The 144,179-nt window shown below is 39.8% G+C and overlaps 8 protein-coding genes across 25 annotated transcripts; 3 read left to right on the forward strand and 5 right to left on the reverse strand.

Annotated features, from left to right (window-relative positions):
• Positions 1-5,677: 5,677 nt before the first annotated feature.
• wdr24 (WD repeat domain 24) lies at positions 5,678-12,146 on the reverse strand. 2 transcript variants are annotated; one of them, XM_057322577.1, is made up of 14 exons: positions 12,075-12,146; positions 11,395-11,489; positions 11,097-11,188; positions 10,803-10,910; positions 10,347-10,707; positions 10,062-10,239; positions 9,488-9,912; positions 9,136-9,401; positions 8,955-9,064; positions 8,778-8,878; positions 8,382-8,486; positions 7,951-8,285; positions 7,688-7,872; positions 5,678-7,582 (listed from the first exon to the last, which is right to left on the reverse strand). In XM_057322577.1, exons 4-14 carry the CDS (start codon positions 10,902-10,904, stop codon positions 7,414-7,416), a joined length of 2,337 nt encoding a protein of 778 aa, XP_057178560.1. In that variant the 5' UTR covers positions 10,905-10,910; positions 11,097-11,188; positions 11,395-11,489; positions 12,075-12,146; the 3' UTR covers positions 5,678-7,413. The 2 variants fall into 2 exon arrangements, with proteins under 2 accessions (XP_057178560.1, XP_057178559.1); XM_057322576.1 differs by having other exon boundaries at positions 5,680-7,582; positions 7,951-8,288.
• Positions 12,147-12,264: 118 nt separating this feature from the next.
• Positions 12,265-16,712, forward strand: zgc:112496 (uncharacterized protein LOC541336 homolog). Its single transcript, XM_057322632.1, has 6 exons — positions 12,265-12,499; positions 12,611-12,752; positions 13,184-13,277; positions 13,447-13,606; positions 13,692-13,844; positions 14,051-16,712. Exons 2-6 carry the CDS (start codon positions 12,613-12,615, stop codon positions 14,248-14,250), a joined length of 747 nt encoding a protein of 248 aa, XP_057178615.1. The 5' UTR covers positions 12,265-12,499; positions 12,611-12,612; the 3' UTR covers positions 14,251-16,712.
• A 101-nt stretch (positions 16,713-16,813) lies between these two features.
• rhbdl1 (rhomboid, veinlet-like 1 (Drosophila)) lies at positions 16,814-41,177 on the reverse strand. 4 transcript variants are annotated; one of them, XM_057322639.1, is made up of 10 exons: positions 40,879-41,177; positions 38,341-38,452; positions 36,080-36,341; positions 27,403-27,561; positions 25,894-26,118; positions 25,625-25,773; positions 25,042-25,154; positions 21,200-21,300; positions 20,351-20,411; positions 16,814-19,096 (listed from the first exon to the last, which is right to left on the reverse strand). In XM_057322639.1, exons 3-10 carry the CDS (start codon positions 36,116-36,118, stop codon positions 18,825-18,827), a joined length of 1,119 nt encoding a protein of 372 aa, XP_057178622.1. In that variant the 5' UTR covers positions 36,119-36,341; positions 38,341-38,452; positions 40,879-41,177; the 3' UTR covers positions 16,814-18,824. The 4 variants fall into 4 exon arrangements, with proteins under 4 accessions (XP_057178622.1, XP_057178623.1, XP_057178624.1 ...); XM_057322640.1 differs by lacking the exon at positions 36,080-36,341; XM_057322642.1 differs by lacking the exons at positions 38,341-38,452; positions 40,879-41,177 and adding an exon at positions 19,844-19,979 and having other exon boundaries at positions 18,980-19,096; positions 36,080-36,607.
• A 113-nt stretch (positions 41,178-41,290) lies between these two features.
• On the forward strand, positions 41,291-42,550 carry LOC130547020 (histone H1.0). The gene has a single exon (XM_057322643.1). The coding sequence runs from the start codon at positions 41,458-41,460 to the stop codon at positions 42,052-42,054; it is 597 nt and encodes a 198-aa protein (XP_057178626.1). The 5' UTR covers positions 41,291-41,457; the 3' UTR covers positions 42,055-42,550.
• Positions 42,551-44,489: 1,939 nt separating this feature from the next.
• rhot2 (ras homolog family member T2) lies at positions 44,490-59,911 on the reverse strand. The gene is made up of 19 exons (XM_057322429.1): positions 59,746-59,911; positions 54,664-54,722; positions 54,487-54,568; positions 54,367-54,410; positions 54,229-54,282; positions 54,094-54,146; positions 53,904-54,012; positions 53,697-53,798; positions 53,519-53,617; positions 53,307-53,415; positions 52,498-52,618; positions 48,807-48,891; positions 48,579-48,724; positions 48,220-48,320; positions 48,001-48,131; positions 47,521-47,601; positions 47,323-47,445; positions 46,868-47,067; positions 44,490-46,587 (listed from the first exon to the last, which is right to left on the reverse strand). Exons 1-19 carry the CDS (start codon positions 59,780-59,782, stop codon positions 46,470-46,472), a joined length of 1,854 nt encoding a protein of 617 aa, XP_057178412.1. The 5' UTR covers positions 59,783-59,911; the 3' UTR covers positions 44,490-46,469.
• Positions 59,912-60,100: 189 nt separating this feature from the next.
• Positions 60,101-91,892, reverse strand: wdr90 (WD repeat domain 90). 5 transcript variants are annotated; one of them, XM_057322410.1, is made up of 41 exons: positions 91,649-91,892; positions 91,342-91,436; positions 91,044-91,220; positions 90,751-90,889; positions 90,476-90,646; positions 90,269-90,395; positions 89,880-89,947; positions 88,923-89,041; positions 88,573-88,791; positions 88,332-88,394; positions 88,139-88,207; positions 87,857-87,967; positions 86,597-86,742; positions 86,457-86,514; positions 86,266-86,384; positions 86,012-86,173; positions 85,744-85,874; positions 85,409-85,525; positions 85,088-85,323; positions 84,834-84,979; positions 84,535-84,665; positions 84,271-84,401; positions 83,234-83,275; positions 82,887-83,015; positions 82,627-82,801; positions 66,814-66,930; positions 66,490-66,734; positions 66,222-66,324; positions 65,996-66,117; positions 65,691-65,847; positions 63,843-64,033; positions 63,590-63,758; positions 63,364-63,493; positions 62,401-62,572; positions 62,128-62,250; positions 61,873-62,053; positions 61,662-61,792; positions 61,351-61,494; positions 61,061-61,180; positions 60,890-60,974; positions 60,101-60,695 (listed from the first exon to the last, which is right to left on the reverse strand). In XM_057322410.1, the coding sequence occupies exons 1-41, from the start codon at positions 91,659-91,661 to the stop codon at positions 60,538-60,540; spliced, it is 5,442 nt and encodes a 1,813-aa protein (XP_057178393.1). In that variant the 5' UTR covers positions 91,662-91,892; the 3' UTR covers positions 60,101-60,537. The 5 variants fall into 5 exon arrangements, with proteins under 5 accessions (XP_057178393.1, XP_057178392.1, XP_057178391.1 ...); XM_057322409.1 differs by having other exon boundaries at positions 60,103-60,695; positions 83,234-83,395; positions 88,139-88,204; XM_057322408.1 differs by having other exon boundaries at positions 60,103-60,695; positions 83,234-83,395.
• A 483-nt stretch (positions 91,893-92,375) lies between these two features.
• Positions 92,376-97,528, forward strand: cluap1 (clusterin associated protein 1). Of its 9 annotated transcripts, none has more exons than XM_057322855.1 (14): positions 92,388-92,442; positions 92,754-92,821; positions 93,031-93,142; positions 93,298-93,382; positions 93,538-93,714; positions 93,848-94,027; positions 94,395-94,528; positions 94,603-94,744; positions 94,949-95,021; positions 95,695-95,751; positions 96,577-96,687; positions 96,896-96,948; positions 97,162-97,221; positions 97,335-97,528. In XM_057322855.1, exons 2-14 carry the CDS (start codon positions 92,800-92,802, stop codon positions 97,512-97,514), a joined length of 1,386 nt encoding a protein of 461 aa, XP_057178838.1. In that variant the 5' UTR covers positions 92,388-92,442; positions 92,754-92,799; the 3' UTR covers positions 97,515-97,528. The 9 variants fall into 9 exon arrangements, with proteins under 9 accessions (XP_057178841.1, XP_057178838.1, XP_057178845.1 ...); XM_057322856.1 differs by having other exon boundaries at positions 92,404-92,456; XM_057322857.1 differs by lacking the exon at positions 92,754-92,821 and adding an exon at positions 92,876-92,919 and having other exon boundaries at positions 92,415-92,456.
• Positions 97,529-97,806: 278 nt separating this feature from the next.
• nlrc3 (NLR family, CARD domain containing 3) lies at positions 97,807-111,547 on the reverse strand. Of its 2 annotated transcripts, XM_057322854.1 has the most exons (20): positions 111,272-111,547; positions 109,922-109,977; positions 105,224-105,398; positions 104,758-105,018; positions 102,868-104,683; positions 102,344-102,430; positions 102,142-102,225; positions 101,871-101,954; positions 101,512-101,595; positions 101,281-101,364; positions 100,398-100,481; positions 100,112-100,195; positions 99,955-100,038; positions 99,752-99,835; positions 98,931-99,014; positions 98,766-98,849; positions 98,611-98,694; positions 98,260-98,343; positions 98,111-98,194; positions 97,807-97,917 (listed from the first exon to the last, which is right to left on the reverse strand). In XM_057322854.1, exons 3-20 carry the CDS (start codon positions 105,312-105,314, stop codon positions 97,827-97,829), a joined length of 3,438 nt encoding a protein of 1,145 aa, XP_057178837.1. In that variant the 5' UTR covers positions 105,315-105,398; positions 109,922-109,977; positions 111,272-111,547; the 3' UTR covers positions 97,807-97,826. The 2 variants fall into 2 exon arrangements, with proteins under 2 accessions (XP_057178837.1, XP_057178836.1); XM_057322853.1 differs by lacking the exon at positions 109,922-109,977.
• Positions 111,548-144,179: the final 32,632 nt, after the last annotated feature.

A 144,179-nucleotide genomic window follows, 5' to 3' on the forward strand; every position in this document is an offset into this window, starting at 1 on the left:
GTCAAAGATGAGCAGATGTCTAAAAATTATTAGACACTCTAAATACACAACATGCACTTAACTAAGACACTAGCGAGGTATACCCTACAAATCTACTGAAAGAGATGCTCCCAGAAATTATAGATCCTCTTCTTGGTATTATTAACTCATCTCTGACATTAGGACATGTGCCTAAAGCATATAAGGTGGCTGTTATAAGGCCCCTTGTCAAAAAACCCCAACTCGACCCTAGAGAACTAAGGAACTACAGGCCTATATCGAATCTACCTTTCATATCTAAAATTCTGGAAAAAGTAGTTTCAACTCAATTATGCTCCTTCCTCCAAAGGAATGACATCAATGAAGAATTCCAGTCTGGATTTAGAGCATGTCACAGTACAGAGACTGCTTTGATCAGAGTTACAAATGATCTGCTATTGGCGTCTGACCGAGGTTGTATCTCGTTATTGGTGCTGCTAGACCTTAGTGCTGCATTCGATACCATTGACCACAGCACACTCCTACATAGACTCGAAAATTATGTCGGCATTAAGGGAATAGCTTTGAAATGGTTTAAATCTTATTTATCCGACCGTTTTCAATTTGTAGCAATAAACAATGAGGTGTCACGCAAATCGCAAGTCCAGTACGGTGTACCACAGGGCTCAGTCTTAGGGCCTCTGCTCTTCGCATTATACATGCTACCTCTAGGAGATATAATAAAGCGACACGGAGTTAGCTTTCACTGTTATGCTGATGATACTCAACTTTATATTTCCTCGAAGCCTCATGAAACACAGCAGTTCCATCGAATAATGGAATGCATAGTCGATATAAAAAACTGGATGAGTAACAACTTTTTATTACTGAACTCGGACAAAACGGAAGTGTTACTTATTGGACCGAAAACTGCTATAAGTAACAACCAAGAATACTGTTTAACTATTGACGGATGTTCCATAAAACCCTCGTCGTCAGCAAAGAATCTTGGCGTTCTATTCGATAGTAATCTGTCATTTGAGAGCCACGTCGCCAACACCTGTAAAATTGCGTTTTTCCATCTTAAGAATATATCTAAACTACGTCATATGCTGTCAATCTCAGATGCAGAGAAGTTAATTCATGCATTCATGACATCAAGACTAGATTACTGTAATGCACTGTTAGGTGGTTGCCCTGCAGGCTTATTACAAAAACTCCAATTGGTCCAAAACGCGGCAGCTCGAGTTCTTACACGTACAAAAAAGTATGAACATATTAGCCCGGTTCTGTCAACCTTGCACTGGTTACCTATAAAGCATCGCGTTAACTTTAAAATCTTGCTTATTACCTATAAAGCCTTACATGGTTTAGCTCCTCAGTACTTGAATGAACTCCTTTTGTATTACAGTCCTTCACGTGCATTACGCTCTCAGGCGTCCTGTCAGTTGGTAATACCTAGAATTTCAAAATCAAGTGCAGGTGGTAGATCCTTTTCCTATCTAGCGCCTAAACTTTGGAATAGTCTTCCCTGCACTGTCCGGGAGGCAGACACACTCTGTCAGTTTAAATCTAGACTAAAGACGCATCTTTTTAATCTTGCATACACTACTCTTCCATAATATAAATCTTCTGAGGGTTTAGGCTGCATTAGTTAGATCAACCGGAACCAAAAACACAACTGATGTACTTGTTGCATCAAAGAGTACAGAACAGTACTCTACTCTCAGCCAGTCTTGTCTCATTGTTCCAAGGTTACCACAGCGAGCAGGATGCAGTTCATGGCCTGACCTGATGGTAGAGCGGAGAATGGGAAGTGGGGACCTGACAAGAGCTGAGATGATAGAGCTGGATAAAGAAGGACGCGGTCTCTTGACATGTCTTCACCACAAAACTTCAAATGCTATTAGATTATTAATGATAATCTTAAACTATAATTTATTTTATTATTAAGTTTATTTATTTTATTTAGCCTTGTTGTGCAAGTTCTCTGGAGCTTGTGCAGAGGCAGCAGCTTTTGCCAGAGGGGAACTGGAATCCCCTGGTTGGGCCTGGGTTCTCCTGAGGTTTTTTTTCTCGATTAGAGTTTTGGGTTCCTCGCCACCGTTTGCATACTGTTTTTGCACTATCTGCCTGACCGGGGGGGCTGCTTTAGAATCTTAAAGTTTTACTTAATTAATATTGCATATAGGAATTTATTATCTGTTATATTTGACCTGTGCTTCTCTCTCCTTTATCCTAAATGTGTGCTCTCACTGAGCGTGTGTGTGTGTGCGTACTTGTCTGTGTACGTACGTGTGTGTGTGTGTGTGTGTGTGTGTCTCTGTGTCTGTGTGTGTTGGTGTGTGTGCGTGTTGTGTGTGTGGAGTGTTTTGTGTGTGGGTGTGTCACAAAGGTTTTCAACCTTTTCTTGTTTTTGCAGGTACAACTTTGATTGTTTTGCTTGTAGTCAATGTGTCTCATGTACAGCTGCTTTGTAACAATGAAAATTGTAAAAGCGCTATATAAATAAAGTTGAGTTGAGTTGAGAGTAAACAGAATTATCTACTACGTCATTATGCGCATGCGCGGACGGATCGTGCAGGCATCCCGGATCGTGTACCGACAGTCCCCACCTACGTTTTGCTAGGACTGCTCGTGAAAACTTCACTCTTCTCCCCAAACACTAGCTCATGAGCGTCAGTCACGGTAGACCAATCACAGCAGACTAGGCTAGCGGAAAGGAGGGTGTTAGACAGATGAATCGCAGAACGCATCATTTGAGAGTCAGTCAAGAAGTAAGGTAAGAATAACTGCCTATTATTACGAAATAATAGTGTTTTTACACCTATGTACATAAACTTGTTGTTGGACACTCCATAAACCAAAGTAGGACCTTAAAAATCCGTAGTTATGTACTCTTTAAGATATGTAAAATAAGATAATTGAATTACAATTTGACATTATTTCAAATGAATATGTTTTATATACATATTAATTTACAGCATCTTAATTTTTTTATTGTTTACTGATCATTTATATGAGTTTTTTAAGTAAATGTACCCATCCCACACTTTTGAGTTCTTACTGCAACAAAGAAAAAAGGCTTTCATTATGACAGGTTTTTTTAATAACAAGCATAGTTTCTGTTGGAACAGAAATTAGTACATGAGCACATTGCTGACAGATTGAGCATCCTCACTACCTCACTCACAAAATCAAAAAAAGTCATCTTTTCTGTGTCAGTATTTATTGTGTGCCCTTAACATACATCTTAGTAATTCTTTACTTTGAACTACATTTAAAAAATACATTCATGAATATTAAGATGCTAAGAGTCAAAAACTAGACTTTGCTAACTGCCAATTAGCTGCAATATTAGCAAAAATGTCATTTCTGCAACATGCCTTTACCTCAGCAAATTTAGGTGTTGCGGTACAGACCTTGTGTTGCCGTAGAGACAAGTTCAAGGTTTACAGTACACTCTTACCAGCCATTACTATAGTAATATATTGGTAACACTGTTGCCAGCTAGTTACTGTAGGTGTTTTACAGTAACTGTTTGAAAATACATCATTAAAAATATATATTAACTCACTGAAGTCACACAGTCTTAGATGAACATCAAGTTTAAATAAAAGATAAACACAATAAATCTGTCAAGATCTCACCAGAGGAGAATTAAACACAAACATCATTACCATCTTCACTTATTACAAACACCACTTTCACTTTATTTCTGTCATCTTTGTAATGTCTTATTGAGAATGAACATAGGTTTAGTCCTAATTCATTGTGGTTTTATTATGTTTCAATTCACTATTATGGTGATCAGTGTTTGGTTTAGTTGGATTCTTGACTTTCTTTTGTCTTGTTACAATTTCCTCATCATTTTTCATTATTTGCATTAGTGTTTTGTAATGTACAGTTACGCAATGATATTGAAAGGGACTTTATGGAACTGCAGCTTTATGGTTGTTTGGAGACAGAAGTTACATCAAGAAATTTATTATTATATTACAATGTAGAATTTATGATTTTTTTAAAGGTATTTTTTAAAAGTGATTACAGCTGTTACAATGGACAGATCTCTGTAAAAAAAATCTTTCTTTGCTATTAAGACACACTTAGACACTTGACATACAAACCTCATCAGTGGTGACAAACAATCATGAATGAGTTTTGTACTACGCGTCCAGCATGCATTGATTGCAGCATGAAGCGGTTCAGTTGATTGTCACCATTGTTGAGATTCATATGTGGATTCATATGTCTGACTGATGCAGTAGTTTAATCTTTTGTTTGTGTATTGTGACAACACTGGCATAAATTTTAATGTAATTTTTTATGATTTTCATCACTATATTGTCCTTCTGATCATAGCATCCTTCTCCAAAACAAACATGTTTAAAGCACACACTGAGACGTTCAGGAAGAATGAAACTTAAAAAGTGAGATCCAATAGTCCAACTAAAAGAAACACTGATCACACTAATGGTGTCTTACAAAAATTCAACCTCAATAAGAGCTTTTGTAGATGTGCGACCTACAGTAAGTAACTGGCAACATTGTTGCCAATATATTACTGTAGAAATGGCTGCTAAGGGCTAACAGTGTATATTAATTTCTATGAAAATGTAATATATTTCAATAGCTTTTTCAAATTGTGTGCAGTTTTGTAAATACTGATTTTTTGAAGTTAAAACACAAAATATGGGATTTCAATGTTTTCTCTATGCCATGTAAAATGTAGACAGTAACCTAAGATGCCAATTGTTTCCATACACACTACAGATAACATATTTAGCTTTTATGTCAAATGTTGTAATTTCAATGTGTAAATTATCTCAACTGAAGTATTAAAATATTTTTTGCAAATAAAAGCATGTCTGACTTTTTTACGTCCCCTCTTAAAAGCAGCTGTCACATTACGTGAAGGTTCTAATGGAGCAGCATGCAAGTCATCATCAGATGGGAATAGTGGTGGTGTGTTTGTTGCAACAAACTGATTAGAGCCATGCGGTACTTTTTGTTTTGCCCTCTGGTTTCTTTTATTTTTCCTCCACTGCCTTCTTTTTAGATATTTCTCTCTTTTTGTCAGCTGGGAGACACTCTTTATCTGCCCAATTTCCTTTCTCTTTTTGTAACATTCTTTTTCCTTCTGCATCATCTGCATACTCATACCACTCTGGTTCTTTTCTCATTTCCACTCTGCATTTCTTTGATCTTATTTTTGATGATTTTGGTCTCATCTATGGTTACAAAATGTCATGGTTAAATATAATTTACAATAGACTGAATATTTGCAATTTAAAAGAGAAAAAATTATAAAATGAACGTTATTGTAACGTTATTGAAGGACATTTTGTAAGAACAAAAGTTGAAAAATATAAAAAAAATAAACATGCTTCAAATTAAAATCTTAAAGACTGCAATTTTGTTGAAATTTAAATTCACAGGAGTTGATTTTTTAAAATTCTGGAGTCAAAAGTGCCCGTAGTTGCAGAAACGCCAATGAACACAGACGGACGGACAGCCAAAGAAGGCAAGACACAACAAGGAAGCCTAGAGAATCTCTTCATATATATTATTGATATTAGAAAATCAAGCAATCACAAACAGAGCCGTTTGACAGAGGGCGGAGCCAGATACTGTCAGGAATTCAACTATGCACAAAGACTGACTGTCAAAGTGTGTGTGTGTTTGAGCACAAACATTGTTTATTGATGTACAACAAATCATCCTTTTGACAACGCATTTGATGAACAATATGCCTATTTAAAGCTGAAATCTTATGTCAATTTTATTCATAAATCTCAAGCTATCTTTGAATTGGGATGCTTTAAGCTTTTAAATATGATGTACGCTCTAAATATGCTGGACCTCATTTATGGAACACAAAGAAATCTGTGTTATCTGCTCATAAAACTCTTCTTATGTAAACTGTCACATTTACTTTAGCCCAATAATTTACATAAGATGACCTCAGAAACAACAATTCTTCTGTTGTTTCATGAATGAAGCCGTCTCATGACCAGGCTGTACTACAGATTTATACTTTTATTTTTCAGAGTTTGAACTACAATCAATTGGTTTTTGGATCAGCCGTTTTTTTAGTCCCCTAACACTTTAAATACTACCAAATATCAGTTTTAAATGTTTTTCAGCGTGATCGTGTCAAACTGTTAATGGCGACAGATTATTCAAATGACCTGAAAACTGCAAAATTATGAAAACAGTGGAATGTGTACTCTAATTACTATACCTAGATTCAGGTTTTGTAATAAAGCTCTAAATCTATACCACATTTTTTATGAATATCACAACTACACATGTGCTGGTATTCAATAATACAATTTATACCATAGTCTGTTTGACTACATGATTCTGATTGGCTGGAAGGTGTGCATTAAAACCATTTAATGCACAGGTAGTTTCAGTCAGTTTGATCAATGTTTGAAATTAACTGACGAAAATAACTGTCATTTTCACCTGTCTGATCAAAAATTACATGGTAAACATCAGGGGGCAGTCGTGGCCTAATGGTTAGAGAGTCGGACAGTCGATTCCCAGGGCCGGCGGGTAACGACTGAGGTGCCCTTGAGCAAGGCACCTCACCCCTACTTGCTCCCCGGGCGATGCAGTGATAGCTGCCCACTGCTCTGGGTGTACGTGTGTTCACTACTCTCTGGATGGGTTAAATGCAGAGGTCACATTTCGGGTATGGGTCACCATATCTGACTAATAGGTCACTTTCACTTATTCACTTATTAATAACAGCCTTAACTTGGCAAATTACTATGGTATAAGCAGGATAATCCACGGCTAGACGTGCTTCAAAGGATTTTAATGCACTTCGCGGAGGCAACCACACTCTCTGCTTTACATCCTTTAATGCACAGCTAGCTATGGATTATCCCTTATATATTTTTATCACACACACTTTAAAATACAGTGAATAAATAGAAGTACTTTATTATCTGAATGAAAATGGACTTCTGACGAAAATTACTATTTATAAGATTTAAAACAGGTAAAATATTTTACATTTAAATCTGGACTGAAATACGATTTTCAGTGGATGTGTAAAGTCTACACAGGTGTTTAGCTGAGTAAGCACAGGTGTAGATCAGCACATTAACTATCACACAACTGTGTCAAAGAACAAACCAATAAGATTCACACAGCAGCACACAGGTGATTGTCAAAAACCAGGATTTATATATAAAAAAATCTGATTTCAACACAACCGTTAATTTGTGTGGCATATAATAATTCTATGGCAGTGGTTCTTGATGCACATCTTGAGGTCCTATAGCACTGCACATTTTGTTTATAAAAAGAAATCATATGATTGTGTTTTGGCACACATTCAGTATTTCTGTCCTCTCGTGTTTGTCTGAGTATTATCAGATCTTTAGTGATACTGTGTTTGTAGCAGCTTGATTCAGAAGTTCATACATGAGTATCTGTGGATCAGGTGTATTCACACAGGTGTCCACAGCCCGCTGGACAGTGATCCGACTGCTTCAGCCAATCCATCACGTGTTCCAGGTGTCCTCCGTGACTGCATCCCTGACACCACACGAACAAACCCTTCACTACATGATGACACACCGCACAAACACTCGCACACTGGTGACACCTGAAGAGGGAAAGACACAAACATGTATTACAATCACAGAATATTAGTATAACTACACATTCTATGAAGTAGATTGCTAAAACAAACAAAGGTCAGAGTTCAAACCTGTCGCAGATCCAGCCCTTGTTGCTCATAGGTCGTTTGCAGTTGCTGCAGTTGATGTGTAAGGTGGTGGAAGCTTGATTCAAGCACGTGATCGCACCGCACGTGCTCAGTTTGATCACTTCATTACTGACGTTCCACAGCTCAAAGCGCTGCAGCAGATCGATGTACGACATGTACCAGTGTTCCTGAAACACAAACCAAACTCATATCATCCTCATGTTGGGTTCAACCTGGGCAAGAAACCTAAATCCACACTCTCTCACCTGCGTGAGCTCGTCGATCTCCTTACGGATGCGTTCGCCCAACACGATCAACACAGACACGGCCATCTGCACATCACCCTGCTCGGCGTAGTAACACAACATCTCCTTCACGATGGGACAGAAGAACTTGGGGGGCAGATGAGGTGAGAAGAGCAGCTGGGAGACAGAAATGAGACTGAAGGACTCCATAGGAGTCAGACACATGCTCTCGGCCTCGCTCCCGCTCACGTGAGGGGACTCGGGCTTCTCCTGCAGCGGTTCGGGGGCCGAAGGGTGGTCCATGATCTCATGGCGTATCGGGAACGCCTCCTGAGGGAGAAGGTACTCCGGTTCCTCTGCTGGACGAAGAGAGACGACAGAACGTTTGCGAGACCTTAGAAGAGCTTGCGAGTGTGAATAAAACTTCAAATGTGTATAGGTGTTTGACAGACCTGCCGGGTTTTCGTGTTCCATGCTGTAGAGGTCATCGTCATCCAGTTCAGCGTCTCCAAACAGATACTCGGCCTGACCCTCGCTGCCCTCGGTCTCTTCGTTTTCTGCACAGAAACACTTGATTTGATTACTCCATCCCCTCAACAGTGTTTGCTGTCATCTGAGAGCCAAGCGGACCGGCGTGAGCGAGCTATTAACTCACTCGAGTAATAATCCATCTCTACAACAACTGTGCCCCTGGGGTGAGATATTAACCCTGAACTGCTGTTTCAACGATCAGTTTCACTCCGAAATGAAAATTCATTCAACATTTACTGCTCTGAAACCAAACGACAGACCACATGACAGCAAGTTTGAATGAATGATTTCTCCAGGCTGTAAAGCTTGTGTCTCACCGTCATTATTGTTGTGGTTGGACTCAAGGTTGTGCATGTTGTCTTGTCTGTTTTCCTTGTTTCTTTCATTCAAAGCAGCGCTCATCTCTTTCATACTGAAGCTGGAGACAAAAACAGAACTGAGCGATGCAGATCGAGTTCAACTGCGCCTGGGATTCAGACATTAAAGATGGATACCTGTTGACGAGTGGGAGGTTCCCTGATTTATTCAGATTGTGATTAGTTGACATGGATGGATTGGCGGGCTCCGAGAACATGATTCGCAGCATGGTCCACGTGGTCGATTCCTAGACAAACACCAGCATAAACTTCAAAAACTCAAATGTAAATAAATAAAACGCCTCAAATCGGTTTGTACCTGAGGTCTGTTGAGTCTCTTGGCGACTTGAGCGTTGTGCTCGCAGAGTTCAGCGAAGGGTTTTCCGCTCAGCAGGTAACTCTGTGCCGTCTTAATAAACCAGTTCATCCCGATAGTACTGCCCGCCTCGCTCTCAAACACACTGAGAGCGCTGGAGACCTGCGCAAACTGCTCCGTCACATCCGGCTTCTTGAAGAAGAAGATGGGGTACCGCCGATCTCCGCCTGGGTATGTTTTACGCCCCACTTCACCTACAGATGAAGGAGCTGGAAAGATACTGAGATTAGTGTTTTACTGTTGATACACTTTAGAACAGACATGAGGTGAAGCAAATGCTTACTTGCTCACTCACCCGTCATCAGACTTTCTTTAGCAGCGAACGCCAGGTCACCGAACAGGCCGAAACAGAGTCCCTCCGGGTTGGCCCGATCCACGGGCCTGCTGGCGTCTTTGAACATGTGCTGGTAAAGAGTGCTGTCCTTTGACCCCGACAGCAGGTAATAGGGGTCGTGCTGGTGCCTCCACACGATTCCCGTGGTCACGTCTTTGTGCTCCTCAAACGTAGCGAAGGGAATAAACGGTCGGCGGATGTCCCACACGTAGATGTTGTGATCCACCATCATGGAGCAGGTGGCCAGGTGATAACGCCGTTCGGGACGCCACTTTACCCTGGCCACTGAAGCAATGGTCTGAACGCAGTAGATTTCCTTTACACGATTGGTCGACATGTCCCAGACTTTCACCATTTTGTCACGGCCACCAGTCGCAAGCCAGCCTCTTAAAAACAGTGACGTGATATGTTAAAAAATAATCCATAAAAAAAAAAGATTCATGATGAAGAAACGTTTATTAGTATTATTTTCAAAATATTTAGTTTTGACTAAAAGTCATTTGATCAGTGCACAAACTCAGAAGAAAACACCCACCTGTCCTCTGGGTGCCAGTCGCAGCAGAACACGGGTCCCGTGTGTGCCGTGAACATTCTCTCGTACCGGTCGGGTCTCCGGATGTCCCACAGCTGCACGTTTCCATTCTCGAAGGAGGCGGCGAAGGTGAAATAATCCTTCATACTGAACTGCACGTCTCGGACGCTCTCAGACTGACCTGAGAAACAAACACAAGCAAACTATTTTCTGCAACTAAATAAGGATGTCGTGTGACTTAATACAGACCGACTGGCTCACTTTATTTTTGAAAGTGTTCACACGTACCTGAAAATGTGCTGACGCTTTCCTTCTTCCTCAGGTCGAAACACTTCATGAATCCATCCTGAGAGCCAGACAGCAGCATGTGAACCTCCGTTGGGTGAAAACAGACTTTATTCACAGTGCGCTTGTGTTCTGTAAACAGTTGCTCTTGTTTGTTACGGCACGGCCGCGCCAGGTTCCAGGTGACCACAGCTCCATTAGTAGCAGCAGTAGCCAGCAGATTCTCCTCCATCTGATGCCACATGACGTCCGCGCAGCTGAAGTTGAGCGAGGGTTTCCTGCCCACCCGCAGGTTCAAACGCTCCACAAAACCATCTTCCTCCAAACCGTATATCTTGAAAATATTGCGGCCTGCAACCACCACCTGAGGCGAAGATCACAAGTTATCACATGCAAGCAAAATGGCTTTCTTTCTGAGCCATTTTGGCAATTACTTTCAACCAGTTTGGGTATTTTTACCTGAGTGGCATCTCGGCACACGCTGATGGCGTTGGCTGGAGCATCCAGGTGGCAAAACATGGTACGGCCATTGATGGTGCTCACCTTGGTCATCTTCTCCATCTCAGACTGCAAAATAAAGACAAAATAAAGCAAGAGTAAATAAAGAGATATCACAGAGGACGAGAGCAGCTAACTGCTGCGGTTCCTTCTTCGGCCAGCAGGTGGTATATATAAAACTTAAACATAATATGATAAAGAGAAATATTTCTTCTTGTAATCAAAAGACATCATGGATGCAAGGTTAACACTTACACTTTGTGATCAAATCCTGCTGAGTTTCAAAAACTTGTCAAACAACGTTTAGTCTTCTCATTCACTCCAAATCAAGACCTAAAAGCATGAGGCTTGAAACACAAAGCAAACATGACAAAATCATTCTAAACAATGATTTGTTTTATTATTTCTTTATTTTACAAAACCTCTCCTCTATAAATAGCATTTAAATAGTTGCAATAATATTTGTTTTTATTATTTTATAATACATAAACACATAAAAATATTCAGTGGTGGTAAAAGTGTACAAAGATCTTATGAATATTCATTTTATTACCACATGGACACAGCTCTGCGCATGACAGTCGGGGGACGTCACGCGCACGTTCACACAATTGCGCTTGACATCTGTATATGAAATTACACACCAACCTGAAACAACAATATAAATTACATTTATATATAATATAAATATATTATAATACATTAGCAGTACAGATTAAAGGTGAGACAAATGTGTAAAGGTTGGCTAGAAATAAATACAATTAATAATTTATTTATTTAAATCTTTTATATTTATATAACATACTTTTTCTCAGACATAAACGAATGTATGTTGTACTTATATCTGCCTGCTGATGTCTTGCGGTTATCAATCAGTGTTTTATACAGGAATGTGTTTTTATATTGTAAAATACTTTTTGTCAAAGTAACTTTGAGCACACACCAACAATAGTAACATTAATGTATTTTAATGCATGTTTAGATCGCAGATAGATCTGCATGATCTATGATTAAAATATATAACCTGTAATGTAATAACGTTACTTTACAATAGCGTGAGGGAGGGAGTTTGAGCTAATATCAGCCAAAGTGCAGCTAATGCTAACAACACAACACAACACATTAGAGCAACATTCCTGCAGCACGCGTTTTTAATACTGCGCTTTTATGTTTCGAGGCATAAATGTTCATATGTGTCGTGAGTTTGAATGCTGATGAAATAGCAACACTTACCATTTTAAAGACAAATCTATGTATTTTCAGGAGAAGCGGAAGTAGTATCAGTGTAGGCGTCTTCGATTTTACGGGTCTGCGCAAGCCGAGCGGCGTAAGACAACAAAGTACCGCGAGAGCGATGCAAAAGCGTAGCTTTCGAATTGCTCTCGCGATACTAAGATGTCATATGTGATCTGCGCAACGAGGATTCAAGTTAAACACGCCATGTTTACGTTTGTTCTTTGCAGCTGCTTGGTTTTGTATTTTTGTCTATGCGGCATGTGTTTTATTTTACACAAGCAATAAAATCGCCTTATATTTCTTACGTCACTTCCCTTTCGCATGGCGCGGCGGTGTTTAGTAACGCTGCTGTTTGGTGTATGACCAGTGTTACTTTGCAGGAAATCTGAGTCTTTGACAAGATCTTTGAAGGAATCAAATAAGTACATATATATTTTAAAAGTACTACTAGCATGCTATTGTAATGTATTTATATCTGTTTGAGGTCTGTAGTGAATGTTAAACTTTGCTGTCATCTGTCTGTTTCATGTCAGTCATGTCCGTGGGTGAGAGACTGTATAACTGTGAGGATCCTGCTGTGTGGAGAGGGATCTATGGAAAATACTGGGATGTGGTGGAAGCAAAGTCAGCTAAGAAGGGGAAGGATCCTGGAAAGCTGCTGGCACTAGACAAATGGTTTGAGTTCACACAAAACCACTGCACAGTATTTTAAACTTTACTTAGCTATTTTAATTATTATTATTTTAGACTGGAATACTCCTGGGTCAGGTCTTGTTGTAAAATGTTCATTATTTATTTTACTTGGAAAAAAAAAATGTTGGTCCACAAGTTCAACTGTCTGCCTGATATGTCGCGCTGCATATTTATTGCCCTGTTTTACACAATGTGTGTCTCATTTCTTAAGTTATTTGGTTGCACATTTAATTTTATATTTATTGTAACATCAGAATAGAATGTCTTTCACAATTATGAAAATTGGCTAACAATTGTCTAATAAATTATTGGTATTCTGACTATTAGTTGCCCGTTTTAGGGATTTGACCGTTATTACAATTAATTGTCAAACACATTCATGCCCATTTCATTAAAGAATGTCTTTTCGTCAGGTTTCAGGAGGAGCTTCCCGCTGCGATCTCATCTCGATCAGAACGTTCTCTTACACATGCTGAGCTTGCTAAGATCATGGAGTGGAAACTAACCGTAAGCACAGAACAAATACAATCGTTAAAGAAACGTGAGGGGTGGATGTCACCTCTCATTGGTCACTTGCAAAGATGTTATGACATCACTTAAAAAGAAATGCCAATTATGCGCCAGTGCACCCCTCAAAGCACAGCTCTCTTTTTGACAATTGGCTGTTCTGTCCCAGAAAGGAAAGTTCCGCCCACGTTTGCAGCAGCTGATTGGCTCAAACAGCGAGGAGGCGGTTCATAGCTTGACCAGCAAAGCATTTAGTTTGTTTCCAGATGTCCAGGCTGCAATTACAGAGTTATGCAAACTCAAAGGTGTCGGGCCGGCAACAGCATCAGGTACCTGCACATATAAACAACAAATCATGCATGGATAGAATAACTGTAATAAAGCGTGCTGTCTGTCCTTCTCTTTGTGGATTAGCTGTGTTGGCAGCTGGAGCTCCAGATAAAATCGCCTTCATGGCCGAAGAAGCTGTGGAGAGCATCGCTGGGCTGAGACCAGTCGAGTACACAGCCAAACATTACACTCTTTATCTACAGAAAGTGCTGCAAAAAACAGCCCAGCTCAACAAAGGTAAGGCTCACTTTCAAAGGGAGAGTTCACCCAAAAAGTTCACTTATTGTGTATTTATTCTCATGTTGTCACTCACGCTGGATGAATGTTTCTTTTTTGTCTTGGTCACTCTTTTTCCAAATATTATGAGAGTGAATGGGGACTGGGCTTGAGAAAGTTAAGCTTGAGTTTTAATTCCTAACCTCTTCATCTCCCTCGTGTCCCAGCGGACGACCAGCAGGACTGGACTCCTCATAGGGTGGAGCTGTGTTTATGGGCGTGGACGGTAGCCAATCAGATTCAGCCCTCATTATTAAAGGAATTCGACTTGGTGGATGTCACAGGCAAAGAGACTAATCAGAAGTCAGAGAAGAGAAAAGCAAATGATGAAAAGCCATCAAAGAGACGAAAGACTGACTGCTCTTAGTATCAGAATACAGCAGCATTTCTCTTCTCAAAGTTTTTTGGGGAGTATGTTGTCACAGTATTTCTTTATCACAGTATTTCTACTCTTTTAAATGTTCACTGTCTGTGTTTTTATGTTTCCCATCTATTTTTCCAAGCTAGAACCCACACAAACTATATGTGTCTTATGTTCTAGACTGTTTATGTAAGTGGTGTTAAATGTTATTTTATTAAAGCAATAAAAGTGTCGTTAAGCGTATAAACAGCAGTGTGTGTGTGTGTGGCGGTCTCAAACGTAAACAGATACCTCCTTACAGTATGGTCTTTATTTCAAACAGCTGAGAAATCAGATCAAACACAAAACTGTACAAAATTAAACTACAAAAACAAAACCGCCTCAGGTTCCAATATTTCAGCAGTACAAGACATCATGAAGTGATAACCAAGAATTCGATAGAAACTAACAATATTTACATCTCTTTTTTATTATATTCATCTGATCCAGAGGAAACTAAAAGCCTTTGATATATTTTAACATCTTTTTTTGTAAACAGCATATTTTACTGCAACGAGTCTCCATCTCGTATTTTGGCACCATTTTGAAATCCAGAAGTCTACAGGCATGGCGGCAACACGGACACCTCACCGGACCGCAGTGACGGTTTCAAAGCAACACTTGCGATCTACACCTACATCATCATGATATTAGCCAATTACTGATGTTGGGCATGAGATACGAGGGCAGCTATTGGCTGGGACAATGTGGGCGGAGTTAAGAAGGGAGGTCCTTGGAACATATGTTTATGTTCAGAATGACATACTACCACAGTAATCATACAGTTTTTGCAGTTTGCAGTGTTTTTTTTTGTAATTTCTCGGTATGCATGGACCAACTGCTACATTGTGCAGTCCAGAGCACACTGGTTGGAATAATGTATACCACAATGCAATATTCTTAACCTTGAATTCTGTTTGACGAACATAAACCTCAAAAAAACTGCTTAGAAAGGATAGTTCACACAAATATGAACATTCTTGCTTCATTTACCCACCCTCGTCCTCGTGTCATTCCAAACCGGTATGACTTTCTTTTGCAGAACAAAATATATTTTTTGAAAAAAGTTGGTAACAAAACAACACCTGACTGCAACTGTATGAACACAAAACTACTGTGACATTTCTTAAAACATCTTTTATGGTCCACTGAAGAAAGAGTCATATACAGATTCTCAACTAAATGAGGATCAATGAATTATGACAACATTTTTATTTTTGGGTGAACTATCGCTCTAAAATCCAAGATATTGTCTGTATTTGACAGATTAAAGCTGGAGGTCACTTGCTAAGTTACTGTTGAAAACATTTCTCTGTTTCAAATACTATTAAAAAAAGCTTTTAAAAATAGTACAGTTTGTAGTAGTTTGTAATGAACAAACATTTCGACACACATGGCTTTTATGTGACTGTAACAGTCTGACCAACAGCACATTTCCAGAATCCAACAGATAATTGTTTAAAAATAATAGATCCAACATTTTTGCATTTACCTTAATTTTATCACCCGTCTGCCTCTCACCTTTTATTTCTCATTTATTTTTTATCACATATATCAACACTGCATTTCACCTTCTAACTGTATGTCTGAAAAATATTTATAAGCTTTCATTTTTCAACTGTCCATACGTGCCAGCCAAGTAGATTTTACACAGATTCTATGTATTCCAAACCGACTCTGGATCAGAACATTACAATGTCACAATAAAATGACCCTTTTACTTTCTTATACATTTCTAGAGTTACTATGCACAATTCATCACCGCATTGCTGCGTTTTGGCGTATAATGCCAACTTTTCCCAATTCCTGATGGAAAATACTTGCACTGCAAATAAATGTCAAATTATGAAAGCAAAACGAATCACACATGTTGTTTCATGTTCACTTTAGAAGACTGACTCATACTCCCTTAAAGGAATAGTTCACCTTCAAAATGAAAATTCTGTCATTATTTACAGGTCCTCTTGTCATTTCAAACCTGTAAGAATTTCTCTTTTTCTTCAAAACACAAAAGAAGATATTTTGAAAATTGTTGGTAACAGAAAACCATTGGTCCCCATTGACTTGCATTGGTTTTGTGTTGACCAACAGTTTTTGGTTACTAACATTTTTCAAAATATCATCTTTTGTGTTTTTCAGAAGAAAGAAAATCACACAGGTTTAAAATGACAACATGAGTAAATGACAGATTTTTTTTAAAGATGAAAATTCCTTTAAATGTCCTTGACCATTGTAAGAATTTATCCATTCAACATTTATTTTTCTGTTTTCCAGGGCAATTTGGGTTAAATAGAGAATTTCTTGGCTTTGCATCATCGCGGCCCTCGGTTTAAGACAACCTTCACAAACGGTATGATCCCACAAGGACAACCACTCTGAAGAAATATAAATACAGTGAGGGAAATAAGTATTTGATCCCCTGCTGACTTTGTAAGTTTGCCTACTTACAAACAAATGAAGGGTCTATAATTTTTATGGTGGGTTTATTTTAACTGATAGACACAGAATATTAAAAAAAATCAGNTTTCTTGGCTTTGCATCATCGCGGCCCTCGGTTTAAGACAACCTTCACAAACGGTATGATCCCACAAGGACAACCACTCTGAAGAAATATAAATATAGACCTATGGCATAAAAAATACACAACATCAGAGATATCAACCAAACACACAGTCGTGCTTTTCAAAAATGAAAAGAAATCAACTAAACGCGATAAGACGGTAATCTTAACCTTCAGCAATTCCCTTGTATTAACCTTTTAGCAGGTTGGCAAATGATAATTTGGCAATACAGAATTGTGGGATTATTTGCTTTGTCTAAAAGTTGGAAAATAAATGTTCTCTGGCGTTTTGCAGTCTTATCAATAGGTGACGGTTTTATCGTAAAGTAAATATTCATATAAAATCCAGTCACAATCACTATCTGCTCCGCTGGCTACAAAATCTAGACGTCTGGGTTTGCCGAACCCTCAATGTTGGTCGTGACATTCTGTTTCTATGTCAAAAGCATCTTGTTGCTATTACCATAACAACCGTTTTCTGCACAGCAATGACTGAAGTAATAATTACTGTACAGCACAGACATATTGCCTGTAAATCTGTCTCTCCGTACTTTTAAACCCTTTCCCACATGTGTATATCAGAATAATTTGCAGAGGTCATGATAAATTATTCACTCTATTCAAAGACGGCTCACGCCATCTCGGATGGATCTTTATCTTTGCAGTGCATTTAAACTACACGGCTGTAGATGCTATTGTAAAATTTGCCCAAAATAAGATAGAAGATCCTTCGCACCTGGAGGATGCCTGCGGGTAGGGCTGTCACAATATCCGATTTCCACTACACCATTATCATGGCCAAAAGAATTCACAATGACATTCTCGTGATGAAATTATTAAAAATAGATGCTATGAGTCTAATTATTTTTTATTTTGTTTCTCTTTTTATGGCCACACTGGAGTGTAGGGAGGAAAAGAGAGTTTGTAACCATTGCGGCTCATAAGGCGTTTTTCACACAGGTGCATAAAAAAATGTCAACATGATCCTGTCGCTGGATTATTTATATGATCAGAATTAACCCAATATCCATCACGGTTATTGTGACACCCCAGCTCATTGAGTATTGGAACACAAATTGTGTTTATGTCCTCCCGGCAATAGCAAAATAAGGCAAAGAAATTGTTCCAAATCTAAGACCAAGATCATTTTAGATCCCGTAGTTTCAAGATTGTTTTAAACCTGAAAAGACGCTATTTATACGATCTGTAATAAAGCAACAACAAACACTAAGAGATGACATCAACCCCTCTTTCCCCTGCAAACACTTTGCTGTATCATCAAGCATAAAGCCCATTGCACATTGAGTCCGAAATTTGCCTCCGAAATTTCCGCACGTTAACAAATAAATACGACCTCACGTTGTGTCAATCACATTTACACACTGCCTCCGATATTTTCGTCCTTCATTAAAAAATTCGGACCGGGTTCGATTTTCTGCGTTTTCGCATCCGTTTCAAGCGTTTTGGGTGGCCTTTTACAACAATTCAGAGACACCGTACAAAAAACGAGAGACAAATACGAAAAAACGCATACGAAAATGTCGGACTGTATGTGCAAAGACCTTAAGGCTTTGTTTTTGTCAGACACATTCCTGGTTCAGATGACGCTGTTTTCTCTGTTAACAGGCTTGGATGAGGCGAATTATTCAGAAAGGCATCGTGAACAAGCCTCGGGCTGTATTCACACACAGAAAAGAAAACAAATTTGATGTATGCATTTGCGTGTGCATGTTTTCGTTGCAAGATATGCAGACGGTCCGTTAAAATGCGCTCGCCGAACCCTCGAGCTGCCGTTAAGTGTTCATTAAAAATACCACACCAGATATGTCCACTGTATGGAATGTGAATATGCTTTTCATTTCACAACGTTTCAAAATCCTCCCGTCCGTTTGTCCACTGCTGGTCGAGTGGAGTACAACCTGCATCAGACCGTTACCGAGAGTCTGGGGGCGTGGCTTTTCACAGCCACCGAGGCGTGTCATCAGGGAGGGGGCGGGATTTGTACCCCGAGCAGCTCGTAAGCGAAAATGTTCCAGAAGATGGCGAATAGGAGGAAGGTGATGAAGGAGAAGATGAGAACCCACCAGGAACACTGTTTATGCAGGGATTCCTCGTAGCTGCGCAGGATGAGCAGACCCATGCTGATTCCCACCACGGCACCCGACAGATGAGCCATGAAACTGGGCTGTGGCCCGGACGAGGGGAGGGGCGGCGAGAAGCGTAACCATACGGCGCGGCCCACTTCAGAACTCACTGCCGCACACGGACACACAGAAAACAGAGAAAGATAACGCATGTGTTCAGAACAGAATACAACTGTTTTATTCGTACTGTAGCTGCTATACGCAGTATGCATACTTGGCATGGTTTGCACATTTTCTTCATGTACAGAACCTGGATGACCAAATCCAGTTACATTACCAAAATGTTCAATAATATATATTTATTTAAATTGTATTAAAAAAAATACAATACAATACAATGGTCTGCTGTTTTCTGTGAAAATTTTAAGTCCAGACCTAGATCCATGGACACTCAAACGGCTGATATTATCCACAACGTACCGTGAGAGGGCGGAGTTTAGTGACTAATTACTGCATTTATAAAATTAAATGAGAGATACTTCGCTGAATTAATAAATGTATGTATACAGTAAACATTAATAAGAAGTAACGAATAAATAAATACATACTTAAACGCAAAGAAAAGGTGCATTTTGATGTTCACGACAGTTAATGATCACAGTGTCCTAGGCAACAATGCTTTTTTTCGTTTTGCGTTAGTATACTGTTTTGGTACGTGCTATACTTTGCCATAACAAAAAGAGAACATACTTTTAGTGCATAGTATAAGTATGCGTATTGAGACGCAGCATAGGTTTTTTATCATAGCCTATTGTTTAAAAGATAGGTAGTAATATATTGTGTAGTGTGCAGTATGCTCTTAATAGTGTATTTACATTTATGCATTTGGCAGACGCTTATATCCAAAGCGACTTACATTGCATACTTCATTTCTGACCATTTGCAATCCCCTGGGATCGAACCCATGACCTTGGCATTGCTAGTGCCATGCTCTAACCACTGAGCCACAGGAACACTAGTATTCTCTACATCTGAAATCGCCCACACACATCCTATATAAGATGCCAAAATTAGTATGCGAAATGAATAGTATGAAATGATCCTAATATTTAAAAAAACAATAGGCTGAGTTTTTTCAATACACTTTACATTTTTATAACATTTACATTTATGCATTTGGCAGATACTTTTATCCAAAGTGACTCACATTGCATTATGCTACACTTTAAATGGACACTTTTCTATCCCATGAAGTCACAGGAGCTGAGGAGCCACCAAATTCACAAATGTAATCAATTTAAAATAGCGAAACACTGAAGTGGGTGTCTCTTATCCAAGTGTTGAAGGCATCAAAAAATGTATTCCTTGTAGAAAAAATAAAAAACTTTTCTAATATATTTTAGTAAAACTGGTAGTTACTTACTGCAAACTAGCGCAAGAATCATCCGCAGCAACTTGTATGGACACTTCATACCTGCCCAGTTCTGAAACGCACACATACACACACATTCATTTACTCATTTTATACACTAAGGGGCGGTTTCCCGGACAGGTCTTAAATCTAGCCCCAGACTAACTGAAATGTTAGAGGCGTCTTAAATGAAAACAAGTTACACTGGCATATCTTAAACCTCTATCTTAAATGCACACCAGTAATGTTTTTTGTAAAGCATGTTTTTTAACACAACTCAAATATCTTAATTTAACTAAGGCCTAGTCCTGCTTTACGATAATCCTTGTTCGGGAAACTGCCCCTATGTGTTCAAATATATTGGATATACAGATATACACAGACAATGTTAATAAACCTAATAAAAATCTCCCTAGTCTCACATTAACAAACAAAATCTTCTGCATAATCTTTAAAAGCAGTGAGTATTTTAATCAAGTGCATAGCTGTAAATAAAATGTTCACTTGTTTTACAAACTGAGAGATGAGACTAAAATGTATTCTTGTGGATATCAACAGCATGCTGCCGAGGGAGCTTCAGCTGTGTTTAATTTCACTCACACAAATTAAAAAGCACTTATACTCCCATAATAACATCTGTACAGCAAACATTTAAACTTATCCATCAGTGCACGGCAGACGATAAAAGACTTTACAGCTCTCTCAGGTCTGTTTTCATCTGTGCGTGCCAACGATTACAGGCTCTTTAATCCTCAGGGTAGCTGCGATATGAAGCATCTGTCAGGCATCTAAATCTCTGCCTGCTCTCTCCTCTCATTCATTCTGACTGAAGTCTCCATGGCAGCGGTTAGTGTTGGTTACCATGACAACGTTAGCGAGATGTGCCGAGCAGAGAGCGTAGACCCCTCCGGACCCGCCCACCACCGGAGCCCGCATATCCGTGATGGACACTGTCAATGACCCTGAGTAAACAAAGAGAAACACTCGGTTTAGTGTGATTCATGTTTCACACATTTGCATCATGAATCATTGAAATGTATGAATGTAATAAAGTAAATAAATGGATACTATGTGATCACAGGAGACTCCTGCGCTTGTGTTCCCATCGACTCACCACTTCCAATTTACAAAAGTGCAATAACCCCAGAGGAAAATGTTGCTGCGCTTTCATAGCTCAGTAGGTTCTCATTTAAGTATCAAATTAGTTTCAGATGATTCTCCTAAAACTGCTCAAGAGAACTATAAAAATATTCTGGATTTGGGTCAATTTGATGAGAAATGTTTGAGTTCATATTGAGATCTTCAATAATATTGACCTTTGATTGTAGACTTGACAAATCTGAGCTCAGTTTGACACATTGTTGACATCTACTCTGAAACTCTCTTTTTCTCAGGAGAAATATCTGAGACGCAGATGAGACTGAAACAAATTTGCTCTCGATTTAATATTAATGACGTCTAAGAGAAACAATGGAGATAAAAAAAAGGTGATTTTTCTTTCATATGGGAAAACATCACTTGAACGTCACTTGAACAACACGTCTCCTGAGCTGTGAAAGAGAGCAATAACATTTTTGTAAAACTTACTTGACTAAATAAATAATGCACACACACCAAAATTGCACAACATATACCATAAATCTAATTTTGCCTTCCTTTGAATGCAAACATATGTGGCAAATACAGGAGAAAGTGCACAAGATAATGAAATATTGACATACGCACTCTCTCTGTGTGTGTGAGACAGATCATATGTGTCCAGTACACTGAACACTGCCGTCCTCAGCACTCTTCCTCTCTTTCACCTCTGATTTTGGCTTCGTTTTATTATTTTATGTCCTTCTTTCTTTTTCCCCTCACTCCTTTCGTTTTTGTGAAAAGATCAATATACAGGCGAGCGAAAGAATCTCATGGCCACATCTAATAATTCCTTGCACTCTTGTATGAATAAACCTGTGTAATTAATGGCTACAATGAGTAACCGCGTGTAAAAAATGCGTACACCTCTCAGAATATTTTGTATATACTAATGTCTGCATGAATATTCCAGCAACAAACACCTCACAAACTAAATTCCTTATTCCTCTGACGCTCCGCGCGTTCTATTTGAAGTTCTGGCACTCTCAAATTCCTTCATCCTGTAATTCCCTTCACACTTCTTCAATACTGACGATTTCTTTACAGTGTCAAAACATTCATGCTACTAAAAAATCTGTATTACAGAAGCAAATCTTAACTTGATTTGGGATTCCTATCCTATCTTACAAAATTGTACCTTTAGTTAGGAAATCTTAAATTGCACCATCAAGCTCGGCAATCCACTTTCAGGTCTGTTTTAAACTATTTTGAAGTGAGGACAGCTGTGGGGTCATCCTAAAGTTAAGACCGTTTATTTTTCAAGTTAAGACGCTTCTGTAATACCCCTTTCCTATATGTAGTTAAGATAAGATTATGCACTTCTATGATGTACTGTTCTGTATAGCTTTTGTCCCAAATGAGGTCCTATCTGAAATTAACATTGTTATCAAACAGATAGGATAAGATTTTCAAGTTATGATCTTTCTGTAATACGCCCCCTGGACCACAAAACCAGTCATAAGTCGCACAGGTGTATTTGAAGAGTTTGGCTCCAAAATAAGATAACTCCGTTTTAAATTTTATTGTGCATTCCAATTAATATCAATCAAACTGCAGTTGGTTTGTTTTGATTTAAACCATAATAACTAAAAAAATACAGCTAACTAACACAATGAAACAACAATAAAAACATGATAACATAATAAAAAATTGATTTAAAAAAAAAACAGAGTTATCTCATTTTGGAACCAAACTCTTCATTTGTAGCAATAGCCAACAATACATCGCAAGGGTTAACATTTTTCTTTTATGCCAATAATCATTAGGATATTAAGTAAAGATCATGTTCGGAAAATATTCAGTAAATTTCCTACCGTAAATATATCAAAACTTTATATTTGTGAGTGGATGCAACAAAATCGCGAAAAATGGCCAGAAACACGCCTACAAACTTCGCTCACTGCTGCCCGCTCTTTGGGAATTACCCACTCAAGTTTGGTATCTATGTAAAGCTTAAAATTTCAGCTTTCTGGTTCATATACTCTCCACAACGTCATTACAGCGGTAAGCCAATAGAGAGCGTTAAAACAACCCTGTTTCTTCTTAGCAACGGCCTGCTACAGTGCCTCTGATCGACAACTTTAAAGGCAATTTTTGTCATAGATCACGTAGAGAGAAGAACCCAAGCGCAGGCAGCAGCGGTGAAGCGGTTAACAAGGATATATTTATTAAACAAAAGTACAAAACAAAACACCCACGATGGGGAAAACGAAACTAAGACTGGGTACAAAAACAAAGACTTCCCACAAGGGGGCAAAAACAATAGAGAACGCATAATATAACAACTTACACAAACTAAGACACAACTGATAACAAAGAACATCCAAGGGGCAAGGTAATCCAGAGGGTACGTATCATACGACAAGACACAAGGTTGAATGCAAACAGCCAAAACGACCGATCACAAGACAATAGACATGAGGGCTTTATAAAGGGGAGCAAATCAAGAGGGGACAGGTGTGGGGCATGAACTAATTAACAATCAAGAATAAAGAGACAAGAGGGCGGGAACAGAGGCGAGACCGGAGAGAGAATATGGAACGCAAAAAGGGTCAAAATGTCTCTCTCCACATTAAACAAGGGATCCTATCATGACTCTGCCACAAGATCAAGAAAGACATGATGAGGCAGAATCATGACAATTTTCTTAAAGGTGCAGTGAACTGGCCGTTGTTATTGTTTTATACTATTGTCTGATGTCTACTTATGACGTTCGTGTGGTTTTTACATTCGAAAACATCAAAATCAATAAGTAATAGGCTATTTTCTACCCTGGCTTTGAGGCCGGCTGGAGAAACGCTCGGGTTTTAAGGGTGGGCCGCATAGAAGACTTGGAAGTAAATGCCCACAGGTATGATTGGATAGCAGCTTGCATAGTTGACTTAGTTGGAGCCTTCTGTGAATTTGGTTAGACACGTAACGTTACGTAACGCCTCGAGTCAATAACAGTTGTTATTTCAGTAACAAGGGCGTTTTCAGGTCTGACTCTTACAGGATGTTCGCTTGAATACGATTCCATCTTATATAACAAAAGCTCGGTTTAAAATTGTGGTCCTAGTTCACTGCACCTTTAACATTTTGATTATTTGCATCCTCAGACTGCAGATTTTCAAATAGTTGTATCTCAGCCAAATATTGTCATATCCTAACAATCCATACATCAATGGAAAGCTTATATTTATATATCATAAAGCTTACATATCATAAAGTTGATATTTCATATGAAGTATAAATCTTAATAAAAAAAAGACCCTTCTGACTGCTTTTGTCCAGGTCTCACATATGAAACTTTCAATAGTATGTGTGTGTGTGTAAGAGAGAGAGAGGGAGAGGGAGAAAGAAAGAGATTGTGGAGGTTGGGGTGTGTGAATAATTCAGAGATTATTGATTTGGTCATTGGCCTCTGGTAACAAGTCCATCATAAATATGAGCACATTCACCTGGTGAACTTGTCACACTGCAAGGACAGCAAGACTTATGTCTTATGTGAACACACACATGCACACACACACATATGCACACGCACGCACACACACACATGTACACGCACACAAACACAAACTCACCAGCAACGACTCCTGCCATGTACAACAGACTGATTCTCAAGATCCCATGAACCATCTCTAGTGGAACTCCAATCATCAGCTGGAGAAGAGCATTAAAGCCCAACTGCTCTAACCTGCACACAAACACAGTTAGAACAACAACAACATAATTGTATGAGGCACCTGTACTGCTGAGTTAAGATATTCGTTCTCTCCTAAATTTTGACCAGAGGAACACTTTGAAATCCTCTTTAGCACTTTTATCTCTCAAATCTTGCTCAAAAGAAATCTTCACAAACACAGTAGAAGGTTTCAACACATGACCCAGTGGAACCCCAATTGAATGATATCTATCGAGTAATCAGCAATGACCACCAAACACATTCAGAGGTGTCCAATATTCAGATATTCAGGTTTTTAATGACCAAATGTTAACCTTCTGATCTTAAATAGTGTAGCATGCTGCTAGCATCGTCCGGATAATGGGTTTGATCCCTGTGGAGCACACATACTAATAAAACATACAGCATGAATACATTCTAAATATCTCTCTGTGATGACCAATAATCAATAACAGTGTATTTAAGCGTATGTGTTTTCTTACCCAACGTGCATGAACATATAGCTGAAGAACCTCCAGATCTGTGCCCGGTGCCCGGGGTGATACACCAGCGGGCTCTTCATGAAATCCGGCTGGTACGTTTGCAACACCCATTTATTTAACATCACGCCATAACACATGAACACGATGATCTGGAACACAAAACGATTGACTCACATCATTTCAGGTCAAGAACATAATTCAACGCATTCAAGGTAACCTTCTCTTATATGAAGGTAAGCTTGTTTCCATGGAAACAGTGGCAGGTGTACCTGTACAATAGTGATGATAGCCATGAACACGGGTGGAGGGCACAGTCTGTTCTGATGGAAGTACCATCGGCGGTCCGTCTCGCATGGCAGAATCTCATAAGCCACGTAGCGCACAAAGCGCTTGTACACACCCAGCCCCGTCTCGTCCAATAGGATCTCTCGCTGCAGCGTGCGACGCCCATTTGCGATGGCTCGGCGAAAACTACTTGAACGTTTACTGTTCAGCTGAGAGAGAGAAACAATAATTTGTTAATAGCAATATTTTAATATACCAATCTACTAATAACCTGGTTAAAATACTGCAATGAACACTATATAAATAACATAAAACATATTTAAATAACAATAACATAAACATTTATTACTGCCACTTTCAGATTACTCTTATGTATTTATGATCCCTCAACCCTTCTGTTTACCCCGCTTTCCTTCAGTCTCCCTCCCGTCCCAGATTCACATTTCACCAAAATCCTTTTAAATTCATTCAATCTCTGCCCCCCCTCTCTCTTTCTCTCTCTAAACATAATTTAAAATCATCATGTTTCTTAAAATCCAGGAACAGAAAGTGAAAAGCTTGTTTCTTGAGGAGATGAGGGTGTGATTACTATACGTGAGGGTCTGTATCTCTGTGCACCGCAGCCTCGTGTGTGCGTGTATTAAACGAGCCTGCGGCAAAATTGATTCAGCTGTCTGTGCCACAGCCAAAACACTTACACCTCCTCATTTCAAAAGAGAGAGAGATATCTCGAGATCTTAAGAAGAACATGGATGAATTTCTGTAGGTTCAGAAAGTTCAGAGAAACCAATAAATGAAGAAGCAATAATTGACAAATAATAAATGTGTGAATCATGATGATACACCTAAAATCTGGCTTACACAAGGTACCATCCTATAATAAACGAAAACCACACGTGATCTCTTCAATATTTACACTATTTCTCCTAAACACCAATGAGATTAAATAGAGAGCAAATGGAAACCTTTGCTTAAGTCTCGTCTGTGATAAAAGAGTCACAAATGTCTCTGTCATTAGAGTTTCAGAAGAGATGTCAACAATGTATCAAACTGAGTTCAGATTTGTCAAGTCTGCAATCAAAAGTCAATATTATTGAAGATCTCAATATGAACTAAAAAACACTTTCAAAAGGTTCTTTGATGCCATAGAAGAAGCTTTTGGTTCCATAAAGAACCTTTAACATCTGAAGAACCTTTCTGTTTCACAAGAAAGAGATGGTTCTTTAAAGAACCTTTGTTTGAATGGTTCTTTGTGGAACCAAAAGTGGTTCTTCTAGACATCGCTTTGAAGAAACTTTTAAGCACCTTTATTTGTAAGAGTGTCCAATCTACATTCATTTACACCTCCATACTCTTTTCAACAATAACACTCTCATTTGTTTATATTCGTATTTACTCCGAGGCAGTTTTAGGAGAAACATCTGAGACTAAGTTGGGACTTAAATAAAACACAACTAAGAACTTCATCAGTAACATTTGTGTGTGTGTCTCACCAGCTCGATGAGTTCCTGATAGCAGACATGTCCGTGTTCGTTGCTCTGGACCAGCGCGAGCAGCATCTCCAGTTTGCTGGGGTCCAACTGTAACTCATGATGCTCAGCTAGACTGGTGAAATTTTCCACAGCTATAAAACCAGTCTGCTCTGGGTCCAGCTGATCATCAACAAAAAGAAAAACTTTTTTCAATCTTCAAAAAGAAGATTGTGTTTACTTTTCAACATATACAGTAAACATTCAGGGGGGTTTCCTGGACAGCGATTAGATTAAGCCGGGACTAGGGCATAGTTAAATGAGAACATTTAAGTAGTTTTTACAAACAAGCATTACAAAAAAACATTACTTGTGTGCATTTTCAGACAAAACAATGGCACTAATGTATTTTAATATTTGAAAGTGCAAGCTCTTTACAGTTTAGACAGCTCTAACATTTATTTTAGTCTAAGACTAGTCTTAAACCCTGTTCAGGAAACCGCCCCTCAGTGCTATACGAGCATCACAGATTTGGTCATACTTGGGGTTAGTAAATTAAACAAATCTCAAACCCTAAATATTTAACTTTTATAACTTGTCTTGTTTGTGCTATGAACATGAACTGTGCAGTCTGTTGTGCTGTTATGATGAGACATAGTCACACTTCATTCAAATAGTTTTAAGCATGACGTTTATCACAAGTGAGTAATGTTAACTAATAAGAACACATTTAGCGCTCGTAAAAATGAAATGAACAGTTGTTCAGTGAGCAGATACAGACTTCGTGAGTGAAATGAGATTTTAGTCATTCTGCACAATTCCACATGCTGTGACAAAACTATTTCATATAACTGTGTGTAACTCCCAGCCTGAAGCACTTCCCGATGAGATCCAGGCATAAATGACACCCGGGAGCACATACGTCTATTTTTACTTTTTTACTCTTTGTTTAATTATTCCTATACGCTGTTTGCAAATTTCAATGGGTGGAGGAGAGAGAGAGAGAGAGAGAGAGAGCGAGAGAGAGAGAGCGAGAGAGAGAGAGAGAGAGAGAGAGAGAGAGAGAGAGAGACAGAAACCCTGCTGAGAAAAACAGCAGAAATCATCAAAGTAATTCTGTTGGATTTATAGGTTATAATGTGAAATATATTGGTGAAAATGGAAACTCTAATGGGTACTATAATGGTCTCTGTGGGTCTCGATTGGAAATGTGTTGGGTTCTATTGGTGGGATGTTCTCTGGCGAATGGGAAACTGAACACTATTAAATCCTACTGGAATAGACCCCAAAACACGCTAAATAAATAATTTTGTAAGGGATTTAATAGTAAACAGCTGATGGATGAGTAATGATATTTATGATGGAAACCATTCAAATTTATATTGTTTTTTCATCCGGAAAAAGGAAAGAAATGGAAAAACAAAGTGAAGGAAATAAGACTAACAATCGATCTGCTGACAGTACTGATGAAGAAATGTGAGCACAGGAGGAACGGGACAGAGAGAAGTGAATGAATGAGATGATGATGGAGTTTCAGTATGATCAGCGGTCATGTGTGAGATTCGGATGCAAGTGAAAGAATCAGTTAGTGAAGCGATTCAGCTGCCGTTACCATGGTTACAGATGTACAATGTGTCACCCCGAGAGAGTGACACTGCATCTACACTGCCAGTGAGCAATGCCACTGAAGTTTTGTCACTTTTTTTTCCTCATCTTCACATTACAACACATGCTCATGTTGACAGGGTGTGAATTGAAAAATTACCGTAGCACTACTACAGATATTGGACATACCACAGTGCTATCAGTCTTTGTCAGACACCTGGATTTATTGTGTGTGACGTCACCCAGGCGCCATTTTGGAGGTATCACTTCATTGAGCAGTGAACTGAAAGTATACGGAGCGGTACAGTAAAGACCAATTAAATCGTTGTCACGTTTTGTATGGGGAAGAACCCAAGTGCAGGCAGGTGATGAAGGGGTTAACACAAGACTTTATTACAAAACAAAACAAAACCCACGATGGGGCAAACACGACACGAATGTACTAACAGAAACAGAAAATAAATACTTCCCGCGATGGGGCATAAAAAAAAACTAGACCTCACCATAAACACACGACAAGACTAACTAACGACAGGTAATGAACATATAGTACCGATTTCAGGGTAGGTATTCCAACAAGGTATCAAGGTAAGACACGACTTACACTTGTGGATGGCACAAAACGATTCAGCACAAGACAGAGGGCACAAGGGCAATATATAGGGAGACTAACAAAGGATAATTAACAGGGGACAGGTGTCGGGGATGAAACACTGATGGAGAGCTAAACGAGGAACGAGAGGGCGGGAACAGAGACGCGACCGGAGAGAGCATGTGGAAAGCCAAGTGGGCCAAAATGCTTCTCTCCACATTAAACAGGGGATCCTGCCGTGATTATGCCACAAGATCAAGAAAGACATGACAAGATGAGGCAGAATCATGACAATCATCATACTGGAGAAACAAAAGCAAACCAAGTACATACGATTCCGAAATAATCTCACTAATATGACTTATACTTAAATATATGTACTGCCTTTGTCTACCATCGATTTACACACAATTGTAAGCAATATATGTTATGAGTCTCCAAAGTTACCAATAAACCTTACCCTATTTGTTCAACATTTTTCTGTAATTCAGTAATACTGATAAAAATTAAAAACCCATTTATGAAAATTCCAATTCCAAAATTCCATTCCATACTTTATTATTAAAGCATTATTAAAACTGGGCTAAAAATCTGTTTTAAAATGCATAACAGAATGTGTTATTACATGCTGTCCGTAATCTTTCTTCCAAGTGGGAAACCTAAAAACACTTTCCTAGTGGTGAAGCTTTCGGCTGTTTCTGTCGTGTGTCTTAGTGTTACAACATATTACACAACATGAACGTACCATTTTATCTCTGAAATGAAGCAAAACTGAATGAAGATAGAACATCTCGGCATTGATACCTTACAAATGGCGGCAATACCCATAATGCACTTTGATTCTGGCGAGTGTGACATCACCTGACAAAGCCCAATTACTGTATTCCCTAAAAAATCACGTAAATACCACGAAACATGATATTGTGCACAGAGAGGGCATCAGAAGGTTAATTATGGTACTTTGATGTATACCATGTGTCACGGTGTTGCGAGGAGAGAACCCAGATGCAGGCAGGTAGTAAGGGGTTAACAGAGATTTATTAAACAAGACAAAACAAAGGAAATACCCACGAGGGGGTGTCAGACACTAGGACGAACTTAAATACAAAACCAGAACAAAACACTACCCACGAGGGGGCAAAAACAGCTGGGCAAAAAAAACTAAAACTAAACTAGAAAACAACGACACAACGTCTTAAATACATAGAAAGGGAAAACAAGGGCAAGGCAAAGTACTCACATCAACACGACATAACATACGGGGTAAACAGTACACGCACAACAAACGTAATCCAACAGCACAAGACAAAGAAACATGAGGGCATTATATAGGGAGACAGACAAAGGATAATTAGCAAGGGGCAGGTGTGGGAGAATAAAACACTCAGGGAAAGTTAACGAGGAAATGAGATGGCGGGAACAGAGACGAGACACTGGAGAGAACGTATATTATTGTCAAAAGGACAATAATATGTTTCTCTCCACACATAACCAAAGGCTTTGTCATGACTCTGCTACAGGACCAAGAAAAACATGACTAAATGAAGCAGAGCCATGACACCATGGTATTTTGTGGTAGCCTAAAGAACTGGCAAAGAACCATGAGATTCCCAAATGTTTCATTCCAGGACCCACCAAACAAATGGAGATATGGGTAAAAATTAAATGACTTCTATTTGATTCTACATATCTGATCCAACCATAATACAGAGGTGAAGGAAACCTGTTGACCACCAGCACCATCACCTCCAGACAAACATTAAAGATGTTTTAAAACATCAGTCAGTCAGTAAAATGTCTAATTTCAGTCTGACGAGTTTCAGTTTTACTCGCTTAAGGTCTGATCATTGATTGTGCGTGAACAAAGCTGTTTCCCTCCGCCTGCCGCTCCGCTAAAGTGTGCTAAAAAGAGCCTCGCTGTTACCATGGTTTCCAAAAATACACACCATATGGCTTGAACCAGAAACATCAGTATTAATAAAGCAATGATTCGGCGATAGCAGAAAAATATGCTGGTTATGGTAAAAAAAAGTATGAGTTGTTTATACCTTACAAAAAGTACCATGATAAAAAAATGTTGAGTTTAGTTATATTACCCGCAATTACGGAGCTTTATATTTAGTGAAACCACACATTTACCATGGTTTTACTATAGTAGCCATAGTTTAACAATACAAAACTATGGTGACACAATGGTAATGGCAATCGATCTGTCAAAAACTTTTAAAAAAAAAGCATGGTTAATTTTCTTAAGGAATGGAGACTGACATGATAGTAATTCCAATGTATTCTTTACACTATGCAAATACAATAAAGGTAAATGTTCAGTACCATGGCATTACCACAGTACTTTTTGTACCAAATAATGTAAACATTATTGCCTATTCACAAATCAAATATTTCTCAAATATTTCTCGTTCATGACTAAATTAATTCTCAGTTATGGTTTGAGACAATTGTCAACATACAGTAAGACATTGGCTTTAGAATTCTTTTGGACAGATTTCTTTTTACGAATTTGATATAAAGTTAAAGAGAACGTGATTTTGTTCGCATGAAAATTTCTGACTTTATCGCCGATATTATCTTAGCTCCAGAGGAGACATATGTGAGATGACTGGAGTTTTCTCAGGAGTAATATCTAAGAAGCGAGAGACTTAAGCTCTCCATTTGTCTCTGTCTCCGTTCGCTCTCCTGCTGATATTTCTGCTCATGTTGTGTCATAGAGGAAGAATCTTACCAGACCGACTGCTGCTATTTTATGCAAATATCATGCTAAATATGGTGCAGCAACGCACGTATCAACTGCCCTCTTTCTCTCAGACCAGCTGGTGCCAAAATACACTGCTACACACGCGCACGCTAGATTTGTACACTTTCTTACGAAAGCATTGTTTGCCAGTGGCATGGGACAAGACACGTAGTAGGTCATACCATCAACCAAACAGCAGTTTGAGATTTTGTTTGACTTCCATTAATTCAGTTGATCACACAGAGCGCTGAGTGTGTGTGTGCTGTGCACGTGTGCATTCGAGACAGAAATAGTGTGAGCTCAGCACTGCTTCCTACAGCAGAAAATAAAAACACACACATCCACTGAAAGGTTAAGCGCCTTTTCACGAACACACACCACGCTCACACCATGCTGTCTGACTTCACACTGTACACGCAAAACCAGAAATGTGAAAGCATATGAAACACACCTACACCGTTCAGACACAAACACTCCTGAGCAGACACATTAAACAGCCTGTGTGAACTGATGACCTGTGTGTGTGTGTTCCCCTAAAGGCAAAGATCAATTCTGCCCCTCTGACTGAATCATTGCCTTTCCTATCCATCAATCAAACTAATCTATCAGCATCAGCATAGATCAGACAACACACACACACAGAAACCTTCCCATTGCTAGGTTTCTGGGGATCTATGTAGGCAAACAAGAAAAAAATCCCCCAAAAAACCTAAACACAAGGTTTTATGATATTCTGTCTAAACAAAAATAATTCTAATGGCTGAATAAAGTCACAGCACATCTCTCATTCCACAGCACTATGATTTATGTCCTCCTTCATGTCAATAGCACAAACAGTGCAAAATGAGTTCCACACCCTATTCTAATACGTGCAGAGAGAGGAGTGTGTTTAAATCACAGGGCTGAAACATAGTCTCAGCCTTCTTTAAGAAGCTTCACTAATAAGTCAAGATCACAGAAGTAATAGCACAGTATCAATAAAGTGCAGAATTAACCAAGCACAGCTAAGCTTCTCCTCCAAGAACAAAATGAATTAGCATATATCATGCATATGTATTACAAACAAGCCGCTGTTTGAATTTTGTTGAATTCTTGAGACGTGAGATCTCTGCAATGCCAGGAAATTATAATATTATATATTATATTAAAGATTAAATTAAACTCTATAATTAAAGACCTTTCAGGAGATTTTGATTTTGCCAAGAAAACTCAGCAAGAAGTTCTCAAGGTTAACGGCTTTTCTTCATTCCAGTGTGGAAATGAGCAAGTCATCAGTAAACGTGTCCCCGGACGGACTCTTTGTTCCAGCTTTTACAGTAAAGTTCTCACAGACTTCTTTCTGTTTGTGCGTCTGGATGGAAAGATTAATGCGTGCTGCCAGCTGACAGCTGCGAATGAGGGTATAAATAAATCCAAGAGAAAGTTCTTGCAGAAAGTGCTCGCAAATAGAAAGTCAAAATGATCAGTATTAATGTCACATTCTTTCATTTGAGGATTGGTTTAGACAGACTGATCACAGGTTGATGGATCTCTTGTATTGGTTTCTAAGAGTTCTTTCTTTTACTCGAGAAGTTGTTTTCTGTACCAAAATCATATTTAGGATTTGCAAGCCAACCCATATTTAGACAATCTTGCTTCTTTAAAACAGTAATGTGCTTGAATTAAACTGTCTATATTGCTAAAACATCAAGTTTAAATAAACTATCTCAAACAAATTTAATGAAATACTTAAAGGAGCCGTATGTAACATAGCAGTCCAAATTCAAAATATTGTCGAGGGTTTTTCCCGCCCCGCCTCCTCAGACTCCACACTCACAGGAGTTGCCAGACACTTACAGGAGTGTAATGGAAAGCATAAAATCTTACACTGTAAGTTTATCAGATAATTTATACATTTGCAGTGGTTTTGTTGTTTGCAAATATAACTCAATCAACAGCTCGTTTCAGAGGTTGGATCCTCCGGAGGTCGCATTTACAGGCCATATTACTGCCTCGTTTAAATAACTGTTATAAAATTGTATATTACTCCTCGTAAGTTGTAAAATAATATAGTAATTCTTTCTATATTTGCAATGATAGTACGCTACCGGAAAGGGTGGAATCTGCTATCTGACCAAGATCGTTTGTTAATATGCTGTGATAGTCGCCAACTGGCAACCGAGCTGTCGAAATACACTAGTGGGTGAATAGGGATGATAATGTATTTTTGTTCGCAGTGAAAAACGCAAGCCACGCCCACTCATTTTATCCTTTGAAATTCCTTTTCACTCGGAAATTTTTCAGAATACGGAAGTAAAAACTATCGCAACTTCCGGTTCACGGGGACTTTAAGTTTAGTCTGTTTATAGCATCGTGTTAGCTTTTTACTTCTGCTGATTGTATTTTGGCTTCAAAAGTAACAAATGTGGTGTTAATTTGTAAAGATTATCTTGATAAACAAAACGTGTAAACATCATAAACCTTTGTTAATAACTAATTGTTTTTGCAATCTTCCAAAAGTCTATGAGAAAAATGCATAGGCTTTCGGTCGAGGGAACAAGCGCGGCGCTTACTTCCGGGTTAGCCTACAAAATAAAAAAATACGTAATCTCTGAGGTACTGGATTGTCAGTGGATGGGGTCACACGGACCAAAACAATAACACACATTCCGGCACGAAACGCACATTTCAGAGTGGAATTCTGGCTATAGCATTGTTTTTTTGTCAAACCAATATATGAATTTAGCATGTTTCCTAAATGTCTACGAACATATTAAGGTATTGTTTTGATTTAATACAGTAAAATTATTACATCCAGCTCCTTTAAGAAGCCTGTGAAAAATATTTACAAAGTTGCTTGCATCAAAATGATCATTTTTGTTTTAATCTGTGAACTACTTACAAAATTTTTTACCAAATATCAAATAAAAATATTTTTTCTATTTGCATTTATTTGCAGAAAATGAAAACTGGAGAAACAGGTGAAATTAACAGAAAATATGCTTTGTATGTTTTCAGACCCTAAATACTTGATTTTTATCAGTTTTTATGTGTCTTATCATGCTGTCAGTCTTTCACATTGCTGTTGGATTACTTTATATCACTATTGAGGTTTGATTTTATTGAAATACAACACTGAACTGGAATAACCACAATACATCTAAAAATGATAATGAAAATTTGGAATGGTTCCGCGGCTGTATATTTAAGGGAAATATATAATATGTAATGTATCATATCATCACGTGTGAAACCTTGTATCTCCAAAAATACAGAAAATAACTTTGTTGACACATTGGTTAAATATTTGCAAAAGCAGACAGACAAACATGATGCTGACCAATATTAATGGTATATATAAATAAATAAAAATCATTCAATACAATCAACAGATTGAACGTTTCGGCCTGTCAGTGAGGATATGGTTATTAAAAATATAAAATATTACTTTTATATTTCTATAAAACAATATACAATATATCGTGGATAACAGTAAATCATCTTGAGCGATTAACAAATATTAGCATAAGCACCCAACCGGGTGTAGAACAGCATCAGTGCCAATGTCTAGCATAGTAGTATGTGAGTAACAGCCAGAGACTGACCATAAGGACCACACACACACAAACACACACTCACACGCACACACACTACCCATTCATTCAAACTGTCCATCTCATCCACATCCTTCCTTCGGTACGGGTCTCGAAACACATCTGCACACACATGCACACGGGAGGATGCAGTAACCATAGCAACCTGCTGCTGCTTACCTGCTCTTGTATGAGCTGAAACAGAGAGCTTCTATCCATATACCGGGCCCTGGTGCACACTCATCCACAAAAATAAGCACATACGGAAAAATCACACGCAGGGACACATACGCGCACCCACAAACATGCACATCCTTCGGTCCGTGCGGCACGCCTCCCCGGTGGGAGTGAGACCCCCTCACGCGCAGGCGAGTAACGTCCGGCAGTGTATCCGCAGGATGGCCACGGGCTGTGCCGTCAGGCCAGCTTCAGATGACCCGGGCTGAAAAAAAATCCAAGCAAGGCACCCTGAATCCACAACTATACCTTCATGGCACTTCAGACAGCCTTCTATCTCCACCTTTCACCCTGCAGCGATGATAACGTCTGTCTCCTTATCAATCTCTCCTTTTTTCCTCCAACCCCTGGACCTTTTTCCTCTCGCCCGTCTTGTTGTGGCCGTATCGTCTTTACCTATGTAAATCCCTCTCTCTCTCTCTCTCTCTCTCTCTCTCTCTCTCTCTCTCTCTCTCTCTCCCTCTCCCTCTCTCTCGCCCTCTTCCCTCTGTCCTCCACAAAGACTGTACTACCTGAATACCAATGAGGAAGGGGAGGGAGGTGGTGGTCTGCAGCCAATCAGAGCAGAGGGGCATGTCCAAAGGGCTGCAGCTCTCCGTCTACCCTGCAGGAGTCTTAAAATGAGACGCAACACACAAACGCACATTCACTGCAGTGCACACACACACACACACGCGAACACACAAACGGGGCACAGGCGCTCTTGGCTCGCCCAAATCTGACATTATTCACACACACAGCAGATACTACAAATCCTACGCACATTCCCGTGTCATTTGGCCCGGTCATTATCTTCGCGGACGCTTTAATGGTGGTAACAGGCTAATGGATAGAAAGAGAAATACACAACGTCTCCATGCCACGCACGCTGGTATTAATGGCCTAAGTGGCCAAAATATGTTCGTCACAACTGGTTTGCCAATAAAGCCTTTGACTTTTTTCTGGTTGCTTAAATGCTGTGACAAAAGTAGGATTGTGTACGGTGTAGACCTGATCTTATGTTCACCCCTCATGCGAGCACGCTGCTCTTCTTTCTTGAAATCTGGGTCATAATTGTAGTGCAGTTTGTTTGTGATTGACTTTATTGGGTAGCAGCTAAACTGGCAAACTGGATTCTCTCCTATTCTCCATTAAAACGGTGTCTCTTCCAATATCGCAAACAAGCGTGGAAAAAAATCTCAACAGATTTTAACCTAAGGCTAAACAGGCTTTGAGGATTTGTGTTTCAGACACGAGCATTCATTAGGATCTGCTCTAATTGTTGGTGATTTCATATAAAGTTCTCATGGAAAATAATATCACGCTTTCTAGGTTCTGTGGCCCAACACATCAAAATGATGGAAATATTGGAAATGGTTTGCAATATACATACTGGAATATGTAATGTAAGTTGCTTTGGATAAAAGCGTCTGCTAAATGCATAAATGTAAATGTAAACGAATTTACTGAATTATTTTAATACTTAATAAGGTCACGTATAGTCAGCATTTTAGCTAGTTTATCAATAAAAAAAATAAAACTGACTCGACAACTTCTGAAGAAGCCAAAGAATTTAAGGATGCGTTGTGTACCAAATTGTTCTACCTAGGGTTAGATATTTATTCAAATCCTATACCTTAAAGGTGCTGTGTGTAATTTTTTGGAGGATCTATTGATATAAATGCAATATAATATACATAACTATGTCTTCAGATGTGTATAAAGACATAATGAAGCGTTATGTTTTTATTAGCTTAGAATGAGCTATTTCTATCTTCATACACCTTGCATGGAAGTTTCTACAGTAGCCTTGGCCTAACAGTCAAACTGCTTTTCAGAGCACGTTTCATAAATACTTTATCTCCTAAAAAAACGAAAACTTGAAGACATCTTAGTGCTGTATCAGCCGCCGTAGTGCTTCGAAAGGGAGGGGTGGAGTGAGCGGTTGGTTGCAGTTCGCAACCTCACCACTAGATGCCACTAAATTTTATACACTGGACCTTTAAAACCATGCCTTATCAAACATCTTTCCACATTGGAGACTGACTCCGGTGTTTATAGGAATGCCCTGCAATTACAGGTGACGTTACATTTCAAATGGTGAAAAGACTTCAATGGTCATTTTCAATGTTCAATCACAACCATTTTTATAAATGTGCCTAATGGTTGTTTGAAAGATGGTGTGCGGCAAACCATTGAGATTTGCTAAATGATGTGCTGTTTACCTGCATGGCGGCACGTGGGTGTAACATCTACAGCATCTGCATTTTGTGTTTGGTCAGATTGATGACGCCAGGCGGACATCTCACACAGCTCTTGACTTGAACTCTACATGACCTAAAAAAGCAGAACAATCTGTTTTCCCTTGTAAACAAAATGAATTATTATAATTATTGTTCATGCAGTTATTTATTGTATTTTAGCCATTATATCTTGGATATGTGACACGGTACAGCTTTCACTTCTCTTCAGCACAAAATAGTGTCTGATATTAAAGGGTTGGGTTATTTATTTAGATTTTATGCATTAAACTAAATAAAGAAAAAAGAACCATGCACTAAAACTAATAGTTTTGAATACCATGCTAATCATGTTTTCGGTGGCCGTACAAGACTGAATCCCAGGAACCCTCTAGTGGTGGACACATATTCACATAAAGCATAATGCAAGACAGTGCTGCCCTCTACCGGTAAAACATCCATTCTACAATTTCCATATTTGTACGCATGAAATAATTATTACAGCGTTTAGGCTCTTGTTTAAAACTTATAGAATATTATAAAATATACTTTTATGTTTTTTATTTCTTTTTAATGGAATATTACAGAGGGAGTTACAGCCGATTTAAACAAACAACTTAGAAAAAAATAACTCAAGGTTGAGCTCCTGTGAGATTTGCGGTACAGCACTTATATCACACACAGATCAAATAATATATGACTGACTGAATGGCCTACCAGCACTTGTTCTCTGTCACTCACAATACAGATATATGGACGCGCGCGCCCATTACGTATTTAACTGGGAAGTGGGAACACACGTGCGCGCACCAATTATAACCGGAAGCGCACATAAAGGCAGTGCTAAGGTAAGCTGTGATGTAGGCCTTAGTAGGCTACTTATCTCGTGATTAGCTGCCTTCACTGAAATTTATAAAAATATAGCCTAGAAACTCACAATTTCAATTATGCTTAGAACGTGATGAAGAATTCTTCCATTGATATTTAATCAGTTAGCAGGCGGACTTAATTTAAAACTGCGGTAGAAGCAACACAAACCATTTAACATACATGACAGGAGCCAACAATATTAGAAGATAATCACAACACTCGTATTGCGAGAAAGTGTAGATTCAAAAAAGGAAAATATTTTATTATTTTGTTTAGCCTACAAGAAGAGCTAGTACTGTTATCGTTTTTCTAAGTGCAATAAATGTCTGTTTATTCTGCTGTTTAGATAGCATTTCTCCTCAAATGGTTAACACGGCATGCATCCATCATTAATTGAAGATATTATGACGATAGTATTGCGTAGATGACGAACAGTTATTGCCCCGTTATGCGCCCATTGTTCTGTGACTCCGGATTGAATACGCACATACAGTATTTTAAAGGTGCTGTTTTCAGCACTAGACACCTGCAGACACCTTGCACTACGTCACAGGGACGCATGCACACACACACACACGCACACACACACAGGCACGCACACACACAAGGGGTGTGTACATGAGTGTGTGAATGAAAATAATGAGCAATTTAGTTTGTGACTGTCTTCCTATTATCTAATAACATTCTGTTGCAATCCAAATAAGGACTACACCTGAATCCAACCCCCCTTTAAAAAAAGCTTTAATAATACACAAGTCTAGCATTCATAATAAAAACTGTATAAGGCAAAACAAGTTTGAAACTGAGCATAGTGTTATGCACGAGAGAAAAGTGCATTAGTGTCGCGCTCGACCACTTAACCACGAAGTTATATTGCAAACCATGTATGGTAGTTACATTTCTAATATCAAGTGTGCTATATAAATGTTGTGTGCTTGTGAAATAGGCTTTCATGGGGTGGAAACGGTAAAGCCTCAGAAGTGAAGAGATTCAAGATGGCGCGTTCCGACTCAAACACCATCAGCCCCGAAAATGTGAATAACAGAATGAGATCGGATGACTGCAATGAAACTATTCTGCACCCCGTCGGCAGTCCGATCAAAAGTGATTAACTGATAAATAAAGGGTACAGGGATGAGTTAAGATACACCGACGGGATACGCGTCTCCCTGCCAACGGAGATAACAAAAGAACGCTCGAGCGTTTAAAGCATCAGACCAGTTTGAGACCAGTTTGATCATGTGTCAATCCGATCCATAACGTGCATACCACCGAGAACCCATCGATACGTGTACCCAGACTACGGTACCGTTGGGTTTTGGTCGGTAAAGCTGGTCTTTGGGTCGCTGGCAACTTTCCTAATAGCCGAGCAATTCTCCCTGAACACCCAGCATAAGAGCAGCTGGTTTATATGCTATATCGTTGAAGTCTTATCGATATTAAGCACAAATAACACACCGACACGCCGTGAAATGTGTGAATATAATGCACGAGACGGGAGCCGCTTTTATTCGCGCACATTTAATTTATAGAAGGTTTAACAATAAATAATCGCAGTAACGTCACGCGGACTCGGTGGCCGGACTGTGTTAGTTCGTCAACTACATCGGCTTATTAAAAACGAAAACGACGATTTGCGTGAATCAAACCCACCGTGTCCTCTGGAAGGTTGATTGGGCTTTCAGGTGCATTCGGTGTTTCCCGGCTCGGTTTCGTGGGTTTGGGCGAATTTCACCTGAATTCCGCAAAATACATCACGGCTCTTGCCGGTTTGAACGGATTTTCGTGGAAAAAAAGTTGAAGGCTGGAAGAATCCACGCCGAAGCGACACACGCACGTGAAGCCCAAAGCCTCCCCTCTCAAACCGTGGCGTCAGGAGAATCGGTACCGAAGCAGGCTGCCTAAATTCGGCCGTATTTCGAGGAGGAAGAAACACAAACCAGCCCGCGCAGATTTCATGGAAGCCCGCTTGATCAGCTGCTGGCAGTTGGTGTTCTCAATCACGTCCGCTTGGAGGCTTCATATATTGTACTGGCGCACTTCGGCAAATAATATACACACTTTCCGCAGCGTTGAGGCGCGCGTTTCTCTCATTTAAATATTTTTTGCAGTTGTGACGTAGCTGAAATTGTATTTGCACTACTTTCCGAGAAATTCCTGAAGTCGCACTTTTTTGTGTGAGAGTTTTTGACTGCTCGGTTCGGTTTTTGGTCCAAACCAAAACTCTACACCATGGCTGAGACGGCAGCTGCCCCCGCGTCCAAGCCCAAAAAGGCGAAAAACACCAAGAAATCGGCGTCGCATCCCAAATACTCAGAGATGATCAAAGCGGCCATCGCCGCGGACCGGAGCCGCAGCGGCGCGTCGCGTCAGTCCATCCAGAAGTACGTGAAAAACCATTACAAGGTGGGAGACAACGCCGACTCCCAGATCAAACTCGCCCTCAAGCGCCTGGTGGCCAGCGGTCTCCTGCGTCACACCAAAGGCATCGGAGCTTCTGGGTCTTTCAAACTGGCCAAAGCCGAGGACGCCAAGAAGCCAGAGAAACCCAAACCAGCCCCGGTGAAAGTCAAGAAGCCAGCCAAAGCCGCCGCCAAACCCAAGAAAGCCCCCAAGCCCAAGAAAGTGGCAAAGTCCCCGGCGAAACCCAAGAAAGCCCCGGAGAAGAAAGTGAAGAAGGCTGCGGAGAAAAAGAAATCGCCTGTCAAAGCCAAGAAAGTCGTCAAGAAGAAGGTGGCAAAACCGGCCAAGGCGAGCAAAGCCAAGAAGGTGAAGACGGCGAAACCCAAACCCAAAACTGCAGTCAGGAAAACGACCAAAAAGAAGTAGAGACTCGATTCATTCGGACTGACTGATCCCAAACTCGGTGTAAATACACTTTTTGAAGCAATGTTTTTTGGTATATTGTTATTTTTGTATGGTCTTCGTGCGCTCGACATTTTTACAGCGTGTCTCCACAGAAACTTTCCATGCGCAGAATCTAAAAAGAGGATTCAGCATCTTTGCATATAAACGGCTAAACTTATTTATTTTACTTTTTTCCAAGGACATTAAAGCAAACCTTATGTTGCACATTGTTATTATTCAGACATACTAATTACATAAAGCGCTACAATAATATGTGAAAATATATTCTTAGGTTATTCTAGGACTGTGAAAATAAACATGTTATTGTTTGTATGGAGAACGGTGCTTTATGCTCTGAAAATGATGATGTACAGAACTGAAGCAAATTTGTAACTGTTGTAGTCTACAGACTGTCATGTTTCATTGCTGTCCAATAATACTCGCATTGCTGTGCATCAATAAACTTCTCATTTCTTAACTCAAGCGTTTTCTCAGTGTTTTACTGCAGCACCATGGAGAGCAGAGTGCATAAGTTAAAACAGAATTACTATGACACAGGTCCCGGCCCGGGGTGGGATGGGGGTCTTTGGGGGCCACACCCTCCAGGAGGAGCAAATATGAATCGCATCTTTTGGTTTTGGGGTATTCGGGCTCGTTGTTACCCCGCAGTGTCTCAATAGTGAACTCCACAGGTCACCTGGGGTAAGTACTTTAATTATAGTACGTTCAGGTTTTATGACGTCATGATAACTGAGACACTACACAAAATATTTGCACACACTAAAACTTTCTTTTGCTACCTTAAGTTAAGTACAATCAAATTAACTTTAAACGTAATTTCAATTTAGTATTTTATTTTTACATTTTTAAATGTCTTAAATTTCAACATTTAAATATTAAAGGAGTCATATGGCGGAAGTACGTGTTTTTCTGTGTTTTTGGTGTGTTATAAGTTGCCCATGCATGTATTAGACACGTAAAATTGCACAAATGAAAGTGTGGGAACAAAAGATGCATTCTATCTAAAAGCGAATGCTCAACCAGACTTCCCTGAAACGCCTCGTGTAACCACACCCCGGCGAATCTACGTAACTTTGTAACATGATTTGACTAAGACCGCCCAAATCTACACGTAGTTAAGGTGGGCGTAATTGTAAATTTCATTGTATCGTCTGTCAGTACAATTGCTTTGGAACCTGATGTTCCGAATATGGTAAGAGGCGTTACATTTCCGTGAAATGCTTGCAGTATTTGACCAATCACTACGCACTGGTGAACTGGCCAATCATAGCACACCTCGCTTTACAGAGCGATGAGATTTGTAAAAAATCAGCGCGTTTCAGAGAGGCGGGGCAAAGAGGAGATACAAACATGCACGGTATGTGGAAAATACAACGTTTTTTAAACTTTAAATGGTGTATACAAATTGAGTTACATCTAAAACAAACAATAATATTCGTTTTAGCCGTGCAATATGACTCCTTTAAGTTGAAATGACTAAAGTTAATTTGACTGTGCCTAAAACATTTTTTACAGTGCGCCTATTATGTAAATCTACATGCTCTATTTGCCATGTTTCATCGTTTCAGTTTCGAGAAATGTTTAAAGTTTATGTTCTATGCTGTTTGTTGTGAAATAAAGAAGCAGCGGTGAAGCTGTAGCTAAAATAAACTGAGAGACAAGATTTTTTTAAAATATCTTTGCTACTTTAACTTACATGTATTTGTTATGTAGCTATGGGAACTACAAAATGTGAAATCAGTGAAAACGCACACTTGACACAGTGGGGTCAAAACGAGTTGCTCTTGTAAACTTACAAAGTTTTTTTTTTACTATATTTAAAAAAATCTAAATAAGTTTTATTAAAAAATCTATAATAAAGACACTGCACTATAAAAGATGTCAGATAGTCTCACTTGCATTGAAGCACATAAAGCTTAAAGCTGGCACATCTTGATGGGAGAATGTGAACCTTCAGGGTTTTGCATGAACTTGCATGAACAAGTGCTGCTGGCAAGAGGAAAATAAATACTGAGAAATTCTCAGATTCATGCCAATTAAAAACTTTCAACCTAAAAAGATTATGTACATGTTATTTGTTCTTACCTGAATTTCTTCTCATATACTCTATACATTTTGAACAATGCTCTTGAAATGTGGCACTGTATTAAATTCCAACAGTAATTAGATTCAAGCTCATTGACCACCTTCATTTAGATGTGGACCAGACCCCTTTAACAACTTAAAACGTTTGATCATATTAAAGTAATTTATAACCTGGCTGGATAAAATGTCTAAGTATTAGGAGATGTCAAACTATGTCAAACTAAAGTTAAACACAGCGAGCCAATTGGCTGTCTGGAAAACACCATGTGATCAAACAAACATTCTGATTTCACAGAGCACAATGAACAAGATCAGAAGAAAAAAGCTAGTTTATTACAAAATATTTCTATTACAACACGTTGGCTTCATTTCAAGCATCTCATGTAATATTTAAGATGGAAGACCATCGAGGTCAAGCAGAGAGAAGCCTGCAGTATTGTACAGTTGGGCCCAACATCACGTACAGAAGTGATCACATAATGTTTTAATACTGAACAATGAAACTGATATCATGAAAATCAAACATAAACAACAAAACAAAAAGCTTACGTTTTTTCCAAATCCGGTTGCTGTAACAATAGAATGGTTCTAAACTGGGCCAGGTTTCTTGAAAGCATTTAGGATCAGAGCATTTATTCTTCTTAAAATATAATTTAAAATACATTTATTATACCGCCTATCTCGAATGTAGTTTTAATCATGAATCAATCACCTCTACAAACAATTCAAGCAAAAAACCAAAGCAACAGTTGACTCGAACACTATCGACTCAAGTTTAAATCCCAAATTCAACAGCAGGCTTTGACTCTTCTGCCATAAAAATAAACACATTTGCGCAATTTTAAAGTCATAGTTAGGGCTGTCACGATTATGAAATTTGGCTGACGATTAATTGTCTAATAAATCATTGCGATTATGACGATTAATTGTCTGTTTTAGAGCTTTGACTTTTAATTCTCATACATTTTTTATTCAGCTTTGAAACGACCATATTGTTCTGAATATAAAGACCATGTTCTTTTTCTTGGAAATACATAGGAAAAAATTGGGTCATCATACTTAAGGTTAAGGCGTTTACCTGTCAATAATACAACCGCCAAATACTTGTAAATAAAGTAAATTGATCAGGAGTGAATTGAAGCCACCATTAAAATGCTATCAGTCATAGAAAAGCTTCTAGTCTGTTTTTTTCTCACTTGCAAGACTACAATAAAAGTTCACTTCTATGTTAATGAGATTTTGGTAGACTGGTTTTCACACTGAAATAACATTAAATTGTACTGCAGGTTATTTTTATGGTATACGCATTAACTTTTTTTTAAAGTGATTGTGTTGTGGTGGTACATTTTACAAGTATTACCATGCTTTAGTTACAATATATACACTAAAATATGCAATATGCAGATGCACTACAGCTCCCCCAAGTGTCTTCTATAGAGATGTGCGATAATTGCGATGATCTGAAACCATCGCGATGAGGTCAAACAATCGCGATGAGACGATTATTTAATAATCGTGACAGCTCTAGTCATAGTCCATAAATATTGAAGTCCATCTGATGGGCTGGAATTGAGAAGGGGGTCCCAGTTTATTCTGTTTTAATTCAGACACTTTAGAAGAATGGCTAAATGTTGCTTAACCCATTAAAGAAATATTCCTGGCTAAATTGAAAGCTCTATTTTATTTTGTGGAAATAGACAGCATGGGACAACCCCTATCAATAAAGCGCAACCCTGAATATTCCTTTAATTTCTAAAAGATTCAAACTGGTAAATCTGAAATCCTAGTTAAACTTGAGTATTACTTGCATTGGCCAAGACAAAACACAATAAGTGACTCCAGCACTGAGAAGTGTCCAAACACATGGTTCATAAACAAAATACTAGTTTGAATTAATTCCCATGGAATATACTGTACTCTTGATCCATACTTATTTCTCAATCTCTAAAATACATTTCAAGTGCAATTAAAAAAAAACATACACCTATCAAATCATTTCTTAATATCACTTACAGCACATGTGTGGCTATGACATGAATTTGGAAAAATGTCCCTGGAGGTCAGACACTTCCACGTTTTAATGATTCAGGCCTCATAGTAAAACCTTATCAATTTGCCCTTACGTTTCGAGTATGTGTACACGTACTGTATGTGTGTGATACTACAGTCCAACTTAAAAAAATCTTTATACTGCTGGTTTATCACTGTGACGTTTTCGACTTAATGTACCAGTTGAGCCACAAATGACTCAGTAAGGAAACGAGGGAGTGTGTGTTTATCTGTACGTGTCATTATTTGTGCCGGCTGAAGGCTCGGTAGAGAGCAAAGCCCAACATGGCTGCTATTGTGGCACCCAAAGTCACACGCAACCAGAAGGAAGTGCTGTTCATGTCTGATCCATTCAGGTGTCTGTAGACAGTAAGTGACAGACAGAGGAACATTTTGTTTAGAATAACACTAGAAGATATGTAACTATTAAAAAAATATGTTCACTTCATGCTGATGTAATTTAAATAAACAATTATTAGATTTAATTTATTGTTTCTAAGGTGAGTCTCTGTATTTTTCATAACATTTTGAATTCACTTAAATATTATTACAAATGTTCTGGAAACATTTGTAGGGAAATTCTTTGCCTATGAAAAGATTTTGTGTTTTAGTTTAAAAGCATTTTTGTGTATGTACTTACGGGTACATGGCGGCCCAGGCGAGTTTGTTGTAGATATTTGTGTGTGTGTTTGAAAGCAGCGCTGAGAAGTGAAGAGGTGAAGGCAGACGATGTTTGTAACAGAATTCGGACGGGCTCATGCCATGATGCTGTTTCACTTCTACTAGATCGGCTTTAGAGCTGAGCACCACACACGGGATCCCGCTGTCCATGTAGTGTTGCTACAGGCCAATGACACAAACACACGGTTACAAATTACAAGTCAAGTTTCTTTTTTGCAGTAAGAGCATTTAAAGCAAGCTTGAACATTCCTTGAACATCACAAAACAATTTATTTATTCTAGAATTCTGTGGAATGCACCATTCGGGACACTATTCACAATGAATTATTTAAATTATATGATTTATTTGACGACACAATTTTCAAATGCAACTGAATCAGGTCATTTCCACACAAGAGTGATGGGTTTTCATACCTTATATATACTAGCACAGTAGTTGAATGATTCGGGGTCACTGACATCATACATCAGACACGCCACGTCACACGCCGCATCCGCTGCTTTTAAAAACTCTGTTTCCACGTCCACCTCCTCCAGCTACGGGGAATGACACTTGGGTCAGAGTCGGGAAACGATAAACTAAGGTTTGTTTAACCTTGAGATGACACTTACGATGAGATACTTCTCCTGATTGGCTACTGAGGCTGTGTTGATGGCGTACACTGATGGAGGACCAGGATTACGTTCCTTTCTCTAAAAATAAACAAAATATCATCAGTGACATTTGTAAATATTAGGTCTAAAAAGCTGTGAGAAATCACACTATAAACTTATAAGATACCAAAAACAGAAAAAGAAAACCTCTTCCTGAACTATAATACCAGCATTTGATAACAAGTAAAAAATTCCTGTCTTTAATTTTGTAGTTTTAAATTAATCTTAATAACTTTTCCCCCATACTAGTCCTAACCAACTTCACAGTAGTCAGTTTTCGTCACAAACAGTCACAGTCATAACAATTGATGTACAAAACGTTTTGATGTTAATTTTTCTTATGCTGCTTTGTAGAGAGTAAAATTACTCTAGAAAACTATTACACTTGGTTAAGAGGTCAAGCCGAAGTTTGGCTTTCAAGACAAGTCACTCTCTCACCACAACGCTCCGCTTCAGGAAAGCCTGAAGGAAGTCTGTCTTTCCCGTTCCGCGGGGACCGATCACTTTACAGAGGAACACGTTGCGTTGGGTCTGTCTTTTGTCCAGGTCTATCCCCTTTTCTCTCGATACTAATACACATATGAAGAAAACACATAAAACCTGAACATCAGTGAAATCAAATACAGTTGGAATTAGTTTTTGTGCAGCTTTCATTACCTGTGATGGCAGAGGTCTGAGATTCTTGCTCCATTAGTATTGGGTAGCCAAGATAGCCCAGATGCTCCAGACATCGGTGGACGTCCAAATAAGCAGATAACCTACAGTCCAATGATAGAGTTTATATAATCCATTCAAAAACTGAAACCACTGAACTGAAATTAAAACTAAAGACATGATTTATTAAACTGTTGCTTTTCACAATGATCATCATTCACATAATCTACTATGAACTTAAATATATTTATACTAAATATCAATTGTCCAACATATTTGTTACACCGATACAGGGACACACCGTATTTCAATAAATTATAAATGTGTTTGATAAACAGATTAATCACGGTTCCTTCACTCACATCCATTGGCAGAAGTAGCCGTGTTGGGAGATGTAGCTCTCCTCTGTTAGGGGGACATTACTGTACACTGCCGGACCCCAGGGCATGTAGGGTAAAACACCAAACAGATTTTTGAGCTCATCAGGAGAGAGAGCAGAATCTTTATCCTGCGAAAGAGACAGAAGAGCATTAGACCAATAAACAAATGCTGTCGTGTTCTTTCAGGATTAATAGTAGGTCAAATTTCACCTCATCATATTTATCAAAGAGCCTTTGCAGGAACTGTTGACCCAGATGATTCAACTCTGTCGTACAACCGACAGGAACACGTAACCTGCAAAACATTTACATTTAGTCATGTAGCAGACGCTTTTATCCAAGTTTTTTTTGTTTTGTTTTTTGATAGAAAGAGTAGAAAAGAAATAGAAGTCAGTACTAATCAGTCAGGTGTTGACGGAAGAGATGTGTTTTCAGCCGATTCTTAAAGATGGCTACAGAATCTGCTGATCTTGTAGAGGCCGGCAGATCATTCCACAAATGTGGAACAGATCCAGAGAAGGTACGTGAGAGTGATTTTCTTCCTTTTTGGGATGGCACCACAAGACGTTGTTCGTTTGCAGAGTGTATGGATCTGGCGGGTACACAAGTCTGTTTTAGCGAGTGAAGATTTGGGGGTGCCGAACCAGTGATGGTCTTGTAGGAGAGCCAAGAGCAGAGCTTTGAATTTGATGCGAGCGACTACAGGGAGCCAATGTAACCTAATAAAGAGAGGAGGGACGTGCATTCTGGATCATCTGCAGAGGTTTGGTTGTGCCAACGTTGTGTGTTGTGTGTAACGCATTGCAATAGTCCAGTCTGGACAGGACAAGAGCCTGGACTAGGACTTGCGTAGCATGCTCAGACAAGAAAGGCCTAATTTTCCTAATTCAATTAAAGTTCCAAGAGGTCCGGTCTTTATATTTTATTCCAAACGGAGGTCCGGACAATATTTTTTGGGAAAATAAATAAATATTTAATCAATTTAGCCCAGTTGTATATACTGTATAAAGTATAATAAAAATATTATCTTTTATCAGGCCATTTATTTTATATTTTGATATCCACAGTATGTATATATTGTAGGCTCTGTGGCAGACTGACAGATACAAATGCTATTGCTGAATTTTGTTTACTGTTGTGTGTCCATTTACCTGCTCTGCGTTAGAGCTGAAGATCTTTGCCCGAACCCGATGGGTTCGGGCTAAATTTCTATCATTTTAAACGGGCTCGGGCTTGCGCGGTAAATGAGCGGTCATGTGATGCGTTCCGATTAGCGCGACAAAGATGCAAAAATGGATGCTGAGGGTTGCAACACATTCTCACTCCCGACTCGTCACATATTTATGCTCGGTCAGCACCCTTCGGCGTCACTTTTGAACGCGCAGGGTACTCCTTTGACGTCTGAAGGGCACGCGAATTTCACAGTCATTATGAACATGTATATTAGATATAATTTGTAATGATGATGTTTCGGGGTTTAATTTAAGTTTAATGGCCAGGATAATTGCATTTACATGACACTATTCAGACAGTTTGAGCAAGTAATGTTTATTGAATGTTTAAAACAGTTTATTTATCGTAATATAAAACACGTAATACAAGCAGTCACAATGTCGTTCAAAAAAACAGATATTCCAAGGGTACCAACGCGAAACGATCGATTTGTATGAGGAACAGATGCGAAAGCGATCACCGTCCGCCGTAAATCTCAAATCCTGTGAAGAACGACGTTCAAAATTTGCTGCCAGAGGAAGTTACGTCAGCTTCGATGCCATTGGCTTTCCCGTGGCTCGTGTCCGATCGCGTCATTTCGTTGGCTTTGAACGTGAAACGGTATTGGCTCGCGCAACCGACTGCATCTAGCTGTTCCGGTTTATCTTTTGAATGGGAGCCTCAGCCGAGTTCATGTATTCACGGACACGCACGGCATCTCCATTGTAATGTTATCGTAAGGCTTTGGTGCAAAAAGGTATGCGAAACAAGTTGTTTGTTTAATTTTGTAATGCTTTTGGTCAGTTTGTGTAATAAATACCTGTGACTGTACTTTTATTCGCGTGTTGTGTTTTATATGGCTGAGAAGTGGTTAGGGTTAGGTTTAGGGTGAGGGTGGGGTTAGGTGCTACAAAATATTAAAACCATAAATAATTATGAAATGCTAAGAATTGCACGCATCTCGGTCTGGAGCATTTAGAAAACAGCAACGCAGTTCCCTGTTCGTCGAAAAACGACGCGAAAGGGGTACTCTACGCGTACAAATGTGACGCCGTGGGGCGCTGACCGAGCGTAAATATGTGACGAGTCGGGAGTGAGAACGGGTTGGCTGAGGAGGTGAAACGGAGGCTTGCCTCTGGCGATTACGTTTTGGTTGCACCAGCAACTAAAGCAAAGTCTGAGGTGTGGAAAAGTTTTGACCATGTGCATAATGAGAATAATGAGCCAGTGGGATATGTGAGATGTTACGATGTTACAGAGGACTTATTTATTTCTTTGTTCCAACATCCAAGTGGCCTATAGCCTACGTTAGTCATTAATAAATTATGTTAAAACATGTATAAATGACTCATTCTTGACAAAAAGCTGTATGCGTGCGCACATTTGAATAGCCTAATGTCAGGCTGTAAACGGGTTCGGGCTTTTAAAAAGCTGTCAATCAAAATGTACTTGTCGGGCTCGGGCACTGTCGGGCCTAACTTTTAAGGCCCGATTACAGCTCTACACTGCGTGTCTGCACTACTGTTGTTAAAATAAGCACTTGTCTGTTGCTCTTCATGCAAGCACGTCTTTGGCTGGAGAGAAGCAGCGTGCAGAGCAGAAAGGGTTAAAACGAAGCGTGTTTGGCACTAAATAAAGATATTAGAGGATATAGCGGCAAATGATCAATTACATAAATGTTCATGAGAGCACGTGTGATGTGCTTCTCCGTTGTGAAGACGCGCGGCTCAATTTAAACAACCAAAATAGTAAAATGTTTTAAATGGTTTATTAGGCTGTGTCTCGCGGTCCGGATTCGGCCCGCGGTCCACCAATTGATGACTGTTGTAGAGGATGAATCTACAGAACCGGTTGGTGCTGGCAACATGATCCATGAAGTGTAGCTGATCATCAGTTATCACTCCCAGGATTTTAGAAGGTGTAATGGTTGATGAGCCCAGTTGAATGGAGAGGTTGTGATGAATCTTTGGGCCAGCCGGGATCGCAAGCAGTTCTTTTTTTGCAAGGTTCAGCTGGAGGCGATGGTCCTCCATCCAGAGTTGAAATGTCACTCAGGCATGCTGAGATGCGTGGAGAAACAGTCGGATCGTCAGGCTGAAATGACAAGTGGAGTTGTGCATCATCCGCATAGCGGTGATAGGAGAAGCCATGTTTCCGAATGACAGAACCTAGGGATGTCATGTATATGGAAAAGAGCAGCGGTCAAAGCACTGAGCCCTGAGGCACCCCTGTATTGAGATGTTGGGACTCAGAGACCTCACCTCTCCAGGATATTCTAAATGACCTACCTGAGAGGTAAGACTTGAACCATTGTAGCACCATTCCAGAGACACCCAAAGCCCTGAGGGTCGACAGGAGGATTTGGTGGTTAACAGTGTCAAACGCATCAGTTAGATCCATTAGGATGAGTACAGACGATTTAGAGGCTGTCCTTGCCACTCTCAGGGCTTCAAAGACTGAGAGCAGTGCAGTTTCGGTGGAATGACCACTCTTGAAACCAGACTGGATGCTATCAAGGAGGTTGGACATCAACCAGCAAAAACAAGCGCACACTTTAAATCAATTTTTTCATGCGGTGCTTAAAAACACATGCATGGATACAGATACAGTGTGGGTACAGGAAATCATTGGTCAAACACAAACAAGCATTCATGATGGATACAGGTAATCATTGGTGTCACACACGTACGGTGGGTACAGGAAATCATCGGTAAGCTCCATTGTGTCATCGTAACCAAATCTACGCAGGATGGTCCAGGTGGTCTCATGACGTCCTCTCTGAATGAAGAGTGTGTTCAAGAACAGGAACCCTACAGAACGAACGAACACACACACACACACACACACACACGCGCGCGCGCGCGCGCACACGCGCACACACACGCACGCACGCACGCACACACACACACACACGCACACGCACACGCACACGAGATGATTGGGATAATTGTAATATGTTATTTAGATAAACAAGAGTGTGTATGTGTGCTCATGCAATGAGTCTGTATACTGTAAAGCTACAACCAAAACTAACAATCGAAAAAGAAAACCATGAAAACTAAACTGCACCGGAATGCCAAACTGAGCACAAAATAAAAACCAAATCAACAACATCAAAAATGTAATAACCGTGCAATTCTCAAAACTGGCTTTGTCCTTAAACTGGGCAAAAGAAAAATGAATATTTGTTCAACGAGTCACCTGTTTCCTGTAGCTGTGTCAGGAATCTCAGTCTGTGTGTGTGTGTGTGTAGGTTTGGATGTTCTGAAAATGTCCTCACAAATAAAAAGTCTGAGAAATCAGACAAATCCTGCTGTACTTCAAGTATCAACTGATGTGAACAGGTTTTTGGAGAGATTTTAACATGAGAAGATAGAAAACCTGAATGTGTATGTGTGTTTGTGTATATGGTTTACCGGAGAATTCAAAACACAGATTAATAAACATTTTTAACAATGTTGGGTTTATATAGCGTGTGCTTGTACTTCTGTGCGTTACCGTTTAGCGTGAGTCCATTGTCCTGGACTCCTTCACTAGTGTTCTTCCACACAACTGTTTTAACATCCTCTAGAGCCTGAGGAGCCAGTGGATTCCCAAAACACAGTTTCTACACAAACACACAAACATAGTCTGATAATGCCATCAACAATTTATTTTATTTTATGCATCGGTACATTTACACTATAAAGGTGACACGGGTGTCTGCTCACCTGAAAACAGTTGAGTTCAGCATCACTGAGTATGTGATCATTGTCCTGATCTGAGATACTAAAGATCCGACTGAGAGCTCGGACACACTGCGGCTTCAGCTACACAAACACACACGCATCAATATGTGTGTGTAAATGAGATGACTTACAGCAGTAGTGCAGAAGTGTGTGTGTGTACCTGTTTGTCCTCAGGGTCGTAGAGTGGAGCAGTCGGGTGTAGAACGGCCTTCTGGGCATAATAGAAGAGCTCGGAAATATTCTTCAGATTCTTAGCCGAGCACTACACACACACACACAGAAATTAATATTACAAGCACAGACATGCTTATCACCGCTCTGTAGATGAGGTGTTTCATCACACTGCTCAGTCCACAGTGGTTCTGACCTCTACACAGGTCTCGATCTCAGAAAACTGGTTCATGATGGGCAGGATGGTTTCCATGGAGCTTCCAGAACGCAGGTCAGACTTATTGCCCACAAGGATGATGGGAATCCTGCAGCACCAGCAGAGAGATTATCAAGTCAGAAAAACACAGATGTACTCACGAGTATCAGAGCGCAATCTAAAAACATACTTGCTGCCTTTTTCTGCGCCTTCATTAACCAGCGGGATCCACTTAGTCCTGATCTGATAGAGAAACACATTCAAATCAGCTCAGAGAAAACAAGACACACAAAATACTGAAATAAAACTCAGAGATATCGGATACCTTGTCGATGGTTTCTTCTTGTGTTACATCATAGACCACACACACAACATTGGCCTAAAATTAAAACGAAAACAGTCAGCATCAAGTATATTTGATGTTCATCTAGGTCATTTGTTGTGGCATTTAGTCTCGTCTCACCTTTACGATCTCCTCCCGCAACACTTCATCAGTCTGCTCAGTTTCTGCAATACAAACAAAAAGTGTTAGTTAAACATAACACTGCAAATAACACAAATCACATTCACACACACAGATTACCTGAATAATCCACTATGTGTGTGGGCACTTTCTCAGGTGTGACATCAGCAGGTATGGTGATCTCCTCTGCACGGAGGGGAACCTGACGTAAAAAATAAACATCCTCTCATCTCATTATACAATAAAATACAGAAGTGATGGGGAATTAACAGAGGATCATGGGAAATCCAAACCCACCTGCTCGGGAAACTCCTCTCCAACCAAAGACATGATGAGAGAGGTTTTGCCCACTTTGGCTTCAAGAATGAGAGAAATAGTTGACAGTAAAATAGGGCTGTGCAAAAATATCGATACATGTAACTATCGCAAAATATATTTTTTCGATAGTGTATCGATAGTGATACCTCCACTATCGATAATTTTTTAAAAATCATGTCATATACATACAGCCAAAAGTAATTGGAAGCGAGCATGGTGAAAAATATAAGAACGCTTCGAGATCTCAGAGCTGATGTGTGGGTGTGCTTTGGTTTTCAAAATAAGTAATGGAGTAATGAGTTATATAAAATAATGCTGTTTGTAGGCTTCGCAAGTCATGACACAAGTCACTTGGCTACTGCAGTGCATTAGACAAAAAGTTTATTAAGAAAAGTAACAATGACATTTATTGTGCTTTCACGGATGTGACACCAGCGCATTTACAGCACGGATGAACCAGAGGTTTTATACTGCCCATGTTCAGTGTTTTAACTGTAATGCACCACAACAGCCAAGTGACTTGCGTGACCCACCTTATTCCCCTGTGCTACCCACTTGAGGGTCTCAAATCCACAGTTTGAGAACCTAAACCTCTGATCTAAAGGTCCTCAGGTGGTGCACAGCATGTTGTATTTCTAGCTCTACTTTTTACATTTTCTATTTAAAGTATTGCAATATATCACAAATGTGTATCGTATTGAAATACATAGCAATATGTTGTATCGTGACCCATCTATCGTGATATGTATCGTATCGGGAGGCACTTGCCAATACACAGCCCTACAGTAAAACTGCCACAAGTCACACGATCAACAACTGCACCATTATAACTCTACTGCCCAACAAACCAGTTTGGATAAATGCGAAGATAACTTTAAATTCCAGTTTAATGATAACGCTTGGTCTTTATTATCATCAGTGCATAATATTGACCAGTCTGCAAATGAGGGGTGAGGCTGCCAGTATCCATTTTAAAAAGGTTCTCACAAGAATTAAAATTGAGAGCCAAAACAAAGGTGGCATTACTCTGTCATCATTTACTCATCCTCACTCAAAACCTGTATGTCTTTCTTTCTTCTACAGAACATTTACATTTATGCATTTGGCAGACGCTTTTACCCAAAGCGACTTACATTGCATTATACTATACATTTGTTTCCAAGTATGTGCAATCCCCTGGGATCGAACCCACAGTCTTGGTGTTGGTAGCGCCATACTCTAACCACTGAGCTACAGGAAAGCTAGCTAGCAGAACATAAAAGAAGATAATTGATAGAACGTAAGTATCCAAACAAGCCCCACTGACTTCCATTGTAAGAACACAAAACCCCTGAGACATTTCTCAAAATATCTTCGCATACTGGTTTTGAATAACATGAGGGTGAATACATGACAGATTATTATATTTTTATTTTCTGTTTAAAGGTACAGTGCGGGATGTTTTGTATGATCTATTAACAGAAATGCAATATAACATACAAAACTGTGTCTTTAGATGTGTATAAAAACCTTACGTAATGAAAAGTTATGTTTTTATTACCTTAGAATAAACCAGTTGTATCTACATAGGGAGCGGGCCTATCTACATGAAATTTGTTATGTTGCGAAGCCATGTTTTGTACAGTAAGCTCTAACGGACAAACAGCTCTACAGAGCGCGTTTCGTATATGTTGGTCTTCGTGTGTGTTTTTAGACGCAGCTTGCGTCATCACTGAGTTGAAGACGCACAAAGTAGTAAGTCATAGTACGGAGAGAAGGAGGAGTAGTCGTCGTCGTCTAGCTGATAGGGTTGCACGGTGTACCGGTGCTACGGTAGCATCCCGATGCTAAAGCTTCAAAATACCCCCGATGCCTCTCTATTTTTGAAATGGTAGTATCGTAGTACCGTAGTTAATGTTGCATATGCGCATTAATATTTATTTGAACACTTACATCTACCTTTTTGCGGTGTTTATCTCCAAAATGAATGCGTGTTTTGAATGTCTCGGACGAGTTAATGATTCAAATTGGCGATTTGAACGAGTTGGTTAAATGATTCACTAACTCAGTGGAAAATTGACGCCACCTACTGGCCGTTTTAGTTCTGCATTTAAAGTAAGCCTAATATTTCCCTTTATAAAGACTGCTGTATCAATGAAATTTGTCCCACATTTGAATTAGTTCCTACGTGAAAAATGATCTAGTGTACTTTAGTATTTACTACAGTAAACTACTAAAACTCATAGATACTAGTGTTTTTGAGTCTTATCATAGTAAATATTTAAGTATACTACAGTATTTATAGTATTTACAAATGACTAAATGTAAATGTATTTGCTACAATTTATCCAGTTACTACAGTTAATACAACAACATATTCTAGTGCAAAGTATAATACAGTTTACTATAGTAAATACAAAATGTTTAAACTAAATCTGTGTTTTTTGTATAGATTTGAATTATATGGCACAGCATCGTGATACTACTTGGTATCGAGATACTTCAGCTGGTATAGTATCGTAAGTAGGGTTGGGAATCGTTTCAATTTTATCGATTCCGATTCCAATTCTGATTCTGCTTGTCGATTTCGATTCTTATCGATTCCCAGTTTCGATTCCACAGTTGAAGTAAAACATTTAGATATCAACCTGTATGGTCATTTAGCCTGCTTATTGACTTGTTTGCAAAATATATATATATATATTTATGAGCACCGTTTTGTGTATATTTACACGTAGAAACACACCTTTTCTGATTTATTACACTTTGTATTATCATAGTTGAACTACATCATGGTTAAATTGCAGTTACTATAATGCAACTATGGTTAATTTGTGATTCCTGTGCTTTAATGCAAATTCTATAGCTAAACTATGCTTACTATAGTAAAAAATATCGCTAATTTTCATAAGGGCTTTTATTGAGATATCAGCAGATCATGCAACGCATGTACTTTTCTGAAAATATGCACACAGGAATTGATATGAGGAATTCAAATTTTAATCTCAAGTATCCGATTCCTATTCCTTTCGATTCCGATCCGATTCCTAGCCTTTCGATTCCGATTCCAAATTGGAATTGATTTTCGATCCCTAATCGTAAGACATGTTTATGGTACCGTGACAACCCTACTAGCTGAAGCAATTGATTGTTCTGTCTTAGAAGTTTTGATAAAATGGAGGACCATGCGTATTGTGCACAAGCGCCGACAGAGCGTGAATCTCCGTCGTCAAAGAAGCGCAAACATGATGCTGCCAGACGAATTAGAGACAAACGGCGGCATAAATCCAGGATAAAGATCGGTGTATCTATTACCAGATGGAAGGCACTGTTGAAAGACAAATGTTTTCAAGGCGACACCGAAGTTGCCTGTTTTCTGCTAGACTGGTAAGATAATTTAACATTTTCAATGTTTCCACTTTTTCAATGTTTACCAAACACCTGTTTTGTTGAAACGGTAATGTTAGCATTTTATACAAATGGCCATATAACCTCCGAATAATAATGTTTTTCCGTCCCTGCGGTACGTACTCCAGTTGTTCCTGACTTTACAAAGGGGAGACAAACGTCTACTAACTTACACCTAACTGCCTATGTCGCTGTCAGATCAAACGCTTTGAACAGCATTGCTATTTACGATTAGCTAACTTTAGTTACTTCACTACTCTCAGCGTGTACTAGATAGCACGCAAGAAATATATCTAATTATAGAATTGTAACAGTAACTTTCGCAATAGAATACATGTTAAATTATTAATTACGTTAATATATTGCCTTACCTGCTTGTATCACTACTATCCGCTGTCTCAGTAGTCGACATCTTTTTTTACTGTTGCGGCCACCGTCGTAATTCGAAAGGGAGGGGTGGGCAAATGACTCCGAGATTCGTTGCAAAACTATAATACAATGCTAGTGGCCGCTGATTTTCAAGAACTGCGCCTTTAAGACTGACTTGAACTCCACCTTATATAAAATGTTTCCTCTACACTTTTTTGAAATATAATAAGTGTACTAAATTAGAGAAGAACAAACTTGTGTTCAACTTCATATATTTAAGTATGAACAGTAAAAGAACTGTATATATGAATTTCATTTATTATAATAATATTACAATAAAGACTAAAGAGACATGTTATTTAAAAGAAATGCATGCGTATTATTTTTCATTGTACTAGTTAAATGTGCTGATGTAAAATCTATTCTGAAAATCATGAGTTACAGTATATTTATCACACGGCTCTCTTGGAATACGTGCATCATGTCACATGTGCACGTTGATATATTGACACTTCAAGCTCATTTGAGTGCAAACTCCACGCCCTGATAGTCATCATAACAACCAAGTCACAATCAATCATTCAACAACAATACACAAACAATACACTTAAGGAAATGAATCTGAAGGAATTATTAGTATGTTTTCCAGTTAGAAAACGCTCACTTAAAGGGATAGTTAACCCAAAAATGAAAATTCTGTCATCATTTAACGTTACTCACCTCCGAGTTCTTTCAAACCTGTATACATTTCTTTGTTTTAATAAACACAGAGAAAGATATTGGGAAGAATGCTTGTAACCAAACAGACCTTGCCCCAATGGGTTAACTGTTTGGTTATAAGCATTCTTACAAATATCTTTCTCTGTGTTCATCAGAAAAAAGAAATTTATAAATATTTGGAACAACCAGAGAGTGAGTAATATATAATAGGATTTTTCATTTTGGGTGAACTGTCCCTTTAAACTCTAAAAACTTTTGCAAAACAACTAAATGAAAACACACATTCAGATGTCTAACACATCAGTATTTCCTTGTCAAATTAAACTTTTAGAAATCCTCTGAAGTAACGTACCATTAGCCAGTAATCTGTGGAAAAACTTCTAACTGAAGTGATTCTTTAACCTGACTTTGATTCGTCTGAACGTAAGCATCAAAGAAAGCACTTATTTAATTGATCATTCAAGTGTAGGTTGTGTTTATTTCTGCGTGTTTCCTGCAGAAGCTCAAGGTTGTGAGTTAGCGCTCCTGCTAACTTTCTTTAAACCGACACATTTATTTGCCTTGACATTAAAGACAACAACTTACGCTCCCCCAGCAGCAGTATCCGGACATCGCGTTTCATTTCACCCCGATCCCTCTTCAATTCTGAGACAAGTTGCGTTTATATTCTGCAAACAGTTCAAATCAATTCAAATCTTACTGCTAGTTTCTCGCGAGCCCCATTCCATCCAGAGAAACTGGCGGAGCTGCGGACTTCCGGTTCGAGCCGAAACGGAGCGCCCTCTACTGAAAAACAACTGACGTGACGTCACAGGGAAAAAACTTTTTATTTGTAAAAAAATATTTTATTTTATATTCTACTTTATCTTACATTAGATTTATCATTTTATTCTTCATTTTTATTTTCATAAATTTTTACTGCCTCCTAAAAAATGTGCAACATCAAAAAGATTTATATATTATCACAGTATATTATATAATGTTAGATGTTAGGTACTTGAACATATTTTATTTAGTTCTGTGGACGTAATAGTTTATTTACTTTGGATGCGTGCATTAGATATAATATGATATACAATATGATATACTGTTACTTCTTTTCCAAACCACTCAGGGATAAAAACAAGACAGAACAAAGAGTGTAAAAATTCCCAAACTACTGAACTGATTCAGAATTTATTACAAATACTAAAAACAAATAAAACATTTCAAACTCTCAAACTGATAACTTAAAAGTTCAACTCACAGAACAGGCTATGGAACCATACAGGAGTATTAAGCAACGCCAAAAAACCCCCCAAAATCTACACTCCCTCAGAACAACTGTGAGGGCTCAAACGTGTTTAGTGTTATTTGGTCGTATGTTCTGCGCCGATGTTATAAGCCGTGTACAGCCCACAGTAAGAGCTCATTGTGAGCCGCGGTAAACAGCCGTGATCCAGACCAGCTGAAGCCACACGCATCAACAGAGTCACTGTGAGATGAGAAATCCTGGAAACGGCCACTGGCAGAATGAATCAACTTCAGCACACGCTCTGAAACAAAAGAACAGCAGTCAGGCGTCGGTTAAATATTCATTGGGAACCATGCCTGTACGCTGAAGTAAGTCAATCATAGAGACTAAAAGACTATCAAAAACAGCCTGTTTAATTTTGAATCTAAATTTTGTGAATGTGTGGTGTGAAACATAAGATTGCAGGATTAAAAATGCTCTGCATTTCACACTCACTGTTTGAACCAACGGCCAACAGTCTTCCAGTAGAGCAGAGACTGAGACACAGCGGCCAGTCAGAAAGAGAGATTGTCCTCAAGACCTACAAAACACACTTATAAATCTTAATTTATTTTGATGCATCTAAACATTTATTATTTTTTTGCAGCAGTGTTTGCGTGCGGGCACCTGTTTTTTGTAGAGACAGTAAAAGATGATTTCTTTTTCCACAGCGTAGCCTGTGTAAACCACCACTCCTCTCTCACTGGGGCTGAACGCAGCCAGACTGGGTGGCAATGGGTGTGAATCCTGATTTAAATAAAGAGTTGTTTTAATCTGAAGACTGAGACACAACAACTGGATAAAAAATCACGAATTATTCCACCAGCTGGTTAGGACAAAGTGCTGGTAATAATCACATCTGAACCAATGTCTGAGCACACTTCATCTAATACTCAAATATTTAGTGTGTTGATCACCTCTGGTGGGTTGGGTGCTGGGAATGTCAGCCAATCAAGCAGCTCACATTTTTCCTTCGTCCAATCAGCAGTCCAGATGCTGACACGCCTATCTGCACTTACGGCCAACCAGAGCTCATTCCCCTCCAGACCAAACTCCTTATACTATAAACATTTACAAACAATTACAAAGATGCATAAATCCTTACATTCAAATAAAAATGTCTAAGCAGGTGCATTTCAGGACACAGAAAAACACTTAATCCCACACATTTAATGTTTTAACACAAAGTTGTTCACCACACAGAACACAGGACCGTACATTCACAAACCTGTTTGCTGGTACACTGAACTGTAGTAATATGTGCCCCCTTATGGTCACGCAAGGTACGTACAATGACTCCAGTTACAGGACTGCTGACTGTAATAAGACCATCACGACCACCAGACAACAGCACATGACCTACACAAACACACACACATACAGTTTACATAAACACACAAGCAATCAGACACAACACTGGATCTCACACATACACTCACCGTAGTGTGAGTACTGTAGGGCACACACGGCTACAGGATGAGGCTTAAGCTTCAGTTCCATCTCAGAAGATTCCAGACTGAAGATCCTCACAGTGCCATCACTGTAACCGCCCGCAACACACACTCGCCCGCCGGGCTCATACACACCCCTTGGAGGACTCCAGCAAACACACTCACAGCTCTACGACACAAAACACACAATGACTATCTTACAAAAATGAATCGAGAGAATAAAGTTACATATGTGTAACTCACCTGGTTGAGAACCTGAAACTGTACCAACAGCTCGTTGCTCTGTAATGCCCAAACTCTAACGCTACCGTCCTGCCCACAGGTGACAAAATGACGTTCGTCAGGACTACAAACCACTCCATTCACCTGTACACAGATGCAGTCTTTTTAAACTTTCTTTAAAGTGATATTTAAACATTTTACTGCTTCTAGAAAACAGTTACAATTCAATTTAAGCCTTCTGTTTTTGACAGATTAAGCTAAGAATAGACTTCAGATAAGTTTTTGAGGTTTAACCTTGGTCTTGTGTCCACTGATAAGTCTTATGCTGCTGCTGTCTGCCCAGTTGATGTACCACAGGGTTCCAGCGGTCGTACCCACAATCCCCATGTCCATGACATCATCAAACGTGGCACTGATCACCGTACCGTCCAAAAGCAGTTCCTGTTCTAACCGCACCTGAGTATTTCTGCATGACACACCCAAATGTTTGATTATACAGGTGCTGGTCATATAATTAGAATATCATCAAAAAGTTGATTTATTTCACTAATTCCATTCAAAATGTGAAACTTGTATATTATATTCATTCATTACACAACTTTATGGAGATGCAGATTTCATTTCCCTACAGGACTTGGCACCTGCACACAGTACCAAAGCTACCAGTACCTGGTTTAAGGACCATGGTATCCCTGTTCTTAATTGGCCAGCAAACTCGCCTGACCTTAACCCCATAGAAAATCTATGGGGTATTGTGAAGAGGAAGATGCGATATGCCAGACCCAACAATGCAGAAGAGCTGAAGGCCACTACCAGAGCAACCTGGGCTCTCATAACACCTGAGCAGTGCCACAAGACTGATCGACTCCATGCCACGCCGCATTGCTGCAGTAATTCAGGCAAAAGGAGCCCCAACTAAGTATTGAGTGCTGTACATGCTCATACTTTTCATGTTCATACATTTCAGTTGGCCAAGATTTCTAAAAATCCTTTCTTTGTATTGGTCTTAAGTAATATTCTAATTTTCTGAGATACTGAATTTGGGATTTTCATTAGTTGTCAGTTATAATCATCAAATTAAAAGAAATAAACATTTGAAATATATCAGTTTGTGTGTAATGAATGAATATAATATAGAAGTTTCACTTTTTGAATGGAATTAGTGAAATAAATCAACTTTTTGATGATATTCTAATTATATGACCAGCACCTGTATTCAAGGTTCAAACAAGTGTGGCCATTTTCATGTTTGCTTACCCATCATGCAGTGCGCTGCTTTTCTTGTTATTTGGGTTCGTAAGATTCTGGACTGAAGCTATGGACCACAGTCTTAGTTTTTTGGAGTTACTTCCAGTTATCAACTTGTTCCCACTGCACAGTAACACACCTACAGACACAAACATGGTTTTCTTGAGTATTTTCTGGTGACATCATTACACAATGAGCCAACAATGATTTTAATAAAACTAAATAATCATGACACCTATCTCTCCAACATCTGCTTCCCATGTCATGAAGCAGCGCTGCGTGTCGCAGTCCCACACGCACACGCGCCCGCTGTTCGTGCCCGTGTAAAGTATGCGGCGAGTGTTATAGCATAGTGATGTCACCTCTGCCCGCCCCACCTCATCAGGTATGCCCACCCTCTGAACCTGCAGAAGGAAAACGACAAATTCCATCACTTACTGGATTGTTACCATATTTTTCTGTATTCACTGTATTGTGTTTGTATGCACCTGAAGCTCCGTGCTGTGTTCATGTGATTGTAAGTTAGTGAAGAAAACAGCTTCACTGCCGATTAGCATTAGCTCATTAGCTGTGAACGGGCAGAACGCAGCATCATGAAGCGGGATGGACATCTGAACAGTACAGAGAAGCTCAAATGATCGAGTGCTCCACAGCGCCACCACTGCCTCTGAAAAATCACCTGCGGATACAAAACATTAGTTAATAGAAAACATTATCCATCATTGAGATGAAGTTATGAAAACAATTATTAATACAATTTAATTTGCTACATGCACAGACACTGTCTGGTTTTTGATAAGCCAGTGTAGCGAGGAAGGCGGGATGAGAGCCGTGGGGCAGGAAGGCAGGGCCGGTGGCGTGAGTGATAATGAGTATCAGCTGTATGCGCACCGGTCCCGCATGGCTCACGGGGGAGCTCGGAAGCATAAGAGGATGAGCGACGGGACTGCCGAGGAGAGAGGACCGGGCCCGGAAATATTAAGTTTTGTGTTTATGTTTGTGTGGCCGGCAGTCGTCCGTGAGGGGCTGCCGGCCTTTTACTTCTGTATTATTGTTTGTTTATTTTTGATTAAAGTTTATTGTTAAATGTTCGCCGGTTCCTGCCTCCTTCCTTCCCGTTTTATTGAGCTTTGTTACATTGGTGCCGAAACCCGGGAGGAAGGAGGGACATGCTGTCGAAGAGCCCTTGCTGCAGAGCGGCCTCGCGGTGCTGGGGAGTTCGGGCAGCGCAGACGAAGGACGTCCGCCAGCGGCTGCCCGAAGCGGTGGTGCCGGAGAGAGAGAGCTCGACAGGGGACGAAGACCTCGCTGCCGTGCTCCTGGGCCAAGGTGGGGTGGCGGCCGTAGAGGAGGGAGCGGAGGAGTTCGGGCCGTTTGCCGTGGGCCGGAGCCTGCTGCTGTCCACCAGGAAAAAGGGGAAGAGCAGGGAACGGACAACTCGCTGCCGGCTGCCCTCGGGGGGAACCCATCGCCAGCCGCCAGGAGACAGAGGAGGATCGGGTCGACCCGGAGCGTCCCGCACCACCGCATAGCACCGCAAGGAAGAGCCTCTTGGCTGGGCTGAGGACCGAACGACAGCGTGTCAGGGAACCGGACTATTTTTATTTATTTTTTCCTCTCTCCCCTCTCTCGTCCCTGTCGCTCGGGGTGCTCCCGGCTCCGTTCTCTCGTCTCGTCGGTGCGTACCCCCAGGCGCTGGGGCTCTCAAGGGGGGGCCCCCCCGGGGGGAGGAGTAAGCACAGGCGCGGTGGTACCCCCCGGCCTGTGAGGGGCGATGGGGGTATGTAGCGAGGAAGGCGGGACGAGAGCCGTGGGGCAGGAAGGCGGGGCCGGTGGCGTGAGTGATAATGAGTATCAGCTGTACGCGCACCGGTCCCGCATGCCTCACGGGGGAGCTCGGGAGCATAAGAGGACGAGCGACAGGACTGCCGAAGAGAGAGGACCGGGCCCGGAAATGTTAAGTTTTGTGTTTATGTTTGTGTGGCCGGCAGTCGTCCGTGAGGGGCTGCTGGCCTTTTACTTCCGTATTATTGTTTTTTTATTTTTGATTAAAGTTTATTGTTAAATGTTCGCCGGTTCCCGCCTCCTTCCTTCCCGTTTTATTGAGCTTTGTTACAGCCAGCTTGGACAATTGTCAACTGAAAATGTAAAAGTAACTTAAACTTGAAAATGTATTTTTCAGTTTACATTTTAACAACTAAATTAATGCTAGTTCTGACTATCTAGGCTACACCAAGTGACAGTTAAGTCTTAAGTTTTCCAGTCTACATTTTTGTGCAAATAGCAATCAGTTATAGCAATACAAAAAGTTTATTAAGATGATGTCACACACTAACCTAAAGACATGAAGTACATGTCATCCCTGGAGAAGGCCACACTTTGCACCGCTCCCTTGTGGTAGGAGAGACGGTTACTACAGGACCCATCTGAAACCTTCCATATGCAGATGAGGCTGCTGTGTGAAGCTCCACTCCCGGATGCAGATGCAACCATCTAAGGAGTAAATCGGATGTTTCATTCAAAAGGAATAGTTTGAACAACCAAGTCATGTTCTTTGTACACACTGACACAGTGTATTCTTGGTAACTCTGATTACATTTTTGTGCAGTATACAGTAGAGTACATCAGATGCGTGTGGTACCTGTGCATCGTGGGTGAGGGCGAGCGTTGAAATCTCCTCCGTGTGCCCGAACCAGTGTTTCTGTGAACCAGTGTGAAGATCCTCAACGACGACAATGCACCCACAGGAGTACACGAATAAACCTACAGACACACACAAATGATCAAGATGACAGATCGGAAAATGACTCAAGTTAGATTAAAATGTTGATCACTTGCATATACCACACAACATCGGCAGCATTTACCTGTGTCTGGATTCCAGACCATATTGTTACGGCCATTGCCATTATAGCCAATCACAGCCTTCAGACTCAGCCCTGCCTGTCCTGGGGGCGGGGCTATTATAGTCTAAAGTCAATGAAGAGAGGGGTAAATAAAAGACACAAATATACAACTGGCTTGTGTAACATTATTTATAGTTATGATAGAAAGCAAAAGTCTGAAAATCTTGTTTTTTCATACAGTATACCAACAGAAGTAACATATTAATAGAAGATGGAACAAAAACATCACCTGGTCGAGCGCTGAAATCTTAAAACGTGGAGTGAAGTGTTTATAGCAGTCTGGACGCATTTGTGTGCGACTTTCCCCCATTGTCTCTGCTCTCGACTGATTGGTTGGGGTTGTGGGCGTGTCGTTATCCCGCACCCATTCAGTAACTCTGAGAAAGGAGGCGTGTTTTGGGGAAGGGGAGTGGGTGTGGCCTGTTGTGGTCTTAAGATGCAGTTCAGCAGTGGAATCACACATATGCAGAAAACCTGGTGACGTTTGGATAATAAACAATTTAAAGAATAATTCAAGAGACATAAACAAATACATCCTGTCAAAAACACATACCTTCACTGTCCTTCCCAGCAGAACGATTCATAACCAGCAAAGAGGAAGTCAGCAGTGATGCCTCCTGAGGTTTCTCACTGGCCAGTGGGAATCCATTCACCTCCACACTGTTGTGGGCTGGACAAAAAAGTTAACCATGGGTCAACAGAACTGAAATCACTGACATCATATGATCAGAAACTGGACTATGGCGTCAGATTTATATCATCAAGACTTGAATTTAAAAAAAAATTATATCAAATTTTACTGTCCTTAATTTAAAATATTTGAAAATCTTTTTCTATGAATTCACCGTCCTAAAATTCAGGTTGTGAAAGTCATGTTTTATTTATTCAAGTTCACGCTTTCAGGTCGCAAAATTCAGATCTCAATATTCAGGACACCAAATTCGACTTGAAAATTTAATTTAATTTAATTATAACCGAGTGTAACATCCAGGAATGCAAGGAAGAGTAATCGACTGTCGACAAAGAGCATAGAATGAAACTCTGATGCTTTTTTTGGTAACAGCCACTAGGTGGTGCTTCGGTAGCATGGCTGCCATTTAGCACACCTACAGTGTTGTAATTGTAATTACAAATTTGATGTAGTTTTAGTCTACTTTATTGAGCATTTCTATTTTACGCAACTTTACACATTTCCTGTTACTATTATTAGTTATTACTCCACTAGGTCTGAAATATAAATTGTACTGTACTTTTTAATGTTTTCATGTGGCCTACCACAAAAAACTGCATATTCTAGTGAAGATAAGATAATAATAAATAAATATTTTATTTGTAATCCTTTACACAGCATTCAATATACCAATGACATCAAATCGTGTGACAAAAGCTACATTGTGAAAGTTTAATTTTTTATACTGTCCATGTAATAAACCAGAAGGAGCTGGATGCCGCTTGCAGACCGAGGAGGAGGGGCTGCACACGTGTTGTACTTCCTGAAGCGTATTCGCTTGTTATGATGTAATGAAAACCATTTCCGGGTCCAAGATGGAGGATATTATTTAAACAGCCGTTATGAGCACTGTTTATTCATATTACATATTTAAAACGTTTATAAACGAAATAGGCGCTGCATATATGAAAAAAACCCACCTAACCATAAAAAATTCTAACAAAAGGTTTCTCAGCTGTTTTTTGTAGTATTAGGTGTCCTTAATAACATACTAAAAGTTTACCAAAGTTTGACCACTAGAAATGTATAATTTTCAAGATGGCGTCCAAGACGGGCAGGCAGCCCTTAAAATATCCTAACTCCTTCATTATTTGACCTAGCCAAGTAATCTTGGTGTCTAACCCTATGTTGTCTGGGTCTATGAATCCATTGGACTTGTCTAAATTGCACTGACATGATTACAAACTTATGGAATACATGATTTTGTGAGATTACTGTAAGGTTTTATCTTTGTTTGGGGTGAACCAGAGATGTAAACGATTTAGCCTATGTCATGTAACTCCTACTCAGTATGTGTAAAAGTTATTGCACACAAAAGTAACTTAAATTGGAGTTTGTGGAAATATTTTTCAGTTAAAAGTATGATTTAATTATCAATATAATCAATAAGTGTTTTCTTTCATTAAATCATTAAGCTGTGTGCTTTTATCATATGCTTGCTATTTTACTCAGTGAAAAGTTACTGTGGCAAACGGAGTGAAACAGGATAAGTGGGGGTTGGAACCATAAATTTAACTAAGTCAACACACACACACACACACACAAAGAGTCACACAGAAAAGAAATGTTATGAATCAATCCACTGCATATGTTTTAAGTATAATCATGAGTTGTGATGTGTTTTAATGAATCATAGGATTAAGAAACAACGCTACATAATTAAAAGCATTAGATGATTGAGTGTTTTCTTTTTACTAAAAGAATGTTAAGAATGTTGGTATGTTGTCCGGCCACAAGAAACTGTCTCTAGGGAACACTCCCCAAAAGAAACTGTCTCTAGAGAACATTCCTCAAAACTAGCGACTGACCACAGGATGTAAAACATGTGTTGTGAGAAGATGTTGTTTTGCAGGAACTAAGAAAAAAGGACGGAGTCAGATAAACTGGTTCACGGTGATTGGTTGCTAAGGAGCAATACTCCACAGAGAAAAAGGAGGAGTCAGAAGATGAGAACGACGTCAAATACTGAATAAATATGTGTGTTTTTTGAATAATCTGGGTTGTTGGCTTGTGGTGGAGTGTGGAGAGCGACTGACAACCCAAAGCTTTGTTACTTTTTACATCTGATAAATAAAACTTCTATATAACTTGGAGAAAAGTCTCTTTCAAATTTTTGAGCATGCAGGACTGCCTTTAAAGTCCAACAATATCGTGACCACGCCGTGATTTGACGAGAGATAGTGCTAATTGTGTGCCTTTTGGCGAGAGAGATCAGAACGGACTCAGGTTCAACACACAGGTCGCGACCAACAAGAAAAAGGTAAGCAGAAGCCTGTTTATTCAAAATTCTGCTATTGAACATACCTAAATTGTTGTGTTGAATTTGATGAACATTCTGAGGAAGTTGAAATAAATAGAAAAAAGAAGTTTTTGAAAAATCAGATTTGAAAGAGTAAAATATTAAATCGGGTGGTTAGAGTCCCCCGTAGAGAGGGTAATAAATCCCTTTGAGTCTGGGACTCATAAGTTGCGTTGTGGTAATCGCGTCTGGGACGAAAAAGTCCAGGATAAATTAATATCCTTTGAGTCTGGGACTCATAAACTGCGTTGTGGTATTCGCGTCTGGGACGAAAAATAGGCCAGGGAATTACATCCCTTTGAGTTTGGAACTCATAAACTGCGTTGTGGTATTCGCGTCTGGGACGAAAAAGGCCAGGGTGAAATAACTCCCTTTGAGTCTGGGAACTCATAAAGGAATATTCCAAAATTGTTTGTTATATGTTTGAATGTTTTGAAAAGGCAAATGCAATTGCTGAAGTGAAAATTAATGTGAAAAGTGACTTAACTGTGTGAAAATAGATACTGTATAATTTTTACAAACTGTGAATAGAATTTGTGTATAAAATGGCGGAATTCCAGAAAGAGTGTGATGAATACGGGTGTCCACCAGTAACAGTGCAGTGGCAAAATGTTACAGATATGTTATTGGCACAAGCTGAACCTGAAGATAGAAAGAAAAGACAGAAGGAAATTGATAAGTGTTGGGTAGCATTGTGTGATGATTGTGGATGGGAAAGTGCAGAAAAGGTGATGATTCCTATAGCACCAACAATCAGAGAAATGGAGAAGAAAGCACATAGTAAGTTACGGAGACATATTGAAGAGAAAGATAAGGTTAAGTGGTATAGTGCAGGAAAACACGGTAGTGAAGAAGATAATCTAAAAAAGAAATTAAGGATGTGGACTAGAGTAGCTTTAACAGCCACAGCACTCAGCTCGCAGAAGACTACAGGAAGTGAGAAGAAAGGGGAAGTGAACAGCTCAGCAGCCAGAGAGAGAAAGAAAGAGAATACAGGAAGCGCTCAGACTAACCCATCAGCTCCGCCTCCTGAGAAAACCCGTCCCCATTCATTATACCCAGATTTAAGCCATCCTCCTCCGTATGAGCCAACCCAACAGCAAGTGGTAGTGGAAATAGCTAGTGGAGAAGTAGATGTTGACTTGAGTGATATAACAGAGTCAATGGACAGATTGCATAAGGAAGTAAGGGAATTAAAGCAGGACATGAGAGAAGAGAAGTATGCTACAGAAAAGATAAAAGAAGAATTGCAACAAAGACAGAAAGAAAAAGAGATACAGCCAAAGCAGCCCGTTCCAATAGAATTATTAGAACCCATTGAAGAAGTAACTGAAGAACCAGTAGGAGAAGAGGAAGCTCGAGGAGGTAGGCATAGAGTACCAGCTTCATTAACGCCCTCAACATCACCATTAATAACACTGACAGATACACCCACCCACACACCACACCATGTAGTGTTACAACCAAGTCCAGCACACACACACACACCACAGCCGCACACATACATACCTGGTCCATATCCAGAATACATGGGCGAACATGAGGGGATGATGAAAGTCCAGATTACAGGGGACATGACAGTGGATGGGCCAGTTAGTAGTAGATTAAGAAGGAACACTCGACAAGAGCGCCCCATTACCGCAGAATCAAGGTTCTTATCATTTCCGCCTGGACATTTTCTGAATCAGACATCATTTCATCAATTACAGGCGCCACAGATGCAAGCACCCTTGATGCAGAGACCAGGTGGGAATCTCCAGTACCAACCATGGTCGCATAGTGACATGACAGCAATAGCAAGTAAATTGCCACCCATTACCTCTGGAGGCAGCAGATGGCTGAGTAAATTAACTGTACTCTGCCATGGCACTGATTTGGCTTTGGGTGACTTGAGATGCCTGTTAGGACAGATACTGACAGCCTCACAAATGCAGAATTTGGAACTCGATGCTCACACCACTATGGACGTAAATGAAACACCATTCGCAAGGGTGAGCACAGACATTGGCAGAACACTTAGGCGATTGTATCCTGTACCACCAACCGTATACCAAAATATAAAATTCCGCATTAAACCAGGTGAGACTGGAGCAGCCTATTATTTCCGTTGTGCTGCTGAGTGGGAACAAATGGTGGAGGAAAACAGTTTAAACAACCCTGTGACACGAGACATATTTAGAGCAGCAGTAATGACAGGAGCTCCAAATGGAGTAAAACAAGCAATGGAGAATAACCCAGATATCCCAGTGGCAAGTAACGAGGTATGGGAAAGACATTTAGTGCATCACACAGACAGAGCAGTGGAAAGAGCCAATAAAGAGGAAGAGGAACTAGAAAGAGTTAAAACCCAGTTGTTAAAATTGCAATTAGAAAAAGCCAAAAGTGAAGGGACAACCAAAAAGGCCAAGCAAATGCCACAACATACTCCCAATGCACCCCAACCCATAGACCCATATCAAGGACCCCCTTACAGTGGTTCTCCTTTTGGAGGACCGACACACCACCATCCATATAGCAACCCACATTATGCCCAAGGACCAAACCGTAGGCAGGGACCCCCCTGGAGAGGAAATGGACGAGGGCAGCCGGAAAGAGGGAGGGGAGGGTTTGAGAGGGACCAGTGTTTTGAGTGTGGTGGGTATGGACATTGGGCGAGAAACTGTCCACAAAAATCAGCACAGAGTCAAGGCCAGAGTAACGGTCCACCTGCGGGGGGATGGGGTCCCCGAAGAGGTGGCGCCGGTGGTCGTGGCAGGGGACCACAAACCCCACACAACCCGGGGCAATACTTCCCGTCACCTTCCAACCTACAGGCGCCTGTGCACCCAACATGGGGCCCGGAGGGTGGGGCGGAGGAATGTTGAAGGGGCCCACAGAGAACCACCGTGAGAGGAATGGCTGAACCTCTCATGGAAATAGTGGTAAACCATACACCACTAAAGGCTCTGGTAGATACCGGGGCCACATACTCTACTGTAACAAAGGGCACAATTGACAATAGCGATCTGACAAATCGCACAGTAGGAGTAATAGGGTTCTCTGGTGGGGTAGAAAAATGGCCGATGACCAAACTGTTGAGAGTGAAGGTCGCCAATCAGACATTGTCGCACTCGTTCCTGTACTCTTGCAATGCTCCCATCCCCCTTTTAGGCAGAGATTTATTAATTAAATTAGGAGCCAGCATTTTATGTTCACCCGAGGGAGTGATAGTGAAATTTCCAGATGGTTCAGAAACAAATTGTTCCCTTGCAGGTCACACCACAGACAGTCAGTGGATGTTAACATCGTGTGGTGAGTTAGAAGATGCTGACATATATTGGGTTGAGCTAGATTCCAGTGTAGCCCCAAACAGCGTTGTATCTAGGTATAACGAACATCGCCAGTGGATCACAAACATAGACATTTTTCTGCCACCAATAGACCCCTTACATTGCACATTGTTTTATGACAGGGATGACACCACACAATACCAAGATCTGTTCCAGGAAATAGAGGACAGTAAATGGGTGTTAAGGGGATCCGGCCTCATGATAGGAAAAGAGGGAGTAGTGGCACCAATTTTACTGACAGAAGAGCAGATGAAATGGTATGAAATGTCTGATACAGCTGCACCACACGTCTCTGTAGCATTACATCCGAAACATGAAGCTAGGGAGCTAGGCAACATGACTAAGAGGCTGTTGGCAGCTAATGATTGGAAACCCACAGAAACTTGGGGTATCCTGTATTCCGAGACACAAAAAGCATATTGGGTGCAAGACCAAACAGAAGACACAGGGGTGTTGACACACAAACAGATCTCTAGAAGCCATGGTAGGGAGCAGACAGACGCTGACGGAGCAGAAAAAATGATTGACACATTGCCAGATAATCTATGGTCTCAAGGACCAACAGATGTAGGGTTTTGTAACATCAAACCTGTTAGCTTCAAATTGACCACCACCACACCTATTTGGGTCCCTCAGTACCGCAACAAACCAGAAGCAGAAGAAGGTGTAGCCACCACTGTTTCTGGACTGATTGACAAGGGAGTGATAACCCCTTATAGGTCTAATTGGAACACACCAATTTTTCCTGTGCCAAAACCAGGCACTAACAAATACAGATTGGTACATGATTTACGAAACATCAACTCCATTGTAGCAACACCTACAATGACAGTGCCAAACCCATATATTGCGCTGTCCACATTGACACCAGCGCACCAATGGTTTACATGCATCGATTTGGCAAACGCTTTCTTCTGTATTCCAATCGCAGAGGATTGCAAAGCATGTTTGGCTTTTACATACAGGGGCTGCCAGTATTCTTACAACAGACTACCACAAGGGTTTATTTTGTCACCAGGAATTTTTAATCATGTTTTAAAACAACAGCTACAGGACTGTAGCTTACCTGAGAACTGTGTCATGATCATGTATGTTGATGACCTACTCTTGGCAGCCAGAACTGAAAAGGCGTGCTTGGAGGCTACCAGAGTTGTGTTGCTTCAGTTGCACAAGTCTGGTTTCAAGGTAAGCAAGGACAAACTGCAGGTGTGCAGACCTTGTGTTACATTTTTAGGTCGACTGATCACGGCACAGGGATCAACTTTGACAGGGACACAAAGACAGGGTATACTCAGCCATCCTAAGCCAACCACAGTGAAAGACATGTTGTCATTTTTAGGCCTCACAGGATTCAGTAGGCACTATATTCCTATGTATGTTTCACTGACTACACCACTCAGACAGTTGATTAAAGAGCATGGCATGAAAAATCTGAAAGCAGAACTTCAGTGGACACAAGAGGCTGAACGGACGTTCATTGACCTCAAGACACAGCTAGCTCATGCTGTGCACCTGAACTGTGCCAACTATGAGTTACCTTTCTTCCTGGATGCCTCAGAATCTGGCTCCAGCGCACATGGTGTCCTGTTTCAGAAAGACCAAGGCAGGAGAAAAGTGTTGATGTATGCGAGTGTGTTGTTAGACTGTGTAGAGCAAAGACAACCAATTTGTTCTCGATTTGCAGCGGGTTTAGCTAAAGTTGTGCACAAAACATCACACATTGTAATGGGCCACCCATTGACAATACTCACCACACACTCTATCATGTCATTCGTAAATTCAGCATCATTCACGTTTTCACCACTGAGACAGAGAAGAATAGCTAAGATTTTGACCAGCCCCAATCTCACATACACACATGAGGGCATTAATATGGCTGATCTGATGGGAGATGGACAGCCGCATGATTGTGCACCCATCACCGAGAGAGCATCCAAAGTAAGAGAAGATCTGTCTGCGGTGCCATTGACAACCCCACCACCAGTTATTACATTGTTCACAGATGGTTGTTGTTTCAGAGCTGAGGATGGGAGCCTGAAGGCAGCCTATGCAGTAGTTGAACAGGTGGGAAGCTCATTAGTGACAAGGGATGCAGGGAAGTTAGAAGGAAAACAGTCAGCACAGAGAGCAGAGATGATAGCAGTGACAAGAGCCCTGTACTACGCTGGTGAGACTCGTGTGAACATATATTCCGATTCAGCATATGTTGTAACAGCTGTCCACGTGGAATTGCCCTTATGGCAGAGGTGTGGTTTTATCACATCCTCAGGTCGACCAATCACGCATGCATGCGAAGCCAGAGACCTTTTAGAGGCTCTGATGATACCCAAAGAGGTAGCAGTTATTAAATGTCCAGGACATTCCAAAAATGATTCCCCTATCACTGATGGAAACAATGCAGCTGATCTAGCTGCCAAAACTGAAGCTGGCTATGTTGCAACTCAGCAGGTGGTAAGATCAGATAGAGCCTGTAGTGATCTTTTGCCTCGTTTCACTCGAGAATATTTGGTCAAAGAACAACAGAAATCTGCCCCTGAAGAACAATCAGTCTGGTCACAGCATGGAGGCATCTGTGCTAGTGATGGTCTATGGCAAGCGCCAGATGGACGCCCGGCATTGCCTGTCTCTCTGACCGGTTCAATGTTAACACAAGCCCATGGGGTAAGCCATGTCAGTGACAAACAAATGATGAGAGCTCTCGAACATTGGTGGCATCCATTTTTGCAATCCATGGTGTCAGGTCATGTGACGAGTTGTTGTATCTGTCAGGAACACAATGTAAAACCTAGCATCAAACCCAAACGGGGGTGTTTCCCTTTGACATCTGGTCCAGGGGAAGAAATTGTGATTGACTTCACAGACATGATTACACGAGTACATGGCAAACGCTATGTTTTGGTGATTGTTGATTATTTCACTGGTTGGCCAGAAGCATATCCTGTCGGCCGAGAGGACAGTACGGCCGTAATAAAGTGTCTAATCAACCATTACATTCCACACTATGGGTTCCCACGACGTATCAGATCTGACAATGCCACCCATTTTAAAAATGAACATTTGAAAATTGTTGAACAGGCTCTAGGCCTAACACATGCGTATGGTACGGTTTACCATGCGGCCAGCCAAGGTAAGGTTGAACGTTTAAACCTGACAATTAAACTAAAATTGGCTAAAATCTGTGCACAGACTAAATTGAACTGGCTGTCAGCTTTACCCATTGCTCTCATGTCTATTCGTTCTTCTGTCAACAGGATCTCAGGCTTTACACCTTTTGAATTGCTTACAGGTCGTCAATTTCCAGGACCAACCACGGCGTTGAGAGAGGACACAGTGCAGCCATTGTCACATACTGTGTATTTTGATAAACTAACAGCTCTGATTCGAACCTTTTCCCATCAGGTAACTCCTGTACCAGCACAACCGGAGGAACTGCCATCTCCAGTCACAGCTGACTGGGTCAGGATCAGGATCTTCCGCAGAAAGTGGAGTGAACCACGGTGGTCTAAGCCCCATCGAGTAACAGCTCGCACCTCACACTGTGTGCAACTACAAGACAAAGGCGATACTTGGTTCCATTTAACATCCTGTGTAGCTTGTGACCCACCTTCTAGGTCTCTTGCTGACACTGGTTTGGACCTGAGGACTCAGGTCCAAGAGAGGGAGGATACACAAAGTGACGGTAAAACAGACACTGAAATTGCCACTGGACAACACCAACAGCTCCAAATTATACATAAAACAGGCGACATTTTCACAAGCCCACACACAGAACCATTGGCCCATTGTGTAAGTGCTGACTGTGCATACGGAGCAGGTATAGCTAAACAGTTCAAACGGCGATATGGTACAGAGAAAGTAATTGACCAAAACAAACAACCAGGTGAATGTGCAGTAACTAAAGAAGAAGACGGCAGAATTATTTTTCACCTAATAACCAAAGAACAATACACTGATTTACCAACATATGACTGTTTCACAGAAAGCCTAAAACACATGAGAGATTGGTGTGTGGCTAATAGAGTAAGAAGTATCTCAGTACCCCGGCTGGGGTGTGGTCTAGATAAACTAGACTTCAAGAAAGTGCAAAAGATTCTGAGTGAAGTGTTCACGGACGTGAACATACAAATAACCATTTATTCCTTATAATCAAGTTTTCATTATTGTGTGATTTTGAGTGTTTTTCAATGTTTTTCAATTTTCAGGTTTAAAAAGTGTACTTTTTAGAGTGTTTTTATAAGTGGTAAGGTATTAAGGGTTTAAGAAGGGTTGATTTTGTAAAGATAACAAGACATTACTAGAGAGGGTGAATACAACAGCAACAAGATGAAGCTGTGGGAAAATTGGAAGTTGTTGTGTGTGTTAGGGATAATTGCAGGAACCATCGTAGGGATAATTTTTGGAATACAAAAAAGTCAGGAAGGTAATAGCACCACACTGCGAACTAGACAAAGAAGGTCAATAACATCAACAGACAAATGCTTACAGAAATATGGTGGAATTGAGCTAGATTATACAAAAGGAAGTAATACATCATATACAGTTGATTTGTGTAGTATTATCCAATGCAACGGGAAGAATAGTTCATGGCGAGGATATGATGTTTACCTGTGTGGGCTGGGATGGCCGGGTAATCATAGATGGTGTCCCACTTGGAACCATGTGTGGCAAGCCACTAATCCAGATTTTCAGGGAACCACAGAAACAAAGACAGCGAATGGTGAAGTAAAAGCGGCAGGACATTTTAGGATACAAAGAGATTTTAGTCACGCACAAAATCCTATAACCATATCTATAGTAGGTTTACAACAAGATATATACAAAACAAAAGCACAGGGTGTACCGAACCAGTGTTGGGATACCACGGAAGGACAATTTTATGTACTAGTGGGAGTGGATGTGACTGGTAAGGATACATTGGGTCTGGTAAAAATTGTGTTAAAAGAAAGACCAAAAAATGAAACAACAACCTCGAAAAAACCATTGCCAGTAAAAAACCCAAAGGGTGAAATAGTAGAAATTGATTATACCAAATTGAAACCGGAAGACATAATAGAAAAAGCCACAGGGTATGGGGAAAACAATTTATGACTGGAATGGATAATTACCACAGCCAGAGAACAAGGATTAGATGATTGTGTAGGGTGTGCTAACGCAAGACCAAAACTACACATAGAACCAGCTCCCTTGCATCCAAACGATACCTGGGGCTACGGGTGTATGCTAGCCTTGACAAGTCAAGCATCACCACCAAATTGTACCACGTTGGCAGCAATATTTCCACCCATCTCAAATCACTCTAAAGCAGGACCATTCACACCACAGAAAGCAAACTACACGTGTTTTAACATTACACGTAACTCACCGACAAGTAACCTAGGGGAAATAAGTAGTGACTGGTGTAATCAGATAGTGATAGATAACAGGACACAAATAGGAACATGGGCTAGAGCAGGATTGTATTACTATTGTGGAGATCGTAGACTGTTTACTAGAGTACCTGAGGGAGCAAGAGGAGTGTGTGCTATGGTAAGGTTAGGAGCCCCGATAACCCTTTTAGGTGAAAGAACTGTGAAGGAGGAAAGCATGAGTTCAGCCACACTTGCCAGAAGACGCAGAAGACACATCCTCAGGAAGAGGGCAACAGGTTCAAGTGTAGATTTGTCATTAAACAGCCCCACATACATCGATGCAATAGGAGTTCCTAGGGGAGTACCAAATGAATACAAATTAGCAGATCAGATAGCAGCAGGATTAGAGAACATACCGATAATATCTGCATTTTTCCCAGTCACCCCTAACAAAAATGTAGATAGAATTAACTATGTACATTATAACGTAATGAGATTAGCAAATATGACAAGAGATGCAATTGATGGTTTGGCAGAGCAATTAGCACCGACTTCTCTAATGGCAGTCCAAAATCGGATGGCCCTTGACATGCTGTTGGCAGAAAAGGGAGGAGTATGTTTTATGTTCGGAGATCTTTGTTGCACATATATTCCAAATAATACGGCCCCAGATGGATCAGTGACCAGGGCCCTAGAGGGATTGAAGACGTTGTCTGTAGAGATGAAGGAACATTCGGGTGTAGACGGCACTATAGGAGATTGGTTTGACACAATGTTGGGGAAATGGAAAGCTGTGGTGATGTCCATTGTAGTATCGATTGGAGTTTTCCTAGCCATATTAATCACCTGTGGGTGTTGTTGTATTCCCTGTATTAGATCACTGTGCAATAGATTAATTGTTACAGCTATTGAAAAGAAAGAATCTCCACCCCCATACAGTATGCCTTTGTTATCAAGTGATCTAGCAGAAGATGAAGGAGAAGATGATGTGTGACCTCTTACGAGGTCAAGAGAGGGAATTGTGGAAATATTTTTCAGATAAAAGTATGATTTAATTATCAATATAATCAATAAGTGTTTTCTTTCATTAAATCATTAAGCTGTGTGCTTTTATCATGTGCTTGCTATTTTACTCAGTGAAAAGTTACTGTGGCAAGCGGAGTGAGACAGGATAAGTGGGGGTTGGAACCATAAATTTAACTAAGTCCACACACACACACACACACACAAAGAGTCACACATAAAAGAAATGTTATGAATCAATCCACTGCATATGTTTTAAGTATAATCATGAGTTGTGATGTGTTTTAATGAATCATAGGATTAAGAAACAACGCTACATAATTAAAAGCATTAGATGATTGAGTGTTTTCTTTTTACTAAAAGAATGTTAAGAATGTTGGTATGTTGTCCGGCCACAAGAAACTGTCTCTAGGGAACACTCCCCAAAAGAAACTGTCTCTAGAGAACATTCCTCAAAACTAGCGACTGACCACAGGATGTAAAACATGTGTTGTGAGAAGATGTTGTTTTGCAGGAACTAAGAAAAAAGGACGGAGTCAGATAAACTGGTTCACGGTGATTGGTTGCCAAGAAGCAATACTCCCTAGAGAAAAGGAGGAGTCAGAAGATGAGCACGACGTCAAATACTGAATAAATATGTGTGTTTTTGAATAATTTGGGTTGTTGGCTTGTGGTGGAGTGAGGAGATCGTCTGACAACCCAAAGCTTTGTTACTCCTTTTTACATCTGATAATAAACTTCTAATCGATTTTGGAGAACGTCTCTGTACAAATTTTTGAACATGCAGGACTGCCTCAAAAGTCCAACAAGTTGTATAACTTTGATCATAAACAACTCTGAATTAGCCCCGAACAGAGGCCTGTGTATGAACCCTCTAAAATGGTCACTCATTTAAATTTGAATAAGGTAATACATATGTAATGCATACTATAGATGTTGTTAGTATAAAGGTGGCATTATACTAAACCCAACAAAACTAAATTCACAATTTTCAGCAATTCGGAAGATGGTGGAAGAGAATACTGACATTTGATATTGCTTGCCTCATTGAAATGTTGTTGGCAGCACAGTGTATACCATTTTGCTCAAACAAAATTCATCCTTGACTACTTAAACCCCCCACCCAGATTTCTAACACATGAAAAAGGCCAACAATGTAAGTGTGTTAAGAGAGGATGACACTGTTCAATTAGCTTGAGGAAAAAGTACACTCCAAATGCAATTTTGACCATGAGTCATGTTGTTGTAAACCAAGAAACTTGCCCTATTTGCTGTAAAAACTTAAGAGATGGCTCTGATGTGGTTGAGGTTCATCAGAAGGGCGCTGATGGAATAAACAATGCAAGTGTACAAAGAGGCGATGATGTACACAACCAGGTGATTGAGACATCTGTCCACCACGAAAAGCTCTTTGCACTGACTTTCCAGTCATCATGTGCTGGACGGCATTTGATCCATAGACAACTTCCATAATGTTCCTGAGTCCTGTTCCTTCCATCAGTGTGCCTATTGCACCAAGTAGGTTCATAAAAGTAAGAAAACCTCCAAGCATTAAGACTATGCTTTTAAGGGGACTACTCTGTGGTGTATCCATGATCATCTCTGCTGCTTTCCAGTACAGAGGCTGATCAAACGTAATAACGGGTGGAGCATTGTGTTTGATAGCCAGGTCACAAACAAAATCCAAGGTGGACAAAATACACGTTTTGTCTCCAGAGTACAGGTCAATCATTGGAAAGCAGCAGAGATGATCATGGATGCACCACAGAGTAGTCCCCTTAAAAGCATAGTCTTAATGCTTGGAGGATTTCATACTTTTATGAACCTACTTGGTGCAATAGGCACACTGATGGAAGGCATCATTAGGCACTATTTGCTGGTGGACAGATGCACAACTGCCTGCCGAACACAACGGTGCAGTTGCAGGGCATATGGACTACTATGCATGCCTGCTTGTGGACCATGTCAAGTTGGGAATTGTGAGAATCACTATAATCAACCTCTATGGGAGGAAGAGTGTGACAACTAATGGTAAATCTAGTGAAGGTCACAGTTCAAAAAAGTATAAAAAATAAACCAGAATAAGAGGAAACAACTGAAGAAAATAGAAAAAGTTATGTATAAATAAGAATAGTATTAAAAAATATAAAAAAAACAAAAGGCAAAAAAAAGCATTATAAAAAATAAAAGGGTTAGCGGAACTGAGCCTCCACGTGGCAGCCCTGTTTTGACAAATTTTACAGTACCACACAGTTCTAATGAATTTATTCTTTATTGGAATCAAAAGAATGGTTATGAACCACAGAAATCACCAACACTAGGCAAAACGATATGAGAAAGGAGAAATATGCAATTACTTAAGGGAAATTGTACTTATTTTTCGCATAAATATGCTTATAACCAATTGCTTTAATATATAATTGTACTTGTAATCACTTATCTATCATGCAAATATGCCAATGAGAATATTACATGGCCAAATCATGTATCAGGCACCAGTATTCCTGGTCTAGGAGGAATACAAAGGAGTAATGGTAATTTTAAGGACCTGACGGCCACCATTTTGAAAATGGGGCCTTTCTTGGAGTCAAACTTTGGTAAACTTGTAGTATGTTTTTAAGTACATCTGATACTACTGTAAACCACTGAGAAACCTTTTGTTAGAATTTTTTTGGGGTCAAGTCATATTTGCAGCTGACTAAAAAGTGTGTACTACAGACATCTCCGTCATCAATATTGTAAAGTTTTAAATCACACCATGACTTTATATTATTTTTTGTTGTTTTCCTATGGCAACTAATTCCCCTAAATCTATATTGATAGGAATTAAATAATAAAACAGCATCTGATAAAGTGGAAGTGGTGGTGCGTGACATCAGATTTAACAAGCAGATTACAGGGGTGTGTGACAGAAATTTGAAAGATTAAAAAAGTTATGAATGTTGCTGCAAAAAATGTAACGTTAACTGACAATGTAGGTTTTGTCACACACTTTCATGGTATATAGAATGCTGTGTAAAGGATTACAAATAAAATATATTTATTATTATCTTCACTAGAATATGCAGTTTTTTGTGGTAGGCCACATGAACATTAAAACGTACAGTATATATTTGAGACCTAGTGGAGTAATAACTAATAATAGTAACAGGAAATGTGTAAAAATGCATAAAATAGAAATGCTGAATAAAGTAGGCTAAAACTACATGAAATGTGTACTTACAATTACAACACTGTAGATGCGCTAAATGGCAGCCGCGCTAATGAAGTGCCACCTAGTGGATGTTACCAAAAAAGTATCAGAGTTTCACCTCCTGGGTCTCTTTGTTGACGGTCTATTGCTCTTCCTTGCATTCCTGGATGTTACACTCGGTTATAGCCAAATTAAATTCTCAAGTCAAATTTGGTGTCCTGAATATCGAGATCTGAATTTTACAACCCTAATTTTTAGAACGGTGAATTCATAGAAAAAGATTTTCAAATATTTAAAATTAAGGACAATGAAATTCGAGGTGATAAATTTTAAGGTGGTAAAGCTTTTTTATATTAAAGTCCTGGTGATATAAATTTGACGACTACTGGACCAGTTTACCATGAATGGTCCCTTACAATTTTTTTATCTCCATAAATAGTATACCTAATCTACGAGGAGAGATAACTGGCGCTCTGTGGGTAGGAGAGGGAGTCCGTTCATCCTCCTGTGGTTGTGCCAGGAAGTCCCATAAGAAGAGGGCGTCACCCACAGTGACCACGCCCCTCTGATCAGGTGTGAACCTAACCTGCCTGATCACTTCAGAGTGACCAATAAACACCTAGAAGAGAAACGGGGACATGCTTGACCTTACTCAAATAATAAAAATAAAAAAATTGATACCCCCAATGTCAAAACAAACATACCTGTGAATTGACATCCAGGTGCATGTTACAGTCCCACACCTTCAAGGAGTTCTGCCCGGTCGTGAGCAAATACCGTCCATCTTCACTGAGAGCCAGAGAAACACAATGACGCTTGTGCACCTCAGACACCTGTAAAGATTTCAGTCTTTAATACAAAACGTGAATGTTGTGTATGAATTGTTGTGGTCCACACTAACCTAACTTCCAAATTAAAAGTCTGCTAGACATTGGTACTGTACATACATGGCTTACTAAAAGTATACTGGATTTTGACCTTAAAATTGTGCAAAATAACATGTATAACATTTGTATAGCTAGACACAGGTGTATAAAACCCTCTCTGTCACCTGTCTAAGCAGTTGTCCCGTGTGAGTGTTGATCCACAGGATCTTATTGGCCGACGTGGTGATGAGCAGATGGGACAGGGACGTGGGGGAGAAACACACATTTAGGGCAGAGTCCAGTGTTGAGCTCTCAACATCCAGAATGCTCACATCAATGCGCAGTAACTGCAGAGAGACAGCCAATGAATTCTTACAGTGTCAGCTAAAGTATTTTTATTGGTCACACTTTATTTTAAGGTCCAATTCTCGCTATTAACAAACCATTAACTAAGACTTTTGCCTCAATGAACTACTAATTTGGTGCTTATTAATAGTTAGTATGATAGTTGTTAGGTTTAGGTATTGGGTAGGATTAGGGATGTAGAATATGGTAATGCAGAATATGTGTTTTATAAGTGCTAATAAATAGCCAATATTCTAATAATATGCATGCTAATAAGCAACTTGTTGATAGTGAGAATTGGTCCCTGTTACCCTTTTATTTGTCAAAGTAATAAAAAAACTCTGATTGTCAGCATTATGTCTCCTGGTTAACAAAAAAAGGTTAGTGGGAATAATGGCAGTTTAACGCAAATTAAATGTTTAAGAAAACATTGCATATAAATAAACTAGTGCTGACAAACAATTAAATCGCATCCAGAATAAAAGTTTGTGTTTACATAGTATATGTCTGTGAACTGTGCATATTAATTTTGTATTTACAAACACATACACGTCAACATACTGTACATGTTTACATATTTAGGAAAATGTTTAAATGTATTTATATTTACCAATAAGTTATATTATACATAAATGTTAATTTATTTGTATATTTTATATTTTCTTAAATATATATTATTATGTAAACACAAACTTTTATTCTGGATGCGATAACTCACGATTAATCGTTTGACATTTATTTAGTAAAAGTGTCGAAAGCACGCCTTGATTAATTTGAACTAAATCTATTTTGTTTAACACTTTAAATATACTTCACAAAGTCACCTATTTAAGCTATTTCAAAGCAAACACATAAAGAGAGGTTTGCTTTAGTGTACCTCGTTGAGTGTGTGCGCCTCCATGATGGTGACCGTGTATTCGGTCGGTCCAACAAAAGCTAGACAACGGCTGTCAGAACTCACTGCTAAAATATCCGGCCCGTGATTTACTCCCTGTGCAACCACATTACCTTAGAAACAGAGAGTGTTTTTACATGCGGTACATTTAATGAAGTTAAAAGAACAAGCTTTTAAATGTTCTGTGAAAGATACCATCTCTGTGATCTGTAAAGAACTAAAGAAGCATTGAGGATGTTTACTCACCGAGAACACGGACCACATGATGGTCCTGCTGAGATGCTCGGTACAGGGCCAAATAACCAAGAGAACCAGCACTGAACAGCCACTGACCATCAGGAGAATAAATCACACATTCTACAGACCCACTGTGCTGACTGTAAAAACACACACATTCAATTGCTTGTGTGTTTATGCCATTACATTGACGTTGGCAAAAACAAGCAATTTGGATAGGCAGAACTTGAGATAAATCTTTTTTCACGTTACGTTGTATAACTTATGCTAGTCTTGAATTTGACCTAAATGAGTGTGTGTGTTTATACCTATGCTGGATGATTAAGCTGGATGACTGAATGTCAAACACTCTCACAGTTCCAGAGCTCGAACCACAGGCGAAGAAAGGCATGATGGGATGGAACGCAACTGAACAGGGGCGGTCATCATCATCATCAGAGACAAAATCATAAAGCTACAGAAAGTGAAAAAGAAGATTTTATGTGATGTGTCAACCATATCTATTTGTTCATCAAAAGGCATACATGTTCAATGAATCCACATGCATTTTTATAAAACTGACCTGCTGCATGGTGTCCATGTCCCACACTCGTACTGTGCTGTCTTTTGACACCGTGGTCACACGCCGCCTAATTCCGTCAACACTAAACCCCAAGACACTCGTTGTGTGTGATCTCATCAGTGTATGGTATCCACGACTACCGACATCCAGATACCCGAGATTTCCTCTGGTTGTGGCCGCAAGTACTCTTGAGCTGCCAGAGGACACACACACCAAACTGACGGGACCCTCGTGTTCTGCAAAAACACAAACGTTCAATGTTTGCTTTTCTTTGTCAGCCGGGTGATTGGTTGGAAGGGTGATTAACAGGGGTGTGCCGACCCGCCTCTAAGAAAACGGATGAGAAGTCAAGAGGCCACAGGCGCATGAAACCGTCCTCTGAGCCCGTAACGCAGAACTCATCACACACGTTGATGCTGTTCACTGCAATGCCATCACCTTAAAACACAGAATTATTGAATATTTCACAGCTGTCATATATTTAAATAATAAATTGTGATTAATAACATATTCTAAATTTGCATTTAAAAAAAAAAATTAGACAACCCTAGACTTATAATATACTTACTATAAATCAATCAAAATCAGGGATGCAAATGTTTTTTGTACTTTTTGCCACTGTACTGGTGAACTGGCTTTAAAACAAAATTTCTCACCTGTGCTAAAAGTCTGTTTTTCTCTGCGGTGGGCGTGGCTTTCCTGAGCTGGGAGGAGCCTCCTGATGTTTTTTATTGCCATAGCAATGTAGTCAATCTCCAGGATGTGACCACTCCTACTGCTGACAAACCTGATTCAATCACAAAAGAGCTCAAGGTGAGATCATCAGATGACATCATTAATTCGAGCAGGTCAGTGTACTACACTCATTTAAACTGATTGTGTTTAAGCAGTCATGAGTTTGCGTAGGTATGTGCGCACACTCACAGCGTGCGGTCATCCACAGGCCGGTCCTGAGCATGACCCTGCTCAAAGGCGAAGTCAGTAAACTCCAAGCTGTGATACTCTCCCAGATTCACCGGACAAGAGCGTAAAGAACCACCATGAACGCGCCACAGGCGTATGTTACCTACACCACACGACACCATCCTGCACATAACATACACAACACATATTCATTTAACAAACACACTTACAGGGTCTGCCCATATAGGTTTAAGCCTATAAGTCTCCGTGCACACCGTGTATCATCAAAGAAGGTGATCTTCATCATCTGAATGTCCACATCCATGTGCGCTTTGGCCACCAGCGGGACCACGCCACCGCCCGTCACATGCCGCGTGTTCCAAAGAATCAACATCTAAATACAGACCAACCCATTAAAACCAACAACCAAGAAAACTATACAGCTTTCACAGCAGAACCAGCTCACCGTTTTGTTGTGACTGTCCTTTCCCACACCACTCAGCGATGATCCACTGTGAGATAAACTGAAACGACATCCAACAAACCTGGTGTTCGATTGTGTACATGATCGTGACAGAGCTGTGTGTTTACGTGTGTGTGTTGTACCTCAGGAGATGAAGAGCGTGCATGTTTGTTGGAATAATAGTTTGGCACACCCCATCACGGAAGCTCCAGAGACGGATCAGACTGTTCGAGCCTGTCTGAGCAGACGCCAGCAGGGTAGAAGCAGCATTGAGTGCCAGAGCTGACACCTGACAAACACAAAGACGATGTTAAATTTAGAAGTGTAAATCTTATTATAATAATTAAGCTTCACCACAAATCCGCCCTTTAAAAGATAATATTTTTATTTAACATCCCTCTGTGAGATTTTGCCAGATCACTTCTGGTAACAAATCTGTCCCCAAACTAAATTGCGCACTATCATCACCGAGCTCAAATATTAACATGTTTGTCATGGTTCAATTTACAGTGATAAAACATACAAGCAATAAAATCTTTCATTAACATAATGAATTGTTATGGTCCACACTAACCTAACTTCCAAATTAAACGTCTGTTAAGACATTGGTACTGTACATACTCGGCTTACTAAAAGTATGGATTTTGACCTTACAATTGTGCAAAATAACATGTATAACATTTGTATAGCTAGTAGGGCTGTCACAATTATGAAATTTGGCTGACGATTAATTGTCTAATAAATCATTGCGATTATGACGATTAATTGTCTGTTTAAGAGCTTTGACTTTTAATTCTCATACATTTTTAATTCAGCTTTGAAACGACCATATTGTTCTGAATATAAAGACTATGTTCTTTTTCTTGGAAATACATAGGAAAAAATTGGGTTATCATACTTAAGGTTTAGGCTTTTACCTGTCAATAATACAACCGCCAAATACTTGTAAATTAAGTAAATTGATCAGGAGTGAATTGAAGCCACCATTAAAATGCTATCAGTCATAGAAAAGCTTCTAGTCTGTTTTTTTCTCACTTGCAAGACTACAATAAAAGTTTACTTCTATGTTAATGAGATTTTGGTAGACTGGTTTTCACACTGAAATAATATTAAATTGTACTGCAGGTTATTTTTATGGTATATGCTTTAGTTTTTTTTAAAGTGATTGTGTTGTGGTGGTACATTTTACAAGTATTATCATGCTTTAGTTACAATACATACAATAAAATATGCAGATGCACCACAGCTCCCCCTAGTGTCTTCTATAGAGATGTGCAATAATTGCGATGATCTGAAACCATGGCGATGAGACGATTAATTGTGACAGCCCTAATAGCTAGACACAGGTGTATAAAAATAATGTAAAAATAAATCTTAGATTTGCGGATACACGCATGAGAAACCTTATTTGTGTGTCCAATGAAGAATCGCTGATGTTGTGAGGAAACCGTCATGCTGATGATGATGGCGTGACAGGGATACACGACTTCCTCTCCATCTGAACTCCACACAGCCTGAGAGAGAGAGAGAGAGAGAGAGAGAGAGAAAAAGAGAGAGAAAAAGAGAGAGAGAGAGAGAAAAAGAGAGAGAGAGAGAAAAAGAGAGAGAGAGAGAAAAAGAGAGAGAGAGATGAAAGAGAGCACACAGCAGTGTGTTATTTGTGTGTGAGTGTGTGTGTCACTCACACATCTCATCGTAGCTCCACCAAAGCCAATGATTCTGTTGAGCTTCAGAATGGGGTCTGGAAACATCTTCTGAAATAAACACCTTCTATATTAAACAAACAGCACAGACATACACACAGCTTCTACCACATAACGTGTGTAAGTTCAGTTAGTCTATGCACTTAGGAGGAAAACGTGTGTATATCAGTTTAACCTGTGGTTGCTTCGGTTTGTCACAGCACAGCGTGACCGGGCGAGGAGAATGTGCATTGATGACCTAACAGAAACATTCAGATCATTCAGCAAGTCACATTGCAATTTCAAAGTTCATCGTTGAGGCATGACTGTGTAACTTATGTTGTAGAACAAAACAGGACATAGACAGCTCTCTAGAAACTATGCTAATGTGATCCATCATGAGTAAAGAATGTAATGAAAGCCACTGATCTACGCACCGTGAATTCTTCCTCGCTGTGTGTTGTGTCGGAGTAAACCCCATCATCACATCGAGCGTACACATGCACACCGTCATCGTCAGCACCACACACAACTCTGACTCCCTCACCTGCCAGAGACCTGTGATCTGGTGACCCGGAGCTCTCTGACCGTTCAGAAGGTGTATAAATCACCTCAGGCAGGCTGGTTGTCTTGACTGCTGATTGTTGCTTAGCAGTCTAGACAGACACAAAGATGAGAGAAATGCAGAAAAAGAGCGAGAGAAGGCGCCAGAGCAAGTGAATGACCACATAGGTATTGATGGAATAGAAGTAAACTGTGGTGAAAGTTCACATTCACACACACTCACACTTGTTGGTTTGGGGGTGGTTATCTGCTGAATGAGGGAGATGCGTTCCTGCACTGCTTTACTCACGCCTACAGTGTGACTGTTTTCCCTTTGCGGACTCTGTTCAGCTGGTGTCTCCGCTGTAGAGACAGAGCAAGCACTTACGCAAATCATGGTACTGAGTAATGAAACACTAAGGTAGTGCGCCATCGTACTTTTAGGTACTTCTTGAAGGGACAGGTCACCCAAAAATAAAAAAATTACTCACCCTCGGGTTGTTCCAAATCTGTATAAATTTCTTTGCTCTGATGAACATAGAGAAAGATATTTGGAAGAATGTTGTAACCAAACAGTTCTTGGTCACCATTGACTACCATAGGAAAAATTACAATGGTTGTCAAAAGTGCCTCAGAACTATTTGCTTTCTTACATTCTTTAGAATATATTCTTTGGTGTTCAACAGAACAAAAAATGTATAAAGCACTATGGTAGTCAATGGTGGCCAAGAACTGTTTGGTAACAAGCATTCTTCCAAATTCTATGTGTTCAGATTTGTAAAACTTGAGTGTGAGTAAATGAAGTCAGAATTTTAATTTTGGGGGAACTGTTCTTTTAATATTTTATATCAGTAGTTCTCAAACTGGGGGCCCCGAGATGGATCCAGGGGCCACAGATTTTGTGGCATTTTATGAAATATAGAAATTGATCATAGATTTTATACAATCAAACATCAGAAAAATAAGACCACCAGACAAAAGAATTGATGTTTCAGCAATGTATAACCAAATATGTTTTTGTTTAAATAAAAATGTTAAATTTAAGATTATAAGTCTTTATTTGGGGGGGCCGCAAAGCGATGCACTCTACACAAAGGGGGCCTTACAACGGAAAAGTTTGAGAACCACTGTTTTATATAACCTAAATGTATATGGCTGTGTGTTATTTTATGTTTCGCAATAGCAAATATGCAGGACTCACTTTTAGCTGTGCTGTTGGATCCTTTCTGTATAGAATCGAACGGTAACTTTGCTCCATCTGAGGGAAACCTGTGAGTCATAGAAATATTTAATAGCCACTTGCAAATGCAGAAAACAATGTGTGAATTCAATACTGACAATCCAAGTAAAATTGAACGTGTCAAGCAAAAACAGACCAGTTACGAACACAAACGGTGTTGTTAAAGGAACAAGTCAGCCACATATGAAACTTCTGTCATTATTTACTCACCCTCATGTAGTTCTGTGAAAGCCAACAACATTTTGAGATTTCATGAAAGAAAGTCATGCAATTTAGAAACGACAGTAGTCTGAATAAATAATGACAGAATAGTGAACCGTTCCTTTCATTTGGCAAAATGTGAATCTTACCTAATGTAATCATACAACTGATGCCAGCTCTGGCCTTTTGGCACAGGGAAACACATTTCTCTGGGCATCGGTGCAGTGCCTTCCGGTAACACCATCCCTGCTTGCCTAAACTCAGAAAATGAGAGACCTACAACACAAGAGAGAGAGAGATTACGAGAGAGTTCTCTGAGTGTATGTGTGTCATACCGAGTGGGTGGTTGCGTGTACCAGGGTCAAACAGCAGGTCACTGGCGATGATATTTTTGACTGACATATTGGCACAAAGTTTGATGCTTTTGAGGTGACTATGTGTTCTTTTCAGATAAACCGACAACACGTAACGTAAATCCATCATCAGGCAAGTCCAGCATGGGTTCAGCGGCGCTGGGCCCACTAAACCTAAAATACACATGCTGTCTATTAACCAAATGTTAGCTGTAGATGATACAAACAAAAGATCAATGTTATACATACAGAAATAAAGCAGAACTTCATATATTTACCTTGTTTTGCAGTCCTGGCCGTCTTCTCATACACTGAACCCTCTGTGGCTCCACACAAGAAAGGAAACTGCAGCCATGTTGCCGTGGATTTGAACTCTTTGAACATGTTAGAAAACGACACACGGATCACCTGACCCTCCTTAAAGAAAGAAAACCAGATAGGAGCATAATCACTGTATGTTCTTCGTTCTTACACAATAAAATAATTTAAACCTACTTTGATTTTTTAGCAAGCATCTATGTAATGAGCTGAATAATGTAAAGTGAGTTTTTATGAAAAGTTTATATCTCACCTCGGCACCAATGTCAATGTGCACGATGAAGTGCTTGTTTGGGCTGGGTCTGAACAGCAGATAGAGGTACCGTCCGGTGAGACCCAGAGACTGGCTGCTGGTTTTGGGCAGTAGGATGTAGTTACTGGCAGGTATGGATCCACGGATCCGAAAGACGGAACACTTTAGGGTCTTATCCTTTCATTGAAACATAATGATAAATTAAAAGAAAGATCAGATGTACTTTATTCAAGCCTAAGAAGAAACTTCTCTACAATATAAAATGTAAAGTTTTAGGAGGAACAGCCTGATGTTCTACCATATATGTGGCGACATCTCCCTCTTTGTTGACCTTCTTCCACTCTTCAATCCTCATATGTTTGAAGATGTTCACATAGGGCTGCTGCCACAAAGCTGATGGAGACACACACATCAATCACTGCATTACGTAATGTTACTGTTATAGCTTATATAAATCGCATCGAGTACTGCTCTCACTGTGCTTTATTAGCTTGTCATGTATATTCGTGTTCTTTAAAGTGTAACATTTTTACTTCGCATTGTATTGTACCGCATTGTAAATCGTATTTTTCGAGCATCAGAAATGTTTGTGAATGTAATCTTACCTCTGGAAGACATCGCTGAGTTCACAGACCTGATTCACCTGTTGACAGAGAACGGACCGTTGCTCACAAACAATCAGAATTCATTCACTTCCGTCTTCAACACGACCAGAAAGAGTTTATTCATAATGACAGCGTGTTTTGGTGTCGTACAAAATGTAATTTTCACTTTTAGTCGCTGTTTGGTGTTTCTGTAAGCTTGTTGTGGTGATGAATCCTGCACATCGCGCTCCAGAAACCGCCTTGTTCGAACGGCATGACGACAGAGCTACGTCATCAAGTTCCAACGCAAAATACCAAATATATATTTTATTCTTTAATATTATTTTTTATTAATGCTTTTATTTATGTATCTAAATGCAGTGTTGTTTTCATCCTTGCAAAAACATTTATCATAATAAGTTTATTTAAATATTCTATTTATGCTTTTACGCAAATCTATGCGTATTTCATTTTTGTATCAGTATTATTTTATCATATCTTAGATATGAATATTGTGCCATATACAAATACATAATACATTTGTATTCAATATTGCGTATAATATTGTCTATATTACGAATGACTGGTTGCATTAACTTTATAAACATTACGTCTGTTATACAGTTTTCAAACATGTGTTATATTAACAATATTGTAATTATTATTTGTTTTATTATGTGTTCTTAAGTTTTTTTAAACAAACGCGAAGTTCAAGCAAACGCGTTTTGCTTTAGCCATGTAGTTTGGCTTTCTCGGTACCCGTAGGTCCGCTTCGCTGCCATAGTGACGAACACAGCTAGACGCTCGAGCTAAAGGCAAGAAAATACAGGTTTACATGCTGTATTATTGTAATATGACGTTACATACTAATAACGTGATTGTAGTTCTGTTATTATTGATAAACTACAATTAGACATAAATTTGACTGCGAAGAAACCAAAACTGATCATAAACGGGTATCGGGTATCTGATATCATATTTGTGGTTTGTTGTCAATAGTAATCTTGCTCCAGAATATGCACATTTATGGATATAATTATGTATATATTGATAATGTATTAAGGCATGTATATGACCATTTATTTACGATGTTGGTTTTAATAATGAAGTTAATCTTATCTTGTAGGTGATTGTGTGTATAACGTTACTTGATTAAAGAGAGGACAACAGTCATGTCTTTTAGAGATCTCAGAAGTAAGCCAAACTTTTATTTACATATATTATGTGCATTCTTACAATGCTGCAAAGGCTACTTCCATGAAACACAAGATGGTGGATGTCCTTTTAATACGGTATCAAAATGTTTTAGCTGTGCACTCTATAACGTTACTTGCCCTGTTGCATGAGATTTTTAAGTCTTTAAAGTCATGGTTAAATATTAATGTTGTGGTTTGGATATGTAGATTTTACAGAGATGATGAGAGCACTTGGCTACCCACGTCTCATCTCCATGGAGAACTTTAGAGTTCCAAACTTCCCTTTGGTGGCCGAAATTCTCATCTGGCTTGTCAAGAGGTGATGAATAATATTAAAGCGTGTAACTGTGGCTATGTGTATTTAAAAAAAGAAAACGTGTGATAAAGAGACAAACAAAAAGGTAGTGTTTGTAATTCATATAAACTACAAAATACATTTATTTAAAACAATTACAAATACTTTTCTTCCTGCAGATACGAACCTCAGATGGAAATTCCAAGTGATTTTGACACAGAGTCAGACAGAGTGTTTTTCATCAAGGCTGTGGCTCAATTCATGGTATATTATATCATATTGTAAATGTGTAAAAATAGTTTATAGCATTATTTCCAACATGCATATTTACATAACTTAACGCTGTAGAAGGAATTAATTTGGAAGCATAATTTATCAGATGATGTCAAATTCGCAGGACATTTTCTGTATTTCTCCAGGCGACCAAGGCTCACGTGAAGTTGAATCTTAAGCGTCTGTATCAAGCAGATGGATACGCTGTGAAAGAGATTCTGAAAATCACCAGCATTCTCTACAACGCCATGAAGACCAAAGAGAATGCCGTTGATCACAGCCAAGAGGAGAACAGCAAGTTCAAGTTTGATCTTGGGTCAAAGGTAAGGTCAAATGAATCAAATCATCCACACATGTTGACTTGTGCCATCGTTTCCAATTAACCACGTTGTATATTTCTCTGTTCATTTTTATGTTTTATGAAAGTGTTGTTTTAGATGTTTTGTTTGTGCGCAGATAGCTGATTTGAAGGTGGCACGTCTGCTGGGTTCTGAGATCACAGCGAAGGGTGCGACGCTATACGACCTGCTGGGGCATGAAGAGGACCTCAGAGAGAATAGGACAGCTGCCATTGCTCGACCCTTAGAAATCATGGAGACAGAGAGAGCCATGAGAGCAGCTGTGAAAGACGTCATGGTAATACAAAATAACCTAAAAAAAACCTTAGTCATCTTAGTCATAAACAGGACAGAGAAAAAGCTTAAGGTTGTGCACAATAAACTCTTTATTTTAAAAGATCCTGTTTCCCAGAATCCTCTTTAGGCACTATAACATTATATTATAATTGTCATTATATATAATTATATTATAATTGAACAAAAATACAAAAATAAAGCACAACTGTCCTATTAATGTTTTATGAATGTATGTTATGTACTCCTTTAGATGGATACTCAAAAACTCAACGTTTTTGCTGCATTCATCAAATAACGTAAATGAGTGGAACATTGTTGATGGGTTGTGATGCTTTTTAGGGTCTTGTTTACTGAATGTGTTTGTTTAGGAAAGCATCCAGATGACTAAAGATCTGCTGAATAACGTGTCGTCTGATGAGGCGAGTCTCGATGCCAAAATCGAAAAGAAGAAACAGGACTTGGAGAGAAACCAGAAACGTTTACAAACTCTACAGAGCGTACGGTGAGTCAGACGCATGTAAGCATTAGCACAAAAACCGTTTGAAATCTTCTCTGACGCTATGTTGTGATGTGCAGTCCAGCATTTATGGATGAATACGAGAGGATCGAGGAGGAATTGGAGAAGCAGTACCAGACGTATGTGGAAAAGTTTAGAAATCTGAGCTTTCTGGAACAACAGCTGGACGACTATCACAGAGCCGAGCAGGAACGCTTTGAGGTGCAGATCAGACGTTTCAAAGCAAAGATGCTTCTCAAATGAGTCTGATACTCAATCAGCAAAACTGATAAACATGCTAAGCTGAAATGACAAAAGATGACACTCAAGGTTTAAACCTGTGTATCTAGCTTGAATATTGTAGAGGTTTTAAACTTAGGTTTTAAGATTATAGAGTTATTGGAAATATTTCTGTTTTTTTTTCAGGATGCAGAAATGACAATGAAAATGAGACAAAACAAATTAAAAGAGGAGGAGAAAAGGCTCATGAGGAGTGGAGGTGAGTCACACACACAGCTGTCTGAATCAGAACAAAACGTGAAATAAAACAAATATAGTAGGAATAACAATTATATACACTCACCTAAAGGATTATTAGGAACACCATACTAATACGGTGTTTGACCCCCTTTCGCCTTCAGAACTGCCTTAATTCTACGTGGCATTGATTCAACAAGGTGCTGAAAGCATTCTTTAGAAATGTTGGCCCATATTGATAGGATAGCATCTTGCAGTTGATGGAGATTTGTGGGATGCACATCCAGGGCACGAAGCTCCCGTTCCACCACATCCCAAAGATGTTCTATCGGGTTGAGATCTGGTGACTGTGGGGGCCATTCTAGTACAGTGAACTCATTGTCATGTTCAAGAAACCAATTTGAAATGATTCGAGCTTTGTGACATGGTGCATTATCCTGCTGGAAGTAGCCATTAGAGGATGGGTACATGGTGGTCATAAAGGGATGGACATGGTCAGAAACAATGCTCAGGTAGGCCGTGGCATTTAAACGATGCCCAATTGGCACTAAGGGGCCTAAAGTGTGCCAAGAAAACATCCCCCACACCATTACACCACCACCACCAGCCTGCACAGTGGTAACAAGGCATGATGGATCCATGTTCTCATTCTGTTTACGCCAAATTCTGACTCTACCATTTGAATGTCTCAACAGAAATCGAGACTCATCAGACCAGGCAACATTTTTCCAGTCTTCAACTGTCCAATTTTGGTGAGCTCGTGCAAATTGTAGCCTCTTTTTCCTATTTGTAGTGGAGATGAGTGGTACCCGGTGGGGTCTTCTGCTGTTGTAGCCCATCTGCCTCAAGGTTGTGCGTGTTGTGGCTTCACAAATGCTTTGCTGCATACCTCGGTTGTAACGAGTGGTTATTTCAGTCAAAGTTGCTCTTCTATCAGCTTGAATCAGTCGGCCCATTCTCCTCTGACCTCTAGCATCAACAAGGCATTTTCGCCCACAGGACTGCCGCATACTGGATGTTTTTCCCTTTTCACACCATTCTTTGTAAACCCTAGAAATGGTTGTGCGTGAAAATCCCAGTAACTGAGCAGATTGTGAAATACTCAGACCGGCCCGTCTGGCACCAACAACCATGCCACGCTCAAAATTGCTTAAATCACCTTTCTTTCCCATTCTGACATTCAGTTTGGAGTTCAGGAGATTGTCTTGACCAGGACCACACCCCTAAATGCATTGAAGCAACTGCCATGTGATTGGTTGATTAGATAATTGCATTAATGAGAAATTGAACAGGTGTTCCTAATAATCCTTTAGATGAGTGTAGAAATAGGGAATATATATGTATGATATGAAAATATATGTAAATATATTATCATAAAAATATCTGCTTTGCAACACAGAAAATTGCTGTATAGTAATAAACACATACTGTATAACTCTTAGTAAAACAAAACCTTATATATAAATGTAGGAATGTCTCCAAACGTCCGTGAACAATTTGGTGTAGTGAAATAAATATAAACATCCGAACATTTGACCTCCGACACCACTGAAACCTCATGTTTTCTTTCTCTGCAGCAGGAGATGAAGACTCAGATGTTGACATCCCAGAAGATGAAGGATCCGACAGCGATATAGATGACGGACAGCAGACTAGGCCACACCTCACACGTCACGCCCATTTATCAGGTGATGGGTAAATTAAAATCTGGTTTTAAGAATCCTTTTAAATTTCAAACTTTAGGAACTTAGTTTTAGGAAGCTAAAAACAAAGCCCTAACAATATTCACACTTTCTGAAAGAATCATTTCATCATCGGTAGTACCAACATTTAAAAAAGGTAGTTTTTTTTAATTGGATTTTATAATATACTCACATTCATGTGATTTTGTTCAAGGTCGAGGTGGCGCCCGATTCATCGGCAGTATGAGAGGAGGAGATAGTGAGGAGGTGAGCTCACAAACACATACAGAATGAAAAACATTCAACTATACATGTTTATGCAGTTATCCAGTATTATTTTCCACTTCCCTCTCTACAATCCTCTACGTTGCTTTTGGAATCAACAGTTCTTTTCTTACTGTTATAACACCACCAGACTCGCTTCATTTCTCCTTTATTCATTCCATTTCTCTTTCTTTTCTTCTGCACTCGCTCTTCAAGCCCAGAACAATGGAACACATCTGTCTCTCCGGCAGCAGCCGGAAGCAAAAGAGAGCAAAGGTGGTCTGCTTATGTGTAAAATTAGGGATTTTGATAGAGCCCCGTTTCAATTCCCCTACACTGACCTGTGTGTGTGTTCTGTTATATCATTCACAATCTGCTTTGATTTGCAGTCGGAGGACAGTGAGATTGATGTGGACGATGATGGTGAGGAAGAAGAGGAGGATGAAGAGGAAGAAAATGAGGATCTTGATGAAGATAATGACAGTCTGGAAGGTTCATCCGCCAAACCTGGACGACCAAACCGATCGCTGCACCCTCAGATCCTCGAAGAGAGCGATAATGATTTTTAATTTATTTATTCAACTCACGTGTTGAATTGTATGTAAAAGCTTCTGTCTTGAAAACATTTAACTGGATGTGCAGCAGAAATTTTGTTATTGTGTTTTATTGAGGTAATATTTCTGTCAGTATGGTTTAATGATATACACTTATTACATATAATAAATATTTACATTAATCTCATGTAAAAAGTCTGAATCATATTTTCTCCAAAAATAAAATAACATAAAATTATATTTAATGTAATGCAAACAAAAGAAGATTGTTTTACTGCAATTGTAAAAGTTTTGTATTGACACAATATGGTGGTGAGAGCATGCACGCTAGATGTCCACCACACACTCCGGTGCTCCAGCTCTGATAGCATCCGAGACCACCTTTGCCCCCGACTCACCAATGCCATTACCCTGAAGACTGGAGCACAAATAATACCTGTTGTCACACATCACAGAATATTCCCACCCTCATTCATACTTGCATAAAGACTTTAGACTGACACTTAGTGTGGCAAAGTGTCAAACGTTTACCACACGTGCAATCTAGTGACACTGATTGAACCTGTCACACACAGACGGTGGTTCAAACACACACACAAATACACACTGACTTGATGTAAGTGAGTTGATGGTTTCCTCTAAGAGCCGTTGCAATGAATATCGCTCCATCCATTCCTAAAGAATTCTCCTGTAGACTACAAACACACTCTTGTAAGACATCAAGCTTTCAGTTGGTTAAAGATCTGTTTGAGACACATACTTTAAACTTCTCAAACTCCTGTTGATCTTCAGAGAGCTGGAAAACGCCTTGGCTCCTTCCATTCCGATAGAGTTGCCACGAAGACTAACACAAAAATCACAGCAGATACAGGGATCAATCGAGATTTGTTTTGGATTCTTGTGTTTTTTACATGTACATGTACAGCTGAACGAAAAGTTTGGGTTTCCTAATCCAAATTTTCTAGAAGACAACTTGGAGAGATTTATTTATTAATTAACACCAGGGGACCAAATACAAAGATAGTCAAGAATTTTTTGCTTTTAAATCAAGAAAATGTTAGGGGAACAGGAGTGTCCAAACGTTGATTTGTGTAAATTTAAACAGACTTACTCTAGTGTGTGTAGATTTTCATTGACCACCAGGGCATCGGCCAGAGCCACAGCTCCTGCTTTACCCGCTGACACACCCTGAAGACTACACACACACACAGTCAGACGCATGAAGTTTTTGACTTTAAATCCTGAAGAAAGTCACATCAGACTCACCAGAGCACATTGAGAGAAGAGTTTGTCTTTAAAGCAGAGGCCAGAGAAATAACACCACAATCACCCAGAGCATTTTCCTGCAGACTGTCCACACAAACGCGATTATACAGATTTATATTTATGAACATTTACACGTTTCATGAATCAGGGTGAAGATGATCTTACTCCAGAAGCTGAATACAGCTGTTGCTCATGAGAGACTCAGACAGGGCCTTAGCTGCTCCAGCTTTCATAAAGTTCCACTGGAGACTGAAACACACACACACACACATCTTGAATCATCATATGACATGCTTTAAACTTCTAGATGATATATTATATATACTGTATATATATATTTTTTTTACAATTGAGAAGGTACATCATCTCAAATGAACACCGGCCATGTCAGTGTGATAGAATGAATGACATCACATCCCGACTATCACAGTCACAAAAATCTTTCAGTTTTATTATTAGTCAGTTGTGCAGTTGTGTTAGGGTTTCATAGGTGACATGTGTTGCCATAACAAAGAAAAATGACAGATGAGATCTCTTTAATATCTTAATTACTTCTCCTAGACATCACTAAAATTAAATAGAGAGCAAATGGAAATGTTTGTTAAAGTCTCATCTGTGTCTTAGATCTTAGAGAAAAAGAGTCAGAAATCTCACAAATGTCTCCATTAGAGTTTCAACAATGTCTCAAACTGAGCTCAGATCTGTCAAGTCTGCAATCATAAATCAAGGTGTCAATATGAACTCAAACATTTCTCATAAAATTGACCTAAATCTAGATTATTTTACCTCTACCATCTGCATTCATTTTACACCTCTACACTCTTTATGGATTTCAACTTATTTGTTTCTGCTTTTATTTCTCCAAAGGAGAAATATCTGAGACTACGTTTATGCTTAAATGAAACAACTGAGAACTCAATCAAATCTCTTGAGAAATGAAAGAGCAACATCTTTGCAAAATAATATTTCCTCCGAGTTCTACTCACTGTAAGGATGTGATCGATCTGTTCAGTTTCACAGCTTCAGCGATGGCCGTCACTCCCTCATCATGAAGAAGATTAGCGGTCAGACTTGAACACAAACAGACAAAATAATAGTACAATGACTTGCAAGTTGTTGCATTGTGAGAATAACACATGCTCAACGGCTGACACACAGCATATAAAGTTAAATGCTTTGTGTTACTCACTCGAGTTCTTTGAGACAGGTGTTGACTTTTAAAGCTTTGGCGATGTCGTTGGCACCAGCGACTCCAATGGAGTTCTCCCTCAGACTATCACAAAAAAATATTTCAGCTTGTGCAGGTGGAAAATGTGACAATAAACATTATGCAAACATAAACATACTTTAAACTGCTGAGGGCTCGGTTTGACTGGAGAGCGAGTGAGAGAGCTTTAATTCCTCGATCACTAACTGAGCTGCTCTGAAGACTGAAACACAAATACAAGTTCACATAAACATTATAATTCTGACATTATTTATTAATTCATCCTCATGTTGCTCAAAACACAAAAGGAAATGTCAGACAGTTACATTTTAGTCTTTCTATCCAACCATTTTGGAGATCGATGTAATAAGCATTGTTCTTTAATTACACAGAGGAAAAAAATATTTGGTTTAGGAGTGTTTTACCTGAGCGTGTGGAGAATGTGATTGACCTTAAGAGCTTGAGCCAAGACCACTATTCCCACATCACCTAACTGATTACTAGACATACTGTCAAAACACACAATAAACATATAAAAACTCAATGAAAGGAACTGTAATAAACATCAAAGATGAGGGATTATAATACTGTTTGATTTGTCTAATTTTGTCACTATGTATAAACCACTTCGAAAGACGTAAACAACGCTGGTCTCATGCTGGTCCAGAAGAACTTCCTGTTTCAGTTTTTAACACTACACAAACGTTTGATCAGAATACAACCAACAGAACATGTATAATCGAATCAAATATTTATGTGTATAATTATGTATGTAAGATTTAAATTTATTTTAAATAAAACTGGAAGTTATAGTCTGTTATATTTGACCTGTGCTTCTCTATCCTTTATCTTAAATGTATGCTCTCACTGAGCGTGTGTGTGTGTGCGTATCTGTGTGTGTGTGTGCGTACTTGTCTGTGTACGTGTGTGTGTGCGTGCGCGTCCGTGTGTGTGTGTCTATGTGTATGTGTGTTAGTACATGTGCATATTGTGTGTGTGGAGTGTTTTGTATGTGGGTATGACTGTCTTCTGTGTTTTCAACTTTTTCTTGTTTTTACAGGTACAACTTTAATTGTTTTGCTTATAGTCAATATGTCTTATGTACAGCTGCTTTGTAACAATGAAAATTGTAAAAAGCGCTATATAAATAAAGTTGAGAAGTTCTTCTGGACCAGTGTTTACATCTTGCTAAGTGGTCTTTATACACGCGCGCACACACACACGCACGCACACACACACACACACACACACGCACGCACGCACACACACACACACGCACGCACACACACTCACACACACTCCTCTCACTTCAGATCCTGTAGAGTTTGATTCTTTATGAGTGCCTCTGCGATTCTCTTCACTCCATCTGGTCCGATACTGTTCTTGTGAAGACTGTAACACATGAAGATTTGGGTTTATATCAGCAGCTGTGTTTATGACATAGATAACACACATGCACGCACGCACGCACGCACGCACGCACGCACGCACGCACGCACACACACACACACACACACACACACACACACAGAGACTCACTTGAGCATGGTGAGCTTTCGGTTTGATTGAAGAACGTCTGCCAGGGCTCGAGCACCCTCATCCTCTATGTGGTTACTTTGCAGACTAAACACAGATGCACACAGAGCCAATGACATGTGCAAACACAAACAGAGCACAATCAAATTAAACACAATATAAATCAAACTATATTTTGTCATATTGCCATTTCATATTTATTAGCAATTCTACTCTACATGAACAAAATATAAAAACTACATGTTTTAATATTGTAAATACTTTACATGTTTATATACTTTACATTTTAAATACTTTACAGGTTTATATTCTTTGTACTTTAAATACATTACAGTTTCATCTTTTTACAGTTTAAAACTCACTTGACTGACACCAGAAACTGGTTAATTTTAAGAGCTTCACACAATGTCTTTGCTCCCTTAGCGCCAATGTTGTTGCCACGGAGACTACAAGAAAAAAGGCTTATTTAATTTAGCTTAAAACACACAATTAAATAAAACACTTGGTTGATTTAGATTATTATGATTAAAGACTCAAGTTCAAGCTTTATATTACATTATCGAACACTTATGTAACCATACAACAACTGCAGGTACAAAACCTGCTGGTGTTTGAAAAAAACTGGTGACTGACTCCAGAACTGTGAGGGTTCGGTTGACCAGCAGAGCCCGACTGAGAGGTTTGACTCCTTTACTGCTGATGGAGTTATCAGCCAAACTACAGAAGATAGAGTAAGAGGATGTGTGGGAAGGTTTTAGTGTAGAATTATGGTACAGACAATATAATTTATTTAATATCAAAATAATACACAATTAAAACATTTGTCTGTGGGTACCCAAGGGTCTGAATATGGCACTCTTTGGCGCTCAGGAGACTTCCCAACAACTCCATTGCATCTTCTTTAAATACATTGTTTTCCATCCTGTAACACACAGACAGTTAATTTTACCTCAGTTAAAAAACAAAATTCTACATTTGTTTGGTGCACAACAGGGGCCAAAAAAATAATTCTGTCATGGTAGTCAAAAGTGCCCCAGAACTGTTTGCTTTCCTACATTTCCTACATTCTTTTGTGTTCAACAGAACAAAACAATTTTTCCTACTAGGGTAGTCAATGGTGGCCAATAACTGTTTGGTTACAAACATTATTCCAAATATCTTTCTCGGTGTTCATCAGAACAAAGAAATTTACACCGATTTGGAACAACTCGAGGGTGAGTAAATGATGACAGAATTTTAATTTGTAGGTGAACTGTTCCTTTAAGGGGTGTTACTACATGCTGCTTCTTGTTTTTGCAGTTCTGTGATGTGATACTAGTGGTGGTTAACATGTGTAAACACTATGCATGTGTGTTTTACCTCAGCTTACTGCAGTACAAGAGCTGTGGGAGGAGCCTCTTCAGTGATGTGGAGTCTAAACAGTTAGACAGTTGTGTCTCTTCTGTACACGCTTCTGATACCTGCAACAAGTACGCAAGCACCGCACAAACCCCACCTTTCAGTTTCCCCCGCAGGCTGCAGCTAATAAGATCCTCCTCCACAGACCTTAGCCACTCCCCCTGCTGCAACTCTGCCAGACATGTAACCATAGCGACACTGCGCATGCTGACTGCATCACCCCCTGATGCTGTAACCGTATTCTGAAGCAAGGTTGTCGCCGCGGTGCGTTGGGTCACTTGCTCCTCACGGCCAACACCCAGTGCGCTGCCCAACAATGTGCTTGTCGTGGCAGACAAGAGTCCTGAAAGGAATCGCATGAACAGGTCAAGGTTGCCCTGTGCTGCAGAATCTGATTGGTTGGTTTTTTGCAGCGCAGCGCGGTAGTGGCTGTGGAACCCGATACGTGGCCAGGAAACGCTGCTTTCTGAAAACAGATCGAACATTCCACGTCTCGATGAAACGTAGTAGAACAACGCTCCCAGATATTCCTGCACGGACGTGTGCGTGAACTGCCAGGCCACAGCGTCTGATGACCAGCTTTGCTTACGATGGAGAACTCTGTAACCGAGAGTCCCGACCTGAGAGGGTGCGTCAACACCGTAAATTCGCAATTCAGTGTCGCTGAACGTGTAGCGTCGACGCAACAGGTTGTAAAATGCCAGACGGCCCAGTGTGCTCAGCGGCTTTCTGACAGCTCCGCCGGTTGTGTCTGCTGTAGAGAGGTGTGGCCAGCAGTAGTGGGCGTAGACTTCGGTTAGAGTTCGAGGAAGGGACGTCGTGTCTGCATCAGAAACCTTCAGAAGGCGAGACAGCGTTGTAATTACGATGTGGCACACAGTGGGCACGGAACACAAAATGAGCAATGGTTTCTGGGAATTCAGGTAAGCCCACACTTGAGAGGAGACGTCCTCGGATATATGCGTGTTAGAATCGCTTTGACTTGGTGTTCTTGATGTCGAGTTATCTAGTGGTAAAGTGTACACATCCAAAATGTTCGTGTTACAGTGATAAATATAATCCTGTATTTGCGCTCGCGACAGAGACGGGACCTCCGTCGCCCGATCGACCAATCCCGCTGGCACTTTCGCCCCAACACCAGGTCTTGACAACAGCCAAAGTGCTGCCCCTGGCAACAGGTTACCCCGGATGATATTCGTAATGAGATCCGACACTGGAACTTCCCGACGAGGGTCGCTAGTGGGCGGAGCGTCCGCAAAGTCAAGGGGCTGGCGAAACTTTTCCAATCCGTCAAAAATTAGCAAAACTTTGCAGGCTTCGTTATAAAGAATTATGTCAGTGTTTTCATACGGAACAAACAACCGCAGCAGCCGCTCCACAGACAGGCGATCGAAACTACTCAACTCCCAGCATGCAATGGGTATCACGAGACTAATCTCCGGGTAGATCTGCCCGCCGCTCCAGAGGCGGACGAAACGACGGACCAGTCGGCTCTTCCCACTACCGGCCACGCCCACCGTCAGTGTTACACGTGGGGCGGTGCTGACCCTTGTCAAAGGTGCGATCAGCTTGTCCAATCCCAGACCTCGGCCGTGAAGAGGCCCCGCCCCTCGGTTGACAGACACCTGTACGAGGTCGTGCTCTCGCTGCTGTAGGTCAGACACGCATTCTATGAGCAGGAGACTGCAGGAGGTTCCAACAGTTTGGTGTGAGGAATTCACTTTTTTTTCTCTAAGTCGCTGAAGGAGAACATCTTTATGCTGCCGAACCACAGAGTCTGCGGAGCAGAAGAGAGAGAGGTCAGTTCATCGAGAAATGACAAACACATTGAACCCTAACCCCTATACATACCATGTACACTTATGAGGTTATATTCAATTGGATGTGAACTTTGAAGATATGCCTGAATGGCGGTGCCATTGGGATCAGATGCAGACAGAACTTCAACCAATAAATGTACTTTTTCCTTCAGAGAGCTCACTTCCTGGATTAGCCCCACCTCCTGAGCGTTGATCTGGTCTGCTTTTCTCAAGTAATGGACCAGGTTTACTAAAATGGAGGTGGACAGAAATCTCTGCAGCAACATCCGGTGTCTCTGTAACCAACCAGGATCTGAAGATGAAACACATTGTTAACAATAGATCTGTAGTCCAAGATATACATTTGAAAATGTGTTTCAATATATACAGTTAGTTAATCCTGGCCATTGATAATTTAACAGTCCAACACACTACACAAGGGTCTAAAAAATAAAACCATCACATCTATTAAACTACTGAATACAAAGCCAATGGATTGAGTGGTTGTGAATCCGTACCTTCCATTTTTTTGCTCGTCTCTTGTTTTGCAATGGACTTCAAATCCATGTAGCAGTAATCCTGCCAGGGAATTTGGGAATGCCTCTCCATCCCAGATCAAGCTAGGAAAGCACATCCAGTTGTGTGTGCCGGCTGTCAGAGCATCAGTGCCATTCACACGTTGAATCAATTTCTCTGAAAAGATATCACAAAAAAACGCACAGCACATGGCTTGGATGAGGCAACGGCATCATCATTTTCCAAATAAGTATTTTTGTATATCAACTGTGTTCAGTACATTATACACTTCTTTCATTCATTGTCAATGATTGTATTGTGAATGTGGCCTTGACACACACGGCCCTTTGCACTTTGTATGCACTTTCTCTATACGTTGTCTAGACACATTTCAGCTCGCATCAGTTCTATAGAAAACAGATATGAACTTGGATGTGACATCACTGAACCTCATTAGCCACAAACACCAACAAACACAGAGTTACCATGGTTACAACACGACATGCACACGAACGAGAGGTGGTGATGCTTGATGAATTACTGGAAAAGGTCTGATCATATAAAAATAAGCATTCTTGGACTTATCTTGAAATACTATGTCAATACTACGATTTCAGTAACATTGTAGCCTATATGTAAACATAGTTAAAGTACCAGCACTTCTTAAAAGATATGATTAAAAATCTTAAAAGATATGCCACCGTTTCCCTATAAACACCATATTTTTTTCTTGAAAAGAGAGTTAGAAATGTCAACCTATGTCTTAAACTATTTTCATGGCAGACAGTGAGAAGAAACAGAAGAGTTAGCAGATGAGTTTGCTTTTGCAGACATCATCTGGCGCCTCATTTATAACCATTGCGTACGCACAAAACATGCCCTGAAAGAGGCGTACGCCACTTCCCACGCAAAAGATGGCATTTATAAAAACAAACTTGACGGAAAAATGTGCGCACCTGCACGCAAACTCTGACCCATGCGTACAGACATTTTGGAGACAGAGCAGTTTGGCGACACCGATCGTGAGTTAGTGAACTCAAGTTAGATTGCAAAAGGTGTGATAAAAATGATTATAAGCATTAATCCCTCACACACATTTAATTTTACCTTAAATATCCTCATTATCACAAAGATTAAATCTGCAGAGTTATTTGCGCTTGTATTGAGTGATACTTGTTTCATGCAGCTCTTGTAAAATCAAACTCAAATCTTAAATAAAAATTCCATCTAAATATTTAATCAGCGCTGTCTCACCATCACACTATGAGCGCATGAGGAGGAGATGATCCGACTGCATAGAATATAGGACAGCATCAAATAACACAGTGTAAATAAATAGCTAAATATATTTTCCTGCATAATCATCGAATGTCAAAGTCTGGAAATACAGCCATTAAACTCTCGCACAATCATTACTCTAAATGTCCTCGTTATCGGTTCTAACTATGTTCATAACAAAACCGGAATAAAGAAACATTCGTCTCTAACATTTATGTCTTCAAATTTTATCTCAGGTGAAGGACACCACTAATTAATGATGTGATTTTAATGAGGTGTAAATGATCAGTCTAAATGCTGTAAACATATAAATGCTGCAGAGACCTCCTTTGGCTTTAATATAATATAATAATAATTATAACAATTATTAATATGGAAATCTCAGCGAATCTCATGTGTGGCCATTTGTGATTTCATTACGCTGCAGATGCCTTAGGAATGGCTTTCAAAGACACTCTTAACTCCATGGGCATTAGTCAACATGTCTCAGGACCCACTCACCTTCGTAATCATACTTTAGATTTAATACTGTCTTACGGTGTAAATGTGGACGACGTTAAAATCCTTCAGCAGAGTGAAGACATTTCGGATCATTATCTGGTATTATGTTTGCTTCACTGGCCTACGGCTGCAAATAAAACTCATTGTTACAAATATGGTAGAACAATAACTTCAACTACCAAAGATGCGTTTCTCGATAATCTGCCCGAATTGTCTCAAATCATGAGAAATAACGTTGAAGATCTTGACATTACCACTGAAAATTTTAATTCCACCTTCTCGGTAACGCTAGACAAAGTTGCTCCACTACGTTTAAAGAAGATTAAAAATGGCAGCCCCACACCGTGGTATAATGAACACACTCAGGCTCTAAAGAAAGCGGCCCGAAAAATGGAGCGCAACTTTAAGAAAACTAAATTAGAGGTATTTCGTACAGCATGGAAGGATAGTATTCGAAAATACAGGAAAGCCCTAAAAACTTCTAGATCCGCCTACTTTTCATCACTAATAGAAGAAAACAAGCACAACCCTAGGTTTTTATTTAACACGGTGGCTAAATTAACAAAAAATAAATCGTCAGTGACTTCTGATCCTGTATATCAGCATAGCAGTGATGAATTTATGAACTACTTCACATATAAAATCCAAGATATTAGAGAAAAAATTATAACAATGCAATCAGAAGTGAAACCCGCTGAACAAACTAACTACAGCGCCCTTAAGGAGAAAATGCAATTATTTTATACCGTAGATCAAGATGAGCTGTCTAAAATTAACAATTAAAAAACTCCAATTGGTCCAAAACGCGGCAGCTCGAGTTCTTACACGTACAAAAAAGTATGAACATATTAGCCCGGTTCTGTCAACCTTGACTGGTTACCTATAAAGCATCGCGTTAACTTTAAAATCTTGCTTATTACCTATAAAGCCTTACATGGTTTAGCTCCTCAGTACTTGAATGAACTCCTTTTGTATTACAGTCCTTCACGTGCATTACGCTCTCAGGCGTCCTGTCAGTTGGTAATACCTAGAATTTCAAAATCAAGTGCAGGTGGTAGATCCTTTTCCTATCTAGCGCCTAAACTTTGGAATAGTCTTCCCTGCACTGTCCGGGAGGCAGACACACTCTGTCAGTTTAAATCTAGACTAAAGACGCATCTTTTTAATCTTGCATACACTACTCTTCCATAATATAAATCTTCAGAGGGTTTAGGCTGCATTAGTTAGATCAACCGGAACCAAAAACACAACTGATGTACTTGTTGCATCAAAGAGTACAGAACAGTACTCTACTCTCAGCCAGTCTTGTCTCATTGTTCCAAGGTTACCACAGCGAGCAGGATGCAGTTCATGGCCTGACCTGATGGTAGAGCGGAGAATGGGAAGTGGGGACCTGACAAGAGCTGAGATGATAGAGCTGGATAAAGAAGGACGCGGTCTCTTGACATGTCTTCACCACAAAATTTCAAATGCTATTAGATTATTAATGATAATCTTAAACTATAATTTATTTTATTATTAAGTTTATTTATTTTATTTAGCCTTGTTGTGCAAGTTCTCTGGAGCTTGTGCAGAGGCAGCAGCTTTTGCCAGAGGGGAACTGGAATCCCCTGGTTGGGCCTGGGTTCTCCTGAGGTTTTTTTTCTCGATTAGAGTTTTGGGTTCCTCGCCACCGTTTGCATACTGTTTTTGCACTATCTGCCTGACCGGGGGGGCTGCTTTAGAATTTTAAAGTTTTACTTAATTAATATTGCATATAGGAATTTATAGTCTGTTATATTTGACCTGTGCTTCTCTCTCCTTTATCCTAAATGTGTGCTCTCACTGAGCGTGTGTGTGTGTGTGTGTGTGTTTGTGTGCGTACTTGTCTGTGTACGTACGTGTGTGTGTGTTGTGTGTGTGTGCGTGCGCATCCGTGTGTGTGTGTCTCTATGTCTATGTGTGTTAGTACGTGTGCACATTGAGTGTGTGGAGTGTTTTGTATGTGGGTATGTCTGTCTTCTGTGTTTTCAACCTTTTCTTGTTTTTGCAGGTACAACTTTAATTATTTTGCTTATAGTCAATATGTCTCATGTACAGCTGCTTTGTAACAATGAAAATTGTAAAAGCGCTTTATAAATAAAGTTGAGTTGAGTTACAGAGATAAAGGATCGGGGGTTTTACATAAATTTTTGTTATTTTTCTATGGCATCTGATAGCGGTTGAACCCGGAAACGGTATATGTCCATAATGGTGCGTGACGTCAGGTTTAACAAGCGGATTGGATGTCAGGCGTATTAATATATGAATAAGCATTCATGAGCTGCTTTGCATTGACTATTTATGGGTAAAAATGGGCGTGTACAGGGCGGGATATGAGGCTGATTCACGTACGCACACTTGCAGGTAATCTGTGATTTATAAAGGGAAAATTGCGTGCAGGTGTGCGTGCACAAGGTTTTATAAATCTCAATTTTTGTTTGCGTACGCCCTTTTCATCATTCTGGCGTAAGTTCCCTTTTAGGAAGGTTTCTGCGCACTGTTTTATAAATGAGGCCCCTGGTGTACAGAAACATCTGAGGATATGCACAGTGAACCGAAGAGCAAACTAAAAATTAGGTCAAAGAGTTATACGCCAATCTAGAGGATGTGAAGACTGACACATTCACACAGAAATATCCCACACGAAATGTCTACTTCATCAAGGACATCAAAGGACACCAGCAGTCAGTTAAAAGCAAAACCTCCAGTTGTTTGAGTAAGAAGAATAAAATTAGGGATTAATTGAGAAAGAATAGAAGAACTAAAGGGATACACTTATAGAGATGCTCTTATGGAGAGACTTAGAACAATATTTATAGGGAAGCTCTTATAGAGAGACACTTATAGAGAGGCTCATATAGAAAGACACCCATAGAAAGACTAAAGAGAACGGCACTTACAAACAGGCTCTTATAGAGAGACGTAGAACAAGATGAAGGTAAATGTTTGAAGGTACCTTTGAAGGTAAAGAACATTTAGGTTAAATGTTAGCTCCACCACACCACCAATTTAACATATCAATTTCATTATTTATAATTAAATTGTCATACCAATAAAAAACTTCTACCATGTCATTTATTTGTATTTTCCCCCTATTGTATTCTGTTCTCCTACTTTTCTAAAACCTCTTGTCCTTTCTCACGCTGTGTTCACAACATTCATTTAAGACACAAATCTGAACCTACTCAAATGGAAATCCACTTCTTAAATGAAGTCATCTAGATTTACTTCTGTATTTCTGCTGATAACATCAGGACAGTCATTTTAGTTAAGTGACTTGGATTTTGTCTTTGAGCAGTTAAAATGTCTGTTGTATTCTGTGTAGCCTACTCAACATTTCATATAAACAAAAATAATGAAAATGTGCTATTGTCCAAACAGGAAGAAATACCATATTTACCACAGTTATTGTTTTCTTTCTTCTGTAGAACACAATATAATATATTTTGAAGAAGGGTGGTAACCAAACAACACTGACCCCCATTGACTTCCATTGTATACATACAAAACCATTGAGACATTTCTCAGCATATCTTCTTTTGTGTTCCACTGAAGAAAGAATCTTATACAGGTTTTAAACAAAAATGCGGGTGAATAAATTTAGACAAAATTTATATTTTTGCGTGAACTATCCCTTTAAGCGCTCTTATAGTAAACTATCCCTTTAAGCGCTCATATAACACTTTTGGCACACACTTCTCAATTATAAAGTGGAGCCCAGATGTTTTACCACATTTTTTTATTTAATAAAATAAACAGGTTTTAGAATTGTGATAAATATTAAACAAAGAAATGACGTAAAACAAGGAAACTGTACAATTACAGTCACTTGTCAAATGTACAGCAGTTTTTGTTACATGGACTATTTTAACATAAAAATACCTTTATTTCTAATGAAAAACACAATAAGCATTTGGAACATTATCAAATCGTGCCCTACAAATTTTTCAAAAATCCAGAGTCCATATCACCTTAAATGCATGCTCTTGCAAATGGAGGCCATACCAAATACCAAATACTAAATATTAAATCTAAAATTAATTTTCATTTAATGTTTCATTCAAACTGTGATGCCTACTATATAAACATTGAAATAAAAAAATAAAAATAGAAGCAGTGAACTAGTGAATTCAGCATTTTAGACCGAACTGTATGATTTACAAGTCACATTGAAATTTTAACTTATGTTCAGACAGTTTCTCAGTCAGCTGACAGAGAACACAAATACACACACACATCAGGTTACTCACAGTTGATCTGGTGTCTTTCAGCAGATCGGTGGTTTCAGAAATGGATTCTCTGATCACAGGGACTTGATCACACAATTGTGTTGTGAGAACAGGATCTTATACTGTACTTGAAAAGCTTCAGCTCATCTTTACCCTGCTGCCATACTTCAGTTTACACTTTCTCTGTTTGACTCTGTCTGTCACGCTCTCTCTCTTCTCATGTCTTTCCCTCTCTTTCATTTCTTCCTGTCACACCTCCATCACTTCCTGTGCTGCTGGCCACAGATGCACTTTTAAAATCTAGCATCATCTCCGACGTGCTGTCATTGTGTGCACAAAACCACGCACGCACGCACGCACACACACAGCTTAAGTGTCCACAGCTTAATTTTACATCAATCAATGGATGGATTAAAAGGTCATAAAGACAATATAAAGGTGATAAGATAAATGCAAATTCACGGATTTGGCAGACGCTTTTATCCAAAGTGACGTACACTGCATTCTACTATACAATTGTTTCTGAGTACATGCAATGCCTAGGATCGAAGCCATGACCTTGGCATTGCTAGTGCCATGCTCTAACCACTGAGCTACAGGAAAGCTGATGAACAAATGTAATAAATGCATTCTTATGCATATTGAATAGAAATACAAAAAGATAAACAGAACACCTGTGGAACTGTTAGTGTCTTTAAAAGATGGTATCTGGACAGGACAGGAAGTGCACATGGAGGAACAGGAACAAAGAGAGTGAAAGATAGAGACAGCTTTCTTGAGAAAAGCTATAAATACTGAATGTGGTTCAGAGTTCATCTTAAAGACAATCGGAAGCTTTCATAATATATATATATATATATATATATATATACTGTATATATAAAAACTGTGGTTGTATTTTGCTCTGTCACCCGCTTTCTCCATGNTATATATATACACTGTATATAGATATATATTTTATATTATTAAACATAAAAAATGTAAAGACCTCCACATTCATGATGGTAATGCACAGCCAATATTAACAAACAGTCATTTATTTTGATTGTATTTTACAAAATTGACAAATCGACAAAGAACACGAAACAACTGACAATTAAAAACAACATTTCTCTACAAGATAAAAAGTTCAACCAAACGATAGAACACACGCCAAACTTATTTCTGCTCTGGCAAAGACACAGAACAGCCTTTCACTCTTACACTTTATTTCCTGTGCTTTTTCTGTTTTGTCTACTAGACTTCTCACTACCGGCCAAGCGTGCANTAGTCTCACCATCAGGGGAGAACTCATGGGAAAATGTGCGGACTGAAGGAGTTAACCGCAAGGTGGGAGTCCACCTAGGGAGGTCATGGGTTACCGAGGTGGGAACCATTCATGAGGATACATCAGACGGAACCACCCACTGGGGGGGGTTACCACGTCTGGAGCACTAGGTCCGGTTAGAGCTATATGGTAGATAACTCAACTGTTCCCTGGCCTAAGGGGGCAGGGCTGCTCTGCCCAGCCTGCCCCCAGGAAGGTGCTTAGTGATGGATGGAATGCCTGTTCTTTACCCAGTGGGGAAAGAAGGGAGGCGGAAATAGCTGACCCACCTAAGGAAGGGGGAAGAGCTTTCGCAGGCGTACGCCCTACCGGCTGCCGGTCCTACGTGTTGCCTTGCAGGACGCGGGCTCACACCGGTTGCACGCGTAGATATTAGAACCTCATGAAGGTGTTGGGTGTAGCCTAACCCGCAGCTCTGCAGATGTCTGCCAGAGAGGCGCCCTGAGCCAGTGCCCATGGGGAGTGCCTCACTCCTAATGGGCAGGGGCGATCTTGAGTGTGATCCAGTGCGCCAGCCTCTGTTTGGAGACAGTCCTCCCCTTCTGCTGACCTCCAAAACAGACAAAGAGCTGCTCAGAGCTTCTGAAGCTCTGTGTGCGGTCCAAGTAGAGGCGCAGTGCGCGTACTGTACTCAACACGGATGTGGTTGGGCCTTCCTCCCCAGTGGGGAGCGCCTGCAGGTTCACCACCTGGTCTCTAGGGGAGTGGTGGGAACTTTGGGCACGTAGCCGGGACGGGGTCTCAGGATAACGTGAGAATCACCGGGCCCGAGTTCTAGGCAATCTGTGGACACGGAGGGTGCTTGTAGGTCCGCTACCAGGAGAGCCTTCTTTATCGTGAGGTGAGAAAGAGCGGCAGCTCCGAGGGGCTCGAAGGGGAGGGCCTCTTGCTTCCCAGCAACTGGGTCGTGATGAGCGGCCGTAGCGGCTACATACACTCCCAGTGTGGAGGGGGGAGAGGTTACTCTCCAGTCTCTCTTGAGGAAGGGACAGCACATTCCCGATCGAGCAACTCTGCGGGTCTTCTCTTCGAGAAGAGCACCAGGATGAGAAGAGGCGCCACTTATGGGCGTATAGCCGCCTAGTGGCCGAGGCCCTAGCCTGAGTGATGTCCCAACCACGCAGGGGGTGGGCCACTTGGGATCTTCTCGTCCCATCCAGACATGGAAGTTCCAGGGGTCTGCCTGGGATGCCGTTACGTGCCCTTCCCCTGTGACAGAGGGTCCTCTGTCAGGGGAATCGGCCAGGGGGGAGTTGTTGTCGTGTGTGTGTTTGTGTGCGTACTTGTCTGTGTACGTACGTGTGTGTGTGTTGTGTGTGTGTGCGTGCGCATCCGTGTGTGTGTGTCTCTATGTCTATGTGTGTTAGTACGTGTGCACATTGAGTGTGTGGAGTGTTTTGTATGTGGGTATGTCTGTCTTCTGTGTTTTCAACCTTTTCTTGTTTTTGCAGGTACAACTTTAATTATTTTGCTTATAGTCAATATGTCTCATGTACAGCTGCTTTGTAACAATGAAAATTGTAAAAGCGCTTTATAAATAAAGTTGAGTTGAGTTACAGAGATAAAGGATCGGGGGTTTTACATAAATTTTTGTTATTTTTCTATGGCATCTGATAGCGGTTGAACCCGGAAACGGTATATGTCCATAATGGTGCGTGACGTCAGGTTTAACAAGCGGATTGGATGTCAGGCGTATTAATATATGAATAAGCATTCATGAGCTGCTTTGCATTGACTATTTATGGGTAAAAATGGGCGTGTACAGGGCGGGATATGAGGCTGATTCACGTACGCACACTTGCAGGTAATCTGTGATTTATAAAGGGAAAATTGCGTGCAGGTGTGCGTGCACAAGGTTTTATAAATCTCAATTTTTGTTTGCGTACGCCCTTTTCATCATTCTGGCGTAAGTTCCCTTTTAGGAAGGTTTCTGCGCACTGTTTTATAAATGAGGCCCCTGGTGTACAGAAACATCTGAGGATATGCACAGTGAACCGAAGAGCAAACTAAAAATTAGGTCAAAGAGTTATACGCCAATCTAGAGGATGTGAAGACTGACACATTCACACAGAAATATCCCACACGAAATGTCTACTTCATCAAGGACATCAAAGGACACCAGCAGTCAGTTAAAAGCAAAACCTCCAGTTGTTTGAGTAAGAAGAATAAAATTAGGGATTAATTGAGAAAGAATAGAAGAACTAAAGGGATACACTTATAGAGATGCTCTTATGGAGAGACTTAGAACAATATTTATAGGGAAGCTCTTATAGAGAGACACTTATAGAGAGGCTCATATAGAAAGACACCCATAGAAAGACTAAAGAGAACGGCACTTACAAACAGGCTCTTATAGAGAGACGTAGAACAAGATGAAGGTAAATGTTTGAAGGTACCTTTGAAGGTAAAGAACATTTAGGTTAAATGTTAGCTCCACCACACCACCAATTTAACATATCAATTTCATTATTTATAATTAAATTGTCATACCAATAAAAAACTTCTACCATGTCATTTATTTGTATTTTCCCCCTATTGTATTCTGTTCTCCTACTTTTCTAAAACCTCTTGTCCTTTCTCACGCTGTGTTCACAACATTCATTTAAGACACAAATCTGAACCTACTCAAATGGAAATCCACTTCTTAAATGAAGTCATCTAGATTTACTTCTGTATTTCTGCTGATAACATCAGGACAGTCATTTTAGTTAAGTGACTTGGATTTTGTCTTTGAGCAGTTAAAATGTCTGTTGTATTCTGTGTAGCCTACTCAACATTTCATATAAACAAAAATAATGAAAATGTGCTATTGTCCAAACAGGAAGAAATACCATATTTACCACAGTTATTGTTTTCTTTCTTCTGTAGAACACAATATAATATATTTTGAAGAAGGGTGGTAACCAAACAACACTGACCCCCATTGACTTCCATTGTATACATACAAAACCATTGAGACATTTCTCAGCATATCTTCTTTTGTGTTCCACTGAAGAAAGAATCTTATACAGGTTTTAAACAAAAATGCGGGTGAATAAATTTAGACAAAATTTATATTTTTGCGTGAACTATCCCTTTAAGCGCTCTTATAGTAAACTATCCCTTTAAGCGCTCATATAACACTTTTGGCACACACTTCTCAATTATAAAGTGGAGCCCAGATGTTTTACCACATTTTTTTATTTAATAAAATAAACAGGTTTTAGAATTGTGATAAATATTAAACAAAGAAATGACGTAAAACAAGGAAACTGTACAATTACAGTCACTTGTCAAATGTACAGCAGTTTTTGTTACATGGACTATTTTAACATAAAAATACCTTTATTTCTAATGAAAAACACAATAAGCATTTGGAACATTATCAAATCGTGCCCTACAAATTTTTCAAAAATCCAGAGTCCATATCACCTTAAATGCATGCTCTTGCAAATGGAGGCCATACCAAATACCAAATACTAAATATTAAATCTAAAATTAATTTTCATTTAATGTTTCATTCAAACTGTGATGCCTACTATATAAACATTGAAATAAAAAAATAAAAATAGAAGCAGTGAACTAGTGAATTCAGCATTTTAGACCGAACTGTATGATTTACAAGTCACATTGAAATTTTAACTTATGTTCAGACAGTTTCTCAGTCAGCTGACAGAGAACACAAATACACACACACATCAGGTTACTCACAGTTGATCTGGTGTCTTTCAGCAGATCGGTGGTTTCAGAAATGGATTCTCTGATCACAGGGACTTGATCACACAATTGTGTTGTGAGAACAGGATCTTATACTGTACTTGAAAAGCTTCAGCTCATCTTTACCCTGCTGCCATACTTCAGTTTACACTTTCTCTGTTTGACTCTGTCTGTCACGCTCTCTCTCTTCTCATGTCTTTCCCTCTCTTTCATTTCTTCCTGTCACACCTCCATCACTTCCTGTGCTGCTGGCCACAGATGCACTTTTAAAATCTAGCATCATCTCCGACGTGCTGTCATTGTGTGCACAAAACCACGCACGCACGCACGCACACACACAGCTTAAGTGTCCACAGCTTAATTTTACATCAATCAATGGATGGATTAAAAGGTCATAAAGACAATATAAAGGTGATAAGATAAATGCAAATTCACGGATTTGGCAGACGCTTTTATCCAAAGTGACGTACACTGCATTCTACTATACAATTGTTTCTGAGTACATGCAATGCCTAGGATCGAAGCCATGACCTTGGCATTGCTAGTGCCATGCTCTAACCACTGAGCTACAGGAAAGCTGATGAACAAATGTAATAAATGCATTCTTATGCATATTGAATAGAAATACAAAAAGATAAACAGAACACCTGTGGAACTGTTAGTGTCTTTAAAAGATGGTATCTGGACAGGACAGGAAGTGCACATGGAGGAACAGGAACAAAGAGAGTGAAAGATAGAGACAGCTTTCTTGAGAAAAGCTATAAATACTGAATGTGGTTCAGAGTTCATCTTAAAGACAATCGGAAGCTTTCATAATATATATATATATATATATATATATATACTGTATATATAAAAACTGTGGTTGTATTTTGCTCTGTCACCCGCTTTCTCCATGNTATATATATACACTGTATATAGATATATATTTTATATTATTAAACATAAAAAATGTAAAGACCTCCACATTCATGATGGTAATGCACAGCCAATATTAACAAACAGTCATTTATTTTGATTGTATTTTACAAAATTGACAAATCGACAAAGAACACGAAACAACTGACAATTAAAAACAACATTTCTCTACAAGATAAAAAGTTCAACCAAACGATAGAACACACGCCAAACTTATTTCTGCTCTGGCAAAGACACAGAACAGCCTTTCACTCTTACACTTTATTTCCTGTGCTTTTTCTGTTTTGTCTACTAGACTTCTCACTACCGGCCAAGCGTGCAAGCTGTGGCTAAACCCTACAATTCAAAGTCACGAAGATAACCAGTCCACGAGTAAAATTACCAGTGGTGGAAAGTAACGAATTACAAATACTCAAATTACTGTAATTGAGTAGTTTTTTTCAGGAATTGTACTTTTTTAAGTAGTTTAAAAACAGTGTACTTTCACTTTTACTTGAGTACATTTTTAGTGCTGTATGGGTACTTTTACTGAGCTATTTTTCCTCACATTCTCGTCGCTACTTTATGTTTAATTTTCATGTGATTGGCTAAGGAGAATAATCAGTCCCGTCACGTGACCCCGTCCACTCAAATCGCATAGAAAACTTGCGTCACACAGATTTCAAAACATCTGCCGCCAATTTAGTTTAATCATGGAGGAGGACGAACGCGTGCGGCAGGCAGGGCGCGTATCAAACGGCAGTTTTGCGCACTTGAAAGTCACTGCGGGAAAGGGACACAATACGAAGGCTCTTCCGAGATATGGAGAAATATTGAGTTCCTGTATCACTCCGTTCGCCAACTTTCATCCAAACAGCTATATCATGAGATAAAATTGTCCATCTCTCTCCAAAGTCTCTACATCAAGTGCTCTGCCCTTATAAGTGAGTAGGGAACATATGCGATTGGAACGCATGCGAAGCAGTTTCGCAAACTGTGCATTACCAGTTATAATGTATTAAATAACATTCAGTTTCTTGCACAGTTCGATCGACTTGCTTAAATAAGACATCATTACATCGAAAGAAGCCGCAGGGATTACTTTTATGTTGCCTCTGTCTGTATTTTGAACTTTTAAAGACATGAACCATGAAAAACCATTGACCACAACTCCAATTAAAAATCTTTATTGTTCTACCTAAGAAATAATGTCACATACATCTTGGATGGCTTGAGATTTTGTAATTGATCTGCCAGCTCCTCTACAGATATGACTGTTAATGCTAATCCAATGCAATTTAGGTTACAAATGTTTAACATTTTTTGCATGCAGTATTTGGGGCTCTTATTGATTAATTTCTGCATTGTGGGGCCTAGTACACATGATTGAACAGTGTTGGAAGTGCATAAATGGTTTTAACTGGAAAACTGAACTCATGATAGACAGACAGACGGACAGAACAACACATTGAATGGTTATTTTGTCTGAGTTGTATCCAGTTATATGCTTTATCAGTAAGGTAAAGATGTGTTTTGTTATAATTAGCTATTTTCTATATAAATCTCCAAATTTGATTATTAATAATTATTCTTAATTAATTAAATAAAAATAACACGTAACTAGTACTCGGAGTAGTTTTTGAGAAGAGTAATTTTTACTTTTACTCAATTACTTTAACACCAGTACTTTTACTTGTAATTGAGTACAATTTCAGCAATGTAATAGTACTTGTACTTAAGTACAAATTTCCAGTACTCTTTCCACCTTTGTGGTTGGGTCAATTTTAGGTCAAAGCAGGCTCCAAAAACCTTCCAAAATCTTAGGCCTCAGACATTACTGGTTGTTCACGGTGCTCAAGTGTGCTTAAAACCATACAATGTGCATTTGTGTAAGCAATCATTTATTAGATATACCAATTTCAATCTCTTTAGTTATAATAAAACTGTAATATCATAAAAGTGCAACAATTCGTTAACAAAACTGTGATTTATCTATGTTGGCTACGTTTCCTATGAGTACTTAGTTAAACTGTCATGAATCGGGGATGAGAGACACGGATACACAGACAGAGGACCCAAGTGCAGACAGGGTAAGGGGTAAACTAGACTTTTAATAAATAACAAAACATACAAAACAAAGACCCACGTGGGGGTAAAATAAACTGTAAACATGACATATAACAAGAACAAGGACTTACTACACTAAACTAGAAATAACATCTATTACGTACAACAAAAGACTAGGCTACACTTAACAAGACAAGAACTCACCCACACGAAACGACAGAGTACAATGATTCAGCACAGGACAAGGAAACAAGAGGACTATATAAAGGGGACTAAATCAAGAAGGGGACAGGTGCGGGACATGAATTAATTAACAAGCAATAACGAGACGAAAGGGCGGGAACAGAGACGCCACACCGGAGAGAAGGAGTATATGGAATACCAAAATGGACTCTCTCCGTATAAAACAAGAGGTTCTATCATGGTTCTGCCACTAGGTCAAGAAAAGCAAGACAAGGTGGGGCAGAACCATGACATAAACATAATCATAGTGCATTCATAGTGCATAACATAATTGTGGTGAGTGAAGAATTGATTAAGGTGTGCTTTTATTTTATACTATAGTGAAAATTCATGATAAGTTCCTTAAAAATACCCAATACTATGCAACAACTATTCATTTGAATACTATGCTGTTACTATCACTTCCCTTTCTGTCGGTCTCTCGACGTTGTGTCGAGCCGACAGATGGGGTTCGTCCTTGAGAACCAATCGCTTCCGACTACTTAGAAAAGGCCAATGAAAATTGGTGAATGAAATTTGCATGCCGGACTCCGCCCCCGGATATCTGGGTATAAAAGGGAGACGGCGTGCTTCATTCATTCACCTTTTATTCTTCGGAGCCTTCGCTCATGAATTGCATACTTCGCTACTACTTAGCAACTTCAGACTGCTGGTCCTACGACGTGGTGCAGTGGTCTGTCCCTTCCTGCGGCGACTTCCCCTGGGCGTCTCGGCGGTTCCAGAGGTATTCGAGAATTCTAAAAGAGCAAATTTCTCCAGCGTGGCATGTCCCACTGTTCTCGTGGATGCGATACCCTCATCGAGGAGGGGGACGGACACGATGTCTGCCTCAAGTGTTTGGGTCTCCAGCACGCTGAGGCAGCCTTCGTTGACTCATCTTGCCCGCACTGCGGGCGGATGGTCATTCAGATGTTGCGGTCACGGGTGGCTGCCTTCTCTCGAAAACCAGCCACCACCTCGCATGCTTCCCGGGCCATGATGAGAATGGCTAAGGCCATACCGTCCACCAAGGTGAGCGGCGAGGGTGATATGAGGGCCACTGCGAGTGTAAATCCGTCAGCCAAGCGCTCGCGCACCGCTCGCACCCCGTCTCACTCGCCTGACCGTTAGGTACCGCCTGCTAGGGAAGTCAGCAGGTGACCCGCTCCCTGTGTGCCACGTATATCCCAGGCGCACAGCTGGCCGCGGGACAAGCAGAAGTACGCCTTCCCCCCAGTGAGCCTCAATGCACAGACTCGGTCCAAGGTCAGGGAAGAGGAGCATCAAGTTATACTCATTGCGCCACACTGGCCCAACCGGACATGGTTCTCGGAGCTAATGCTCTTGACGACAGCTCCCCTCTGGCCGATTCCCCTGATGAAGGACCTGCTTGCCCAGGGGAAGGGCACGTTATGGCATCCAAGTCCAGACCTCTGGAACCTCCATGTCTGGCCCCTGGATGGGACGAGGAGATCCTGAGTGGCCTACCCCCGGCGGTGGTAGAGACCATATCTCAGGCAAGGGCACCAGCCACTAGGCGACTGTATGCCTACAAGTGGCGCCTCTTCTCGTCCTGGTGCGCTTCTCGAAGAGAAGACCCACGGAGTTGTGCGATCGGGACCGTGCTGTCCTTTCTTCAAGAGAGACTCTAGACTAACCTCTTCCCATCCACACTGAAAGTGTATGACCGTGCCCGTGCCCACTCGCAGTGAGAGCTCACTCCACCCGGGGTATAGCCTCCTCGTGGGCACTGGCATGCAGCGCCTCTCTGACAGACATATGCAGAGCTGCGGGTTGGGCTACACCCAACACCTTCGCGAGGTTCTACAACCTCCGCGTAGAACCGGTGTCAGCCCGCGTCCTGCATGGCAACATGTAGGACCGGCAACTGGTAGGGTGTATGCCTATGACAGTACCTTCCCCCCTTTCTCTAAGTGGGTCAGCGTACTAACTCAGCCTCCCTTCTTTCCCCACTGGGTGAAGAACAGGCACTGCATCCATCACTAAGCAAGCACCTCCTGTGGGAGGGCTGGGCAGAGCAGCCCTGCCCCTTGGGCCGGGTACCACCTGAGTTATTCACAACATAGCTCTAACCGGACCTAGTGCTACCAGATGTTGTAACCCCCCCAGCAGGGTGGTTCCGTCTGATGTATCCTCATGTTGGTTCCCACCCTGGTAACCCATGACCTTCCCTAGGTAGACCTCCACCTTGCGGTTAACTCCTGTAGTCCGCACATTCTTCCCATGAGTTCTACCCTATCGGTGAGACCATGTTGGTATCTCCACTAAACTCCTCCCTCCGGTAGGAAGTGGTCTCTGTAGCGCATCCCCCATTTGAGGAAGTAGAGCTTACCCAGTGGCCTTACGGTACCAAAAGCGGTACCGAAGCCTTTACGGTACCGAAAGCAGGGGCCTTCCCACCTTTCAAGTAAAGCTCTGGGACCCCCTACCTACCCACTGGTAGGTTACAATTTCGCGGTAGCGTTCACGGCTGACACGCCCAGGCCAGTCACCGTCGCTTCGCTAGAGATTTTGACAGGGCACAGTGTTGTGGCGTTTTCCATAGGAGCCCCATCTGTCGGCTCGACACAACATCGAGAGACCGACAGAAAGATAACGTCTTGGTTACGGATGTAACCTCAGTTCCCTGATGGAGGGAACGAGACGTTGTGTCCTTCTTGCCACAACACGTGCTGCCCACTGCTGCAGTCATGAGAGGTCTCAGGCTCCTCAGAACAAAGGTGAATGAATGAAGCACGCCGTCTCCCTTTTATACCCGGATATCCGGGGGCGGAGTCCAGCATGCAAATTTCATTCGCCAATTTTCATTGGCCTTTTCTAAGTAGTCGGAAGCAATTGGTTCTCAAGGACGAACCCCATCTGTCGGCTCGACACAACGTCTCGTTCCCTCCATCAGGGAACTGAGGTTACATCCGTAACCAAGACGTTCTCCCACTCAGCTCAGTGTTGTTGTAGTTTACGCCCCCCAGGTCCTCTTCACAACTTCATTGAAGAGTTAGATGTGCTGCTCTCATCATTCCTGGAGGATGGCGGCCCTCTTGTAGTCTTCGGGGACTTCAACATCCACCTGGAGAAACCCTATGCTTCTGACTTCCACACCCTCACCGCCTCGTTCGATCTCACGCGCCTCATCACAGCCTGTACTCACAGATCAGGAAACCAGCTTGAGCTCATCTACACCCGTAACTTCACCACAGATAACATTAAAGTCACACCTCTTCACATTTCTGACCACTTTGTCATCACTTTCAACATGCTCCTTTCTACATGCACTACTCCTACACCACCACCAGTTCATTTTAGACGGAGCGTTCGCTCTCTCTTCCCTAGCTTGATGTTAGGCTTAAAACACATGTTTCCCAACTAGGACACAAACATCTTGAACAGATGACCATGCTTCAGTCTCAATAGCTTCCTATTTCTACTACCGGCTAAGCAGCTTTAATAACCAACTGTGAGCTCTATAGTCCCTCTAGTGACTTGGAAGTGATATTACACACTAGTCCTATAGCAGGCTTGTGACTGTTATAACATTCTCGGCAGTACTTGACTACACCGCTTCTCAAGCGAGGCCAATAAAAAAACTCAAAATACACTTATATGTCTTGGTAATACCCAGATGACCGGAGAGTGGATGTTCATGTGCCAACATTAGGACCTGTGGACAATAGGCAGAAGGTAACACAATCTGATGTACTCTACACGTAACAATATAAAAAAATAGTTAACAAAACGTGTCTACTTTACTTTGAATTCTTAAGTACATTTAATATCAAAAAAGTACTTTTCATACTTAAGTACAATATTTAGCTGATACTCTTAAGACTTTTACTCAAGTCTTATTCTAAAAGGTGACTTTAACTTCTACCAAAGTAGTTCTTTGGCAAGATATTTGTACTTTTACTCAAGTATTGATTTGAGGTACTTTATACTGTACATCATTGATAAATACCCTGATTTGACGTCCTTTACACATGCATTTTTAGTCCATCATGACCCTCTGTAAAATTCTTATGAAATATGCAAAAGCAATTCTGCTTACACCTTGAATAATACTGCAATGATTTATTTGAGTTCCCCAATTAGTTTTAAAAATGTTGTGAATAGACGTCCACTGACGTCCTTTACACGTCACGCAAGACTCTCTTTTTTTTTAAAAACACAATAATTTGAATTCATCTAGTTTAATGACAAATTATATTTGCAAAGTGCCCTGTGTGGTCAAATGATTACCCAGCAAACACATTACATTCTGAGGACACCGCCAGTTCGTCTTCATTTGGTCACCGTGACATTATTTTGTGACCACGTTTTGAGGACGTCTTGGCAATGTTCAATTTTTTAGAATTTCTGCTAACGTTCCAGAAACGTCCTAGCCACATCCTCAAATAATGTTGTGAATTAATCCCATGGAGAATGTTGTAGAGACTGTCGTGGCGAAAAGTCGATCAGCCAATGTTGAAAGAATTCACGAAGACCAGAGAGCCAGGTTTCCAGAGGTTTCAATCTTTATTTGCTCGAGCAAGCAAAGTGAGACACACAGAGTTCATCTGTAGATGCCCAACAATTACACTTCTGACTCCATCTTTTATACACTGTTCTCCAGTCGTTATCACAGTTTAAACCAATCATATTTACCTGACATCATCTTCTCCCAATCAGGTTCTACATGACATCACTTATTTTTGTTTGCCCATCCTCTTTTGACTTTCCACAGTTATATATCAAACTTCTTACATTAATTTTTAACTGTGGCGAAACCTTTTAAAGGATTAAAAAATATATGTACATACATCCATCTTTAAAATGTGGATGTATGTCATTTTGTCAGTTGCTACTGTATGACAGACAAACACATCCATCTCTGAAATGCGAATGTATGTCATATTGACATTTACTACCCTATAGCTTACATGTACTTCAAAAACTACCATGCATTTTAGACCAGATCTTGTGTGAAGAGTACATATTGTGTGTGTGCTCAAAGCGTTTGCGTGCAAAGGATGTCTTATGGTGCTGTTTGATGTTCAACTTGGCCTGTAACCTTTGACCCATGAGATCATGGTCTTTTTGCTATGAGACTCATAGTCTTTTCTGTGTTAGAGAAGTGTGTGAGACCTATAACTAGTTTAAATGCATTGTCTCATATAAAAACTCAATCAATAATAGAAAAACAATAGAAAAACTTAATACTGTAATAGAAAAACCACCATACAACCCCCCCTTTGAGGCTGAAAAGCCTCACACTCCAATCAGATGTTATCCTTAACTATGGGAATCTCATACTAACATAAAATGCAATATCAAATAATAGATAAAAGTGCTCAAAAGTGTTTTCTTAAAAATTAAAAAATTAAATTGCGTGATTATTATTAGCAAGCAATATTAAAAATCCTTCTGCCACTCTGTAAATACTTAATACCATGAGTATTTCTGTTTTAAACCCTCTAAACTTAATATAATTTTTGACCCTTAGTAAATATTAGCATATGTGTGAGTATTATCCATGCTATGTTGTGATACAGCATACACAATCATCTGGCTCGGAACAGCGGCTGCAGCTGTTCGCTGAAATGACTTCATTATACATGGCCAAATGCATAATGTCAATAAAAGAAATGCAATAATGCAAACCACAAGTAACATTACATTTTTCATATTGGTAAAAACACCCTTGATCCAGTTCCAGTTAAAAGTATCTGAGGTAACCTCAGATTTGGTCAAAGTCTCAACCATCAATGAAATGTTTTTCATCCCTTCATCGATGAGATGTCCATCTGCGTCGTTCTCTGGGGTATAGGTGCAACAGGTTTCCCCAATGACAGCACAAACTCCTCCTTTTGCTGCTGTCAACTGGTCCAAGACCAAGCGGTTTTGCAACACAGTCAATCTTAGTCCACGTAGCTCCTCCTTGATGCCTTTCATGACAATGTTCGTGGTATTCATAAACGATGTAAGTTCAAATCTGGTGATCTCAACTTCATTCATCAAAGAACTGACTCCCAACATAGGATTAAAGCAGCTCATACTTTCTCCGCCAGTGTCCATAAATGATGATTCTTTGGGACTGATTTGTCAGATAGGAAGTCTAATAGTCCTCTCCGTGTCCTCTGCTTTCGTGACATCCCTTCATGTGGTATGACGATTGCTCCTCCATGCAGTTGTACCAAGGAACACACTCCTGTCCAATCTTTTGGTAGAGATAAGTACACTCTGTAACCACACAACCAATAGTTGTCTTGTATGATTCCAGTGCCTCTTTCGTCCAGAACATGTAGCATAGAACAATGTGCTGCGCATCGACACCGTTCTGCTTCAGTGTAGACCTTTTATGCAATTACTGGTTGAGTCAGGTCTTCGAACCATTGGTCCGTTTTAAGTTGAGAAGGATATTTTACTGGCACTTTTCTCAGGCATCTCAGACACGCCTCTCTGGTAGTGCGGTTGGTTGTTGTCTCCTCATAGATATGTGAACAGTTTCGTCTCTGGGTTCTTCCCAAGTGATGACATCCTGTAGTCCTTGCGTAGCATATCAGATTCTCTGGGAATTCCCGGACTGTTGCCACCTGGCCAAATACTCTCTTGGTGATCTTGATAAGTGTCCAGGTGTCATTCTTGAGGTAATATAGCTCTTCGGAATTGTCAAATGCTGCTGCTGCTACCATAGTCATTTCAATCACTGTGTCAGAGTTCTGATGAGTCCACCAGTTCCCTCCAGTGGTATTTTTTGGGAAACTGGACACAAACATTGCAGTTCCTTGGATTGTAGATTCTAGCCGTGTGGTTTGCCTCCACAACATGTTCATTGCATAAGGATGTGGAGAACCAGGGTAGTCCATCCATGTGTCATAGGTAGTGCTGAATCCATCGTTGATCTGTCGTTTGCTGCAAAGTGTCAATCCATTGCACAGGATTGTAGTGTCATTTAGGGTGTCAAAGTTTTTGTCGTCAGTCGTTGTAACGTCAAGCTCCATGACCACACAATGTCTTAATCTAGATTGTAATAGGTGTTGGTATATCGCCAGATAGAGCAGCCAAACTTGGTGTGCTGTATTGTTAAAGGTCCTGTGACTCTATCAAGCACGGGTCTAAGGTTAGGTCTTGTTCAACCAACAACTGTGTTCATTCCAAGTGTGGTTATAGAGAATGGGTATTGTTTAGCTATTGTGGTATATGCTGCTGCTAAGATGCTTTTGTCCTATTGTCCTCTGTCCAAGGAGCTTGTTCCACTGAATATGGATCAAACGTAAATCGTCTGGAATCTGGAGTCTTTAACTCTCGTCGGCTGTGATCATCTATTGTCCAAGGCACTACTTGCTTCCACATTTAATAAAGTTCAATTGTTGTGTTAGAAAGTTGTGTAATAGGTCCAGAAGTACGAATTGATGTCCGTATGCGATAATGTCAAATATCCAGTAATATCGACCAGCTCGTAGATGAAAGGTGAGCCTGATTCTCTGAAGATATTAGTTCTTCTGAGTTATTTTCTGTTGTCAAGATGGGTTTCGATGCGGTCGTGAAGGCTTGTCAAGATGCTTGGATCTTTCGTGTCGTGTCGCCTTGTGCACGCCCAGAGAGCCACACTCCAGCTGGCCCAGATGGAAATCGTCTGGGTGACGCTGTCTTCAGATATAACAGCCACTGGCCCTGTACTGTTGTCGCCACCACTTGTAGATCTGCTGCTATGTAGATCAGGTTCAGCAGCTCAGTTGGTTGGCAGCTTCTCAGAATCTGAGCACCAGGTGTACTCGCATAACAGTTTTGATTATATCAATAAAATAATAAATTAAAAATACATTGTACATATTTTAGATGCAAAAACATTGAACAAAACAAAACATCTAGCTGTCTGCCTTACCAATTCTATGAAGCTATCTATACTAGTCCCCATGTGAGAGTATACAATTATACACTGCCTCCCTTACTATCCAAAAACAGAGCGAACAGTAAAATAAAATGTATCAAAAGAAAATGACACCCCTTTTATATCCATTCTTAGTGGTAAATGTCAGGGATAAAGTTCAATAAATGTCTGAACATAAAAAGAAAAAATCTATTTTAATTGTGTTGTATTTAAATTAGATAAGATTTGTCAAGTATCAAAATCCCTTTTGTTTTGTAAGTGCGTCAGTGATCAAGCATTACACAGACACTTAATACACTGCAAATAACCAGTTTGTCTGATTTTCCAAGTTATTTTACTTCAAGTGGGTTTCCAATTGAATGAATTGCATTCATTAAAAATCTCTGATAATTGTAATACAGGTAAATAATTATTATATTATTATTTTGAGTTACAAACAAATATAAATTCAAAACCAGACTTAATTTCATTTCCAGCCTTAATCTTATTAGGCATATTTCATGGTTGAACAACTGAATCCAGATAAACCAGATCCTCACACTCTGGAAGAATATTTCAGTGCTTAATAAATATCACCAAAATAAACAGCTATATAAACTTAATAAAATATTTTAAAACCTGTTTAAGTGATTTTTCCAGTGGGAGTAAGTAAGTAAATTGTATTTATATAACACATTTCCACATAACAGAACTATCCAAAGTGCTGTTCAATGTAAAATAAAATATCAATTAACAATCGGACAAAACAGACAGCAATAAAATGAAATAAAATAATTTTAAAATTCCAATGAGAAAAGATAAGTTTTCATCCTCGATTTAGAAACAATAATGGAAGATGCAAGATGGATGTCCAGAAGGTGTTGGTTCCCAAATGATGGACAGAAAGTTCTGTCACCCTTAGATTTTAACCTACAGCAGGGGACATGTAACAAGCCCTTGTCAATGGATCTTAAAAGTCTGGAAGATGACAAAGGGATAAGAATTATCTTGTACTGAACTTTAAGCTGGGCCAGAAACTAAATGAAGCAAATCTAAAATTGGAATGACCTGGTCATATTTCTTTGCCCCTGGCCTTGCATTTGCATTTTTCTACCAGCTGGAGGCGTGAAAGCCATGACTCAGGGAGACCTGAGTACAGCAAATTACATCTGTCTAATCGTGAGGTTCAAAAGCATGAATGACCTTCTCCAGATCTTGAAAAGTTAAAAACAATTTAAGTTTGGAAATGACCCATAATTGATAAAAAATATTTCTTCTACATAACCTATATAAATACTAGATGAAACCTATACTAATCTAGTTGTTTATTCGTGTTAGTTCATTGATAAATTCTAACTAATAGACAGTTAATATTTAAATGGTTTTTAAATATTTATTAAATCCGTTGACATGAACTATTGAGATGAAGAACTGCTTTAGGAGTATTACCCATTGTTGGCTAACTAATGTTTAGAAACGGAACCTAGTTGTAAATCGATATCAAAGCTGGTAAGCGGCATGTTGGCCTGTCATAAAATAAATCAAAATGCATAGGCTATTGTTATCATTCCCATCTGGGTAGGGACGGGTCGCTGCCAATAATCAGGAAACACTAAATGGTCCTTATCAATAATTTCAAACAAACAATTAATCTACACATATATAACCACTGATGTCCGTCCGTGCCTTGTGTTTTTTACTAATTACTTATGTTATTCAACATTTATTTATCCAGGAATCATTTAACTGAAATGAAAAATCTTTTACAATCGTATTTTGAAAAATAGCTCAGTTTGTGGTACACAAATGGTTAAGTTTTATTTTCTGCAATGTATCGCCAATAGGATAGGTTTTGCCTTCGTTGAGTTCCACATTAAACCACATTGCTTAATGATTGGCTTTATTCCAACTTAAACGTTAGCTAAATATAGTTGAATATCATGCAACCAATTGTTTCATATGCGTTTATTATATATTATTTTATATCCATTTTTCTAAATTATTATCTAAAAATAATGTTTCTGTCTAACCGTTAGTGATCAGTACAGCTGTTTCAGGCAATAAAAATCTATATCATGAACATGATATAAAGATTAAACAAACCAAAGTAAGCCACTTAAACATTCTCCTAATTGCTTCTGTTTATGGAATTTGTAATGAGTATAGTAAGCTATATCTTAGCAATGTGCTCATATGAAATGTATTAATGCATTATTATGTCAGGTCAGGTGACAACAGTCCTGTCATGTTGTGGATAGACAGGGTCACAGTTTATTAGGCTTTTTAAAACATGATTATGCTAAAGTTATATTAAGGCTGCACTGTTATAAAGGTCTATTAATAACTCTGTCCTACCTACAATAGTTTTAAAATTTTAGGCATAAATATGTATGTATATAAAAGTTGTTTTTATCCAGATTTTAGATGCCATTAAACATACAGTAATACTAATTGGCTAATTGTATATTCTGGTGTATTTCTAAGAAAAGTGATCTTGCTGTAGACAGCAATAGACAGTGTAGCAATGAGAGTGACAACAATGAAGAACAGTTTAGAAAACTATTTAAATAGAACGTATTTATTGTTTAAGTAAGTCAAGTAAACAGCGTTAAACTTTAGTGACAATGCGGCTCCGCAGTCGACCAATGTCAAATCCCAGTCTATTGTGCAAAACTACATTAAACACTCTCAACAAGTCGGACTCTGTGCTATGGAAAGCAGTGAATCCAGATTCTAAATGGTTTCTAATAAATTAGCTATATTCAAAAACAGGATTAATTGTGACATGACTTTCTAAAAGTTTTGAGAAAAAAGATCACTTTGTTCAGGCCGAAAGTTATTAACGCAGCTCTCATCCAAACCTTACATCTCAAGCAAAGGCTGAACAACCACATATGTAACACTTCTCAGACGTGAAAGAATGATTTTCCGGGAAGTTGACACATTTTAGAAGAATTTATTCTGAAAAATAATAACAACAGTTTCAATAGCGGCACTCGCTATCACGGAACTCTTATTCACCAGAAATATCTTTATAACCCGACATGAAATCGTCTGAGCACGTAGCAACACACGTGCGAACACATAAATCAACATAAAACACACTTAATACAACAGATACTGGTATTAAAGACTCCTCAAGACTTATATGCAATATACACACAGTTATCGTGAACATTAGTACATTCGTATCCTACAATATACACCAGCTTACCTGAAAAATAATAACAACAGTTTCAATAGCGACACTCGCTATCACGGAACTCTTATTCACACAGAAATTCACGTGAGTTCCGTTTTCCAATCCCCGCGCCACTCTACCGCCATCTACTGGTGTATCCTGAGACTACATTCTTTTTAAAGCTCCCGCTGCATCACACATACGTTTTCACCTTACCCAAAGCATAACAGAAATGCAATACATAATTAATCATTGCGCTACACATGCTTATATCAGTCTGGAACCACACCAGTACCCAAAGATTCAAAGACAGGTTTGGGAGCCGTGAAGCGAAAGAAGAACTGATAGCACTCACTTTATCAACAAAAATGTAAACAATTCTCACAGACCTCAGCACATGGCTCCCCAAAAAAACTTGGACTTCGGATTTATTACTTAATGTATTGTTGAAAATAAAATCCTAGGTCTATGAAAGTCTAGAAATCAGGTCAGAAAAATATTTTCTATTATAAATTTGATTAAAAATTCTTGATCCAATTGTCCCAATATTTAACCCTTATATATATATATTTAACCCAATATAAACCCTTTATCATATAATGAATTAGATCAGATTGACTCACTGTGAAATGTGTCCATTTACTGTAAACCATTCATCGTGAATTGCAGTGGTCAACTGTCTCTCACACTTGGGCAGTTCCCACAGCATGTGTCAGTCTGGTGGTGTCCATTCGACAATTGTGAAGTCGATTGTTGGTAAAGCTTCCTCAGGAACTATTGGTCTTATTCTCTTGAGGGCCTCGTCTGTGCTACTGTGAATATATAGCTTCATACACAACAATTCATTGTCTCATATAAATTCTTAGTTCAATCTTGCAACCGTTCCAAAAAATGTCCTTCATAAGAGCCTCTTAAATATCATAATGGCATTACTCTGCCTGTAAGCATTTAATAAAGCTCAAGTTTGTAATTCTGTTGGTTTACATATGGTTCATTAAAGAGAGATTTAGAAGGTGCACCTCTCAAAAACATACATTATAGATGTTTGATTATTATTATTAATTTTTAAATATAAAGTTTTATTAATTTATAATTATTTGGAGCACAAGGATTATAGATGAGGGCTGTAGAACTTATTTATAAAAATAAAAACACATTTTTATCTTCCTTTGCCTGTATTTCTGTTCAAATCCAACCCATTTCATATTTCAGGTACTCTTTAAATATCTCATTTTTAAAGGCTGTTATAATTAAAAGTTCATACAGTCCTTATCACTGAAGCCCTTAATTCATTATAGGCTTAATATTAAAAATATGCATTGTGCATAAATAATTTCCAAATAACTATTTTTTATTATAATCTTATATCAATATGTCTTAAGCAATATACAGTATATGTAATTATGATAATAAATGCGCACTATATTATTATTATCATTATTATCTAAATTAATTATTATTATTATTATTATTTATACTAGGACGTCCATATAACTATATAAAATAATAAAGAGTAAAAATAAAATTATTGGAATAAGTCAAAACTTCACTTTCTCAGATCAACTGCTTCTTGTCTCTTCTCACTCACTCGCGCGCACAAACACACAAAGGCAAACACAATTCCACCTCTCTCTCGCTCTCATTCACTTCCTGGCTACACACTCACACATCCATGGATTTCTCTGAGCCCTCAAACAAACTTACACACACACACACGGAGTCCCTCACTCTCTCAACCACTTCTTGGCTTCGCACACACATAGAGCCCTTCAGGCTCTCCCTCGCTCTCTCACTCTCTCAAAGTATGAGTGTAAACATTCCCCATCCAACAGCTCAGCTTCAGCCATGCGTTTTTCAAAACATCTATATCATGAAAAAGAAATTCACAAAACACAAACAACAATGTCTTTTCACTTTTTACTTAACGCAACACAGTTTATTCTTTTCACAGCAGCATTCTGGTCTCTCCCATTCTTATCTCACATTCTCAAGGCCTCTTCACACGTCAAATAAATCACTTTTCTTAGGTTTACTTACACGCTGAGGCTTCAAACCCCCACCTTTTTTCTCCAGAGAAAAAATCTTACCAGCTGAGATTTTCCTCTCTCTTTTTTGCTTCTCAGACCACTTTTTGCGAATATTACAACACACAACAAAATTAAAATATATTACAACACATTCACCCTACGTGACCTGTTTATCTTAAACAGGATTTAGGCTGCATCCAGCCCCTACACGGCCCTCCCGTGGCACGCCCCTTCTGACGTGACCTATTCTCCTTGAACAGGATTTTCCTGCCCTCTTGGCGCAACACGACCCACTGTCGTGGCACACTGCCTGCAATGTGACCCGTTCCTAACGGGATTTATATCGCTTCGATATCTACGCTCGGCCCCTTGGCTCCGTGGCACGTATTCATTCACTCTTCAAACACTTTCACACAAAACACAAAACATAAAACATACCTCAAAAACCTGGATCTCTGCAAATTTCAGCAAACTTAGTGCAATACTTATCATCAATTTTAAATTTTTGTTCAATTTAGGAGAGGCTTACGAGGACCAACGACATTCAGGGTTTACCTTTAGCGGACCACACAAAACTTTCTACAAAGCAAATATGCTCACCTGTTTTTAGGGCCCTTTTTTGTGCGGTCAGCTTGTCTGGCTTACCCATCATGATCGTCAGCCTCCTGCCCTCTAACCTGGATCACACCATTATGGTGTGGCGAAAAGTCGATCAGCCAATGTTGAAAGAATTCACGAAGACCAGAGAGCCAGGTTTCCAGAGGTTTCAATCTTTATTTGCTCGAGCAAGCAAAGTGAGACACACAGAGTTCATCTGTAGATGCCCAACAATTACACTTCTGACTCCATCTTTTATACACTGTTCTCAAGTCGTTATCACAGTTTAAACCAATCATATTTACCTGACATCATCTTCTCCCAATCAGGTTCTACATGACATCACTTATTTTTGTTTGCCCATCCTCTTTTGACTTTCCACAGTTATAACTTCTTACATTAACTTTTAACTGTGGCGAAACCTTTTAAAGGATTAAAAAATATATGTACATACATCCATCTTTAAAATGTGGATGTATGTCATTTTGTCAGTTGCTACTGTATGACAGACAAACACATCCATCTCTGAAATGCGAATGTATGTCATATTGACATTTACTACCCTATAGCTTACATGTACTTCAAAAACTACCATGCATTTTAGACCAGATCTTGTGTGAAGAGTACATATTGTGTGTGTGCTCAAAGCGTTTGCGTGCAAAGGATGTCTTATGGTGCTGTTTGATGTTCAACTTGGCCTGTAACCTTTGACCCATGAGATCATGGTCTTTTTGCTATGAGACTCATAGTCTTTTCTGTGTTAGAGAAGTGTGTGAGACCTATAACTAGTTTAAATGCATTGTCTCATATAAAAACTCAATCAATAATAGAAAAACAATAGAAAAACTTAATACTGTAATAGAAAAACCACCATAAGACGTGATGAGGTCTACAGATAACCTAGACACTGGTCATTAATTAATCTGGTCATTTCTATTTATTATGTTATTAAATGGAAAATTTATGATCAGAGTAAAATCTGCATAATAATGATATAAATATGACTTCTGACAGCTATTAAACAGGAGTTTAATTCAATACCACAATTAAAACTGCATTTCTAATTATTTATTGCGCGTGTCTGATATGTGCGCGCGTGTCTCCAGCACACGCTTTCTCTGTTTCGCAAAGAGCCGCGCGCTAGCATCATTTAAAAAAACGGTAATTTCTTTTTACCTCACTGCATGATATATTACTTTAGCAGTATTCTTTCTTTACTTTATAACCTTACACAGTACTCGAGTTGTAAAAAAAATCAGGGGGGATGGTCGATTGGATTTAACGTTTAGGGACATATCATTTGTGCTGATGACAGCGCATATGGTGGGAGACCAACGGGTTACCCTTTTGATTATTGTTTAAGCACAAATAAAATGATTATATTATATTACTCTAAAACAACATGCATGCTATTGATATATTACGTATATTATATTAAAGTATTTTTCCACTGGGTGCAAGTGCAACTTCATACTCATGATACCTATAAATCTATTGGGAATTCATCTATTAAACGTTGAAACAAAACCTCACAAAACATTGTAAATGAACATGAATCCTCTCAAGTCAAGTCCATTTTAATTGAAGTGCAAGAACAAATGGATTAAACAAATGTGCCATTTACAAAATCTAGTTATGGTTATCCTCTATATAAAGAAAACCATGGCATTATGGTTTTGTTAGAATGAGCAGACAGTCAAGTAGCCTACTGTCAAGTTAGGTTTTTTTATAAAATAAGAGGGCAGTCACCTAGCCCATATTCAATTAGAGAAATGTTTACAGGGTAACAGGGTTTACACTAGAACATGTGTTAGTTTTGTTAGTCTTTAATTTCATGCAAGGAAAAGTAATGGCTAGTATGGCTTTCCTTGCACTTGCCATTTATATGTTGTAGAATGTTTGGCGAACGATGAGAGATAGCGCGATGACATTCCACCAGATGCCGCTGATCGGACAGGACAGAGTAACACGGCAGATAACGCTCATAAAAAAGTTTTTCTACTTAGGCTAGTTAAGGAGGCAGGCGTGTGTTACTTAGATTAGATTCAACTTTATTAGGCGGCCGCTGTAAAGTGCTGTGGGAAACCCTGCAGTAAGTTATTCCCGGTGAAACGGAAGCCAAATCTAACATTAACTTTGTGAATGTAAAGCCTAACCTGACGTTAGTTAGCTAGCTGGTGTTAGCTAACAAGAAAAAAAGCTCCAAACTAACTAACATCGTTAACTGTGTTGTTATCGCTTCTGTCCAGAGATTCCGCCTTTGGTGACATAAAAGTATTCCTGACTCTTGACTTACCTTCAGTGCTACTTGCCCTCTTAAAGCCGAAGTCCCTCAGGTCAATCTGTCCATGTCGCTTGGCCATGATGCTGAAATCACCGGCACCTGCGCTGCTATGTCGCTGACTGATGTAATGTCAATTTAAAACAAATCGTCGTGTCATTATGTGCACGTTCCGCTCGTCCACAGTATTTTAGCCTATTCAATATTTGCAAAAACTAAATGTTGAAGTAGTAGTAAATTACCACTGGTAATATTTACACATTCATTGATAAAATAACAGGGGGTGGGAATGGGGGATGGCCGTTTTAGAAGGGGGATGATTTTGATCATCTTTAATTCAAAGGGGGATGCTATCCCCCCTCAACTCGAGTACTGACCTTACATATGTAAGAGTAAACACATATTTTAGTGATAGTTCGATTTGGCGCATTTAAACAAATGGATCCTGATGTTTGTGAGTGTGACTAAGGAAGCTTTTGATTGTTGTTTCTAAAAACGGTCAACCTGCTAAACTTATGCAGTAAGACAAGAATATAATGTTAAGCTTAAAAGATAATGTTTATTCATCTCAATCAATAAATATCTGCTTTAAATCTGTAGTGGTTTTAGCTAACGTTATTATATCGATGAGCAAAGCTCACCAAATATGGTTCTCCACCAGATCTTTCAAGATCATATCCATGAAATGAGTTATTTAAAACATCAATTTCAGTCAAGGAATTAGTTTAGTTTAGTTTAGTGATCAATTATACATATTTTACGGTCTCTGATTAGTAATATAAAGCATAAAAATACTTGTATGCATTCGTCCAGCAAAGGCCTCAATGATATTATATACTTTACATTATCTCATGGCCATAAGTAACGTGACTTTACCAAACAGGATTTAGAGCAAAGGTAGCGTAAATTGAAACACAGTAAAAGGGACCAAGTCTGTGAGCGTGAATACAGAAAACCCATCACAAATCAATATACTGTATATGGTTGTTTATCAAACTGTACTCTACATGATAACAAAAACAATGACGATCGCATAAAACAAACAAATACATGAAACACAAATGCGCTTGGAAGCGCGGAGGGAGAAAGAGTGAGAAGAAAGAGAGAGGAAGAGAGAGAGAGAGAGGGCATGGCAGCGATTTCTGAAAACCAATAAAAATCATCTTTAACAAAGAGGCACAGACTTAACGCAGCTATTCTATAAATAGAAACGGATACTTGCAAGCTCTGTGCTGGACCGATATCCGTATGCTCGTGTAGAGATGTAATTGTTCAAAAGGTTTCAGAAAGGCAGTCCTGCAGAAAGTTGGGGGCCTCATAATCGGCCCGCATGGCTTAACTACGTGGCAGTAGAAGTCCATTGTTCCATCCCTTTCCCCGGGGGGGGGAGGGCAGTCTCCAAAGAGACCGGAGGAAGGGACGAAGCCGGAAGACAAGAGAAGGTTTTCAGAGCAGGCTCGATATTTAACCTCATGAGAGGGCATGCCCACCTGAGTTTGAATCGACCAATCAGAGTTGAGCAGGGAAGAGGTTCTTTGTCCACTCAACAGCTAATTTGCATCTTTATGACCTCGTGGCAACTTTACAAAATATCATTCCCAATTATAACATAATGAGAAGAAAGTGTTCTATGGTCACACAATGTATATATACAAGGAGGAATTGTAAAGACAAACATTTAGATATCAAAAATGGACAGGTTTGAATTGCAACAAGTCATGATTCATTCAGATGGAACGCATACAAACAAAGCCTGCATTAAACTTGTATATCTAACTGTGACAGACTATTTAAAATGGCACGAGCGCCAACACACAACCTAGATAGTTAGATATATGTATAGAAAAGGACAGTTTAATCACATACCTGTAAGTTCCTATTGTCAGGGACATTTCTCTGGTTAGCCTCAGATGTTAAGTTAGAGATGAGACAGAGACTTCTCACCAATGCTTTGAAGCATAGGGGTCGTAAATATCCAAGAGAGAGACAAAACGTTATCAAAACTCTAAAACCAGCCAGGTTTTTGCTATGGTCTTTTGATGATGATAGCAAAAGAAACCAGGACAAAAGGGAGTGGGAGTTGATGGCTCTTCTTTCAATGACTCCGACCATTTGGCTTATGCTAGATTCTCTACAAATCCGTTATATTGTGTTGAAGTCTTTGATTATTTATGTCATGTACTACAGTATAAATAAAATATCTGATTGTGATGTACAGTGCAGAGTTTCATTACATTTACATTTTACATTAACATTACATGTACAGTTTAGTCTGTAACTATTTATTTAATGTAGTAACATACTACATTTAGTCATTTAGCAGACACTTTTATCCAAAGCGACTTACAGAGAGTTCAGGGAGCAATAAGCGATATGTCATACAGGAGCAGTAATACAATAGGTGCTAATACAATACGTGCTTTTGTTTCAACAAAAGCCAGACCAATACCTGTTGAGAGAAAGAGAGAGGGGGTTGTTTTTCTTCTAATTTGTCTGTTCACAGAAGAGATGGGTTTTAAGTAGTTTTTTTAATGTTGTGAGAGATGTGGTTGACCGGACTGAGTTAGGAAGAATGTTCCACCAGGAAGGAGTGGTGAAGGAGAATGAGTGGGAAAGCGATTTACTGCCCTTTTGAGAAGGTCATACAAGATGGCGCTCGTTTGCTGAATGCAGGGTTCTTGATGGGGTGTAGGAGGGTGTGAAAGTATGCCGGATGTGCAGATCCAATGATAGTCCTGTAGACAAGCATTAGTGACTTGAATCTGATACGGGCTTCAACCGGTAGCCAGTGGAGAGAGATAAAAAGGTGTGTCACATGAGCCCTTTTGGGCTGTAGGAAGACATGGCATGCTGCTCTATTCTGAACAAGCTGGAGTGGTTTGATAGCCTTTGCAGGAAGACCAGCAAGTAGAGCTTTGCAGTAGTCCAACCTTGAGATTACCAGGGCCTGGACAAGGAGTTGTGCCGCATACTCAGTGAGATAGGGTCTAACCTTTCTCATGTTAAATAAGGCATATCGGCATGACCATGTTGTCTTTGCAATGAATGCAATTTGAAGGACAGCTGTTCATCAAATATGACTCCCAGGATCCTTGCTGTTTTGGAAGGAGTGATTGTGGTATTGCCAAGTTGGATGGTGAGATGGTTTTGCACCGTGGGGTGTGCCGGAAATACGAGCATTTCTTTCTTGGCAGGGTTCAGCTGGAGGTGATTCTCTTTCATTCAAGCTGAGATGTCTTCTAGGCAGGCTGTAATGCGAGCTGCTACAGTGGGATCGTCTAGGTGAAATGAGATGTAAATTTGGGTGTCGTCAGCATAACAGTGATAGGAGAAGCCGTGTGCCCATATGATGGGTCCCAAGGATGTCGTGTAGATGGAAAAAAGCAGCGTTCCAAGCACCGATCCCTGAGGGACCCCAGTGATCATGTGGTGAGCAGTGGACAGCGAGCCCCCCATGACACCCTGAAGGATCTGCAGGAGAGGTAGGATTTTAACCAGCGGAGAGGAGTGCCTGAAATTCCTAGAGATGACAGGTTTGCTAGCTTGATAAGTCTAGCAGAACCAGGACAGAGGATTTAGATTCTGCCTTGGCTAGCCGCAGTGCTTCTGTGACCGATAGCAGTGCAGTCTCAGTGGAGTGGTTTGTTTTGAAAGAATGCACCTCTACAGACCCTTCTGTCAAACTCCTGAAGTTTGCAGATGACACCACAGTCATTGGCCTTATTCAAGACGGTGATGAATCTGCCTACAGAAAGGAGGTTGCTCAGCTGGCTGCCTGGTGTAGTCAAAACAACCTAGAGCTGAATGCATTCAAGACAGTGGAGATGATAGTGGATTTCAGAAGGAACCCTCCATCACTTCCTCCCCTCACCATCCTGGACAGCACTGTGGATACTGTGGAGTCATTCAGGTTCCTGGGCTCCACCATCTCTCAGGACCTGAAGTGGGAGTCCCACATAGACTCCATTGTAAAGAAGGCCCAGCAGAGGTTATACTTCCTCCGTCAATTGAGGAAGTTCAACCTACCACAGGAGCTACTGACCCAGTTCTACTCAGTGGTCATCGAATCTGTTCTGTGCACTTCAATTACTGTTTGGTATGGCTCGGCCACCAAATCAGACCTACGAAGACTACAACGGACAGTTCGTAGTGCTGAGAAAATTATTGGTGCTCCTCTGCCCACACTTCAGGACCTGTACGATTCCAGAGTGAAAAACAGGGCAAGAAAAATCATCATTGACTCCACACACCCAGCACACAAACTCTTTGATCTGCTGCCCTCTGGCCGGCGCTTTAGAGCACCAAACACCAGGACTTCCAGACACAGAAGCAGCTTCTTCCCCCAGGCAATCTCCCTCCTAAACAGATAACTGCTCCTTAAGAGCAATATTCCACTTCCACTACTCCTATAGTGTGCACTATAGTGCCTTATTATATCTACATCTTATGTATACATGTATATAACACTACCTCTACTTACTAAATTATCCATTTGCACAAGTGTACATACAATCTGTTAATATGTTTATTCTACTATATACTACCCGGTACAATGTCTCTTATATGTTATTATCCCCCATTTTCTGTAAAATAGTCTTTATTTTATATATGCACAATTTAGAATCTTTTAGACTGTAAATCGTATTATATTGTATTGTCATTGTGTTGAATGTCTGTACTAGAAGCTTCCAACACCAAAGAAAATTCCTTGTGTGTGCAAGCACACTTGGCAATAAAGCTCTTCTGATTCTGATTCTGATTCTGATTTGATTTGAAGCCAGACTGCTTGTCATCCAGTAGTTTGATTCTGGGATAGGTAGGAAGCACCTGGTTGAAAACTGCCCTTTCAAGTGTTTTTGCAATAAATGGGAGGAGAGAACAGGTCTGTAACTGTTGGAGTAGAGGGGTCCAATGTGGGTTTCTTAAGTAGGCGTGACCTGGGCCTGTTTGAATGTGGATGGAAAAGTGCCGGTGAGCAGGGAGGTGTTGATGATGTGTGTGAGTGCAGGTGTGAGTGTGCTGGATGTGGCTTGAAGGAGGGGATTGGGTCAAGGGGACAGGTGGTGGGGTGGCTGGAGAGAAGTCTGTGACTTCAGTGTCAGTCAGTGGGGTGAAAGAGGAGAGTTCAATGTTTGAAGTGAGGGAGTTGTGTACCGAGGTCTGAGGTGCTGAGAATTGTTTGCTGATGGATGATGTTTTCTCAGTGAAAAATCAGCGAAGTCTCCGCATCAAAGATGAAGTGGGTGGGGGAGGAGGGGGGCAAAGAAGAGAGTTAAATGTCTTGAAAAGCTGCATGATGTTAACTCAACTCAACTCAACTTTATTTATATAGCGCTTTTACAATTTTCATTGTTACAAAGCAGCTGTACATGAGACATATTGACTATAAGCAAAATAATTAAAGTTGTATTGCAGAAACAAGAAAAGGTTGAAAACACAGAAGACAGACATACCCACATACAAAACACTCCACACACACAATATGCACACGTACTAACACACATAGACATAGAGACACACACACACACACGGATGCGCACGCACACACACACAACACACACACACGTACGTACACAGACAAGTACCACACACACACACACACACACGCTCAGTGAGAGCACACATTTAGGATAAAGGAGAGAGAAGCACAGGTCAAATATAACAGACTATAAATTCCTATATGCAATATTAATTAAGTAAAACTTTAAATTCTAAAGCAGCCCCCCCGGTCAGGCAGATAGTGCAAAAACAGTATGCAAACGGTGGCGAGGAACCCAAAACTCTAATCGAGAAAAAAAACCTCAGGAGAACCCAGGCCCAACCAGGGGATTCCAGTTCCCCTCTGGCAAAAGCTGCTGCCTCTGCACAAGCTCCAGAGAACTTGCACAACAAGGCTAAATAAAATAAATAAACTTAATAATAAAATAAATTATAGTTTAAGATTATCATTAATAATCTAATAGCATTTGAAGTTTTGTGGTGAAGACATGTCAAGAGACCGCGTCCTTCTTTATCCAGCTCTATCATCTCAGCTCTTGTCAGGTCCCCACTTCCCATTCTCCGCTCTACCATCAGGTCAGGCCATGAACTGCATCCTGCTCGCTGTGGTAACCTTGGAACAATGAGACAAGACTGGCTGAGAGTAGAGTACTGTTCTGTACTCTTTGATGCAACAAGTACATCAGTTGTGTTTTTGGTTCCGGTTGATCTAACTAATGCAGCCTAAACCCTCTGAAGATTTATATTATGGAAGAGTAGTGTATGCAAGATTAAAAAGATGCGTCTTTAGTCTAGATTTAAACTGACAGAGTGTGTCTGCCTCCCGGACAGTGCAGGGAAGACTATTCCAAAGTTTAGGCGCTAGATAGGAAAAGGATCTACCACCTGCACTTGATTTTGAAATTCTAGGTATTACCAACTGACAGGACGCCTGAGAGCGTAATGCACGTGAAGGACTGTAATACAAAAGGAGTTCATTCAAGTACTGAGGAGCTAAACCATGTAAGGCTTTATAGGTAATAAGCAAGATTTTAAAGTTAACGCGATGCTTTATAGGTAACCAGTGCAAGGTTGACAGAACCGGGCTAATATGTTCATACTTTTTTGTACGTGTAAGAACTCGAGCTGCCGCGTTTTGGACCAATTGGAGTTTTTGTTGATATGTTAATTTTAGACAGCTCATCTTGATCTACGGTATAAAATAATTGCATTTTCTCCTTAAGGGCGCTGTAGTTAGTTTGTTCAGCGGGTTTCACTTCTGATTGCATTGTTATAATTTTTTCTCTAATATCTTGGATTTTATATGTGAAGTAGTTCATAAATTCATCACTGCTATGCTGATATACAGGATCAGAAGTCACTGACGATTTATTTTTTGTTAATTTAGCCACCGTGTTAAATAAAAACCTAGGGTTGTGCTGGTTTTCTTCTATTAGTGATGAAAAGTAGGCGGATCTAGAAGTTTTTAGGGCTTTCCTGTATTTTCGAATATATCCTTCCATGCTGTACGAAATACCTCTAATTTAGTTTTCTTAAAGTTGCGCTCCATTTTTCGGGCCGCTTTCTTTAGAGCCTGAGTGTGTTCATTATACCACGGTGTGGGGCTGCCATTTTTAATCTTCTTTAAACGTAGTGGAGCAACTTTGTCTAGCGTTACCGAGAAGGTGGAATTAAAATTTTCAGTGGTAATGTCAAGATCTTCAACGTTATTTCTCATGATTTGAGACAATTCGGGCAGATTATCGAGAAACGCATCTTTGGTAGTTGAAGTTATTGTTCTACCATATTTGTAACAATGAGTTTTATTTGCAGCCGTAGGCCAGTGAAGCAAACATAATACCAGATAATGATCCGAAATGTCTTCACTCTGCTGAAGGATTTTAACGTCGTCCACATTTATACCGTAAGACAGTATTAAATCTAAAGTATGATTACGAAGGTGAGTGGGTCCTGACACATGTTGACTAATGCCCATGGAGTTAAGAGTGTCTTTGAAAGCCATTCCTAAGGCATCTGTAACGTTATCTACGTGGATGTTAAAGTCACCAACGACAAGGAGTCTATCTGCGGCCAGTACTAGTTCTGATAAGAACCCACCAAATTCTTTAATAAAATCTGTGTGGTGCCCTGGAGGCCTATATACAATAGCTAGAATCAATTTAAAAAGTGTTTTATCTTTAGTATTAGGTGTTGAAACATGAAGAACCATGACTTCAAAAGAATTATATTTAGAGTTCGACTTCTGGGAAATGCTAAGAGAGTTATTGTAAAGTGCTGCGACACCTCCCCCTCTGCCTTTTAGACGAGGCTCGTGTTTATAATAATAATCTTGGGGGACAGATTCATTTAAAGCAATATAATCATCTGGTTTTAGCCATGTTTCTGTCAAACAGAGCATGTCTATTTTATGATCTGTTATCATATCGTTAACAAAAAGTGCTTTATTAGAGAGAGATCTAATATTTAGCAATCCGAGTCGTAGCAGTTGATTATCTGTATTTTGTTAGGTGCATTGCTCACCTTTGTGGTATAGAAAGATGTTTTAGCTGTGGTAACACTATCAGAAAAAGAGGAGAGTAGTGACTGGTAGTCCCTTAGTCCCGCCATTTCCTTTCAGCAGCCCTGAGTGTACTCCGTTATTCACAGAGAATGTCACACAGCCAAGGGCAGGAGGGGGTGGCGCGAGCTGGTCTGGAGGACAGAGGACAAAGGTTATCTAGACAGGATGTAAGTGTTGAGCATAAGGTGTCGGTGGCAGTTTCAACATCTAGAGATGCAAAGTTGGAGGGAAGAGAGCATGTCACTTTAGCAGAGAGGGTGTAAGTGATAGTTGTATGAAGTGAATGTTTATTTCTATAGTGTTTTGGAATTGTTATTTGTATATTTCTTTTGTATATAGATGGACTTTTGATCACCTGCAATAACTTCAACGCCTTTGATTACCTGCAATAACTTCAATGCCTTTGATTGCATCTTTGGTTACCTGTATTTACCCGAGCTGTTGCCTACTGTTGCGTTCTTTAATGAATGGACTTGTGGATGTAAGGAGACTTGAAAGAAGTTTGTGGAGGAGCTTAATAGTTCCTTTAAGCTACAAAGACTTTCAGTTCATCATACTCATAGTTGAACAGCACATGGACAGCAGCTAAGCCACTACTATCTTGCTTATGCATTTATGGACATTATATGTTTATTGCTTTTGATTTCTTTATTGGGTGTTTTTTGTAAATATTGTCTATATAGGAGGTTTTGTTAGTAAATACAGTTTCAT

Source organism: Triplophysa rosa, linkage group LG23 (assembly GCF_024868665.1).
Source record: "Triplophysa rosa linkage group LG23, Trosa_1v2, whole genome shotgun sequence".
NCBI classification, from domain to species: domain Eukaryota; kingdom Metazoa; phylum Chordata; class Actinopteri; order Cypriniformes; family Nemacheilidae; genus Triplophysa; species Triplophysa rosa.

Bases quoted from the DNA above. Each gene is read 5' to 3' on its own strand.
- wdr24 (XM_057322576.1), bottom strand. From the start codon at position 10,904: ATGGAGAAGATGACCAAGGTGAGCACCATCAATGGCCGTACCATGTTT. The intron at 10,708-10,802 runs GTAAAAATACCC...TCTTCGCCTCAG, and splicing joins TGTGCCGAGATGCCACTCAG to GTGGTGGTTGCAGGCCGCAA. The intron at 9,913-10,061 runs GTGGGTGTTTTC...ACTGTTTTTAAG, and splicing joins GACTGGCACCCAGAGGACAG to AGGCTGGCTTGCGACTGGTG.
- zgc:112496 (XM_057322632.1), top strand. From the start codon at position 12,613: ATGTCCGTGGGTGAGAGACTGTATAACTGTGAGGATCCTGCTGTGTGG. The intron at 12,753-13,183 runs GTTTGAGTTCAC...TCTTTTCGTCAG, and splicing joins CTGCTGGCACTAGACAAATG to GTTTCAGGAGGAGCTTCCCG. The intron at 13,607-13,691 runs GTACCTGCACAT...TTTGTGGATTAG, and splicing joins CGGGCCGGCAACAGCATCAG to CTGTGTTGGCAGCTGGAGCT.
- rhbdl1 (XM_057322639.1), bottom strand. From the start codon at position 36,118: ATGGATAGAAGCTCTCTGTTTCAGCTCATACAAGAGCAG. The intron at 27,562-36,079 runs GTAAGCAGCAGC...GTTGATGATCAG, and splicing joins TTCAGCTCATACAAGAGCAG to CTGGACCCAGAGCAGACTGG. The intron at 25,155-25,624 runs GTAAGAAAACAC...GTTTGTGTGCAG, and splicing joins TATATGTTCATGCACGTTGG to GTTAGAGCAGTTGGGCTTTA.
- LOC130547020 (XM_057322643.1), top strand. From the start codon at position 41,458: ATGGCTGAGACGGCAGCTGCCCCCGCGTCCAAGCCCAAAAAGGCGAAA.
- rhot2 (XM_057322429.1), bottom strand. From the start codon at position 59,782: ATGAAACGCGATGTCCGGATACTGCTGCTGGGGGAGC. The intron at 54,013-54,093 runs GTATGTTTTTAG...CTGGTGCTGCAG, and splicing joins GGCGCAGAAAAAGGCAGCAA to GATTCCCATCATCCTTGTGG. The intron at 47,602-48,000 runs GTGAGAGAGTGA...GTTTATTTTTAG, and splicing joins TCCTGAAGCGGAGCGTTGTG to AGAAAGGAACGTAATCCTGG.
- wdr90 (XM_057322408.1), bottom strand. The intron at 86,385-86,456 runs GTGAGCTGGTTC...GTCTGTATTTAG, and splicing joins AGGACAGTCACAACAAAACG to ATGTTGATTCTTTGGAACAC. The intron at 84,666-84,833 runs GTATAAACACAC...GTGTTTTTACAG, and splicing joins AGCTTAATCATCCAGCATAG to TCAGCACAGTGGGTCTGTAG.
- cluap1 (XM_057322855.1), top strand. From the start codon at position 92,800: ATGTCTTTTAGAGATCTCAGAA. The intron at 93,143-93,297 runs GTGATGAATAAT...TTCTTCCTGCAG, and splicing joins CTCATCTGGCTTGTCAAGAG to ATACGAACCTCAGATGGAAA. The intron at 93,715-93,847 runs GTAAGGTCAAAT...GTTTGTGCGCAG, and splicing joins AGTTTGATCTTGGGTCAAAG to ATAGCTGATTTGAAGGTGGC.
- nlrc3 (XM_057322853.1), bottom strand. From the start codon at position 105,314: ATGGAGAGGCATTCCCAAATTCCCTGGCAGGATTACTGCTACATGGAT. The intron at 102,431-102,867 runs GTAAAACACACA...TGTGTGTTACAG, and splicing joins TTGTACTGCAGTAAGCTGAG to GATGGAAAACAATGTATTTA. The intron at 101,955-102,141 runs GTCAGTCACCAG...TTTTTCTTGTAG, and splicing joins CGAACCCTCACAGTTCTGGA to TCTCCGTGGCAACAACATTG.